The sequence below is a fragment of the Cydia amplana genome, chromosome 14 (genome assembly GCF_948474715.1).
Source record: "Cydia amplana chromosome 14, ilCydAmpl1.1, whole genome shotgun sequence".
Lineage (NCBI taxonomy): Eukaryota > Metazoa > Arthropoda > Insecta > Lepidoptera > Tortricidae > Cydia > Cydia amplana.
The window spans coordinates 15,053,728-15,167,014 of NC_086082.1; the positions used below are offsets into that span (position 1 = coordinate 15,053,728).

The 113,287-nt window shown below is 40.6% G+C and overlaps 4 protein-coding genes across 4 annotated transcripts; 3 read left to right on the forward strand and 1 right to left on the reverse strand.

Annotated features, from left to right (window-relative positions):
- Positions 1-3,061: 3,061 nt before the first annotated feature.
- LOC134654169 (phosphoglucomutase) lies at positions 3,062-22,668 on the forward strand. The gene is made up of 11 exons (XM_063509616.1): positions 3,062-3,453; positions 4,338-4,419; positions 4,882-5,081; positions 5,995-6,151; positions 6,735-6,923; positions 7,736-7,851; positions 18,340-18,424; positions 19,515-19,722; positions 20,362-20,545; positions 22,070-22,149; positions 22,500-22,668. Exons 1-11 carry the CDS (start codon positions 3,214-3,216, stop codon positions 22,636-22,638), a joined length of 1,680 nt encoding a protein of 559 aa, XP_063365686.1. The 5' UTR covers positions 3,062-3,213; the 3' UTR covers positions 22,639-22,668.
- A 2,401-nt stretch (positions 22,669-25,069) lies between these two features.
- LOC134653850 (sodium-coupled neutral amino acid transporter 9 homolog) lies at positions 25,070-48,552 on the reverse strand. The gene is made up of 12 exons (XM_063509214.1): positions 48,445-48,552; positions 35,910-35,987; positions 33,103-33,223; positions 32,415-32,503; positions 31,978-32,135; positions 31,196-31,357; positions 30,680-30,883; positions 29,472-29,662; positions 28,547-28,651; positions 27,902-27,970; positions 27,068-27,243; positions 25,070-25,244 (listed from the first exon to the last, which is right to left on the reverse strand). Exons 1-12 carry the CDS (start codon positions 48,522-48,524, stop codon positions 25,073-25,075), a joined length of 1,605 nt encoding a protein of 534 aa, XP_063365284.1. The 5' UTR covers positions 48,525-48,552; the 3' UTR covers positions 25,070-25,072.
- An 8,058-nt stretch (positions 48,553-56,610) lies between these two features.
- On the forward strand, positions 56,611-74,894 carry LOC134654171 (fatty-acid amide hydrolase 2-like). The gene is made up of 12 exons (XM_063509617.1): positions 56,611-56,704; positions 65,665-65,910; positions 67,085-67,211; positions 67,653-67,824; positions 68,003-68,127; positions 68,314-68,403; positions 68,688-68,833; positions 68,955-69,037; positions 69,260-69,443; positions 71,702-71,821; positions 72,815-72,952; positions 74,744-74,894. Exons 2-12 carry the CDS (start codon positions 65,680-65,682, stop codon positions 74,885-74,887), a joined length of 1,560 nt encoding a protein of 519 aa, XP_063365687.1. The 5' UTR covers positions 56,611-56,704; positions 65,665-65,679; the 3' UTR covers positions 74,888-74,894.
- A 1,944-nt stretch (positions 74,895-76,838) lies between these two features.
- On the forward strand, positions 76,839-99,055 carry LOC134654238 (fatty-acid amide hydrolase 2-like). Its single transcript, XM_063509707.1, has 12 exons — positions 76,839-76,950; positions 78,164-78,427; positions 78,659-78,785; positions 79,056-79,227; positions 81,331-81,455; positions 82,838-82,927; positions 84,904-85,049; positions 86,530-86,612; positions 95,936-96,122; positions 97,442-97,564; positions 98,017-98,154; positions 98,909-99,055. Exons 1-12 carry the CDS (start codon positions 76,912-76,914, stop codon positions 99,053-99,055), a joined length of 1,641 nt encoding a protein of 546 aa, XP_063365777.1. The 5' UTR covers positions 76,839-76,911.
- Positions 99,056-113,287: the final 14,232 nt, after the last annotated feature.

Below are 113,287 nucleotides of genomic sequence, written 5' to 3' on the forward strand. Positions count from 1 at the left end.
TTTTTACAAAAAGAAATCCGCTCTGTGTTCGTGTAAACGTAAATTTACAAACAGAATCGAGAACTACCTAATGTAATGAGGCTATAGATTGAACGATTGTGTATCACAAATGAGTATGACCCATGTTTTAAATCAATGATAAATATAGATTCAACTAAACGACGTGCAAACTTGACTGACGGTCATATCTTCATTTGTTGATTGTACTTTTTTTAATACCTCAATCGTGACCAAATGTTTGATTATTAAGACTGATAATGACTGGAGTAAATAAAGTAACTAATAAAATTATATACGCTGATAAATTTACTCTAAATCAGTGATCTCAAAGAAGACTTGTTTAAGTGCCTTATGCTGCGTTTACACGGTAGGTAGCTATTGCGTACAACGGCCGAAACTACTAGAAAAATTAAGTACTTTAAATGAGGTAGATATATAGTTCGCTGTTACTCATGGCGCATTTAAACACAGCTTTATAATTAAGAAGAGTAACGCCGCATTTACATTCTTGCCAAGCCCATTTTTTTGTCCTTGGCAAGTTTGAAACTGCGACAGTATTAATAAATAATCTAAATGCTCAAAAAGGTACAATTATTTATTTAAAATACTAGATGTTCCTATAGGCTTAGATTTTATGGAATGTCCTTCCTCGCGTAGATCGCCCGTTGATTGCTATGAGATTTTATTACATATCTAGTATTAAGTTGTTTCCTTTTTATAGATTTTTATGATAGCTAAAAGCGATACGACAATTTTTGAAAGACTATTGTTGAAGTAAACAGGCCTAGCGCCAATAAATTAGAGTTAAGATTAACTATAATAATAACCTTAGATCGTAATCATTTAGCTTTAGAGGAAGCATGTTTTATTTCTTGATTTTAACCATCCATTTTTTAGCGTTATGTCTCGACTAAATATAAATGATTTTCGTTATTACATTTTCTATGCTTTTAATATTTGATTATTTCACTATTGGGAATATGGCGACGGTTTCTTTTATTTCAATTATCGAAAATCAGGAAAATACCAATCGTTACTCCTTTTTAAAACATATTCTGAAGAATATGATTCTAAAGGAAGCAATCCGAATTGGTTTCTGACTAAGAATAATCAAATACTATCGAAATATTTAGGATCGCGCAATTTGACTTGATTTTAAAAAGGACTCATTTTAGTAAACAGAATAGATGCTCACATACCTTTTAACCTTTTCGTCGCCATTTACAACATAATTCTTAGTGTGAAAGCTGTTTTGGACGATGCCAGTGACTGGAGCAAGTTTTTCTAGCATGCCAGTGTTCACCCGGTAGTACCTACTACGAATAAAAACTGTGATAGTTCCTAGTAGGTAAAGTTTCATGGCTAGTACTGTCCGTGTCGGCGCTTGCATGCCAGTTGCTTGCATGCCAGCAACTGGCATTGTCTAAATCGGCTTTAATGGAATCTTGACTATCCAGGCTCTAGCGGCAAAAAGGTTAAGTGACAATTTCCAATCGACAGTCACGAAAAAGCTGTTATATTTTAATCAGTTAACATTTTAATATTTATCAGTAATCGTTATGTATATGATTATGAATTTAGGTTTTTTACTAAGTTTTTACATGTGCATTTATTTTAACCATATTAACATGCTAATTTATTGTGAATGCTTTTTTAATGATGTATTTCATATATAGTGAAGTGTTGGTACATAATTTTCATGATCTAGTGCCTTTTATTTTTAATTCAATCACCCAAAGTGAACCATGGAATTATGTATCGATTCTTTTACTTTTTATTTGGTTTCTTTTAAGATCTGATGTAATTTTAATCATGAACTTGTGATTTGATAAATAGTTTTAAAGTATGATTATGAGATGTAAAGCGTTATCGTTTAGTGTTTAAAAATACTACCTACAAAGCTACTATTCATTTGATATGTTTAATTAAGATAAGTGATGGATTAGGAGTTATGCATTTTTTGTTTGTGTTTATATTTTTTTCGAAGTTTGCACGATCGTTTTTAAGTTTTGCTTGTCCGATTAAAGGTTGAAGGTTATTTTTTATAAGAATTCGTATTTTGTTTTACTTGTACGCACACCCTTACTTAGAGAGTTATGCCACCTGTCCAAGATCTCTGTCCGATGTGCATTGCACCTCACATTTTTTAAGCAAAATGTGAGACGCAAATACTCATTGGAGAAAGATCTTGGACTAGTGGAATACCCTTAGGTACCCAATGATATTAATAGTAGTTTATGCAACAGTGATATAATAAGGGTTCTTAAAATTCAAGGGTCGAAGTTACAAAACGAGACGTAGTCGAGTTTTGTAAAAAAAGACCCGAGAATTTTAAGAACCAATTATGAGCTGTTGCATACATTACTTTTTCTATGACAGCTGCAGCAAAAAAAACAGTTATTATTAAAAAAAAAGAGTTATTATTTAAAAAAAAATGAGTTATTATTTAAAAAAAAAAAAGAGTTATTATTGTAAATGAAAACGTACCTCTTTCAATCAAGATGATCGGAACTTGTATCTTTAAAAAAAATAAAGCAGTTGTATTATACTCATAAGATGACTGCTAGCAGTCATCTTATGAGCCTATAGACAAATCATTCAAATGACATTGCTTTAGATATCACTGTCAGTCATTTAATTGACACATTTAAGTGCTGGAGTAGAAAAAAACAATAAAAACATACCCGTGGCCCGTATTTTCTTAGTGTATTTTAAAAGGCCTGTAATAATTATGAAGTTAGCAAAATGTTTGAAACTAATCGCTTATCGCGCCCTTTAATCAATGCCAAGCTAACTTTACACCTTACTGTAATGAATTAAGGTTCAATATTCTTAACTAATGCTTCGCCTGCGATCATCGTAACTAACGTTATGAATGGCAGTATACAAAACGATTACATTCATGATTTATATTTTTAATAGCACTAATTAATGACAACATGTTCACAAGATTTTATCAGCAAGATTAAAATAAGTAATGTGTATTTCACGCACTGTACATATAATTTTTAAATTCTATATAAAGTCGAACAATTTCTGAACGCAGCCATTCGTTGACCTTGATTGACATTGCGTTTGACAGCTTCGAATTTGTTCGGCGGCCGTACTAGTTGACCTTACGAACCGAGATAAATAAACTTATTTTTTAACAGTGTGTCGGCGAGATAACTCGCTCATAAATTGCGTCCCAGACCTATCTATTGTTCAGTGAAAATGCCTAGCGTTGTTACTGTTAATACAACCCCTTTCGAAGGGCAAAAGCCGGGTACTAGTGGTTTACGTAAAAAAGTAAAAGTTTTTCTGCAAGAAAACTACACAGAAAACTTTATCCAGAGCATTTTGGACGCTAATAAGGATAGCATCGTGGGTTCTACGCTGGTGGTAGGCGGAGATGGAAGATACCTTGTAAAAGAAGTCGTGGATAAAATTATAAAAATCAGCGCTGGAAACGGGGTACGTAAATAAATATTCATTATTTCGTCCAACAACCGTATAAATAACCTATTAAAGTATTTTTCTTGCAATTAAAATACGATTTACTGCATTCCCGACGTAGTTGCGGCTTAGCTTTTATTATCGAATAATTTCAATCTCTGTTTTATCGTAAAAAATGCAATTTAAAATAAATAACAAACAAATAGGTATTTTACTAAGCCTGTATTCCTTTAGCTTATTCTTTATTTAGTTTATTTTTAACAAACTATATGTTATCCTAAATTACTATCAAAGACATAGTCTTTGTCACAGTTAGTGATAAAATATTTTTCATTTAAACATTTTGTATATTGGAACTTCTGGGGTAACTAAGAATTCTAGGCACAATAAATTGTTCCATTGACATTGTTATTGCAATTCCAATTTTCTATCCCTGTTTACATTATATTTGGTTAGAACTTCTCAAATATTTGCTACAATGTATATTCTGAGGCCTAAATAAAATGTATGACTAGTGTAAAAATTCAAAATAGTACATTCTTAAAAGTATAATTCATTGCCCAAAATTAGCTTGTGATACTTACTAGCTGGCGTGATACTTACTGGCAAGAATAACTTAGTGTGTTATATCTTTTTTTTTTGACTAATTCTTATCTTTTTTTATTTATGAAATTTATTTCATCAACATAAATCTGGGTTTTCGGTGCGGGAATGATTTCGTGTATTTATAACTTTGTTTATTGTAAAATAATTACCAAACTATGAATTAAGTAGGTAGTAAGGTCCAAATGTGCTTAGAAATGTTAAATAAGTATAGTTTTTTACAATTTTTACCTGTTATTTGGCTAGTGTAAAACATTCCCGCACCGAAAACCCCAATGTATGTTGACCAAATCTTTTAGGTTGGCAAACTATTAGTAGGCCAAAACGGCATCCTTTCCACACCAGCGGTGTCATGCATCATCAGAAAATACAATACTCTTGGTAAGTGCTCAGTTACACACTCAAAATATCTAATATTTTGTACAACTTTTTGATAATGCTAGTGTTAATGTTTTTCTTTGTCTTATCCTCCTAAGGCCCAAGGTCCTATAGTACTTCTTCAGTTCGATGCAATTTAAACGATATTCAATTGGAACCAAGTCGGATTTCTTTTGCTTTGTTAAATTTTAAAACAAATAAAAATCAACTCTATTCGCTGCACTATAGGTTCAAATTTAAGTGGCAAATTTTGGGTTTCTCATTTGTATGGCGGCCTTGGGAGGTTATCCTCATGAATAAGGGACGTAACAACTGTGAGTGCTTTCCAAGCTGCTCTAACTTGGGCCCGGTGAACAGTCATGCAACTTGATTCCTAGGTCCTAAATAACCATGTCCTAATGAATCAATGTCTTTATCTTCTACAACAGCAAATTATTTGTTTTTTTTATTTGTAAATTCTTTCAGGAGGCATAGTCCTAACCGCCTCCCACAACCCCGGCGGCATCAACAACGACTTCGGCATCAAGTTCAACTGCAGCAATGGCGGACCAGCTCCTGATCACACCACCAACGAGATCCACGCGCTCACCACCACCATCAAGGAGTATAAGACCGTTCCAGACCTCAAATGCCCTGTCGATAAAACTGGCATCTTCAACTTTACCGTGAGTACTATAGTTAACACGCGAAGTGTTGGCAGGTCATGCCACCAATGTGATTCACTCCCTCACTACAACTATCAAGGAGTATAAGACTACCTGTTCAACCGCTGATCGTTTGCATTTCGTCGCATCGCATTGTTTGTGAAAAAAATTGGAATATCCTAAAATTAAAAATCCATAGGAATGTTAATCCTGGACTGTAATTTCTTCAAAACTAACCCAATGGATCACTAGCCCCTTAACAAGCCATCCTAAGCTGTAGCTACAGCATAACCTTCCCTGTCCTCTGCCCAACTTCTAATTTTTAGCTAGCTTCTTGTGGTTAGTTGAGGTTAAAAAACCCTAACACTCTGCAAGTCCCTCCGCAATCCTCACAAACGACCAAAAATTCTGAGTCAGGGGAAATCCTGGCGTATGGCAACTCTAATCACGCATAACGGCCGCAACAGCCATTGTATTGGCATGGCAAATCGATTCTATTGTTTACGATACTATGAACATTGAGAATAATATTCGTATTGCGTATCAAATTCAAAGTCGTGTTTCATGACTTTCATAGGACTTTCATGACACGGCTATTATGCAAATTGGTTCATATAGTCTGTCAAAGGACTGTCTCATTTCAAACATAGACAGAGAGAATCATACTATCTTCGTCTTACCTTACTAGCATCCAAAAGAAAAGGAACAGTATAGTTTTTTTGTTCTTATTTACTGACAAATTTGATTTGACCAACTAGCTGTTTAATACAATTTTCGTGAGTCGCGACATCTAGTATCAAGTAGCAGTACTGAAAATTCCGCTACTCGATGCTAGATGTCGACTATGAAAATAATAGTATTTTTGGTACCAAAACTGATGTATGGAGTGAGCACTGTATTCTTACTATATTTCGCTATGACACATTTGTTGCAGGTGGACAGCAAACCATTCGTGGTAGAGGTCATCGACCCCGTCCAGGACTATGTGAGCTACATGAAAGAGATCTTCGACTTCCCGAAGATTAAGTCGCTCATACAAGGCACGGAGCAGAGAAAACCGTTCAACGTACTCATTGATTCTATGAGCGGAGGTAACTTTACCATAAATATAAGCTTTTAGATCCACAGATAACATATTTTTTACGAATATATACTTCATACACCCACGGTGTCCGTTAGTGAGTGCGTGTGTCAACCAACTAGCTTTCGTACCTTCGAAGGTGCACAACTAGTAGGTTTACGTCGAAACTCGGAGTCTGTAAGCCTGTAGAGGTGACAGTCCCGTCCAGGACTATGTGACCTACATGGAGGAGATTTTCGACTTCCCAAAGATCAAGTCGCTCATACAAGGCAGAGGAAACCGTTCAACGTACTCATTGATTCTATAAGTGGAGGTAATTTTACTGATCATACATATAATAGTTCTTCATCATCTTCCTCGCGTTGTCCCGGCATTTTGCCACGGCTTATGGGAGCCTGGGGTCCGCTTGGCAACTAATTCCAAGAATTGGCATAGGCACTAGTTTTTACGAAAGCGACTGCCAGCTGACCTTTCAACCCGCGACCTCCCGGGTTTGAATCCGCGACCTTCGGATTGCAAGTCGCAAGCTCTTACCGCTAGGCCACCAGCGCTCCGATCATATAATTATGTCCAACCTTTCCTTTTCTCTTCAGTAACCGGCCCATACGTGCAAGCTATATTCATCGATGAACTTGGCGCGTCAGTCAACAACGTGCGTCGAGTGACTCCATTAGAAGACTTCGGGGGCGCCCATCCTGACCCCAACCTGACTTATGCCGCTGATTTGGTCGCGGCGGTCAAGGGAGGGGACTATGATTTGGGAGCCGCTTTTGATGGCGATGGTAAGTAACTGTCTATAGGAAGACTGACCTCCTGACCATCTTCGTCAATAAGTTGGGAGCGTCCGTAAACAACGTGCGTCGAGTGACTCCATTAGAAGACTTCGGAGGCGCCCATCCTGACCCCAACCTGACTTATGCCGCTGATTTGGTCGCGGCGGTCAAGGGAGGGGACTATGATTTGGGAGCCGCTTTTGATGGCGATGGTAAGTAACTGTCTATAGGAAGACTTTGACCTCCTGACCCTCTTCGGCGACAAACTTGGAGCATCAGTCAACAACGCGCGTCGAGTGACCCCACTAGAAGACTTTGGGGGCGCCCATCCTGTCCCCAATCTGACTTATGCCGCTGATTTGGTCGCGGCGGTCAAAAGGGGCGTTTTTGATGGTGATGGTATATACAATAGAGTGAGACAGTATGAATAATTAGCTCTTTGACCGCCAAAGACAACTGACGCGCGCGGCTGTAGCCAAATATCAACCTTCGTGCATTCCGATAAGGTTCACGATGACTCGCCGCGCCCGATAGTCGTGGCGCCCAAAGGGTTAACTCACCGATTGTATCTATGTTACGCATACTTAAGTAACTATAATATATTTCATAGAACTATTTACCTTCGTGATAATGTGTACAAGTTTGAGAATATTACATTTACAGTACCTAATAAAGGCCACAGACTGTCTTTCAGGAAATAGGTATCTAGATACCGATATAGTGTTGTTTTTACCGCAATATGTTTTCCAGACTAGAATGAACTAAATGACTATTTCCGGGCATTTTTGATAAAAATTGTTTATTTAATTGTCGTTTCGCAGGCGACCGCAACATGATAATAGGCCGTGGCGCCCTCTTCGTGACTCCATCTGACTCGTTGGCCGTCCTGGCTGCGCATGCGGCTCTGGTCCCCTATTTCCAACGTAACGGAGTCAAGGTACTGTTCGGACGTTGACTACATTTGTTTTATGATGTTCTATGTTCTCTATTCTGTATTTTGTTAACCAAGGGAGTTAAACACTCTAAAGTCAATTTTTTTATTCGGTAGACTGAAATGACAGTTCATAGTATGAACATAAAATGTCACTTCATACTATGAAATGTCATTTTAGTCTACCGAATAAAAAAATAGACTTTACTTTTCATTTCGAATACGGGGAAAATAAAATGCAAGTGTTTTTTTAAACATGAGAAAGTAGAAATTTTTATAGTAAATCTTGAGGGTACTGTCAAGCAAAAGTATCAATATTTATGAAATGGGGAGTTAAATATCCGAATGGAAATTGTATTACAAATCCATTTTAACCCAAATTCAATTCCTTATCGTATAAAAAAATATATGAACTCTAGTTCCGGTGGTCGGAAAACCGCAGTTTGAGAGCGGCATGCGACTCTTTAAGACACTCAACACTAAGTGTAAGGCCTGAGTGGACGCTCGAGTTGGGCGTGCGGGGCGGGGCGTGCGGCGTGCATGTTAAACAAATGCAAGCGTATAGGAGCGGCCTTAGTGCACGCTGCTCACATCACGCGTGAGCCCGACGCCACGCTGCACGCCCCGCCGAACGCTCCGCTCCGAGCGTCCACTCAGGCCTTACACTTAGAGAGCTTTTAGTGCGAAAAACTAAAGATGGTTTAAACATTTTCAAGATTTTTGCTCGTTTATAACTATGTAATAAGAAAATATTACATGGAACTGTAGTTTTTGATATCCAGCAGCGCCATCTATAGTGTTTGTTTAAATAAGGAACTGTGATGTTCCAAATATGTTTTTGATATGAATTGCTGTCATGTCTTACTGTCACACAATAAATAGTCTTCGGTTAACATGCACGTATTTTAATTATAGGTCATGGGCGTTTAAAATTGATAAATACGGGGGGTTAGTCCAGTATTAGACTGCTAGTTTATAGTGTATCGTGTGTGATATATTGTGAGTGCGATCTGTGACAGAAATCCGAAGATGTCGTCACCAAACTATGTGACGAATGTGCCCAAGTTACGTGGTCGAGAAAACTATTGTGAATGGGTTTTCGCTGCAGAGAATTTTCTTATCCTAGAGGGCACGCAAAAGTTTATTGCGCGTAAGCCAGAAGCTACGGGTACAGAAGTTGCAGATGACGAAAAAGCCCGTGCGAAATTGATTTTGACTATCGACCCTTCCTTGTATGTCCATGTAAAAGGCGTCAAAACTACGTTTGAATTGTGGACTAAACTCAAAAGCTTATTTGATGACTCCGGTTTCGCCAGAAAAATTACGTTGTTACGAAATTTAATTTCCATAAGACTCGAAAATTCGACTTCGATGACAGAATACGTAACGAAAATGGTGGAAAATGGTCAAAAATTAAGTGGTACGGGTTTTGCAATTAGCGATGAATGGATTGGCTCGCTATTATTAGCAGGTTTGCCTGAGAAATATTCCCCGATGATCATGGCAATAGAGCATTCCGGCATTTCTATCACGACAGACGCCATCAAAACGAAACTTTTAGACATGGAAGAGAAAAATTCAAATTTGACAAGGAATGGGAACGAGACGGAGAGTGCGTTCGCGAGTACGTCAAGTTACCAACATAACAAGAAGAATAAAACAAAGATTGTCTGTGGTAAACAGGATGGCGGCGAAATGACAAAAGTCAGAAATGTCAGTGTCAAATGCTTCAGGTGCAAGGAGCCGGGGCATTATCGAAATCAGTGCCCAAATAACGAAAAAAATAGTACACGTAAACAGTCTAATGCATTCAGTGCCGTGTTTTTAAGTGCCGACTTTAAGAAAAACGATTATTACATTGACAGCGGCGCTAGCACTCATTTTACGGCGAATGAAAGTTGGGTTATGAATGCATCGTACGAGCCGGCTACTCGCGAGATAGTTGCAGCAAATAAGGCATGTATGTCAGTGTTGTGCTCCGGAAACGTACAGATTGCGACTGTGACTCCCGACAGTGAATTCGACATAACTGTTGAAGATGTTTTATGTGTACCGAGTTTAACTACGAACCTGTTATCGGTAAGCCAACTGATAAAGAAAGGTAACAAAGTAGACTTCACTAAAAAAGGTTGTAAGATTTACAATAGAAGTGGACAGCTTGTTGCTACGGCTGCTTTGACAAACGGCGTTTACAAATTAAATATGCCAGGAAATACGACCAACGTTGCTATGGCAGTGTCTGCCGAGACTTGGCATCGTCGTCTCGCCCATGTTAATAGCTCATACATGGCGAAAATGAAGGATGCAGTTGAAGGTTTCAGTATTGGCGACAAGATTGACATCAGTAAATGCAAGGTATGTTGTGAAGGCAAACAATGCAGACTGCCGTTTCCTAATAATTGCCATAGAAGTGATGATTTACTGAATGTTATTCACATGGATATAGCTGGTCCAATGGAAGTGACATCTCTTGGAGGATCACGATATTATTTGCTATTTGTGGATGACTATAGTCGTATGGCATTTATATATTTTTTGAAAGAGAAAAGTCAAGCTCTGGATTGTTTCAAAGAATTTAAAGCCAAAGTTGAAAATGAACTTGACAAAAAGATCAAGATTATAAGGAGTGTGGTATCTTGAAATAAAACGCAGGTTACACAATTAATTAATGCTGTATTCCTTCGTTATTGTCTTACAAAACTAGACGCCATCTTGGTTGGAGGGCAAGGGCGAGACAGACAGCCGTAAAGGCTGACATACACGAGTCGGTATACTACACTCTCCCCCAACAGTTTTAAAGAGTCCCGTGAAATGTTACACTCTATCTTACACTAGAACTTATTCTTAAAACAATATAACCTTAAGGAACTGTACTTAGTTAACAACTTCTTTCGCTAGCTAAAAGAACAGACTTTATTTATTGTAGTTAACTTTTCACATAACATACTTATTTCTACGTTTACTCTTGGCATCACACATACGTGCACATCCTAGGATGTCCTACGAGTATCTTATTCTAATAAACTAAGGCTACAATTCAACATTTGATTAACATGTCGCTTCCATTTACACCCCTCCACGTCTATGATATACGTAGTGTTAGGAATCGATTCCTCCACTATTACTCCTTGTATCCAAGGTTGTCTGTTTTTCCTATAATCCTTAACCATTACCTTTTCTCCCACCATAAATTCTATGTTTCTACTCCCCGATGCCTGTTCCCTCTGCTTTTCTAGCATATGTTGTGCTCTTTCTATAACCGGCGGCGGTCGTAGCAGAGCGAACCGGGACCGGAGATCTCTATTGTATATGAGCGAAGCAGGCGTCACTCCTGTTGTACTATGTGGCGTTACTCGGTAATCGAAAAGGAATAAATTAATTGCTGATTGAATTGTATTTCCTCTGCTTTCTTTAATTTTTAACACATGTTTTTTGAATATATCCACAAATCTTTCTGCTGCTCCATTGGTCGCAGGGTGGTATGGGGGAGTAAAGGTATGTTTAATGTCTTTCAGCTTACAGAAATCTTTAAATTCAGAAGATGTAAAGGACGGTCCGTTGTCAGTTACCAAGTGGACAGGGTAGCCATGACGTGCAAAAAGACTATTGAAAACCTCGATTGTACGAGATGAGGTTATCGAGTTCATTTCTATAACTTCTGGCCACTTACTGTAACTGTCAACCACTACTAAGTACATTTTATTGTAAAATGGTCCACAATAATCCGCATGAATGCGGTACCATACAGACGGGGCCACTGGCCACGATTTCTGGTGCCCCTTAGTGGGATTATTTCGAACTGAAAGGCAAGTAAGGCAATCATTTGTGATTTTTTCTATTTCTGCATCTATGCCTGGCCACCAGAAGTAAGAGCGTGCCAGCTGCTTCATACGTACAGTACCGAAATGACTTTTATGTAGTTCTAATAAGATTGCCTGTCTTAATGACTCTGGTATGATGATTCTATAACCCCAGAAAAGGCAACCTCTGTCAAAACTTATTTCAGTTTTCTTATTACCATAGGTTGACAATTCTTTCTCCGTCACTAAGTCAGGCCATCCGTCCATGGTATATCTAATGATTTTGGCTAATGTTACATCTTTTCTGGTTGCCTCTTGTATTGATTTCCAGTCCAAATTCTCAATTTCACAATTTTGAATATAATAAATATTACTTATCTCTGCATCGGTACAGATAGGATGCATAGAATCTGTATTTTCATTGATTAGCATAGGGGTGCGTGATAAAAAATCTGCTGGATTCTTATCAGTTTTAATGTGTCGAATTTTGTAGTTGAATGCTGACAAAAAAATTGCATAATGTTGCAACCTTTTTGCTGCCATTTTAGGAATGGCTTTAGTTGGGCCAAAAATGCGTACTAAAGCTGCACTATCAGTTTCCAACTCAAAACTCCTACCATATGTATAATTATAGAATTTTGTCACACCAAACACTACGGCCATAGCTTCCTTGTCTATAGTAGAATATTTAATCTCTGTCTCGTTAAGTTTTCTACTTGCATAAGCAATTGGTTTAACTACTCCGTTCCTGTCTCTGTTTGAAATTACTGCAGCCAAGCCTGTGTCTGATGCGTCACAACTTAAAATTAAAGGTAAGTTTGGGTCGTAATGAGTTAGATTTTCCATGTTAGCCAGCTTATTTTTTATCATAACAAAGGCATTATCACATTGGTGCGTCCAGTTGAATTTATTTTCTTTGGTACATTCATATAATGGTGTCAATATGCTTGCCATATCTTTTAAGAAACGAGAATAATAGTTAACTTTGCCTAAAAATGACCTCAACATTGTTACATTTATGGGTGGTGTAGCCTGCAGCAATGGTTTTATATTATCTTTATTTACCCGTATACCATTACTGTCAATTGTAAAACCAAACACATCAATGCTATTTTCAAAAAATTTACACTTTTGTATCTTTAACTTAAATTCACTTTGTTGTAGCCTCTCTAAAACCTTGGATAAAGTGTCTACTGTATCCTGAAGATCTTTACCACTAATATAAATATTATCTATAAATACAGCAGTATTTGGAATATCTGATAATTTTTTACTCATGAGCCGCTGAAATGAGCCTGGTCCTGTGCTCACACCATAAGGAAGGTAATTATACCTGTATGTGCCCACTTCAGTAACAATAACTGTACAATCTTTTGAGGCTTCGTCTAATGGTGCCTGATGATATGCCTCTTTCAGGTCCAGCTCGCAGAAGTATTTTCCATTATTAAGGGAATTAAATATTTCTTCTACATGAGGCAATGGAAAGTGATCCACCTCTAAGTGTGGGTTGACTGTTAATTTGTAGTCTCCACATAACCTTACCGAGCCATCTCCCTTTAAAATTGGAACCACAGGTGTACCCCACTGGCTGGTTTCCACGGGTTCAATTCTACCATTTTTAATAAGTCTAGAAATTTCAGCTTTTACCTTGTCTTGAAGTGCAAATGGAACTCGGCGTACCGGCAGGCTTTTTGGTTTGGCATCCTTTTTCAATTTGAGGCTGATGGTTTCACCTTTAAAATTTCCCCATCCTTCACTAAATACTTCTGCGAACCTTTCCTTTATTGCAGCTCTGGCTTCTGAAACATTATTAAATTTTTTATTTACTACATTTGCTTCATTTGACATTACAAATTTGGGCGGCCATAATCCTAACTCCTGTAACCAGTCTCTTCCAATAATACATGGTGTGTTCTCAGTTACAAAACTATTTAATTGTTTAGTTACATTATTCAATGTTACTGTCAAGCTATCCAATATTCCTAACGGTTGTGATATTTTTTGATCAAAATTTTTAAATAAAACATTACATTTTTTTATGTCCTTATCAGGAAATAGCATCTGTTTTTGTTTCAATGGAATAACAGTAACATCAGACCCTGTATCGAGCTGAAATTCCACCATACAACCCTCAACATTAAGACTTAACATATGAGGAGGCACTTTACTTACATTTACATAGTACATTTGGTACTCATCTATTTTTTTGTTTTCTGATGCATCCTCGGGTTCCTCTTTCTGTATAGAGTTAATTTTGAAACTTTTCTTCTTGGGACAGACCTTAAAAATGTGTCCTTGTTGACCACATTCCGAACAATATTTTTGGCGCAGCGTACACTCTGAACGCAGATGATTATCACCACCGCAGCAAAAACACCTAGTACCTTTATTCATGTTTGGCTTCCCTCTTGCTGGTCTTCCTTGAAATGATTTATTTCTGTTAGTTTGCTGATAGTAAACATTGGCTTCCACTTCTGCCTTTTGCCCTGTTTCTTTTAATGCCGCTTCTACAGTTCTAGCCAAAGTGATATAATCCTCTAATGTCTGATTTGTATCCGCCTTTAGTAATTCAAATTTAATGAGTTTGGAGTGCACACCGTCAATGAACTTTTCTTTTAATTGATCCTCGGAGTCCTTGAATTGACATTTGCCAGCCAGCTTCCGAAGTTCTGTAATATAATCCTCTATTTTTTCATTTGGAAGCTGATTCCGACTTCGGAACGTCGCGCGTTCCAAAACAATGGACTTTTTTGGTACGTATTTGTTTTTCAAGATCGTAGTGAGCTCAGAATAAGAGAGACTTGCAGGTTTTTTTTGTGTTACACAGTGATGACAAAATTTCGAAAACCTGCGGTGTTATCTTTGTTAACAAGAGAGGCACTTTTTTCTCTTCTGGCACGTCATTCAAGGTAATATAGCATTCTAATTGTTGTTCAAAACATTCCCATTTAGTGCCATCAAAGGGTTGTAGATTTAAATGGGTTATGTGTGCGTGTGACATCTTAGGTTTGCTCACTTTCTTATTTTGTTTTTCTTTGCAATACTTCACCAATATTTGCCGCAATTCGTCGACGGTTTGGTTTTCGTTGAATGTGATATTTAACTTATTCAAGTATTCTTGTAATTCAATTTTTGACAATTTGTAAATCCATCCGATTTTGTCAAATGTTATGTTTACAACACTCTTATCACTGTTGTCCGTAGAATCACTGTGCTCGGTGTCCGACATTTAATTTAAAGTTAACTTCTTCGCTTTTAAACAAATATTATTGTGGCACGCGTTCTCAAGATTTTGCATTTTCCTCAAGAGGCCGCCATTACACAGAGACAAAAGCAGATCGATTTCACGGCGTCTATATTGCAATTGTGACTTTTCACTTGGTAAATACACTTCGTTATTAATTAAAACTGTGATTTATTGTTGGTTCGTCTATCTCGTCGCCACTGTGGTATCTTGAAATAAAACGCAGGTTACACAATTAATTAATGCTGTATTCCTTCGTTATTGTCTTACAAAACTAGACGCCATCTTGGTTGGAGGGCAAGGGCGAGACAGACAGCCGTAAAGGCTGACATACACGAGTCGGTATACTACAAGGAGTGATAATGGTCTTGAATTTTGCAGCAAGAAGTTCAGCGAGTTCCTGAAGGTAAATGGAATACTGCACCAAAGGACAAACCCTTATACGCCTGAACAAAATGGGTTGTGCGAGCGCCAGAATCGCGTGGTGTGTGAGAAAGCTAGATGCTTATTATTTGATGCTGAGCTTCCCACAGAATTCTGGGCAGAAGCATGTAGTTGTGCAGTTTACCTACGGAACAGGACAATCGCTTCGGGATTGAACAACAAAACTCCTTTTGAAATGTGGACAGGGACCAAGCCAGATCTGAGTCACCTAAGAATCTTCGGCAGTACTGTTATGGTCCACATTCCCAAAGAGAAAAGGTTAAAGTGGCAGAAAAAGTCTAAGGACGCTATCCTAATGGGTTACCCAGAAGGGGTCAAAGGATATCGACTTTTTGATCCTGAAAAAAGAACTTTTTTCACAGCGAGGGATGTTAAGGTTTTTGAAAAACCAGAGGAGTATTGCGAAATTGAAGTTCAACCACAAATAATACAGAAAGCTGAAGTTGGGTGTCAAAGTTCAGTGGGGGATGACAATCCAGACATTTCTAGAACTTTGACCGACTCATTTAGTGAGTATGAAGATCCAGATACCACAACTGACAGTGTTTCAGCTCCAGATAATGTTCCTACTCCTGAGAGGATCGGACCAGTCCTGAGAACAGCAGAACAAAGAAAAGCGCCTGAAAGGTATGGCATTTCAAATCTATGTTCAGATGCTAGCAGGATGGATGATGCTAGTGGTCTTTCACTATCAGAGGCTTTGCGCGGACCAGAGAAAGAGCAATGGAGACAAGCTATGGCAGAAGAGTTGAAAAGTTTTGAAGACAACCAGGCCTGGGAGCTTGTCAGCGTTCCAAAAGACTCTAGCGTCGTAAAGTGCAAGTGGGTACTTAAGAAGAAGTACGATAGTGAGGGCAATGTGCGGTTCCGAGCCAGGTTAGTAGCCAAGGGCTATACTCAGAAGTACGGAGTGGACTATGAGGAAACCTTCGCGCCAGTGGTAAGGCATACAACTCTCAGACTTTTATTTGCTTTATCTGTGAAATTGAATTTAGATATTTCTCATTTAGACGTGACTACTGCTTTCCTGAACGGCTATCTTGAGGAGGATATTTATATGGAGAAGCCAGAAGGCTTTCCTTCATCTGAAGGTAAAGGGCAGGTGCTTAAGTTGAAGCGAGCCATATATGGTCTCAAACAATCCTCAAGGGCGTGGTACAGGAGGGTAGATGATTGCTTAACCGAGTATGGTTATACTAGGTCTAAACTTGAACCTTGCTTATATGTGAAAAATGATAATGGTTTGACTATAGTAGCTCTATATGTCGACGATTTCTTTGTGTTTTCTAATAATGAAGAGGAAACCAAAAGTTTGAAACAGGTACTGTCTTCACATTTTAAATTGAAAGATCTTGGTCAGGTCAAACAGTGTTTAGGTATGAATGTGTGTGTTGATAAAGAAAATAATGTAATAACTTTAGATCAGGAGGATTATGTTGACAAGTTGTTGCATAAGTTCAATATGACAGACTGTAACGCTGCTCAAACTCCTATGGAGGAAAGATTGAACTTAGATAAAGGTGAGACCTGTGATACTGAATTACCTTATCAACAACTCATTGGTAGTCTCATGTACCTAGCGGTTTTGACGCGGCCTGACATTGCTTTTAGCGTAGGGTATCTGAGCCAGTTTAATAACTGTCATGGTAGAGAACACTGGGCTCATGCCAAACGTGTTTTGCGTTATCTCAAGAAAACAAAACACTATTGCCTCAGGTATAGTAGTGAGTCTGATTCAAAGCTTACTGGGTTTGTTGACGCTGACTGGGGCAGTAATGTTCTTGATAGGAAGTCCTATTCAGGGTTTTGTTTCACTTTGTCTGGCAGTGTAGTTTCATGGTGCAGTAAGAAGCAGAATAGCGTGTCCTTGAGCAGTTGTGAATCGGAATATATTAGTATTTCTGAATGTATTAAAGAAGCTATGTACTTAAGGTCATTGTACCATGAAATTACAAGTAAGATGTCATTAATTACAATTTTTAATGACAACCAAAGTGCGCTGAAGTTATTGGCCAACCCTGTGTTTCACAATAGGTCGAAGCACGTTGACATACGTTACCATTTTAGTAGGGATATAATTGCTAAAGGTGTGGTAGAAGCAAAATACTTAGCGACAGCTGAGATGCCAGCTGACTTATTAACAAAGAGTCTAGGGTTTGTCAAGCACTTTAGATTTCTTGAGAAGTTAGGACTTGTGCCTAAGTAGTAGGTATGTTTAGTTCTTTTTGAAGCTGTTTTTTTAATGCTGATGATGCTGATGGCTATGCTTAGATATAGTGGGGGTGTAGTTTTTGATATCCAGCAGCGCCATCTATAGTGTTTGTTTAAATAAGGAACTGTGATGTTCCAAATATGTTTTTGATATGAATTGCTGTCATGTCTTACTGTCACACAATAAATAGTCTTCGGTTAACATGCACGTATTTTAATTATAGGAACTAAATGCAAAGCAATACACAAACATAGTCTTGCCTTATATCAATCCGTTTTCCATCGTATTTTCTCGGAAACGGTCGTATTTGTCATGCTACTTCAATCAACCTCAGTAGTTTTTGTAACGAAGCTGAATGAAATAGCAAGACATGTTCGTATGGAAAATAATTATGCACTACATCTGTAGTGAATAAATTGTTTTTAGGGTTCCGTACCCAAAGGGTAAAAACGGGACCCTATTACTAAGACTCCGCTGTCCGTCCGTCCGTCCGTCCGTCTGTCACCAGGCTGTATCTCACGAACCGTGATAGCTAGACAGTTGAAATTTTCACAGATGATGTATTTCTGTTGCCGCTATAACAACAAATACTAAAAACAGAATAAAATAAAGATTTAAGTGGGGCTCCCATACAACAAACGTGATTTTTGACCGAAGTTAAGCAACGTCGGGCGGGGTCAGTACTTGAATGGGTGGCCGTTTTTTTGCTTGTTTTGCTCTATTTTTTGTTGATGGCGCGGAACCCTCCGTGCGCGAGTCCGACTCGCACTTGGCCGGTTTTTTTTTGTTTAAAGGGTTTCGCTCGCTCAATGCCCACTGCCGCCGCCGTCGACCGTGTTGCCAAGGAGCTCGGGATGGAAATCTTTGAAGTGCCGACTGGTATGAAAATACTCACTGCTAATAGACATACATATATAATTGACCGAAGCGTAGCGAAGGTCTACGTTTTGACTCGGGCATTTTGCTTTTGTATGTCCGGATGTTCTCCTCTACAGGTCACAATTCTCAACCGATTCTTGTGAAATTTTGTGACCAGATTCTATGAGTAAATAAAAATTTTTTGTCGATCCCGTTTTTGGAAAATTTTAAAAATGGAGGAGTTGTGATACCTCGCGCTTAAACAAATAGTCGTATCGATATCATAAGAGTATTTTCTTTTTGAGACATATTTACATAGTAAATGGCAAAAAATGCAGAAAACTTGTATTGCTGGTTTAGGCGGTATTTAGATTTTTAGTTTGTACTCGAATATTTTGTTTGCACACAGAAAGTCTGGGTTCGATCCCCAGTAAGACATAACTTTTTGTATTTTTTTTTCACTTAAACTTCGTATTTTTTTTTAATAAATTAAAATCTTTTTATTGTTGATTGATCAAACCGCTGTGTGGTGCTGTCATCGTGCACGGTCCCAATAAGCTATGCTCGCGAGGTCTACAGCTCACAGAGCCACTAGTTATACTTATGTCCTAATGGTTCTGTGATCTGTAGACGTCCTTGCTGCCTTAAAAGTTTTTCGAAAACAATATCGACGAATACAATAGTAGATTTTGTTAACCAAGGGAGTTAAACACTCTACTTTTCATTTCGAATACGGGGAAAGTAAAATGCAAGTGTTTTTTTTAAACATGTAAGTAGAAATTTTTATAGTAAATCTTGAGGGTACTGTCAAGCAAAAGTATCAATATTTATGTAATGGGGAGTAAATATTGTATTAAATTGTATTACAAATCCATTTTAACCCAAATTCAATTGCTTATCGTAAAAAAAAATATAGTCGTACTTGGAACGTAAAAGGCTCTAGTGCAGAAACGTATCATTTTCTGCACACCTTTTAGAATAACTTTGACCCTCTTTCAGAGCATGAGAAATGAAAACTTATTTACCTTTGACGTTTATTCACAGAGCCACTTTATAACTTAGTACGTACTTAACGACAGGCTAATATGAACCTTATGTTTTATTTCCTAAGGTTGGAAATACTTCTGCAACCTAATGGACGCCGGTCGCCTCTCGCTCTGCGGGGAAGAGAGCTTCGGCACCGGCTCAGACCACGTGCGAGAAAAGGACGGACTATGGGCCGCTCTCGCTTGGCTATCAGTCATAGCTGTCACCGGCAAATCGGTTGAGGAGATACTGAAGGAACACTGGGCCAAATACGGAAGGAACTACTTTACTAGGTGAGTATTAAAGTTCTAAATCCCCTGGCAAGCAAATGTGAGAAAGAGAGCTTGACGTAGACTATGCGTGAGAAAAGGACGGGCTATAGGCTATAGCTTGGATCTCTGTCATCGCTGTCACCGGCAAATCGGTTGAGCTGATACTGAAGGAACACTAGGCCAAATACGGAAGGAACTACTTTACTAGGTGAGTATTAAAGTTCTAAATACCCTGGCAAGCTTGTGTGGGAAAGAGAGCTTGGCGCAGACTATGCGTAAGAAAAGGACAAGCTATAGGCCGCTCTCGCTTGGCTGTCAGTCATAGCTCTCACCGGAGGAGATACTGAAGGAACACTTGGCCAAATACGGAAGGAACTACTTTACTAGGCGAGTCTTAATTATCTTTTATTAAAGTTCTAAATCCCTTGGCAAAGTGGAAACTAATAGTGCCCATACCTATATCAATTTGGTTTCTATTTCAGATACGATTTTCTATTTAAAATTGATACCAATTATACTAAATGTAAAAAATACTCTATTACTAACAAAAATTAATACTACTAACATATTAAGCATTTAATTTAATCTTGTTTCTTTTTTTCTTATTTTTGTAATCTGCAACGAAATAAAAGGGTTATTATTTTTATTTTATTATTTCAGATACGACTACGAGGAATGCGCCAGCGACCCGTGCAATGAGATGATGACCGCCCTCGAGCAACGCATGACCGCTCCCGGCTTCGTCGGGTCATCTCACACGTCGGGCTCCAAAACCTACGTCGTTAAAGTGGCCGATAACTTCTCCTACATGGACCCTATCGACCGCAGCGTGGCTATGAAACAGGTACGTGTCTTACACAAGCTCAATAAGTCTGGGATTGTCTCTTTATATTGGTGGCAGGGTCGCCATGTAACGATAAAAACCTACGTCGTTAAAGTGGCCGATAACTTCTCCTACATGGACCCTATCGACCGCAGCGTGGCTATGAAACAGGTACGTGTCTTACACAAGCTCAATAAGTCGTGGGTTGTGTCTCATTATATTGGTGGCAGGGTCGCCATGTAACGATAAAAACCTACATCGTTAAAGTGGCCGATAACTTCTCCTACATGGACCCTATCGACCGCAGCGTGGCTATGAAACAGGTACGTGTCTTACACAAGCTCAATAAGTCGTGGGTTGTGTCTCATTATATTGGTGGCAGGGTCGCCATGTAACGATAAAAACTTACGCCGTTAAAGTGGCCTATAACTTCTACATGGACCCTGTCGACCGCAGCGTGGCTATGAAACAGGTACTTGTCTTACACAAGCTCAATAAGTCTGGGATTGTCTCTTTATATTGGTGGCAGGGTCGCCATGTAACGATAAAAACCTACATCGTTAAAGTGGCCGATAACTTCTCCTACATGGACCCTATCGACCGCAGCGTGGCTATGAAACAGGTACGTGTCTTACACAAGCTCAATAAGTCGTGGGTTGTGTCTTTATATTGGTGGCAGGGTCGCCATGTAACGATAAAAACCTACGTCGTTAAAGTGGCCTATAACTTCTACATGGACCCTGTCGACCGCAGCGTGGCTATGAAACAGGTACTTGTCTTACACAAGCTCAATAAGTCTGGGATTGTCTCTTTATATTGGTGGCAGGGTCGCCATGTAACGATAAAAACCTACATCGTTAAAGTGGCCGATAACTTCTCCTACATGGACCCTATCGACCGCAGCGTGGCTATGAAACAGGTACGTGTCTTACACAAGCTCAATAAGTCTTGGGTTGTCTCTTTATATTGGTGGCAGGGTCGCCATGTAACGATAAAAACCTACGTCGTTAAAGTGGCCGATAATTGATCTTACATGGATGGACCCTATTGACCGTAGCCAAGTCTGTGTTGCTTAATAAGAGTGACCGTGTTGCCATGTGATGTGATGAAAGAGCTACGTCCTTAATGTGGCTAATAACTTCTACGTCACAGTATAATAAAGAGTACTAGCGTACAGTATGGACACTCCCTGCCTCCCGTTGAAAGTGCCGCCCACCCGCTCTCGGTTACCTCACAGTTACCCCACAATGTCTTATCTCACTCACACAAGCATGGTACACCTACACGAGCTTAGGCTGTGTGCGTAGGAACGCGTCTGTTTCATACATTTGATCGCCAGTGTCCGACCTTATTTGACCGTAGCGTGACTATGACCCTTTCTAGGGTTCCGTAGCACGCTTGCCATCGACATAACCAATTAAAACCAATTAACAAGCATCACTCGAAAGGAAAAATCCAATTAAAACATTACTATGTACTCGCTAGAAACCACAATATAGCTTACTATATGTATTTGTTTGTTTTATGTTTAGCATTTTGTCACAGGGTCTGAGGATTATCTTCGAAGACGGGTCTCGCATCGTGCTGCGTCTTAGCGGAACCGGTAGTTCAGGAGCTACCGTCAGGTATACATTGTTATCGTGTGGCATTCCACCTGTCTAATTTCTTTGTCCAATGTGCATTGCGTCTCACTTTCATACTAAGCAAAATGTGAGATGTAAATACTTACACATTGGACAAGGATATTGGATAGATGGAATACCACCTATACCAATGCAAATTTTGAATTTTACGTCTCCATATATTGACAATAACTATTCGTTTCGTGCCTGCAATACGGCCACTCGGGCACCAACATTTTTAAAGGAAAAACTTTATTCCTTTTAATTAAGATTGAATCTCCAATAATCATAAATTTAGAGATGTGACCGTACAGCAGGCAGGGACGTATTAGAAACTCTATTTTATATTTCAGACTATACATCGACTCGTACGAAGCCAAGGACGTTCTCGGCGACGCGCAGGTGATGCTGCGGCCGCTCATAGACGTGGCGCTGCAACTCTCGCAGCTGCAGAATTACACTGGTCGCGACGCCCCCACCGTCATCACGTAAGGCGCCATCTGTCGTCGTGGTCGCAAACGTGTCGCATGGTAATTCCATATCGCCCGGCCACGACATTGAGCGACTTGCGATGGCGGCAGCGATAACCATAAACTATGGAGCGAGAAACAGCGACCTATGGTTGTCGCCTTAGCCGAAGCCAGTCGCGCAATGTCGTGGCCAGGTCGATAGGCATACTTAATACAGCTATGTAAAGTTAAACGACTCTGCCTTCGTTGTTTATTTCTAAATACAGATTCGAAACAAACTATTATAAATATTTATAAAAAAATGTATTTAACTAACATAACATCTTTGCTAAAATCAAGAAACTCGTATATATAATACTACTTCTTTATGACAGATTTTCTCTTCTGTTCAATATTAGTTTTAAGACATTTTATTAATATGAATAAAATTTACTTTAGGTACACTATTTAGTTGAGCGTTTTGCACGATTTATTTAAATATAAATAAGTTATAAAAAACTTTTATGATAATCCGTAACATTATGGGACGCAGGTTGCAATATTTTACAAAAATTCTAAAAGTTAACTGTTACCAAATGAATATTATTGATTTTATCTTTGTTTTATAAAATAAAAATAAGTAAGTACATGTTTAACGAAGATTTTATTTATCAACACAGAACTCAACCTTTATTATTATAAAATATGACTAGATGGTATATTATATATATAATTTCCAACTTATTTTAGATGGCAATCCGTTACTTTATATATTACTAGCGACCCGCCCCGGCTTCGCACGAATTAACAAATTATAATACATAAACCTTCCTCTTGAATCACTCTATCTATTAAAAAAAACCGCATCAAAATCCGTTGCGTAGTTTTAAAGATCTAAGCATACAGACAGACAGACAGGGAAGCTACTTTGTTTTATATAGTTTGTAGCTTTCTAATAGACCCCGAAGGCTAATCCTATTGTCTATTGTTAAGTAAAACCGCTCGTGCCACAACCACCTGCATAAAAAATCGGTACTTCGGTTACTGAGTGCCGGCGAGTCGAACGCTACAGAACCAGTCTAAAATGTGTCATCGAGATGCGTAACAAAGGCGCGTTATCGGAGAGCGCACCTACACTGGTTTTTTGAGCGTTGGACTAGCCCGCGCTCAGGTGCCAAATAGAATAATTAGGACCCTTTTTTGCAGGTAAGTAGCACGTGCGGTTTTACTGAACAATAGACAATAGGATAAGCCTTCGGGGTCTACTAGAAAGCTACAAACTATACTATGTAATGATACACTAATTTTTGTTTTTAAAACGTCTAAAATATGAAAATGAGATTTAATTTAATTGATTCTTTAAATTATTATCATCAAATTTCATTATGTATCTAAAAAAATACCTTTAACATTAAACCTCGTTCAATCATATTTAGTTACTATCACTAATAATCACATTATTATGCCATTCGCCATTTCAATATTCATTTCGCTTCAGAAGTCACTTGTAACAGCTGACACACACGGCTAAGCAAGGACGGTAGGCACAAGGAATGTCGTACATTAATCTGTCTTTTCCTATTTTCTATCGCAGGCGCATAATAGGCTACATGACTAATTTTTTTTATGGTATCAATCGATCGGGTTTGTTTTTAGGATCAAATGTCTATATGGGACCCATTGCATTAAAGTAACACAAAAGTCAGAAATTGTAGTCAAAGGCCGACAGTCGCACTTCACTCGCGAAACGCCCTATACAAAACGGCCAAGGGCCGTGACGTCATCGCCCATCTTGTAGTATGGACAAAACAAGAAAATTGCGTTTAAGTCGGTGAAATATTGCGTTTATGTATATAGTTGCTATACAATATTTTTTTGGATGAAATGTAAGGAATCGAATGGTACCCTTACTTTTATCGTTTTTGGAAGTTAAAAAAAACTGAAATTTTGAAACTTTCAGGTCCTGTATTTTTGTAATTTTTCAATATTTTATTTTAATATCCACATTATTGTGATAAATTGCTCGTTTGCTATCTATTTTACTAGATTTTGTTATAAAATTCAACATGTGTCATCATCCCTATTATTGTTGCCCGATGATGCCGGTGGTCAATGTATTGAGAGCGGGACAATAATAAATGTATGCGTGTGCGACAGAGATAAGAAATGAAGGATCAATGTACGAGATTTTGTGTGCTAAGCGTCCTTAGTCCAGACGAGACAATTTTTCGCCAATCTGATGAAATTGTCCGATCGAATCAGGCCGTGCGGACGCAAACGCCAATTTGATTCCCCGATCAAATCAGCAGGTGCGGACACAAAAATGCCAATTTTCGAAGTTAGTATCTATGGAATGCAAATTGGCGATTAAATTGTGTACATGTGGACGCTAGATGAGATTGGCGCCAATTATTTTCCTGATCGAATCGGTCGATTTGCCCAGCTCGTCTGGATACGGTTTTACTTTTTAATGGATATCACTCTTTAATAAAAAACTGCATGACCAAATTGACTACGCCAAAAACGACTATAAGGAAGTAAAGCAACAGCTTCCAGTAGGTCAGCTTGCCTCGGAGCTGCAGGGACTTGACTTGGAGGATGGAGGGGAGAGCGAATACGTGCACCAGGCCGCTTATTGCTCCCGTGTATCTGAAAGAGAGGACAATAGGGTAATTGACAGTATTCAAAATACATTATTTTACACGATGCATGAAATAAAGAAACGTAGACAGCAGTTATTTTTGGATACAAGTTCTATTGTAAAACCCGTATAAAACTATAAAGAATAGGTAATTTAATTGTGACGTCACATGCTAGTGTTTCGTATAAAACAGTTCGAAAAAGAAACTGATTTGACTAGTATTTTTAAACCTTTTTTACAAGCTTTTATTTAACTTGCCATGTTATGTTTGTATGTAAGTAGGTATGTTAGTGTGGGTCAAATCTTGGAAGCTAAATTTGACCCGATTTCCGATTGTGCTGAAATTTTGCATACATAAATATGTAAATCAGATGACAACGCCGATCTGATGATGGAGACAGGAGGAGGCCAAGGGAATAAAACAACGCAAATTAATTGTGTTTGGGGTTGTTAGAATTGTCTCTATGAGTATTAGTTGCCTGTGGAAAGAAAAGTACAGTCGGCGATAAAAGCTTGTGCCAATTTTTTTTTCAACAACTTATTAGGACTAAACTCACCTGATAATAGTCCCTATGTTAGGACACAGGCAGGCGACAGCGACGCACATTGACACGATGGCCACATTGATGGCGACAGTGTATCTCGTGCGAGTCGTGCGGGATTTGTTCACGTTGCTGATTAGTTAACGTTCGTGTTACATAGATTTAGTAGACTATCTCACCTGATAATAGTCCCTATGTTAGGACACAGGCAGGCGACAGCGACGCACATTGACACGATGGCCACATTTATGGCGACAGTGTATCTCGTGCGAGTCGTGCGGGATTTGTTCACGTTGCTGATTAGTTAACGTTCGTGTGACATAGATTTAGTAGACTATCTCACCTGATAATAGTCCCTATGTTAGGACACAGGCAGGCGACAGCGACGCACATTGACACGATGGCCACATTTATGGCGACAGTGTATCTCGTGCGAGTCGTGCGGGATTTGTTCACGTTGCTGATTAGTTAACGTTCGTGTGACATAGATTTAGTAGACTATCTCACCTGATAATAGTCCCTATGTTAGGACACAGGCAGGCGACAGCGACACACATTGACACGATGACCACATTCATGGCGACAGTGTATCTGGTACGTGATTTGTTCACGTTGCTGATTAGTTAACGTTTGTGTGACATATATTTGTAGACTATCTCACCTGATAATAGTCCCTATGTTAGGACACAGGCAGGCGACAGCGACGCACATTGACACGATGACCACATTGATGGCGACAGTGTATCTCGTGCGGGATTTGTTCACGTTGCTGATTAGTTAACGTTCGTGTTACATAGATTTAGTAGACTATCTCACCTGATAATAGTCCCTATGTTAGGACACAGGCAGGCGACAGCGACGCACATTGACACGATGGCCACATTTATGGCGACAGTGTATCTCGTGCGAGTCGTGCGGGATTTGTTCACGTTGCTGATTAGTTAACGTTCGTGTGACATAGATTTAGTAGACTATCTCACCTGATAATAGTCCCTATGTTAGGACACAGGCAGGCGACAGCGACACACATTGACACGATGACCACATTCATGGCGACAGTGTATCTGGTACGTGATTTGTTCACGTTGCTGATTAGTTAACGTTCGTGTGACATATATTTGTAGACTATCTCACCTGATAATAGTCCCTATGTTAGGACACAGGCAGGCGACAGCGACGCACATTGACACGATGACCACATTGATGGCGACAGTGTATCTCGTGCGGGATTTGTTCACGTTGCTGATTAGTTAACGTTCGTGTGACATAGATTTAGTAGACTATCTCACCTGATAATAGTCCCTATGTTAGGACACAGGCAGGCGACAGCGACGCACATTGACACGATGGCCACATTGATGGCGACAGTGTATCTCGTGCGGGATTTGTTCACGTTGCTGATGGGTAAGAGTAGAAGCGCTTCGGATCGAAGCATGTAGGCGACGAGCGGGTACACGGTTATAACCTGAAATATAAAAAATTTGTGGTAGGTAAAGGTTAAAACCAGGAATATCGACACATTTATATCATATCTACTATATCTTTAAAAAAACATTAGAAACAAATTAGCTGTGGCCGTGCAGATATTTGTTTAATTAATACTTAGATTCAATTAAGAAAACCAATGCCCAATGAATGCCACGCCTTCTACTTATACTTCTAAAGTCTATTTTTTTATTCGGTAGACTTTTCAGTCTACCGACATGTCATTTCTGATAGTTCATAGTATGAAATGACATTTTATGTTCATACTATATGAACTGTCATTTCAGTCTACCGAATAAAAAAATTGACTTTACGAATACTGCCCTATCATGCCAAAACAAGAGTATCTTACCTATTATATAATATTAGCGACCCGCCCCGGCTTCGCACGGTTTAACTAATTATACATAAAACTTCCTCTTGAATCACTCTATCTATTAAAAAAAACCGCATCAAAATCCGTTGCGTATTAGTTTTAAAGATCTAAGCATACATATATACAGACAGACAGATATCGGGAAGCGACTTTGTTTTATACTATGTAGTGATGATATCTTCTATCTAGATACGCTGCGCGTAACAGGGCAAATTAATTTTGATGACGTATTACGATAAAAATATTTATTATTTGAACTTACTTGAAACAGCAGTAGCGCCCGCGCAACTGCAGTCATTGTGTCGTGCATTTCAAAGTTATTTAGTATATTCTGCAAATAAAAACGCCATAAAGTCATACATTTTAGTAACTTTCTTCTGACTTGCTCAAAATCATGTAGTTCATACAGCACATACTTACAAACAATCGTCTCAGTGCAGATCAAACATTAGTAGTAGAAGTAGTAAAACACTTTATTGTACAAAAATCAGAACAAAACAGGAAAAATAACTATCGTCATTAGTACAAAGGCTAACTTATCCCTTTAATCTGTCAGCTCCCACGGCTCATATAAGAGCCAGAACGCTTATGGTGACGTCATATCGTGGGATTTGACAGGTTAAGGGATCTCTTCCAGTTAACCTTTGAGCAGTAGAGGAGAAATGGAGACGGTAGACATCCGTACTTTACTAACGCCGCAAAAAAGGAAAAAAATAAGAAATTACATTACATTAAATGTTAGATTTTTTTACTTCTAAGAAGAAAATGACTGAAAAACATTATTATAAAGTCTGTTCGTAAAGAGAAGAGTCGCGAAATGTATTGGGCCCCATACATTCCACGACTCTTCTCTTTCCACACAGCCTCTAAGTATAAACATTTTTTTTAAGAAAACATTGCAACTTACGTCTTCTATACAGGACTTGGCAAGAGGGAAGCAAACGTAAAAACCTGCGCCCACTAGGAGGTACGTCATGGTTACTAGCACAAACGCTATCGTCAAATCTCTGCCCTGAAAATAAAGATAATTAGACATAGTTCAATTTAAATTATTGTGAATCAACTATAATTAGTGTAACATGTAAAAAAACAGAACTATAACCAGATTAATCCCTTTCGTACATAGTATTTCATACATTGTTTATTTTTTCATATTTAAACCAACTTCCTGCTACCTAGTTGGGCTAGTTCTTCCTGCTAGTTGGAAGTTAAATTGATGCCTCACCTAAACCTTTCAACTACTAACGCCATCTAGTGACCAGTAGGATACAAATACCTGTCTCAATTTCTTGGTCCTGCTTAATGAGAGAGCGAGACTCAATGATATTGGAAACTGGACAGATGGAATACCACTCTTTTATAGAAGAACAACAGCATAATGCCGCTCTATTACTTTAGGCCAAGTTGATGCTACATCTACTGACGCCATCTAGTGATCAGTAGATGAAAATACTTCTTTTTTTTTTATTTTCTCTGTTTTGGCTTTTGTTAGGTTAGCCAATGTCAAGTTGTGAAGGTATTAAAAGTTAGGGAAACAAGGAATTACATACGGATAAGACGAAAATTTGGAAAGGAAAGGATTGGATTTACTGTAATATATATAATTATATTATATGTATACTATATTTTTATATCATTCTTTTCTAAAAATACTGATATGATTTTATAAATATCATACGAGTTACTAAATAACAAGCAAATTATGGATGTAGGAAATGGTATGCGTAATGATTCAAGGCTAGAAAGGAAATCAGACCGATCATAAAGAGAGCATGCAAAGAAAATATGGTTCATGTCCCCATATTCACCACAAGGACAATCAGGTCACTTACGTTTTTCTCCTGCCGTTCATTATTGCTCATAATAGTGATGATGATATTGTGTATATAGAAGGACAGCGCCAACATGCCGCTCAGCACAGCCGCGTCCGTGCTGGCGGGGATCTCCCTCGGAGCCACGTTGATGCCCCAACCCCAGCCTTTTACTATCACGAAGATCAGTAGGTACACCACGGAAAGGGTACCTGTGAAAGAATCTAATACCTTTAAACGAGCAATTCTTGTTTATTTATTTATTTATATATATATATATATATATTTTAGGTCAGATGGCAGTCGCTTTCGTAAAAACTAGTGCCCACGCCAATTACTGGGATTAGTTGCCAAGCGGACCCCACGCTCCCATGAGCCGTGGCAAAATGCCGGGACAACGCGAGGAAGATGATGATGATATATATTTTGGGGATCTCGGAAACGGCTCTAACGATTTCGATGAAATTTGGTATATAGGGGTTTTCGGGGGCGAAAAATCGATCTAGCTAGGTCTTATCTCTGGGAAAACGCGCATTTCCGAGTTATTATATGTTTTCCGAGCGAAGCTCGGTCACCCAGATATTAGTTATTATTTACGATAAAAGTGCGGAAGAGAGGAAATTCGAAACGAGTGGCGATACATTAAAACACGACCGAAGGGATTGTTTTAAATCGACACGAGTTGCGAATTACCTATTCGCACGTGTATACAGTTTCGACTTTAAACTTTCGACACATGCACGGACTATAGTTCGTTTTTTTTAGCATTAGAAATAAGGTAAACAATCTTGATGTGTCTTTTAATTGAAAAACACATTTTAAAAATAAGTTACGGCAAATATGTAACAATTATGAATCTAATACGATCATTTATATTCTTCTGCTTTCATAAGTAATAGTTACTGATTTTTTTTTCAATTAAAAGACATGTCAAGATCGCTTACCTTCTTTCAAGTTCTTTCTAATGCTAAAAAAACGAACTATAGTTCGGGAAAGTAGCACCATATGTACTGTAAAGGTCATTTATTGGAGAGGGCGTATCTTTCGCACTAGCATTTATAAACTCTTGTGTCCTGCTGTCAAAATACTTCCAATTAAATTACAGATTGCTTTTGTTTTGTTTCGTTCTATTTTAAAACAAAACAATTTAATACGGTACCTACGGTAATGAAGTAGATTAGGTAGGTACTAAATTTAAAAGAAAGTATTGTATGGTTGAAGCGACTTACCCAGTGAATTAAACTTGGTGAAAAAAGACACGTTGCTAAAATTGAGCAGTGGGAAAACGAGTAGTGCCACGTAAAAAGGCACCGTGGTGTGGAGCCCCCAGTAACTAGAGTCGTGGGGCTCCGGGATTAACAGGGAGCCGTTGACGCCACCTTGCTTTGGGCAGAGCAGCGCTGTTGGATAGGTCGCGTTTGGACTGGACAGGTCTGTGAAAAGTATAATATTATAATGAAAAAAAGTCCCTTATTACAAAAAACATTATGAAAAGAAAAAATAACTATACCTAATACTTTAGGGGTAACCTAATATAATAACCTACCTTTAGGGATGTCAACTATTTCACTGTTCAAATAAGTGAGACAGTTAATATTATGTGATCAGTATGTACACTATGTTGGCGCCCAGGAGTAGCCTACTCGTACTAGCAGACTGAATCCGTGCGCCACGCGCGCCGCCTAACCCACGAGTGAGAGACCAAGAATAGATACTTCACCTCAATAGATATAAGCTGAACTCACCCGCTAAATAGTTGACTGTGAAGTAGAGGAAGTTAGTGATCAGTATCCAATACACTACATTGGCGCCCAGGAGAACTAGTAGACTGAATCCATGCGCCACTCGCGCCGCCCAAGGCCCGAGGAGGGATAGGCATAGAGCTGGGACTTCACATGTCACTGTGCCTGTCAAAGTGGTCAAACATCTTTAATAGGTTGAAGATTCTGTGCCTTATCATAGAATAATTAGAACATAGTTCAGTGGAGCTAAGATGGCCTTCCCTAGCTTTTACCGGACGTCTGTTACCGTGGCTGTCACATTCTAACAAGTACATAAGTGCGAAAAGTGTCGCAAGACATGATACGCGATAAAAGTGTAACCATGCTGCCCATGCTCATCTAGAAACCTTTTAGTAAGTATGTTGTTGGACTGAGACTTCAAAGCTGCCGGGAGACACGACACAGACGATAAGGTCTTATGCGTAATAGTGACGTCATCAAAATAGTTCCAGCTTCGTTATGAAAAATGCAAATTGCACCCTTTTAAAGCCTGTCCATCGTCCACCCATGCTCCCTTGGTCTATGTGGCTCACCCGCAAAATGCTACTTCAAGCGTGTAAACCGAACTAGGTTCTAGGTTTAGTCCTAATCCCTCTATAACAGCATTTCTCAAACGTCAAACCCATTAAATGTTATGCTATGCCCCTTTTTAAGACAGCCAAGAGGTGGGTCCCGAATTTGGCAGTTTTTGTAAGGTGGGTCGGTGCCCAGACTTTGGGAACCACTGCTCTACTTAGAATATTTACCATGATGCTTGTTAACTCTGAGCAGCACATAAGCTGTGTATAAACACAACGCCGCCATCAAAGCGACCAGCACCAGCGCTGCCGGCAGACCAGCGCGCTCCACTCCCCAAGCCATGGTCAGCAGGGAAGAACCCATCACTGTGTTCCATACTGAGAAACTAGAACAAATTAGACCGGTAAGTAGGTACCATCAACGGGTACCTACTCCGCCAATTTTAAAGTTTAAGCGCGGGGATGTAGGTACAATTAAAATCTCTCTATTTTTGGAAATCAACCCCCAGTAGAAGAAACATTAAATATTATAGACAAAGTTACACGATAACATCGGAAAAGCCAATCTTTTGTATTAACTAATATTTTCTAAATGATTCTCCTCTTGTCCTATTAATTTAAGTAAGTATGATACTTACAATTAGGTTAATGAGTTTTGAACTTACATTGTAACTAAAGAACTTTGTTTTTTCGAGTCAACATCGACTGAATTATCTATTTTCTTCTTATACTCGTAAAGTGTGTGTGTCGGGTCCTGAAAAGAATAAAATAATGTAATCAAAATATATACCTACACTTAGCCCGTTTCTACACTTGTAAGTTTTACTTACGTAAGTAGGGACAAAGCTATTTGTTAGAATGAGATAACGATATTCATCTCTCATTCTCTAGTATAGCTGTGTCCCTACTTACGTAAGTAAAACTTACAAGTGTAGAAACGTGCTTAGGTATACGTATTACGTATTAGCATAGAGAAATATAAGTAAAGAAAGAGTGGTAACTCCATACATCAATTTTCTTACCAAAACGCGAGTTATTTTGTAATCGACATCTAGCGTCAAGTAGTGGACATTATCAGTACCTACTGCTAGTATTGACAATAGATGTCGCGGCAAACCAAAACTCTACTGCTCAACAATTTTTAACTCCTTCTACTTCTAATATTAGTTGTAAATTAGTAGTAGTATTAGTAGCGAAACTTGTGACATCTGGTATCAAGTAGTGGTACCTACTGATAGTTCCACTACTTGACGTTAGATGTCGACTACGAAATAACTCGCGTTTTGGCAAAAAAAACTGATGTATGGAGTAACCACTCTTTCTTTACTTATATTTCTCTGTGTAGAAGCTTACCGGACTGTGCGTAGTGATACTCCTATATGGCGGCTGGGCCGAGTCCAGCAACGGCGCTGCCTCCACCCGCGCCATGGTTTCCCTGAAGTTACCTGTCTCCAAGTTCACGTTGCTCCCTGATCTGTGAACGAAAGTCACCATCAAGCGACTATTTCACCGACTTGACAACTGGCAATGACATTTCTCTGTTACATTCTGCGGGCTCAGCACGGTTCCATTTTTATCGACTATCACTAAGCCCGTCACTTTCGCACTTACATACTTGTTAGAACGTGACAGGCATGGTGATAAACGATAAAAATGCGACCGTGCTACTAGGGCTGAGGCGGTAATTAAGTAGGTAAGGTGTTAGACCAGCATTGTACGGTGAATAGTCGTTGTCAGCCTGATGGCTAGAGTCTGTTCGGAAAGAGAAGAGTCGTGGAATGTATGGGGCCCAATACATTCCACGACTCTTCTCTTTCCGAACAGACTCTAAAGAAAACTACAACTCAAATCCACACCTAATAAAGACTAAAGTGTCATTCTATGGAACTTGCTAACTTATGTAAACAAAGGTCAGTAGTAAATTCGTCATTTTTAGGGTTCCGTACCCAAAGGGTAAAAACGGGACCCTATTACTAAGACTCCGCTGTCCGTCCGTCCGTCCCGTCTGTCACCAGGCTGTATCTCACGAACCGTGATAGCTAGACAGTTGAAATTTTCACAGATGATGTATTTCTGTTGCCGCTATAACAACAAATACTAAAAACAGAATAAAATAAAGATTTAAGTGGGGCTCCCATACAACAAACGTGATTTTTGACCGAAGTTAAGCAACGTCGGGCGGGGTCAGTACTTGGATGGGTGACCGTTTTATTGCTTGTTTTGCTCTATTTTTTGTTGATGGTGCGGAACCCTCGTGCGCGAGTCCGACTCGCACTTGGCCGGTTTTAACAATTTCAATATGGCGGTTTGTTATAGTTAGCAAGTTCCATAGAATGACACTTTACAGGCGGTGTAAGTATTATTTATAAAATAACATTAAGAAAATACAGGGATACTCGTAATACCTATAGGTTTAGGGTAGTTGCATAAAGGTAACTTTAATTCACGAATACAAATTATAAGTTTCGTACCTTAACACGGTACCTATCGTAACATTCAATTTAACGATTCATTGTCAAGACTTGCCAGTGTCCTATATATTATACTATACTCTTTGCTTACCAGGTTTCTACGACAATCTACTTCTATCCTCTTCTGTAGGTACTACGACGAAGATACTATAGGTAAATAAAATAAACTAAATAGTACTACTTAATGTACACAAATATTCGAGTACCAATATACAGGGTGTCCCAAGAAGTAGTGATATACTGAAGCTGGGAGGTAGAGGACCTAGAGGGCTATCTGAATCACCCCCATGTATGTTCCGCGATTTTTCGTATTTTCGGAGTGATGATTTTTTTTAAGTTTTCACCTATCGCCGAGTACGATGAGATTTTTATTTATGGTGACGTGAATTATTGCGGTAGATGCTTGATTTTTTTTGTGTGCTAAGCTGATAGATAGGCCAATTCAGTATGGTAACATTTACTATCGTTAGATCTTTGAAAGGAATTAAAAAAAAATGTAATGCCAAGAAAGATAAAATTACCCAGTATGTTTTTTTTTAAATGCCCTTGAAGTTGTGAACATACTGGGTAATTTTATCTTTCTTGGCATTAAATTTTTTTTTAATTCCTTTCAAAGATCTAACGATAGTAAATGTTACCATACTGAATTGGCCTATCTATCAGCTTAGCACACAAAAAAAATCAAGCATCTACCGCAATAATTAACGTCACCATAAATAAAAATCTCATCGTACTCGGCGATAGGTGAAAAATTAAAAAAAATCGTAACTCCGAAAATACGAAAAATCGCGGAACATACATGGGGGTGATTCAGATAGCCCTCTAGGTCCTCTACCTCCCAGCTTCAGTATATCACTACTTCTTGGGACACCTTGTATGTAGGTACATATATAACTATTAAAGATAAGTATCTGTCTACGCACTAAAATGTGTGGACCGACTGAGATAAAACGTTATTTTGTTGACCCAATGTGAAGGTAAGTTTTCGAAACCTTGGGTTGCTTCCATTATACAATGACATGGAATATTACTTTACTTACTTTAGGTACTACAAATTGGTAATGAAGAGTGACATAATCTCAGTGGCCTCACACGGTCAAACACAGAGAAAATATTAATACTTGATATTTTCTGTGGTCAAACACACAGAAAATTTTTATATTTTCTGTGGCCAAACAACTAGGTACTAAAGTACCTGTAAGGTACGTAACTTTCACCGACATTTTGATCTGAATTTCACGCATCTATAATATACTTACTTTTATTCTGAATTGTCCGACTTATCTACTTAAGTTTATTCAAAACGCATAAAACTGAAAGGTATTTAGAATAAAAATAGAAACTAGTGGCTCTGCTGTAGACCTCGCGATAAAATTCATAAGCATAAAAATTCTAAAAACAAAAATTACCTAGGTACTTTTACTTCGTCGAGTCATTATCACAGAGGTCGTACTCACAAAGGTCTTAAGTGTCATAGACTCAGTCTTTTATGCCAATTTACACCATTTTGAACTTCGACCAAAAAATTCTAACTACCTACTGAAGCTGCTCCCAAAATTTCACGAGAATCGGTTGAGAATAGAGGAGAACATCCGGGCATACGAAAGCAGTTTGCACGAGTCAAAACGGAGACCTTCGGTTTATCTGTCTACGGATCTAAGAATGAAATGAAAATAATAAATTACTTACGCACACGTGTATGATTGTTGCCTGTAGTCAAAGAAATTTTCGTCTTCAGAAAGATCTGAATTTCCACTGCCAAATAATCTGTGAAAAACAAAAAAATAAATACGTCAATACTTAATTTTATAATTTTTGTTAAAAATCTCGCTATTACTTTATTAACGAACAAAAATTTATATTATTTAAAACCAAAAACACCTAACACGTCAAAAATAGCCTACCTATATACACAAATCCTAAACCCACTCCTTGACATATAATTAATAGCATTGCCTTCCTAAATCCTCATGACACAGTAGGTAAACTGTGTTACCAGACGCCCCAAAAATTAACAACTACCTACCTATTAAAATAGCGAATACAAACGTACCTTAGGTTTATTAACAAAAAACTTTAAAAAATCGTTGTAACGTGGTCTTCCCCGGAACGATCGATCGAATGTGGAGAGACTAGTTCGTCAGCACATTAAGTATATCGCTTTATTTATATATTGAGATACCTACATGTTTATAAACAGTGAAGTTGCTATAGCTACAGAGAATACGCTAATCTGAGAGATTTATAGGCCATCGCATCGCCACTTTATTGCGCAGAAATGGGTCAATGTTTTGAATTATACAAATGGAGTTTTCGGGGTTTATTAGTAACGCAGGGTTCAACCTACCCTGTAAGGAACACTCCTTACCTACCTTATACACATAAGGTCACAGCAAATTATTCTTATTTATACTTACTTACAACTTTGTCTTTTCGATTGCTTGTAGGTTGTACACGGGAGATGGAGTGACCCGTACTACCTATTACAGGCTACAGGTAGGTAGTAGGTAACATACCTAGTGTATATCTTTAGGATCCCTCCTTGTACCTATTTATCAGGACTAAGTATCAGGTGCAATGACGGGGTGATATGACGCACAAATTGACCGATAACGGCAGCGATGACTCAAGGGCCGAGCGGAGACGTCGCCGCCGCCAGCCTTGATCCCTGGCTGGTTCATTCCGATTCGATCATAATTTATACCATACCTATGTAGGCATTTTAGGCTCTAGACTACCTCCTCAAAATACCTCTTTAGTTTAGTTGCAACTTTCATCTGCAAAGATGCTGTGGCCAATGATGCTGATGATGACGCTATCATACGTCCATTTTCACTTGTTTATCATTTTTACATTTTTACGCGGTTATCAGACAGACAGACAGATCTGAATATCGTTCTAAAAAAATTAGATCCGATCGATTGGGGTTCTGAATAAATGCTGATCCGGTGATGGTCACTAAAATTTGTCCATTATAAATTTCAGTTTCTTTGACCCGGTTTTAAAATATTTTTAAATTTTTTATGATTGAGTCTCAAAGGACATTAGGTGTATACCTAATACACATTCTGCATATTGTGATAAGACCAAAAATAGCAACTCCTACAGTATAATTATGATCGTAAAATTATTTGAATGACGATTAGCAACATAATTATTAATTATAATTTGGTGTATAAATAATTTGTAATCAGATGAAGCCCAGTTTCAACTTCTTATCTATAAACAGAGACAAATGAATAATGTAGACTGGTAGTTGACATACAATTACATACAAAGCAATAGTGTTTCAAGCAAGACATTTGATATAGATGACGTCAAATAAGGGAAGATGCATATGTTATCACATTCCTCTTTATATTTTCGTATTGAGTTTAGAATTTTTGACCTTCGTCGTTTAAGTCACCTTTGAATAAGATACTGCTCGTAACGTCATCTAATGAATTCGGCACGCGAACTTAAATAGGCAGTCCGTGTTGTTTACCTGTCTGCGCTGTATAGCACGTGCCAGATAGATTGTGCTCAAATTTGGTGCATACCTATATAATAGCACAGTATACTAAGAACAGTAGTGAATCTAAGGCCGCTCGGCAAGTTATTTACCTACTCTTGCGTTGGCGCTTAGGGTTGTCACTTTTATTTTTAGTTAAATATTATTTGCGTATTATGAGTAGCACTAGGTTTCTATTTATATAATATAATGAAATGTTCTATCCATTCAGAAATGAGGTATAAATTAAGGCCGGTAAGAGCAGGCAAATGCGAGCGTACTCGAATGCGCGCGATCTCAGTCGCGGTACGGCCCACACTGCCGCCACCAGTGTTGCCAGAGCGCTTCCAGCTTATGTACGGTCGTACGTCAAAAAAGGTACGATTTTCATCAAAAAAGTACGGTTTTTTATTAGTAAAATTTTCTTACAGAAACAATATTTATATGTGAGTGTGTGGGTGGGGGGTATGGTGGGTGGATGAGTATAGTTTTCCTGATTGTTACTGACTGACAAATTGATTTGACCAACTATAAGTGTAGTGTACACGTCATAGTTAACCAATTTTGTTTGCATTAACATTTCCGTCAGTTGAAAAAAGCGGCAAATTTAAAAAAAAATGGTGCGAAAGATTATGGTCGAATAGAAAACTTAAATTTCGCGCCATTTTATACTGACTAAGTTGTTTGACCGGCTATAAATGGCCGGCTGAATTTTGACTACCTGAGTTTTGTAATCTGGATAATAATGCCAAATAAAACGAAATACACTCAGATGACTAAGTAACTTTCTACTGGATATGCAAATGTACATATATAAATTAAAAAGAAATGCATGTGAAGAAGATTGGTAAGATAAACAAGTAGGCTTTATGGACATGACATGACTTAGGTACCTGACAGCCCGAGAACAAATTCTTTATAATTTTTTAACTTCTTTTAGCGTTTTTATTATTCTTCGAGCAACTGCACTGCATTAGAAGCAATCACAAAGCAATATTAATAATATTACACATAAATTATTTAATGTAGTTTAATGGATAATTGCCAATACCCTACCAGGGTGCCATGTCATCTATTTCCATTGTAACATCTATTCTATTGTACCATGGTTAACATGGTTTGCATAACATAAACGATATTACTATTACTATTAGCAAAGCACAGGTAAGAAAGACACAACTGCCGACTGCAACTATAGAAACGTGTATTTTCTATAGTACATGGTACTTTTTTATGGTGGCTATTGTTGTCAGATTAGATATTTTGCCCTGAACAAACCATCCTGAACCAATACAACCACAACACAACGAAAAAAAAAGTTGATAAACAATCGTACATCAAAAGGTACGGTTTTAGTACGATGTACGCTGCTTACAAAAAAGGTACGCAAGGGTCCAAAATAGTACGCAAAACCGTACTAAAAGGTACGATCTGGCAACACTGGCCGCCACCGTATTCCCCCGTATATTATGCGAATGTGTGCGTGGCAGCGCGTGCGTACACGGCGCCCGGCGCGCACGCACACATTCAAGCCGGCAGCGGCACATTTCTATGAAGATTCACTACTGTTCTTGTACTGTGATAATAGTTCATGACGATAGTGCGAGATCAATTCCCACGTTTAAGTACCCACTTACAAATATTTAAAAGTAATTAATACCCTATAACGTTTTATAGATTTAAATAAGAAGTCTGGAATTATTTTAGACCCAGATTAGCTCTGGATTGCCCAGCCGATTTTATGACGCCTGGCCACTGATAGAGTCTGCGCGGAAAGAGTCGTAGAATGTATTGGGCCCCATACATTTAAGGACTCTTCTCTTTCCGCACAGACTCTAAACCTAATTAAGCGGTTGCTTTGCTTCAATTCACCTTATTTAGGGAAGGAATCAAAATCATTGGTATAGGTCCAATCAGGTGGATTATGTGGGATAGGGAGGCACCATGGTCTAGATATGGGGCTTAGGGTACTAATCGAACATCTTAACCAACCACGACTAACTTAGCAGACTTCGCTTAAGATTGGATTTTCAAAATGAGGGGTGGGTTCGCAGTGTTCGCAGTGTTCGCACCTCGCCGGTCATAGGGGATTCCTCGCTCGGACTTAATGTGCAACTTTTATTTAATTTGTTTGTGTAGTTTTTGTGTGTACATTCGGTTTTATCCTTTATCTGTTTGCATGAATTATCGCTGCACTTTCTATTGATTTATTAATGACACGCAAACTGCGACATATATATCATTATGTGACGAAACTCTAATCGATATTTCGTCATCCTAGTGTTTACTGTAAGTAATTATAGATGGGGTTAAATCTATGCAATTTGTTTATATAAGTCAGCAGGTACTTACCTATGTACCTAACCTATTTCATGTATAAAGTCTAGTCTAGTGCGTACTTCAAAATTCAAATTTGACAGCTAAAGTAGATGGCCCCAAAGAGTAAAGTAAATATGATGGCCCATTACAGCTCCGGACATCATGCGATAACTCTACTCTGGATGTCAAAAGTGCGCTCGAAAATTTAGTTTATTAATATACTCTAGCAAACCCACTTTGTCAGTATAAAAAAAGCGCGAAATTTAAATTTTTTAACCTTTTCGACGCCGTATCAAACACAATAGCTGTCTTTCAGACGCCACGTCCCCGAAGTTTCAAAACTGAAATTGAACTTTATGCATATGCACCTAGATCTATGTTGCTCTGTGGTCTATGACCGATTAATACGTTTTTGGCGTTGGACCTGCGGTGCGTATATATCGGTCATTGGCGTCCAAAAGGTTAATAGACCGACCCTTCGCGCATTCATTTTTTTTTTACATTTTCGCCTATTTTCTACTGACGTAAATGACTTGCCAAACTATAGTATATATATTCGACTGATACTATTTATAAACATCGCAATGTGCAGTCGCCATCAGATATATCGGAGCGGCCAAGGTGCTCACAAATATCTGAACACGCCTCTATAGTCAAGGCGTTAGAGTACGTGTTCAGATATTCTGAACACCTTGATGGCCGCTCCGATATATTTGATGGCGACTGTACATACAGCGGCTTATTTTACAGCTCTCAGGTTACTCGGGGGAATGGTTTACTTAACACATCTTATCTTATCATGGACGGACAACCCTTTCCTCGATGGCTTTCAATGGACGTCCCTTTAAGAGGCCGGTATCGATTTTAGTCGCAAAAATGTAAAATTGGTAGATTTAGTCGATGAAATTGTACACCTTTTGCTGTGTAATAGAAATAACAAGTACTGGTATCTATTAGCACTTCTTCTTATCTTGCACTTGTACAGACCATTTTTTTGAAAACAGACTCACTAAATTAGTAATGATTTTTTTTTCTGATGGACGTTTAGGTAAACGCGCGCAAAGCACTGATTTAGTCGATCTTATTTGGAAATTTCGTAAAGTTTGGACTGCTAAAAATGGTAATTTTGTATTACACATGTCCTGTACTCCAACTTTCATAGACTACATTTTTGTTATATGATATTGAACAAGAGTAAATGAAAGTTAGACGAAATCAATTTTCACCAGAAATTACTTCAAAACAAGTGATTTTTTTTCGTGAAAATCGACTTAATTTCAACGTAATTTTGATACTTAAACAATCTACAACATTTCCTGAAACTGTTCTTATACATTATTTTGTATAATTAACCACTATAATTTTTTGATGAATTTTTAAAAACTGTTCCTTCTCGTCATATATTGTCGGTGACGCACGCTCGAGACCTCATTATTAAAAGGCAAGATGAGAAGACGTGCTAATAGAAACCAATACTTGTTATTTAGATATTACGTAACAAAATGTGTACAATTTCAACAACGAAATCTATCAATATTACATTTTGGCTCTAAAATCGTTAACCCAGAAAAAGACTTAGGGGAAGTACGGACAAAATGACAGGGTGTTTTGATTTTGAATCATATATCTTTATTTATTGTAATTATAATCAGTCTCATATATTGACAATGATCTTAGGTTCATTGACTACTAGTAATACAGTCTTTTAATTGAATAGGAACTATATCAAATTAAATATTAAGAAATAAATGGACGAATCAAAAAAACCATTTTGTCCATATAGTATGGACAAAATGACACACTAAATATGGGTATAATGACATACCAAAATTTTAAGAACAAAGCTCGCAAATAAATCTTTTAGTCCTCTTTGAGACATCAGCACAAGAAGCGTGAGCCCAACGAAAACAACTCATGCATCTTAACCAGATTTTTCCCGGCTTAGACCGCGAATAAAGATCATTGCAATAAATGCAGGGGCAGTCTTCTTCATCCTCGTTTTCGGCGGCACGTTCTTCATTATCGAAGCTGGAATCGATAGTTTGAACAAATTGACGCTCCCGCGGCATCTCTCCTAGAGAGTAACAATAAAAAGTAAATAATCGAAACACTACGGACAAAACGACACACGTCACGGACAACATGACAAACACTATGTCGTTTTGTCCAGCGTATAGGCATGTCATTTTGCCCAAATGTACACAACAAACATTAAAAATCATATTTAATTAAATCGATTGAAAATTGTATTAATACTAACTCTAATCACAAGTATATATGATAAGTCTTCAATTTTAGTAAATATAATATACAAATATATCACAAAACTCACCAAAAATCCGAAGAAATCCATAAATAAAATATTTTTTTTGTGGATACGAAACACGTTCTCACTCGTAAGTTCAAAGAGACTGACCCAATGGCGCTGGGTTTCTCGCAGGATTGTAAAAATGGCCGCCGTCACGTGTTGTTATGTTCATGACCTCGCTATAGCCCGCCAAATTCGAAATAAACCCGCTATGTCGTTTTGTCCGTATATGCCATTTTGTCCGTATTTCCCCTACGTTCAAACTGCTGCCCATTCATTTGACTATCCCTGACCAAAAAACTTACCAAACGATTAAGCTAAAGCTAGTCCTATTATAAGGGCTAGTACCCTAACAATTAAGCGCTGTTAAAAACTTTCCCTAATTATTTTAGCCAACTTTTGTAAGTGGCCAGTATTAATTGACATTTATTATACCTACTTATTATTTAGCTATGTTGTTGTTGAGACCCTTAACTAAGACAAATCTAACGACTTTTTGTTTGAGCTTAATTATCTAATACCTTTAAACGAGCAATTCTTGTTTATTTATATATATATTATTGAAAAAGGCCAGGGTGGACCGACACAGCTTCCGCGTGAGAGTCGATGTGCTGCACTTTTAGGCTGGACTGGAGGAATCTTCAAAATAAACTGCACTTTAGTTTCCACAAATAAGGAGCTTTTATTACAATAATAAACGCACCTTTCGCAGGTCAAGATGGCCTTAATTATAATTAATATAAAAATTGTATCGCGCACAACAGTATTCGGGATGGCGGACATTAGGGAAGAGGGAGATAGCAATCGAAAGAAGGATACGGATATAGTATCAAGTGACGTTAGCTGTCACTGTCATGCGTTTTGTTACATGCTTAGATTATATATTCAATACTTCCCCTTAAGCATATAACAACAAAATTATCCCTTAAGTATAGATATGTTAGGTACATAAAGACACTTAAAACTATACCTTATGGATACTTATTTCTGACGTGGAGTTCATGCATAAATTCGACATGCTTACATTTACTCAGTGGCTTGGTAAGGACATCTGCAAACATTTTTTCAGTATTTAAATATTTTATAACAATAAAATTTGTCTCTACCAGGTCTTTAATGAAATGATACCTAATATCTATGTGTTTGGTGCGCTTGTGACAATATTCTTTGCTTGCTAACAATTTATGCGCACTTTGGTTGTCATTATACACCAAAATAGAATGTAACTTTAACTCTGTAAAAATTTCAGATAGAAAGTTTCTTACAAAACATAGATCCTTCGTTACATCACATAGAGCTAGGCACTCACTTTCACAGCTCGATAGAGCAATACATTTCTGTTTTCTGGCCTCCCAGTGAACAATGTTTCCGCCAAGTTTGATAGCAAAACCTGTATATGACCTGCGGTCATTATGATCATTGGCAAAATCTGCATCGGCATATGCACTTAAATTCAATTGGCTACTTTTTACAAACAGTAAACTATAATCAATTGTACCTGCTAAATACCTTAAAATTCTTTTGGCAGCTAACCAATGAGTTAAGCCAAAACAGTTATTATATTGGCTCAACTGACTACACGCATAGGCTATGTCAGGTCTTGTGCAGACAGAAAGATACATTAAACATCCTAACAATTGTCTGTAATTGTAAGTTTCATCATTCAATGGTTTATCAGAATTACACAACTTTAAACCTGTCTGCATGGGAGTTGAAACGGGTTTGCATTCTGACATACCAAACCTTTGAAGTACCTTTTTAATATAAACAGACTGATCCAACTTAAGGATGCCTTTCTGTCTGTCTCGAGTTACTCTTATACCTAGATAATTCTGTATAGGACCTAAGTTTTTAATACTGAACTCACTTTCTAACAACTTTAATAAACTTTTAATTTGTGAGCTGTCTTTTCTATACAGAATATAAAAGTCATCTACATACAACGCAATGACTATGAACTCCTTGTCAGACTTAAAATAATAAACACATGGCTCGCATTTACTTTGCTTAAAATTGTTTTTAGTTAATAAATCGTGAACTTTACAATACCACATTCTACTGGCTTGTTTAAGGCCGTAGATGCTCCTTTGTAACAGGCACACTTTGTCTTTATTTTTATCATCATGGAAACCCTCTGGTTGTTCCATGTATATGGTTTCGTTAATTTCACCATTTAAGAAAGCCGTGTTTACATCTATATGATCTATATTGAGATCATACTCGTTAGCTAGAGAAAACAAAAGACGCATTGTAGAGTGACGTACAACTGGGGAGAAAGTATCAGTGTAGTCGATACCATACTTCTGTGTAAACCCCCTCGCGACTAAACGAGCTTTATATTTTTGAAAATTGCCTGAAGAGTCACATTTGACTCGGTAAACCCACTTACATTTAATTACATTTCTATTCTTGGGCCTATCCACAAGCTTCCAGACATTATTATTTATTAAAGAGTCGTACTCACTTTTCATTGAGTTTAACCACTCGTCGTGATGACGGCTGGCCATTGCCTCATCATAAGACTGTGGTTCGTCTTCAAGTACAGTTTGAGCGAGCATAGATAAATCATAATCCTCATACCGTTTAGGAGGAACTGCCCTAGTACTACGTACGGGCCTGGACTCCGCAGCTAACCCTTCGCCTCTAGATGAAGCCGCGCGAGGTGACGTTACAGGCTCTTCACCCGCTGCACCCGCCGAGCAGTCATCGGAGGACTCCTGGTCGCTGCCGGTTCTCCATTCATCTGTAAAATCAGACCGATTACCCTCATCACTCAAAAACTGACTATTATTATTTTCGCTAACATTTTCATTACTTTTATTTAATTCATTATTTTCCATGACCTCATTTGAAATGTCATCATTAAAATTTGAATTATTTAATTCATTATTCTGTAATCCATGAATAAAATTATCATTATCAACATTCAAATTATTATTGGAATGTATATTCAATTCATTATTATGTAAATTAATCATACCATTAATATCATAGCTATTACTATCAGGTACATTGTTTGAATGTTGTGGAGTAAAAAACTTATCCTCCAAAAATTTCACATCACGAGATAAAATGACTTTCCTAGGATCTGAGGGATCTGCCAGCCTATAACCCTTTGTGGTCTCAGAATAACCCACAAAAATGTATTCTTTACTCCTAGCATCTAGCTTCTTGCGCTTGACACTTGGAATCAGAGCATAAGCCTTGCAACCAAAAACCCTGAGGTGACTAAGGTCCACCTTGGACCCGGTCCACACTTCCTCAGGTATACGGCCATTCAATGCAACAGTGGGAGATCTGTTTTTCACATAAGTCGCTACCATTAGCGCTTCTCCCCAAAAACATTGACCTAGGCCTGCCTCTTGCAACATACACCTTACTTTATTGAACAAAGTTAAATTTAATCTCTCCGCCACGGAGTTCTGTTCGGGGCAGTAAGGAACAGTTAGCTGGTGAGCAATCCCTTCTTTCTTTAAATAACTAGAAAGTCTACTATTTACATACTCCTTCCCATTGTCCGAACGTAAACAAAGAATAGATAAACCTGTCTGCTTTTCTACAAAATTTTTAAAGTGAATAAAATGGTCACATACCTCTGATTTATGTTTCATTAAATAACAGTAGGATTTCCTCGAGTAGTCATCTGTGAAGGTGACAGCAAAGTTGGCACCACCCAAGCTGCTCACTGGCATAGGACCAACCACATCGGAGTGTACTAGCTCCAAGGGTCTAGTTGCACGCGTTCCACCACCTTTGGGAAATGGAGTCTTGACCATCTTCCCCTTAAGGCATGGTACACACTGTTCAAGTGTTTCGCCATCCTGAAACATAACACTGCATGCAAGTCTATCCCTAAGGGCGCACATACCTCCAGAGCTGATATGACAAAGCCTAGAGTGCCATCGAGACATATCAGACCGCTGAGCAACAACTGTGGCACTCGGTGATTCCTGCCTATCCTGCAGGAACAAAGAGTGCTCCTGTTTGTGCATTTCTTTGCTAGACTCATTTAATTTATAGATACCATTTACCTCACTTGCAGAGCAAACTAAATTATCATTCTTGTCATATGCAAAACATCCTCCCGAGTTAAACATCACCCTATCACATCCCGATTTTAAGAGTTTACTGACTGATATTAAATTACATGACAGTTGGGGCACATATAAAGTATTATTTAAAGTAAGTACCTTATCGAATGTCCTTAGTTTTACATCGCCGGTGCCTTCACACAGCACTTTGCTATTATTAGCCACAGCCACTGAAGATTGTCCTTTCTTTATAGAATTAAAACAGTTTTTATCATTAAATAAATGGCAGCTCGATCCGGAATCTATGTAAACGTCTTGCTGGGAAACCAGGAACGCGGCTGGCATGGGATCCTCCTTCTGCTTCTTATCTCTTCTCAGTTTGAAGCACTTGGATTTGACGTGGCCCTCCTTATGACAGTAAGCACACGTAAACTTCTTCTTTGCTTTGAACTGTACTTTGGAAACAAAAGCAGTCTCAGATGAACATGTCGCTAGCTTCCTGGACTCTTCCTGCATCAGCCTGGCTCGTACAAACTCACTAGATATAGTCGACGTTAGGCAGGCTGTAGACATATTTGATACAAGGGAATCAAACTCTTGAGGTAACCCGCTTAAAAGCAGTTCTGCCACTTCACTATCTTCTATAGTTTTGCCGATATCAGCAAGTTGCTGTACTAATTTCATAGTATGGTCGATATACGCGTTCATACCGGCGTGATCGGCGTAGCTGGCCTTGTGTAGTTCACGTAGCAAAACAATTCGACGATAAAGCCCTCTGTCTTCGAATATATTTCTAAGATTTTCCCAAGCTTGCTTGGCACTGGTGCAACTGGTAATATACTGATATAGCGATGGGTGCAGACTAAGTGCAATGCGCGCCAGCGCACGTTGATCGCGCGCAGCGTCCGTCACGACTACACTGGTCACACAGTCCCATAAACCTTCCAAAATCAATGCCATTTTAATGGCGAACTTCCAAGAGCAGAAATTAACTTGGCCTTGTAGTTTTTCCATGTTTTGGTGCACAAAAGTTGCCGAACTTGTTGTGGAAACAGCCGAAGCAGCGGGCGGCGGCGCCATATTGGCCGCGCCGGGTCCGTTTTCTGCTGGCACATCATTGTCGCCTTCAGCCATTCTTTAAGGTAGATAGAGTAGTGGGCGCGATATTCTAGTCCTCCAATCGCCACCGGTTCTAATCTGGGCGCAGAACCTATTGAAAAAGGCCAGGGTGGACCGACACAGCTTCCGCGTGAGAGTCGATGTGCTGCACTTTTAGGCTGGACTGGAGGAATCTTCAAAATAAACTGCACTTTAGTTTCCACAAATAAGGAGCTTTTATTACAATAATAAACGCACCTTTCGCAGGTCAAGATGGCCTTAATTATAATTAATATAAAAATTGTATCGCGCACAACAGTATTCGGGATGGCGGACATTAGGGAAGAGGGAGATAGCAATCGAAAGAAGGATACGGATATAGTATCAAGTGACGTTAGCTGTCACTGTCATGCGTTTTGTTACATGCTTAGATTATATATTCAATATATATATATATATATATATATTTCGGTGATCTCGGAAACGGCTCTAACGATTTCGATGAAATTTGCTATACGGGGATTTTCGGGGGCGAAAAATCGATCTAGCTAGGCCTTATCTCTGAGAAAACGCGCATTTTCGAGTTTTTATATGTTTTCCGAGCGAAGCTCGGTCACCCAGATATTTATTATACATATAGTACCTATGCTATAGGTAAATGCAAATGAATTAAACACATAGATAAGTACATATGTAAGTACCTTATATAAATAAATGTTCATGAAATAGCATACATAAGGTACCTAGGCATGCACTGGTAATCTTGAAAAGGATTAGGTAACTAGTAGACTAAATTACCTACCGGAGCGTGTCTAAGAAATCCTAAGAGAAAATTTAATATTAAACGACGTAGTAAATAGAACATTCGCCCCGTCAACACGTTGAACTTAAAAAAATCATATACCTACATATAGTCCTTAGCGTAAATTAGCAGTCATATGCCCCATAGATCCATGGTCAGAAGTAAAAAAAACTCACTCAAAATGGTCGTCAGAATCCGAATTCCCTGAGCTCTGGGAGTCATGTCTCACGTTTCTGCGCGCGTTAATTTTGACCATCACGTGTACGAGGCCGCGGTCAACGAGGTACTGATAAAAACATTATAAAGCTTCAGATTTATCTATTGTTTGGTTAGAAGAAATATATTAAAGTATTGTAGGAATTGTAAGGGAGTTAAGACCTTTTTGTTGTGTTTGTGATGGAATGCGAATCTGAAAAGAGGCAAATGACCTATTAATGTAGTAAATTTATGTGATTTATTAGAGTTGACCGTTAATATTGTTGCGTGTAGGAGACGAATTTTTATGATTTATTAACTGCTGAGATGCTGCTGAGAGAGATACCTATATTGGGACGAAAATTTAATAGCTCTATTAAATACTTCCTACCTATCCAAGTATTTTGCGAAGTTGAAATGTTATTACTTATTACATAAAGGGAAATGGCCAAATGATTTTCTATTTCGGTTTACATTTAAATTTTACCTAATTTTGTTAAATTAAATATACACACTTAACTAACGTATAACTCTAAAAACTGTTTAACTGAAAACTTTAATAGATATAAAAATAACTGATTAGACTGAGATATTATAACTGATACTAAAGGTGAACCTAGAAACAAAAATTAGTAGTAATGTAATAACAGATAGACTTACATAGTTTACACAATTGTTAAAATTAGAATTAGGTATCTTTCTCCTCTTAAGTTAACTTGCATGACATACAATGTACATCTGGTCTCCCGCGATACAGGCCTAGCCTAGTGCGGGGACTCCTGGAATTTCGGCATGTCAATTTAGTTATGCACAATTCTTACCAGTAACTCGTGTTGTAACCACTGTTGTATCCTTTCCTGAGTCAGCTGTAAGATTTAGTTATGAGCAGGTTGACTATGGTGTGATTGAAGGTTTCACTGCGTATGACTGATTTGACCACATACCTAGTAGGTAACTATTTAATATTTTCCGTGGATTTGACTACCTCATGACTCAGTTAATTTCAGTTACCTAAGTGGTAGAGATGTAATAGGTAAAGTGTTTAAGGAAAATAGTGTGGATGAGGATTCAAAATAATACTTAGATAGATCTTAACAAAAACATTTATTTTATTTACATTAATGAAAATAAATATATACGTACCTAATGCAGACTTTGTTACGATTACTAATAAAAAGAAAATAAACAGTGTCTGCACTTAATAATGATAAGTTGATTCAATGTAATTTTTGATACAAATTTTTAGGAAGTGAAATTAACATGAAATTATTAATTTACAAGAAAAAATACATATGTAAGTACTAAGTACTTAGACAACAGTTACATTTTTCAAATATCTCAATACATTTTTATCAGGCAATCAACTATGAAACATAAATGAGATTTAACTTTGAAATACCAAACTAAAACTAAAATACTAGAAATTCACTCAGTTTTATACTATACTTTACTACTTGCCTTTAATTTTGCTTTTATTTGGTTTCCAATCCTAATTTAAGTACTATACAAATAAAATTACTATTATAAGTTTTGAACCCAAATTGTTTAATAACTATATACCTACAGCAAAACTGATTATAGTCGTTACCGACTGATGGCAGTTCAAAAAAGAAGAAAAAAAGAAAAAAAATATATAAGTTTAAAAAATGCAATTTTACACTATCTCACAATTTTTGTAATAACTAATGATGTTATTTATGAAATTATTCATATACATAGGAGAACAGGACAAAGTTAAAGTGATATTTCCACACCTGATAGCACTCCGTCAAGATTTTAAATTGCCACAGCATTCCACAAAATAGTCTGTTACATAGAGGTTTTCTTCCATGAATACACAAGAGTTAAAATATGCATGGGAAATTGCCTTTACAAATAATACAGTTTTTGCAGCTCCAGGGAAGTGTGTTAACTTAAAGAAACATGTGCTATTACAAAGCAGCTTATAAGTAGTTTATTAATAAAATTGGCATGTTCACCAGCTACTTAACTATTTTTTTTTGTTACTAATGTGTCAGATGTAGGGACCTAGGATAGACCAATCCTGAAATCCATAGTAAGGTTGAAATAAGTTGGTTACTGGCCTGAACCTTACCATGTGACCCAAGATTGCTTGTCCTCAAGGGGTGCTTCAATTGACCATATTTGCCAAATATCTGTGTCGTGTCAGAGTTGTAGAGAAATATTAGTCAAATATTACCAATGGAAATACCAGCTTAAAAAGATGCATTGTTTTAGATGTTGAAACCCAAGTATCTCATGCAGGCTTTGTGTGCTTCTATCAGATGGCCACAGTTTTCCTCTCCTTTCTCCATTATGCTGGAAATAAAAATATTAGCATTAATGTAAATAAATAAATATTTTGCGGTTATCCCGGTAAAGTTGGATAAAAAGATAGAGAATAAGGAAGTGCATACAATACATTTCACTTTTCAGTTTTGCTATTCAATTTCCGGCAAATTTTTGACGATGAAGGTATTGATGAATGTAAACTATTTGGAAATAAGTATATATGTATAATTAACGTGATTGCATAATATAACTCGAGGTAAATACGGAACATAACCTTACCAAGCATCTCGCACTTTCTTCGTTTCGGGGCAGGCACAGCAAGGCTTCAATTTCTTTTCCACTGCTGCTGGAGCCGGGGCCTCAGGCATTTTAGCTTCCACGGCTTTTGCGTTCGCGCTTCCCATTTTGCAGTAATTGTTTAGGTTAGCAAAAGTGATGCAATAATTGCAATACAAGATACGAATTTACAGAAAATCCACACGACCTTCTCGTCTCTTATCTGTCACTGTCACTAGTGTCACTGTCAAATTCAAGCAGTGTTGCCAGAGCTGTTCCAGCTTATGTACAGTCGTACGTCAAAAAAGGTACGATTTTGATAAAAAAGGTACGATTTCTTTATTAGTAAAATTTTCTTACAGAAACAATATTTCTATGTGGGTGGGGGGTATGGTGGGTGGATGAGTATAGTTTTCCTGATTGTTACTGACTGACAAATTGGTTTGACCAACTATAAGTGTAGTGTACACGTCATAGTTAACCAATTTTGTTTGCATTGATATAGGTACATGAAAAATAAAATTTGTCAAGCCATTTCCGTCAGTTGAAAAAAGCGGCAAATCTAAAAAAATGGTGCGAAGGGTTATGGTCCAATAGAAAACTTAAATTTCGCGCCATTTTATACTGACTAAGTTGTTTGACCGGCTATAAATGGCTGGCTGAATTTTGACTACCTGAGTTTTGTAATCTGGATAATAATGCCAAATAAAACGAAATACACTCAGATGACTATAGCTGGTCAAGCAAATCTTGTCAGTAAAAAAAGGCGCGCAATTATAACATTCTATGAGACGATAACCATTCGCGCCTAACTTTTTCAAATTTGCCGCCTTTTTCTATTGACAAGATCTGCTTGACCAAGTATAAGTAACTTTTTACTGGATTTGCAAATGTACATAAGTATATAAATTAAAAAGAAATGCATTTGAATAAGATTGGTAAGATAAACAAGTTGGCAGATAAGTAACAATAATTATGTAACTTCCCTTTTTAATAATAAAAGTAGGATTTAGGTACCTGACAGCCCGAGAACAAACTCTTTATCATTTTTTTACTTCTTTTAGCGTTTTTATTATTCCTCGAGCAACTGCATTAGAAGCAATCACAAAGCAATATGAATAATATTACACATAAATTATTTAATGTAGTTTTATGGATAATTGCCAATAACCTATCAGGGTGCCATGTCATCTTTTTCCATTGTAAGATCTATTCTATTGTATGCAATAAACGATATTACTATTACTATTAGCAAAGCACAGGTAAGAAAGACACAACTGCCGACTGCAACTAAAGAAACGTGTATTTTCTATAGTACATGGTACTTTTTTATGGTGGCTATTGTTGTCAGATTAGATATTTTGCCCTGAACAAACCATCCTGAACCAATATAACGAAAAAAAAAGTTGATAAACAATTGTACATCAAAAGGTACGGTTTTAGTACGATGTACGCTGCGTACAAAAAAGGTACGCAAGGTAAAAAAATAGTACGTAAAACCGTACTAAAAGGTACGATCTGGCAACACTGAATTCAAGGTCATTTGTAAAGACTTGCGTTTACAAAGTTAGCTAATTTCAAAATTTCAGCTTACTGCCGTCTACTAAATCCAAACATAAAAGTGATAACACACTATCGCACCGCACCGTGACCTTGGAGTGTCGCACCCACAGAACAATAATCGAGATATAATATTATAGAACAATTAAATAGTCTGGCTAGCCAAAAATTGTTGACAGATATTTCGTTGTTGTATCATGATCATCATGATTAAAAAAAAAGCTAAAAGTCAGTTGTCAATTTATGTCATTCATTCAAATTGTTTGCGGTTTATACATAGAATTAGAATAGACAAGAACAACTGTCAATCTTCAAAAGTGCGACCAAAAATGAAATGCAAGTGTGTGCGTAAATTGTCTATGTGAGATCAAAAATAGTGATGTCATGTTACAACATATTAATAATCTGTCGGTGTTTGATTGCTTTATCGACTACTTTTTCAAATGTGTTATTTTAAACGTTAAAATTCTACGACATTATGATGTATAAAATAACACCTGCACTGCGTGTGCTATCAAAATCGTTACAGCCTTATCTTAGTCTAACTCAGCGGTTCTCAATCTTTTTTTTTGACGGAACCCTTTTGGAAAGCGAAATACTTGATGGAACCCTACAATAAAACAATAGTTTTTAGAAGTGTATTTTTTTATTAATAAGCATAATAATTATGCTTATTTTATTATTCTAAATTCTTGCGGAACCCCTGCAGAGGTGTCGCGGAACCCTAGGGTTCCGCGGAACACACTTTGAGAATGGCTGGTCTAACTCTTACTGTGTTGGAAAGTGAAGTTTAAATTTACTGCTAAACATCTGCACCTTCAAAAAGGTATAACAATCGTTATTATTTGAAGTCGGTTATAAAGGTTAATATCTTAATTATGTCTTGTGAAGAAATGATTACATAGCTATTAATATACCGACAAGTTATCGATACTGTCATCTGGACATTTTGTCAAGCCCTAGCGTAAAGTAACAGTTTATGTTTTTACACAAAATATTTTAAATTATTGAGTAATATGATAAAATATTAGCACACAAAGGAAGAAAAACTTATAATCAACTGTATAAACCGGCTTCTTACACTTTTTATGCTGTTAATTTGACAAAATATCGTTAAGAAAATTTCGCTCGGAATATCATTATTCCTCTGAAATAAGTATTTGCTAGGTTTATTTGGCCCCGTGACACTGAAATCCGGTACACTACAAGACACTATGTTCATTGTATTACTTTATCAAATAGTTTTCTTCCGAATTTGTGTATATTTTTCAAATTGAAAATTACGGTGATACGCTCTTGGCCGTCCGCGGCCGTCGTCAAACTCAAAAATGGTCACGTTTTCTCATTTGTAGTCTGACTCTTTCGCACTCATGCGATGTTCATATACGTGATGGCTTCCCTTTCGCACACTTCAGCTGTCTGTCAAGCGCGAGCGCGAAAATGACAAGTCTGTGGGTTTATAAGGGATTTATTTTAAATAATTATTAATATAGCTGGTCAACCAAATCTTGACAGTAAAAAAAGGCGCGAAATTCAAATGTTCTATGGGACGATATCCCTTCGCGCCTACATATTTCAAATTTACCGCCTTTTTCTACTGTCAAGATCTGGTTGACCAAGTATAATGACTATACTAAGTGAGGTCCGCAAACTATTATTTTAAGCTCGTAAATAATTACGACAATGTGCGAAGTCGACATGTAGCGTTGCGTGGTATAACGAAAAACTGCTATGTTCACAAGTCCTAAACAAATGTAAACAAATTACGAGGTTGGTGCTATATAAATATTTTGATACTTAGCATTTAGCATATTTGGCATAGTACTTATGTATTTTTTTTGGTGATGGATTAATATTTTAATTTTGAAACTTTCAGGTATTTGTATTATTTCCATATATTTTTTTAATATCTACAATATTGTGATAAATTTCTCATTTTTTTTATTAGATTTTGTTATAAAATTCAACATGTGTCATCATCCCTATTAGACAGTAGTAATACAGGCACTAGTACGATTAAAAAATAATTATCATTTTTTCTGTCTTCAAAATCGATTTTAATCGATTAAGAATTCGGCATTGAAAATCGCAGGGTACAACTAGGGTTGCCAGATGGTCGGGATTTGGCGGGATTCTCCCGATTTTTAGCATGTGTTCCCAATTCCCGACAAGGTGGAAATTAATGTCCCGAAAAACAGCTGCACGTTATAAAACAATAATTTTAAGTTCCGAACTGTCGTCGAGCGAGCGAGCGACCCGTGTCGAGCGCGTCAGCGTTATAAAAACGTCTATGGGCAGAGCAGTTTACGTAGTGCCAATAATGTAAAATATCGTTGTTTTTAATACAATTAGGTACTTTAATTTGAATGTTTTCTTTTTCCCGGCTTAAGTCTCAAAATCCCGGAAAATTTATATTTTTTCCCGATAATAGCGCCTTTCGATCTGGCAACCCTAGGTACAACACTATATCTTACTTTTGACAGAAAAATGAGAAATCAACCTTGAACGCGTCTCGACAAGTTTGGATTGCTTTATTTTCGTTGCTGGTTTTCAATGCTTACCAAGTCAGGCCAATATACACACTCCAGTCCCAAATAAAACTTGTTATTAAGGATAAGCCTTCAAAAATTGCCCCCAAAGCTTTGAGTTCAAAACTACTACCAGTTGATGCCCCGTCAAATGAAAATAATCCACACCAATTTTTAACCCTCTACTGCCGCCTGGAACCCCGTGACATTCATTTAACCCTAAAAAGTTTTTATTTTTTTTCTCAAAAAGTATAAAACGGACAATTATGAAATTTTTCATAAATGTTGATGTCATCTATACAAACTATCAAAAAAAAAACTAACTCTCTACTTACTTATTTTCCTAGAAAAAAACCTAAATAAAAAAATAAAACACCCTGTATATCAGTTCAAGCTCGTCGTACTATCACCATTTTTGTACTAATTATTAACCAACTACCTATCTACATAATATATAAGTTTCATGTAAATAACAAAGGTGGAACAGTGTGAAAATATAAGTATTGTTCAGTACGTACCATGTATGTAACACGCTTACCAAACGTTGACGACACTAGTAAAAGATATCGGCCCGCCAACCGGGAAGCCATCCGTAATCATTTTTTTTTTTGTTAATTTGAAATGGAGGACAAATGAAACTCATTAATACTTATTCGAACAAGTGTTTCTGTTTATTTTACTTTATTGTTTTGTAAAAAGGTACTACGTAATTGAGTTACTTAGCATTTTATGTAAGTTCTTGAGTCCTGCAAGCGAAATAAATTAAAAAAAATGGCCCTCGGCCGTGATGCTGGCCGTGTTCGATTTTCAAATATTTTTTTCGTAATTAACAAAAAAAAAAATGATTACGGATGGCTTCCCGGTTGGCGGGCCGATATCTTTTACTAGTGTCGTCAACGTTTGGTAAGCGTGTTACATACATGGTACGTACTGAACAATACTTATATTTTCACACTGTTCCACCTTTGTTATTTACATGAAACTTATATATTATGTAGATAGTTAATAATTAGTACAAAAATGGTGATAGTACGACGAGCTTGAACTGATATACAGGGTGTTTTATTTTTTTATTTAGGTTTTTTTCTAGGAAAATAAGTAAGTAGAGAGTTAGTTTTTTTTTTTGATAGTTTGTATAGATGACATCAACATTTATGAAAAATTTCATAATTGTCCGTTTTATACTTTTTGAGAAAAAAAATAAAAACTTTTTAGGGTTAAATGAATGTCACGGGGTTCCAGGCGGCAGTAGAGGGTTAAAAATTGGTGTGGATTATTTTCATTTGACGGGGCATCAACTGGTAGTAGTTTTGAACTCAAAGCTTTGGGGGCAATTTTTGAAGGCTTATCCTGCTACACCCTTTACACCCACGCGTCGGTACTGGTAAAACTTGAATAGCGACATTATTGTAGCAACAGAGAAAGAAAGAAAGAAAGAGACGACATAACGTCACGCGTACACAGTCGGGCTGTGATTAAGTTTTGCAGTCCAATGCAAACATTGGAAGTGGCCGCCTGTGGCAGTTTTTAAAAAGTTACGAAAGTGAACGGTTTCCGAATAATTTTGGCGGTCGATTCGCGTGAGGTGAGATAGGTACTTTTGTTTTATTTAAAACTGTAGGTAGGTACGAATACATGTCTAATATTGTTGATTATGTACCTATAGGCACAGTTGTGGAAATCTACTATTAAGTGAGGATCATGATATATGGTTAAGTGATGATGGGGAATTGTTTTTCATCCCATGAATAAGTTTGTGAAAAAGTACTATTCTAATTCTAAGTTCTAGAAATGATCGACACTTACCGTTATTTTATTCGGTTGAATTTTAACTTAGGTACCTACTATAATTTATGAAATTTAGAAGTAGGTAGACTACCTACTTTTTGCGGTATGCCGTGTCAGTCAAAACAGCTTGACTCCGTTGACCTAGCCGTAGTCGCCTAAAAACATAAAAAGTGTACTTTATCAAGTGTTTAGGTACCTACTTAAATGTGTAAATTTAGTAATATTGGTATCTGTCTTAACCGGCACAACACAACTATGTTATACAACTCGAAATTATAAACCTTACCTCCTATAGTTCTGTTATAGACAGGTATTTTTGGGCCATTTTTATTTACTACACTATTTTAATTCTAATTTTTTTGTGTTATTTTGACTCCGAAATACGAACTCTTTTGATCTTACCTACTAGTAGATACTAGATTGTTAACCAAGGGATGAAAGGCACTCATTTCTACCGAGGTAGTTTGGTGCTCGAACGCAGTGAGAGCGCCAATAGTCCGAGGCTGAAATGATGCCTTTCACCCGAGTTAAACACTCTACTTTTCATTTCGAATACGAGGAAAGTAACTTGCAGGTATTTTTTTTTAAAACATGACCAAGTAAGTATAAAAATTTATAGTAAATCTTGAGGGTACTTTCAATTAAAAATTTAGTCAAAAGTATCGTTATTTATGGAATGCGGAGTTAAATATCAGAATGGAAATTGTATAAGAAATCCATTTAAACCCAAATTTCATCTGCTTATCTTAAAAAAAAATCATAAAATCGTACTTTGAACGTAAAATGCTCTAGTGCAGAAACGTATCATTTTCTGCACACCTTGTAGAACAACAATGACCCTCTTTCAGAGCATGAGAAATGAAAAAAAAAATTCCCAAGTTTTTTTTCTATTCTGTTACCATTTTTCATAGACGATAACGGAATGAAAGGAACGAAAAATGCTGGAAAAATGTACCTAAGATATGTATAGGTATGGAAATTCGGGGACACTTTTTTTCTCCTACCTATTAGAATTTAAAGAGCTCGTGATTCTGAGTAGAAAACACTAGTTCCGAATATAACCAAATTAAGTCCAAAAACCCGCTATTTCACGTTCTGTTACATCGTGCGTAACAGTTACGTAACGATTAACGTTTACGTCTGCCTGTCGTAAGCGGTCGATGACTTTATGTGTGGCTTGCGTTTGCGCACCCTTAAAATGTGTGTCAGAGCAAGACTAGTGAATAATAATTACTGCTTAATTTCACAATACAAAGTGAGTCATTGTACATAGGTACAACTAGCCTCAAGTGCCACAACACAGTTGTACAGTCAGCAGCAGATATGAGCGCCGATAGGCATATAGCCGGCGGCGGCGCGCCGGTCAAAATTGGTCGGCGGCGGCGGCGAATCGGCGGCGTGGCCTTGAAACACCTTTGATTAATGAAAAAAGAATTCAAACCAAAATTTTACCGAAAAAACATGTTTTTGCTGTAAGAAACTTATGAAATAAATGATTTTTTTATGTTCAAGGATAATTTATTGAATAATGGAACGAAAAAAATTGATATCGTATAAACTGTGGATAAGCGGTATCGCGCGGCATCAGAGGCGGTCTTGATCATGGCGAGGCTTTGGCCGGAAGATCTTAGCGAGGCCCTTATCTTTTGAGCTAAGTTAAAAATTACGGATTGACTGTATCAGGGAAACGTCTTGTCGACAGTCCAAAAAAACGAGCTCCGTCATTAACCAATATCGACCCAATAAAACCGATTTATGTCAAAAGTGAGGCCCAACACCGAGCTCCATGTAACACCGAAGACTTGATTTCGACGCCTCCCAGTGCGAGGCCAGAGGATGAGCTGCAGGTAAGCATACAGCTAAGAATCGTACGCCAAGTGTAAGCTTGGCTGACGACTGAACGCCTGGAGCGCCGATTGCGGCGCGCTTCTGTGCAAGGCCGAGCTGCAAGAGCGAGGGTGCAGGCCGATAAAGACTGAAGCCATAGTGTTAAAGATCTGAAGCTTTCCTGCGGGCGCATTCGTGCGACGCCAAAGGCCGAGCTGCAATGGAGCTAAGATCGGATAAGGACCACTGCTCAAGCGTTTTAAAACAGGCCGAAAATTGAGCTCCAAAGAGGGCCAAAAACTTGCAGGTTCAAATAGCGGCTTAATTCCATGCGAACGATGCAAGCCCAAAGATTGAGCTGCGAGAGAGCAAAGCTTGAAATTTCAACAGTGGCCAAGTTTAATTGAGACCCGATTCCGACGCCCTTCCGTGCGAAGCCAACGGCCGGACGTTTGGACGTGGAAACCTGGAAACGCTTAATATCTCAAAATTAACCCCATTTTATACCTTTTAAAACGGTTTAACCATGCTTGCAATGGTTAAATTCGCGGTAAATGACGGATGGTTAGCTGGCAAAATTAGTTATGCATTGGATCGGTAATCCAAAGATGTGGGTTCGAGTCTCACGTTAGCCAGAGTTGATTACAGTAATGTTTTTGATTGTGATTGACATGTATAGTGTATTTATACAATCTATAAATTGTAATGTGGAACGTTCCACAATAAAAATGGAAGGAAATCGGTATGTTTATTACAAGCATATTGATGTTAAAATTGATATTAAATAATTTCGTTTCCCCAAGACTAGTAGCGCGGTTACTAGACCATTTGCCTTCGATATTTTTGAATTATATATCCTAAAATACCTTTTGAATGCCTATAAACTATTCGAAGTGGCGCCGTTAATGATCTAAACTCTATTAAAAATATATTATCTGATTCTGAAAGTAGTAGTAACTACCAAGGTCACGCCGATGCCACGCCGATAGCGCAGCGTCGGCGGCGGCGGCGCGAAAATTTTGTCGGCGGCGGCGGCGCGCCGGCGCGGCGCTCATATCTAAGCAGCAATAGTTGCTAGCGGGCGAGGTGTTCAAAATGACGCGCTCTTATATTCTCTTAACAATAAAGTCGCGTCATGACATTAGATGTGGCCTACCGCGTGCCCCCGTAAGGGATAGACATAGATGACGTCACAAACCCGGGGATACCATATAGTTAAAAATTACCCCAATATTATCAAATATTGGGGTAATTTTAATCACGTTCGCGAGTTGTTCGCCTACGTAAGACACAGCGATAAATAAAATATCAATAGGCCAATTTTTTTTATTTATTTATTTAAAAAACAAACAGCCTTTTACAAATAAGTCTACAAATAAGTCTTACAAAAATGACTAAAAATAGGCCTAAAGTTTCATACGTTACTAAGTTGACTATTAGTCTATTACAATGAAAAGTAGGTAAATAGGTTACTTAATTATAAATTACCCGTAGGTATAGTTGTGAGTACAACACGCAAATAAAGTAAGAAAACAATGCAAAATATTTACTTGAAATAATTTTTCAATTACTAGTAAACAAAATATGCCGAACTTTGTTCTTAAAAACGGACAAACTATGAACAAAAATGTCTCTATCATTAAGCGATTCATTATACATATTACAAGTACGCCTAAAGAAAGAATTTTTAGCATACTGTGTGCCACAGGAAGAAATAGAAAAGGTAGGTTTTCGTAATATGCTTTGAGCATATCCGGCAGTTTTGCGTCGGTGCCCAGTTTCTCCTTCCGGTTGCTAAAATCCATTTAGCACGCGTGCCTGCATCTTGTGGAAATCTGGAGGTAATAAACGAAATATTCATTTTGTAATCTGTCACTCTTATTGCAAAATTAAGAATTAGTGCCTGGAGCATATCATAGAATTAGATTATCTGAGTCGTGGCAAAACCCCCTATAACGTTAGAAAGTATCCGTAATGCTTAAATAAATATAATTTACATTCTAATTTAAACACAGTTCAATTTGATGGTTCGTATATGTCCAGTTCTACAGCAAAATTATTTATAAAAATGTTATTAAAATACAAAATACCCGAATTTTGGGGTAATGATATGCATCGCGGGCTGGTATCCCTCGAATAATAGCTATGCGACTAAATTGAATACACGTTGTAACGGTTTGCTATAAAACCTCGTTTGCGCTAAACGTCACATTGGCGCCCATACTAGGTTTAACTGAGCTGAGCACTACCGAAACAGGTCTTTAGCATTTTTTTTTGTTTTCACTGATGTAGGTAGCTTCATTTGTCATTCTAATTTTTAAGTCATTTTTGTACTGTCATATTTAGTTTAAGTTTGATTAGAGCAGTTCCTTGGTACGTGGTTTTCTATTTTTGTTAATTATTGTCAAGGAAATGGTAATTTCCATAGCCTTTACCTTACTAATGTAGCTTCTAACTAACTAACTAACTAAGTGAGTTTTAAAACCACATACTAAGAAACTAAAACTGTATTTCAACCTACTGTGTAATCACAACACCTACCCTATTCGTGTGACTTAATCATGGCTCACCCTATTAAATTTTTGTCTCTACAAAAAGCTGAACTTGAATACGAGGTCGTTCTCAGAGGTGGATCAGCTGGCTTAGTACAAGATCTCCGAAGCCAGATTGTAAAATTAAACATACCACCTGAGGATATTTTAGAATCTCACTTAGAACCTGCGACTGCGATGCCTGCTTTGTTCAGCGGAGCCATCTACAACTGCCCGCCTGCGAAGTAGAGTCCCAGGAAAGTGCCTCCTATTAAAGACTTGTTTCATTATTTCATTCTTGCCGGCTCAGTTATAAGGACTCACGGCCCTAGCTAACTTATTGTAATTCTAAATACCTAATATTAACTAACTTTTCTAAACCAAACTTTCATTTCCTTCCTACCTCTTTCCAACTTTCATTTCCTTCCTACCTCCTTCCAACCCTAACTGCGACGCTAAACGTCACATTAATGTGACATTAATGTGACATTAATGTCACGTTTAGCGTCGCAGTTAGGGTTGGAAGGAGGTAGGAAGGAAATGAAAGTTGGAAAGAGGTAGGAAGGAAATGAAAGTTTGGTTTAGAAAAGTTAGTTAATATTAGGTATTTAGAATTACAATAAGTTAGCTAGGGCCGTGAGTCCTTATAACTGAGCCGGCAAGAATGAAATAATGAAACAAGTCTTTAATAGGAGGCACTTTCCTGGGACTCTACTTCGCAGGCGGGCAGTTGTAGATGGCTCCGCTGAACAAAGCAGGCATCGCAGTCGCAGGTTCTAAGTGAGATTCTAAAATATCCTCAGGTGGTATGTTTAATTTTACAATCTGGCTTCGGAGATCTTGTACTAAGCCAGCTGATCCACCTCTGAGAACGACCTCGTATTCAAGTTCAGCTTTTTGTAGAGACAAAAATTTAATAGGGTGAGCCATGATTAAGTCACACGAATAGGGTAGGTGTTGTGATTACACAGTAGGTTGAAATACAGTTTTAGTTTCTTAGTATGTGGTTTTAAAACTCACTTAGTTAGTTAGTTAGTTAGAAGCTACATTAGTAAGGTAAAGGCTATGGAAATTACCATTTCCTTGACAATAATTAACAAAAATAGAAAACCACGTACCAAGGAACTGCTCTAATCAAACTTAAACTAAATATGACAGTACAAAAATGACTTAAAAATTAGAATGACAAATGAAGCTACCTACATCAGTGAAAACAAAAAAAAATGCTAAAGACCTGTTTCGGTAGTGCTCAGCTCAGTTAAACCTAGTATGGGCGCCAATGTGACGTTTAGCGCAAACGAGGTTTTATAGCAAACCGTTACAACGTTATTAAAAGGGTGACGGCTTACTGTCAATATGCGTACGTAATTTGGTCGGTTAATTTACCAGGAAATATTTATAGGTTAATTTTTTTACCCGAGTTATTATTTACTGTAAATGCTTTTTCTACTCAGATTTTAATTGATATAGATTGTAGGATGCTGTTACTAAGCATGATAATGTGACCGAAGTATAAAATACTGTATTATTTACCTGTGAAATGTTACGTTGTCCTGTTTTGTGACATTAATGTGACATTAATGTGACGTTTAGCGTCGCAGTTAGGGTTGGAAGGAGGTAGGAAGGAAATGAAAGTTGGAAAGAGGTAGGAAGGAAATGAAAGTTTGGTTTAGAAAAGTTAGTTAATATTAGGTATTTAGAATTACAATAAGTTAGCTAGGGCCGTGAGTCCTTATAACTGAGCCGGCAAGAATGAAATAATGAAACAAGTCTTTAATAGGAGGCACTTTCCTGGGACTCTACTTCGCAGGCGGGCAGTTGTAGATGGCTCCGCTGAACAAAGCAGGCATCGCAGTCGCAGGTTCTAAGTGAGATTCTAAAATATCCTCAGGTGGTATGTTTAATTTTACAATCTGGCTTCGGAGATCTTGTACTAAGCCAGCTGATCCACCTCTGAGAACGACCTCGTATTCAAGTTCAGCTTTTTGTAGAGACAAAAATTTAATAGGGTGAGCCATGATTAAGTCACACGAATAGGGTAGGTGTTGTGATTACACAGTAGGTTGAAATACAGTTTTAGTTTCTTAGTATGTGGTTTTAAAACTCACTTAGTTAGTTAGTTAGTTAGAAGCTACATTAGTAAGGTAAAGGCTATGGAAATTACCATTTCCTTGACAATAATTAACAAAAATAGAAAACCACGTACCAAGGAACTGCTCTAATCAAACTTAAACTAAATATGACAGTACAAAAATGACTTAAAAATTAGAATGACAAATGAAGCTACCTACATCAGTGAAAACAAAAAAAAATGCTAAAGACCTGTTTCGGTAGTGCTCAGCTCAGTTAAACCTAGTATGGGCGCCAATGTGACGTTTAGCGCAAACGAGGTTTTATAGCAAACCGTTACAACGTTATTAAAAGGGTGACGGCTTACTGTCAATATGCGTACGTAATTTGGTCGGTTAATTTACCAGGAAATATTTATAGGTTAATTTTTTTACCCGAGTTATTATTTACTGTAAATGCTTTTTCTACTCAGATTTTAATTGATATAGATTGTAGGATGCTGTTACTAAGCATGATAATGTGACCGAAGTATAAAATACTGTATTATTTACCTGTGAAATGTTACGTTGTCCTGTTTTTGCCGGCAGTCACTTGTACAGCGCAAAACTGAGCAATTCACCATATTTGTTGAATTGTTAAATACTACTACATGCACACGAAACACTGATTTCAATATTTTTCCTGATAATCTTTGCACTGTTCATATGTTTCACACCAATTTGACGTTTACGCATTGTTTGTATCCCACCATAAACTACGGTGGGGAATAAAAAAATATGAGACTGTGACAAAGACAAACAATAATAGCGCTTTCTCTGCTACTCCTAGGGAAAGATACATAAGACTATCCCGTTCTGACAGTTATCCCCACCACTCATGCCATGCCCTCGCGTCATGATCATTTTGTACACCTCGCCCGCTTAGCAACTATTGCTGCTGACTGTACATTACAGCTTTTTTTCACTGTGGGAATGGGAATGCAGTTACGTTGCCCGGGGCTGAGCATTTTAAGAATAAGAATAATTTATTTATAATAAAATAGGTAGGCAATCACAAAGGTGTCCGGTAAGCACCAAACTAGGCTAAGCCTGTATCTTGGGGCTTACAAAAGAGTAGGTAACATACGGTAACTAAACCTAATTAAAATGATGTGTGAAAGAGGGTGATAAGGTGTATGCTTTTAGGGTGTGAATGTGTGTGTGTGTGTGTGTGTGTGTGTGTGTGTGTGTGTGTGTGTGTGTGTGTGTGTGTGTGTGTGTGTGTGTGTGTGTGTGTGTGTGTGTGTGTGTGTGTGTGTGTGTGTGTGTGTGTGTGTGTGTGTGTGTGTGTGTGTGTGTGTGTGTGTGTGTGTGTGTGTGTGTGTGTGTGTGTGTGTGTGTGTGTGTGTGTGTGTGTGTGTGTGTGTGTGTGTGTGTGTGTGTGTGTGTGTGTGTGTGTGTGTGTGTGTGTGTGTGTGTGTGTGTGTGTGTGTGTGTGTGTGTGTGTGTGTGTGTGTGTGTGTGTGTGTGTGTGTGTGTGTGTGTGTGTGTGTGTGTGTGTGTGTGTGTGTGTGTGTGTGTGTGTGTGTGTGTGTGTGTGTGTGTGTGTGTGTGTGTGTGTGTGTGTGTGTGTGTGTGTGTGTGTGTGTGTGTGTGTGTGTGTGTGTGTGTGTGTGTGTGAAAGGTGTAGGAGAGCGAGTAAGGACTAGATGATGACATTTTGGACACACTGTTACCTCCGTTCTCTTTAATAAGAAAGAGGGGGAAGAGTGGGAAGACCATACCCGCTAAAATCACACCGAACGTTTCCCACAATAGTCCGTTTGGGGGTTTGCGTCCTGGGATCACGATACTAGCATACTCATAGTAGCATATAAGGCCTCTACGACTGTTACACAACCTGTTATCTCTGTCTCTTTCTTAGAATTGCGGTTGCTAGAAAGAAACACAAGACAAAGGAAGACAAGGTCAAAGTCTGTTGAACTGTATAGATTGTTGTCTACTTAGGTCTTAGACAATGCACCTTGAACTCCGGATTACGTCGTTTGGACGGCTGTATGCGACGAGGCGCCACCTGGGTACCTAGCCAAGATGACAATCGTTGATAGAAAATGCATCTTCGAAATTTAAATCGATATTTTTTCTTTTCGTTTGGCGTTTGTTGATGTAGGTACGATTGTCATCATCATATTAATTAGTTGACTGTTGTCAAATAGTCCACAAAGTTGAGCCAGGAAAGTTCACATTTCTGCCACGTCGAGCGCGATCATTTAGTTTCCCTACAGCTTTCTTCATGACACTACCTATTAGTTTTATTCGTACCTAACAAGATGTACCTATTTTTTTTACAGAAACGCCAATTCATAATGGCGTGCACAACATTCAAGTCGTTCCTGACTTGCCTCCGCGTATTCATAGACAAGATGATAGACTTTTTCTTCGGCCTGTACTGGGACGGCAAGAAGCAATCCATCCCGGACCTGAGTAAGAAGAACGCGTTCCTGGCTGAAAGCACCGTCACCCTGGCTCGGAAGATTAGAGAGAAGCATCTCAAGTCTGAAGATTTAGTAAAGGCCGTCATTGAGAGAATAAAAGAGGTACTTAATAGTTACTTAATATATATTTTTTGTTCGACAGCAGCTTTGGACATGCAGTGTCCGTAAACAAAATGATGGACGTTAAAATTTTCTGCCTTTGTTGGAACCATTCTGGGACTGCAAGTGAATTGAACCTGCGCGAGACACATTGCGATCCTGACATAACGCAGCGCCAGCGTCACTCTGGCTAGAAAAATAGAAGAAAAACAATACTTACAGTCAGGTTAAGAATAAGAATTGTTAAAAGTAGGTCAAGTAAAATAAGATCATATTACTACATGCAGGTCCATCTCTGCAAACGCTTGGCGCACTTTTCCCGCGGTACTCTATTCGGAAAGTTTTTGCGTGTCATGTCATGTGACACATGTGGCACATTGAACTGTATATGACGCGCTATTGTGTTGTTTTTGCACATTTGTGCTTGATAGAAATTTTCAATTTAACATATTTTTTTGTTCATAACAACTTTCTTCTAGAGAGGTATTTTACCAAGAGGTAAATGTGAAATTTTGAATTTTGTCACTTCATTGTAAATATACTGAAAAACAAAAACTGTACGCACCGTATACTAAGTCAGCAACGAAAGTAGATAGTAGTGGTCGTCAACATAATATGAGCATTACAACCAATTCATTTGCTTAGTTAGGCCGGGGTCGTTTTCACCCGCCGCCCGCGGCGTCTGAATGGTATGTTCGGGAATGCTCGGGAGTGGTCGTTTTCGCCCGCCGCGTGCGGCGTCCCCCCGCAAACGACCACTCCCGAGCATTCCCGAACATACCATTCAGACGCCGCGGGCGGCGGGCCGCTGTCGGCCGCGGGCGGCGGGCCGCTGTCGGCCGCGGGCGGCGGGTGAAAACGACCCCGGCCTTATTTATGTTGCTGACTATAGGTACAATATCGCGGCTGAATTGTAAAATACCTATTCAGAAAACAATTAAGGAACCCGTTCATTATGACAACTTGTCATCGATCGATGTTCTATAGCCACCCCTTCTGAAAGAGTGGGACCATGGTAACTGCATGCCATTTAAAATGATAAAGTGTGTAAATGTCATATGAAAATATGTCCTTTATAATGTCACTCCCTCACTTGGCCATATTCAAGTCAGTGTACTGTTAACTTGGATGGCCTCTAGTCAGATTGTTTTAGTGAAATCTGTTTTTCCTATTTTAGGTGAATCCCATAATAAACGCAATAACGGAAGACCGCTTCGAGGCCGCGTTAGCAGAAGCCAGGGAAGTGGACAACCTCATAGCGGCCGGACTTTCTGAAGAGGTGGCGGCTAAGAAACCGTTCTTAGGTTTGTACTATCTCTCTTTCTAACTTATGTAGGCTCACATCGTGGTAGGATCAGCTTTCCTAATTGACCGTGGACCAAGCGCAAACTTCGTCGGTTATCGCATCCCGCGACAACTCGTAAAGTATTTAAGGGCGATATGTAATGAACCCCCAAGGACGTAAGCTAGCTGCCACACCGTTGGTGGATTGAGGAACGGCAGCCACCCAAACGCGTAAACAAAATACATCGCATGCCTGCTGTTTCTCATTCCACCAACGGAGTGGCAGTTGACGTCCACGAGAGTTTATTACACACACCACACACATAGCGCTTTATCCACTTCACGAGTTATCGCCTCTGCCGACGAGTTGTCGAATTGCGGGCCTTTACTGCCCTTTACTTTTCTCTGCCCCCGCTATGATTAATATCCTTATTAATTTGTCTCTGGTTGTATTTCCTCAGGGGTCCCATTCACAGCAAAGGAGAGTCAGGCCATGAAAGGCTTCCGTTATACCCTGGGACTTTGGTCTCGGCGGGAGCTCAGAGCTGATGAAGACAGCGAAGCAATAGTCCTGCTTAAGGCAGCCGGGGCAATTCCAGTAGCTCTTACTAACCTCCCAGAATTACTGCTTTGGTAAGTTGTGGTAGTATAAAGATCGATATGATACGAGGATTTACCATGATGGTACCGTAAAGATTCAGCAAGAATATTGAGAAAATAAGGCGTCGACGTGAGTTTTCATGTTACCATTAATCCCGCCATTTTTAACTGCGCATAGGAATCCATCAACATAGTGCTATTTGTTCCACAGGCCTGAAACCCGCAACCCGGTATACGGTATGACGAACAACCCCCACCACACTGGTCGAACGTCCGGTGGCTCAAGCGGCGCTGAGGCAGCCCTCACTGCAAGCTATGCGACGCCTATCAGTTTGTGTAAGCCTAAATATTGTGTTGTAAAGGGTCTGTCGGATGGTCGAAACCATCATCGATTACCCCCACTTTCCCAGGCAACAGTCCAGCTTACAGAAGTAAAGTAATACTAACCTTCTTTCTTACTGTTATTTATGGCAAGTTGATGATAAAATTTTTGCATTACGACTATTGTGTACTTCTTTAAAGGTTCTGACCTGGGAGGATCCACTCGTATGCCAGCTTTCTACTGCGGCTTGTTCGGACACCACACTACTGCTGGAACCACGAACATCAGAGGTACATTCATATTTCCAACAGACTGTTATAACAGCAACTCTCTTAATCGATTATCGGTTGACCGTTCGACTGTGGACGATTATTATTATCCTGGTCACGACACCAAATTGTAACTATCTACCTCTCTTAGCGACCATTAAAATAAAGTTTACAAAAAGTTAATATTGTGCTGCATAATATTCACCAACTCACCGCCCATTTCCTATTAACTGTATATCCTAAAAATTGCTCATAATTATTTTCTAAGAAAAATTGAAATTATGTAATTATCAATTCTATTCCAGGAGTGATGTTCCATAAAGGCGACGAGGAGTCCATGTTCAGTCTGGGTTTCATCACAAAACATGTTGAGGATTTAGCTCCGTTGACCAAAGTCATCGCAGGAGATAAGGCCGCTCTTCTTAAATTAGATCGCAATATTGATATCAAGGTATAAAACTAAACGAATTTATTTTACATAAATTGCGGTACCTTCTCTAATTAGGGAGTTCCAAAATACGTAATGTCATAAATTTCTGTTTTGTTAATGTCATAATACTTTTGTATTTTAGGACATAAAATTCTACTACATGGAAACGTCTAATGACTGCCGAGTAAGCTCAATAAGGCCAGAGCTAAGGGACGCTATGACTAAGTGAGTAAAGCACATTACAATATGACATTGTTCAACTAGGAAGGTAAGTGAAATATTGCAAACGAGAGTCTATAAAAACAAACCTTTTACCTATTTACATAAAAACAATACAGTATATTAAAATTTGATTTACAAAATTTACGTTACGACCCTAAAAAAGCTGTCAATAAGGGTTTGGATAATCGAGGTTCTACTGACAATATAAACCCCCTTGCTCTACAGCGCAGTATCAAAGATCAGCAAGCAAGTGTCCCCAGAGAACAGTCCGCAGCCGTACCACCACGAGGGCTTCGACCACATGTACCAGCTGTGGTCTTACTGGATGAGCAAGGAGCCTCATAACTTCGCCAGTCTGTTCAACAATAACAAGAGCGAAGCTAACGGATTTGTGGAGTTCTTTAGATGGGTGAGTGAGATTTAGAGGGATTTTTAATGAAGGCTTCGACCACATGTACCAGCTGTGGTCTTACTGGATGAGCAAGGAGCCGCATAACTTCGCCAGTCTGTTCAACAATAACAAGAGTGAAGCTAACGGCTTTGTGGAGTTTTTTAGATGGGTGAGTGAGATTTAGAGGGATTTTTAATGAAGGCTTCGACCACATGTACCAGCTGTGGTCTTACTGGACGAGCAAGGAGCCTCATAACTTCGGCAGTCTGTTCAACAATAACAAGAGTGAAGCTAACGGCTTTGTGGAGTTCTTTAGATGGGTGAGTGAGATTTAGAGGGATTTTTAATGAAGGCTTCGACCACATGTACCAGCTGTGGTCTTACTGGATAAGCAAGGAGCCTCATAACTTCGCCAGTCTGTTCAACAATAACAAGAGTGAAGCTAACGGCTTTGTGGAGTTCTTTAGATGGGTGAGTGAGATTTAGAGGGATTTTTAATGAAGGCTTCGACCACATGTACCAGCTGTGGTCTTACTGGACGAGCAAGGAGCCTCATAACTTCGGCAGTCTGTTCAACAATAACAAGAGCGAAGCTAACGGCTTTGTGGAGTTCTTTAGATGGGTGAGTGAGATTTAGAGGGATTTTTAATGAAGGCTTCGACCACATGTACCAGCTGTGGTCTTACTGGATGAGCAAGGAGCCGCATAACTTCGCCAGTCTGTTCAACAATAACAATGAGTGAAGATACGGGTTTGTGGGGTTCCTGAGATGGGTGAGTGACATTAAGATGGATTTTCTACCACATTTAAGCTAGGTAAATATAAAGTGAGAAAAGATATCTGATATTTTGTCAGCTTCTAATATAATACTTATATTGTCGATCATTACAATTGGTGCCGTGACCGATTAAAATGTTGTGATGTTTTTAAAGATTTATGTCTTTAGGGCCTGATTTATTTATGTAAGGCATATATAGTTTGTCAAAGGACTGTCTCATTTCAAACATAGAGAGAATTATACTATCTTTGTCTTACACTAGTACTAGCACCCAAAAGAAAAGGATGAGTTTAGTTTTTTTTTGTTCCTATTTACTGACAAATTGGTTTGATCGATCGGTGGATTTTCTTTTTGGGTCAGTGAGGGCAGCTACCAGATCCCGTGCTGCTACGAGAAAACGGTCTTAGAAGACCTTCCCTCGATTTCAAATTAATGAAGATTGGCTTTTACAGATTTTGAAAAAAAAAAACATACAGGGTGCGAGAAAAAGGTAATTTTTGACAAACTTTTTTTATTATGCCAATCGATCCCATTCCTATTGAGGATCAAAAGCTTGTATGGTACCAAAAAACATTCCGACTAGAAAAGCCACAAATCAAGGAAAACTTTTCCCATACATTTTGTATGAAAATTAAAACTTTTATTTTTCACATGCTATTTTGTATGCCAATCGATTTCATTCCTATCCAGTATCAATAGTTTGCTAGGGGTCAACATTCGATAATGTACTAAAAAGACACAAATAAAAACTTTCCATACATTTACTATGGAGAAAACGTGAAATTTAATTCACATTTTTCTATCTGCCCAATCAGTCCTGTTACATTTAAGGATCATAATAGTGTATGAAGACGTTGCTGTAAGACTGATGGGCGAGATAGAAAATTGTGAATACAATTTCACGTTTTCTCCATAGTAAACGTATGGAAAAAGTTTTTATGAATTTGTGGCTTTTTAGTACATTATCGAAAGTTGACCCCTAGGAAACTATTGATACTGGATAGGAATGGAATCAATTGGCATACAAAAATAGCATGTGAAAAATAAAAGTTATCATTTTCATACAAAATGTATGGGAAAAGTTTACCTCAATTTGTGACTTTTCTAGCCGGAAATTTTTTTTTTGGTTCCATACAAGCTTTTGATCCTCAATAGGAATGGGATCGATTGGCATCAAAAAAAAGTTTGTTAAAAATGACCTTTCTCTCGCACCCTGTATATTTTTTTCAAAATCTGTAAAAGCCAATCTTCATTAATTTGAAATCGAGGGAAGGTCTTCCAAGACCGTTTTCTCGTAGCAGCACGGGATCTGGTAGCTGCCCTCACTGATCCAAAAAGAAAATCCACCCTGTATAAATCAGGCCCTAAAGACATAAATCTAAGCATATCCCACAAATAGTGAAGACTGGCTGATGTGTTTTGGATAACAGTAGAATGTTTTAATTTTTTTAATGTCACTGCAATCACTGCATAACTTACAAATGACATCTTCTTTCAGATGTTTTGTCTAAGCAAGCACGGTTTGTCAGCTGTCATTCGGTTGCTGGAAACGCAGGTCATGCCGCTGTATCCCAACTGGGCTGAGAATCTCACCAAGCAATGGAAGGAAGATCTTTTGGTAAGTTTGCAAAATAGATGGATTTACTGGCAGTTCTTTTTCTTTACCGATTAAATAATTATAACAGACTTTTTATAGATGGTCAAGCAGATCTTGTCAGTAGAAAAAGGCGGCAAATTTGAAAAATGTAGGCGCGAAGGGCATCGTCCCATAGAAAATTTGAATTTCGCGCCATTTTTTACTGACAAGATTTGCTTGACCAGCTTTATCTTGTACAACGTACGTTGTATCAATTGTAAACTACTTCATTGAAAACACACATGATTTAAGCGCTTGTTACACGGTCGGTAACGATGTTTCTGATGACTTTGATGGGTTCCAAGTCCAAAACATCTTCCAACTGTGTAGTGTGTTGGTTCCCCGCTCAGGGCTAATAACCGCGAAAATCGAACTTCGCAAATTGCGAGCATTTTTCTCCGTCACTCTAATTACGCCTTCATTGGAGTAAAAGAGAAAGATCCCCGCAATTTGCGAATTTCGGGTTTCGCGTTAGCCCCTCAGGCCTCAGGGTCACCTTGGACCGTCGGAAGCTTGGTTACTACCTTGCCTTCATATTTATTACTGTTAAAATCTGGTAACCTCATAGAAAACACGTGGAAAATCCGACAAGCCTTAACCATCGTTGTATATAGTTTGTAGCTTTCTAGTAGAGCCCGAAGGCTTATCCTATTGTCTATTGTTCAGTAAAACCGCACGTGCTACTTACCTGCAAAAAAGGGTCTTCATTATTCTATTTGGCACCTGAGCGCGGGCTAGTCCAACGCTCAAAAAACCAGTGTAGGTGCGCTCTCCGATAACGCGCCTTTGTTACGCATCTCGATGACACATTTTAGACTGGTTCTGTAGCGTCCGACTCGCCGGCACTCAGTAACCGAAGTACCGATTTTTTATGCAGGTGGTTGTGGCACGTGGCACGAGCGATTTTTCTTAACAATAGACAATAGGATTAGCCTTCGGGGTCTATTAGAAAGCTACAAACTATACTTATAACAGGAAAAGCTGGGCGATAACGGAGTCCTATTGATGCCGAGTGCTCCGCACGCGGCCCCGCACCACTACTCCTGCTTCCTGCGGCCCTACAACTTCTCCTACTGGGCCTCCGTTAATGTCCTCAAGTGTCCTGCCACTCAGGTAAATAATGTTGGTTTATTCTTTATTTCATTGTAGTCATGTTCATAATACAGTAAGGTGTTACAAGTATAAAGCGGTAGGTACATGACACCTGCCACATGACAGGGCACGGGCACACAATATGATTATCCTTAAACTAAAAACATATATGTACATTAACTTAACTTATTTTATTTTAGGTATATTGCGCATGTATCCCGTACCATAACAGTGCGAGTTAAATTTATTTATTTATTATTATTATATTAAGTCAATAACAGCATAGGAATTATAATAAGTCTATAATTTCGCAATACAAATTATAGGCTTAAATAAAATAAAAATTATATGAGCATTGTTTACATTTACAATATTATTATTATTAAGATGTCAGTGGGTAGGTACATAAGGTGAGTTACTTATAATTATAATAGTGATCGGTCGTTCAGAAATTCATCTATTGAGTAGTATGCTTTGTCAAGCAACATTTTCTTTAAAGCAGTTTTAAATTTTTAAATTTTTATCAAAGATACCTAACCTAACTTCGATTGTACGGCGGCGGTTAGGTTCGTACAAATGTGCTACATTTTATTTAACATTGTCACACGTAGGTAAAGTTACTTCGACAATAACTGAAGAAAAACAGTAGGTCTGACCCTTGGACCCAACCAATATATGCTGTTGCGACAATGAATCACTCATTCATCGAAAAAAGAATAGATACTTATTGTATATATATAACCTACCGCTGTTTTTTCACAATGATAAACAAGTCAAAATTACAAGAATTTATTGCGAACATATTACCTACTTACATAATATAATGGACCCTGCAAATAAAGGTGCAGCAATCTTATAATTAAATAGCAAACTAAACAAAAGATAAAACAAAGTATAATACCTAGCTACTGGACCATCATGGACACACTCTTTTACACCTAGGTACCTACCTACCGTAACCGTATATAAACGCCGACGATTCAATCGTTTATATTTTTGGGCCAAGAATAAATAAATAAAAACCGGCCAAGTGCGAGTCGGACTCGCGCACGGAGGGTTCCGCACCATCAACAAAAAATAGAGCAAAACAAGCAAAAAAAACGGTCACCCATCCAAGTACTGACCCCGCCCGACGTTGCTTAACTTCGGTCAAAAATCACGTTTGTTGTATGGGAGCCCCACTTAAATCTTTATTTTATTATGTTTTTAGTATTTGTTATTATAGCGGCAACAGAAATACATCATCTGTGAAAATTTCAACTGTCTAGCTATCACGGCTCGTGAGATACAGCCTGGTGACAGACGGACGGACGGACGGACGGACAGCGGAGTCTTAGTAATAGGGTCCCGTTTTTACCCTTTGGGTACGGAACCCTAAAAAACAGCGTCCAATGTTTCTTCTAAAAGCATGCCATGTATGATTGACATCTCAATCAATCAATCAATCTTTGGGTGTTATGGCTCCATCGATATTGTCGATGATTCCGCCAACGTCAAGGTTTAGGAAGGCACGTGCTTTATGAAGACAATTGGCCGGTGAATATCCACGACGCAGTTCACTCAGATGAGAATCGAATGTAGATCTACCTACAACCAGGACAAAACAAACATACATTATTAAAACTAACTACTACAAATACAAGTTATTGTTTTTTATGTGTTTAGCTAAGACGTTCACAAAAGGGGAGGTAACTAATGTAAGGAGGAAATTAATGTTAACCGGACGGGGAATTTTAGGGGGGAGGATGTCATATAAGGGGGTAACGAGACGATTACAATCCCAAACATCTCTAACTGCTGATTTGTCCACAGGTGCCTCTAGGCGTCAATAGCCAGGGTCTTCCAATCGGCATCCAAGTGGTGGCCGCTCCGTACAACGACGCGCTCTGTCTCTCCGTGGCCAAGTTCTTGGAGAACGAGTTCGGCGGGGCCGTCATGCCTTGCAAAACTCAATAAATAATAGTGTTCCACAATAAAAGCTCACAATACGGGACACGAAAACAGTTTAATTTCCGAAAGATACAGACACCACGTGATTTTAATATGAGAGCAGTATGTACGTGTGTCGCGCGCGGATAGACAAGCCGACTGACCCGTGGTCAAAAACAAAAACAGTTGGAACCTTGTCGCTGCGTCACACGTATATCTACCTCCAAATTTCAACTTAAAACTAAAGTTTTACAAATCATCGGAGTACCACAATAATAAACAAAATTAAAATAAACCAAAAACCCATTTTGAGCACGTCGCTAACAAATAGATTAAAGTAATTTAAGGGCTCATTTAGACGGCGCGCGAACGCGAATACGATATTAGTTACTTTGCGGACCATTGAGGTTACGGTTACGTACATCAATTCAGCCGACCGATCTAATTACGCAATGTAATGAAACTCGCATGCGAGTTCTCGCATCGTCTAAATGAGCTCTAGTAGTACCTATTAAGGGCGATATAATTATGTAGATAGGAAATGGCGAGTCAATATACTGCGTTCGCATTACTGGTAAAAGTTGGCCTAAATACAAAGTACGCCTAACATTGTGCGGAAAGTGAAGTCGTGAAATGTCTGAGGGCCTACCGCGAACCACGTTCGACGTGTTGCCTCCCTGTCACACTTACGTGCGAATTTACAAGAGCGACAGAGAGGCAATACGTCGAACGTGGTTCGCGGTAGGCCCTCTGGAATCCAATACATTCTACGACTTTTCTCTTTCCGCACAGACTCTACGTACTTACCTATAATATGTATCAGGAATGAAATATGTGATCATGAAATTTAAAAGTAAATAAGTTTAAAAATATATACTTGCTTGGGTTAGGTTGCTGGGCTTAATGAAAAAGATGACTGTTTGGTGCTGAATTATTTGTAATTTTATTAATCATTTGTGGGTATTTTATTCATATTGATAGTTAGTCGTAATAAGTATGAATCTCATTACCGGTGCTAAGTTCTAATTAATTTGTATTTTAATTACGTTAAGTATAGTTTAGTAGAAAAAGGCGCAAAATTCTAAATTATGTTTGTGGATCATTGTGAGATCCAGTTTTCATGCCAATATTTTTCAAATTTGGCGCCTTCTTCTATTGACAAAGTTCTAGAGTATAATTATAAAGATTTATATTTTTATGAAATGCCTATTTAATAACAAAATAATATGTAAGTATATAAGTTGTTTTTATTTCCAATATCCTTATTTAAATGAATGCCGGGATAACGCGAGGAAGATCCTTATTTTAAATTAATCTATACCAAATTTCAAAACCAATATTAAAAAGCCCCCAAGGCTTTATACTCCGCCCCCCGCCAAATGCAGGAAGAAGAGTACAATAAGTTCAATAAGTAAAGCCCCCTCCACAGTTCCACACTCATGCGTGAATCGCGGCGCGAAGCCGCGAACGCAAGTGTGCACTCGATTTTCGCGAGATTTTCGCAGACTGCGAACTCGACTCCACACTCGCGTTCGCGGCTTCGCGCACGAGTGTGGAAGGGGCTTAAAGTAAATAGCAAGCCAAACGCATAGACTCTGGCTAATGAAAGTTGACCCTGAGATTTATTTAAAACTTTTTATATGGCAACTTTTTTTCCTATCAAATAAGCTGTCAGTTTCAAGCTGTCATTTAATTTCATAGTAATTTTATTGCCAGGTGCGGTTTTTATTGAAATTCCCGCGTTATCTCAGGCTCAACTTTCATTAGCCAGACTCTGTGAGCGAAGCAAAACGAACACGAAAAATATGACACAATCCACTGCTGAGTGATGCCAGTGATGCTGGCATTAACATTGCAATACGGACAGCGCATTGCAATACGGACGATTCAAAGTTTCAAACTTGCGTTGTCACTGTCATTTCAGCATCTTCTGTCAAACGTTCTCAACTTCTCATACCAAAAACTTTCAATTTAATGTCTTTAGCTCTAATTTAATTTTATATTACTTTAGAAAGTTGCTATAATTTACTACCTTGTGTGATTGAACGGAAATGTGTACAAACAAGATTGACAAAGGGATCAAAGAAAAAGTAAGTAATAGTATTGGAATATACCTATGATGCCGGATTTTTATTTATTTACCAGTTTGTCCACATAGTGATTATAATTCTCTTTGGTTTGTCCTTGCCTAATGCATATGTATACTGGAGTATTGGAATTGTAAGTGCTGCTTAATTATTCACGACGCAAAAATTTCAATGAGTTGGATTGGATGTATCCATTAAAAGAAGGTAGATTTGTTTGAGTTTTACAACTACTATACTTAGTGTACGAGACTGTTCTTACTGATTCTTATTCTCTGCCTATTCATTACAAAACTTAATATTGCTATGAATTATTTACGACTATAATTTCATATTGTATGTAAATTTGGATTCAATGCATTGTAATATGATTAAACTCAAGAACTCGTGCATTATAAATATTATAATAATAATAAAGAAGTGTTGTTGAATCACCACAAAAGATTATTTCGATAAAAATCAAAACAAAATTCCAAAGTCTACATGCTTTTATTTAAAATTGACCCCTAATAGAAATGTATACTAATTTTTTTTTAAATACCATCATAGTGCTGTTTCTATGATTTAGACAAGTAGATACTTGGCACCTGCTAAAAAAGGGCTATGCCATTTTTATCTTTAGCATATCCTGCCATTTGTAGTCTTCAAGTTAAACACTACTCTTACAGTATTACATAAAAGTGCATATTTTCTGCTTTTGTAAAATTCTTATGTTGCAATAATCTATCTTCTAAACATGCTTTGAACACTTTATGTCAGGTCCCAGGCTCAAGTGAGCTAATTGAAAATCTGAAGGTGACACAGCAGTATAACACCTACAGTTGTCCTTGGTTCTGTGGGCACAACTAGTAATAACAACTTTAGGTGTTCTTGGTGTTCAAAAGGTTAATATAAATTTAGTTCAGTTCAGTTCAAATATATTTATTTCTCTAAGATTATAAATCACTTATACGAGAAACAAACAAAGTTTTAGTAATATTAACATAAATTACAGGTAATCCATAAACGAGCATAAAATTTTTTTTTTAAATAAAAATGGATGTCGGTATTTTTAAATTCACTTAATTATAACAACTTAGTAACATATTGGTTAGCGACAGCATAGCCGATAGCGCGCGGCGAGCATGCATTGAACCGGTTGTAGCAACTATTATAAGGCGGGATGCATACTAGGGATACTTATCCCTAATATAAATTTACATCTCCTCTATTCTTTCAGAGACCCAATAAAACTACTAAAATACTCAAAGGCATGGCTTTTAACATGTTCAAACATGCATTCCTCTTCTTCCGCTACTACCTGGACCTGGCAATAGACTTGGTCTTCTCATTCATCTGGGACGGAGAACGCCAGGCCATTCCGGACCTGGAGGCACGGCATGCCATGCTGGCGGAGAGTGCCGTGGAGCTGGCTAAAAGGATCCGGAATAAGACCTTGAAGTCTGAGGAGTTGGTGCGGGCTTGTGTGGAGAGGATACAAGCTGTGAGTTTGGATATTTGGATATTGCTAATATATTCTTGTGACATGTATACTTAGCAGTGGATGTTACTAAGCAAACAAATATGATATACACAATTGCATATTCAAAGTTCAAATAAGAAAACTAGTACATAATATAAATCTTGTTTAAAATTTATTTGTGTGTAATACATAATACTAATGATACATAAATTAGTTAACAAAGTAAAGTATAAGCTAATTAATTTATTTTAGGTAAACCCAATATTAAATGCAGTAGTGGACCAGAGGTTCGACGAAGCATTAAAGGAGGCGCGTGAAATAGACAAGCAGATAGAAAATGGCCTCCCGGATCAGTATTTTGAACAAAAACCCTTCCTAGGTAAGTAATTACTTTCAGAATACTTTAATTATCTATTAACTTTCTCTTCTCTCTTCTTCCTCGCGTTACCCCGGCATTTTGCCATGGCTCATAAGAGCCTGTGGTTCGCTTGACAACTAATCCCAGGAATTAACGTAGGCACTAGTTCACCATTATATCCCAGCCAAAATATGTTCAGGATTCAAGCAAAATATAACTTCGATTGTTAAAAAGAAATATACGTCGATTGTTAAAAAAAGATACTCAAGAATTGTTATTGAATTGTTAAAGGCGTCCCATTCACGGCCAAAGAGAGTCACGCAGTAGCAGGCCTTCTCCACCCACTGGGGATCTCACACCGAGCCAACGTGCGGGCCACAGAGGACGCGGAGTGCGTCCGCCTGCTGAAGGGCGCCGGCGCCATCGCTGTAGCCGTCACTAATGTGCCAGAGATTAACAAGTGGTAAGACATGTACTGGGTATGTCACACCGAGCCAACGTGCGGGCCACAGAGGACGCAGAGTGCGTCCGCCTGCTGAAGGGCGCCGGCGCCATCGCTGTAGCCGTCACTAATGTGCCAGAGATTAACAAGTGGTAAGATATGTACTGGGCATGTCACACCGAGCCAACGTGCGGGCCACAGAGGACGCAGAGTGCGTCCGCCTGCTGAAGGGCGCCGGCGCCATCGCTGTAGCCGTCACTAATGTGCCAGAGATTAACAAGTGGTAAGATATGTACTGGGCATGTCACACCGAGCCAACGTGCGGGCCACAGAGGACGCAGAGTGCGTCCGCCTGCTGAAGGGCGCCGGCGCCATCGCTGTAGCCGTCACTAATGTGCCAGAGATTAACAAGTGGTAAGATATGTACTGGGCATGTCACACCGAGCCAACGTGCGGGCCACAGAGGACGCAGAGTGCGTCCGCCTGCTGAAGGGCGCCGGCGCCATCGCTGTAGCCGTCACTAATGTGCCAGAGATTAACAAGTGGTAAGATATGTACTGGGCATGTCACACCGAGCCAACGTGCGGGCCACAGAGGACGCAGAGTGCGTCCGCCTGCTGAAGGGCGCCGGCGCCATCGCTGTAGCCGTCACTAATGTGCCAGAGATTAACAAGTGGTAAGATATGTACTGGGCATGTCACACCGAGCCAACGTGCGGGCCACAGAGGACGCAGAGTGCGTCCGCCTGCTGAAGGGCGCCGGCGCCATCGCTGTAGCCGTCACTAATGTGCCAGAGATTAACAAGTGGTAAGATATGTACTGGGCATGTCACACCGAGCCAACGTGCGGGCCACAGAGGACGCAGAGTGCGTCCGCCTGCTGAAGGGCGCCGGCGCCATCGCTGTAGCCGTCACTAATGTGCCAGAGATTAACAAGTGGTAAGATATGTATAGGGCTTGCAAATATTCGAAACTTTCAGATATTCGAATATTCGACTTTTTCTGACGACGTATTCGAATATTCGAATAATCATTCGAATATTATAAAAAATAAGAAAAGGAACGAGAAATCGGTTTATTATCGTTTTATTCAAAAGCTTTTTTCACATATTGCTAAAACTAAGGATATTTGGCAGAAATCCACTTAATTGACTAGATTTTATCATTCTACTATTTATAAGATGCCCACATTTATAAAAACAAGTAAAACGCCAAAATTAGACGTATTTAATATTTCTAGATAAAACTTATTATAAATGCGTCGTTGCGTGAAATAATATAACTTTAACCATCCAAACACCTAGGTATGTAAGATATTTTTTTTAGTAGGTAATTATTTTCCGATTTAAATTAACTTGTAATCACTCAGAGGCCTGTAAAAAGGCCTTTAATTTCATTGTATTTTGAATCTTTATTGACTTTATTTGTTTTGGCAAGTTATTATTCCTAATGGTCGGCTAATTATATAATATTGGAATATTTAAGGGAAAAAGTTAGTTGAGTACTGGGTGGATTATTCGTCAGCTAAAGGTGCATGGTTAGATTACCAAGTTGGGCAGGTTTGGTATGATTAAATTTGAGAATAGCGATAAGTCGCAAGGTTTAGACTTCAAAAATTCGCTTAACGTACGCTTGTACTGAATAAACAGAATGACCCTTTAACTTAAAACTTACGCACCGTAAAAATAACATACTTTTTGATTTCGTTTTCTTTTAAATTGAGTTAGGTTTCACTGTATTCACGAAGTCTATCGAGAGGAATACAGTAAAAATATTATTTCCTTCGTATTTGGGTACCTACCGTTCCTCATTCACTATAAATGAGCGGCCGAATATTCGAATATCAAAACAGGTCGAATATTCGACAAATTCGAATATTCGAATTGCAAGCCCTAGATATGTACTGGGCATGTCACACCGAGCCAACGTGCGGGCCACATAGGACGCGGAGTGCGTCCACCTGTAGAAGGCCAAGGTCGCTGTGGCCCTGCTGTGTGCCCGAGATTAACGTGCGATTTCTTTTACACATTTCCCATGCGTTTCATGAATTTTTGAACCCTATAATGACACGTATTCGGTGTGTGACTTTGCTATAACTCGTAGTAACATCACGTAACATTTGCAGGCAGGAGACCCGCAACATGGTGTTCGGTCAGACCCGCAACCCGTACCACACGGGCCGCACCGTCGGCGGGTCCAGCGGCGGAGAAGCAGCCCTGCACGCCGCGCTTGCCTCTCCCATATCTCTATGTAAGTTAGTTGTACTAATTCACACCAGGGATGTTGCGAACATCCGCATCCGCAACCGCGGAACTTCCGCATTATTTTCAACATCCGCATAAAATCGATGCGGAGCTTATGCGGATGCGGATGTCGAACAAGTGGGCACAGGAACGTCTTAGCGGCGGCGTAAGTGCTAGGTAATTTCGTCATTACCTATAACGAAATCGTCTAGATCCAGAAAAGTCGGCCAAGTTACTGTTTATTAAATATAACGCACCTATATTCTTGCTCAAATACTAAAAGTTTCGTTTTTTTTTTAATAAAAAAATACTAAAAATGTAATATTTGACGTTTTATAAGTACCTAATCTTGACATCCGCATCCGCATCCGCGGATGTGAGCCTTTAAATATCCGCATCCGCATCCGCGGATGTCAAAAAATCTGCATCCGCAACATCCCTGATTCACACCCAGTTTTTAGATAAGACCACTGAGAGACCATGTATATTATATGCTCATCATAGACATTCGTAAACCCATGTTTGTGGTTATGGGAACACCACACGAATGCTTAAGTGAACGTTTATGACATTAATCGTTTTAGTCGTGTCGTTTTTTTTTGCACATTAAAGGACGCAGGCTCCGAATTTTTTCTGTATAAATGTGCGTCAGTCCAGCCTCTCGCATTCGTGCTAACCTTCGCACAATTTGTCTGTCATTTCATTCGGTTGTGATTTGTGTCTTAGGATGCTATCATTGCAAATTGTCTGTACTTCACCGTAACGATAATAACGAGTGAAATTTTGGTGTACCGAGATATTATTGATACCAATATATGTATGTTTTAATGTTTATTTGGGCACAAACGGTACATGTTTCTTATAACTAATGTAAAAACATAATTCATAAACCAATACAGTTGCCACCACTTACTAGCTCATTCAAGAAAAACAAAATTCGGGATAACTAGATTTTAAAAATTAACAACAACAGTCAAATTAGGACAAGGGCTTAAATTAATGAGATGAGATATAACTATTTTTATACATTAAATACGCAATTAAAGTGTAAAGTTACAGTGTCTTTAATTCGTTTGTTCATTTAAAACCAAAAGTACTTGATGTTTAAATTTAGTCAAGGAGTCATTAAATACATCAATTTTTGAAAAAATATCATTGTTGAATCTACAAGCTCTTATCAGAAAGGAGTTTGATTTGTATTTCTTTTTAGTAAAAGGAATATGGAATAATTTATCACGACGTCGTGTGTTCAAGCGGGGAGTTTTAAAGCAAAGTCTACTTAACAAATAAGGGAAGTCTATTAAATTTCTTAATACTTTATACAAAAATACTTGATCTTTTTTTTTTCTTTCTTTTTTTTTTATGTTATAACCAGCCCTTATGTTTTAGGCTCTGATATCGGCGGTTCCACGCGAATGCCGGCCTTCTATTGCGGCCTATTCGCGCTCAACCCCACAGCTGGCTACACCAGTCTTAAAGGTAAACATCTGAACCATTGGACTTTTGAATAATTTTACGGTTTAGACTCACTTGTTTTTAGAGCCTAGGTCTCCTTTCTCAAGCGCTAACAGTGCGAGCATTTTTAGGGTTCCGTAGCCAAATGGCAAAAAAACGGAACCCTTATAGATTCGTCATGTCTGTCTGTCTGTCTGTCTGTCTGTCTGTCTGTCTGTCCGTCTGTCTGTCCGTCCGTATGTCACAGCCACTTTTCTCCGAAACTATAAGAACTATACTGTTGAAACTTGGTAAGTAGATGTATTCTGTGAACCGCATTAAGATTTTCACACAAAAATAGAAAAAAACAATAAATTTTTGGGGTTCCCCATACTTCGAACTGAAACTCAAATTTTTTTTTTTCATCAAACCCATACGTGTGGTGTATCTATGGATAGGTCTTCAAAAATGATATTGGGGTTTCTAATATCATTTTTTTCTAAACTGAATAGTTTGCGCGAGAGACACTTCCAAAGTGGTAAAATGTGTGTCCCCCCCCCCCTGTAACTTCTAAAATAAGAGAATGATAAAACTAAAAAAAATATATGATGTACATTACCATGTAAACTTCCACCGAAAATTGGTTTGAACGAGATCTAGTAAGTAGTTTTTTTTATACGTCATAAATCGCCTAAATACGGAACCCTTCATGGGCGAGTCCGACTCGCACTTGGCCGCTTTTTATTAGTGTGAGCATTAGTTGAGTGTTAGTATATCTCACAACAGTTTAAATTCGATTGGACTATCTATTCTTTTTCACGTGTTACTGTAGAGAAAACGTATGTTCTGTACATACCACAAGACTCGAAGGGATGAAAAGTATCCTATGTCGAATTTAAACTGTTGTGAGACATACTAACATTGAATAATTTTACGGTTTAGACTCACTTATTTTTAGTCACTCGCGCGACATGTTTCGGAGAGCCTAGGTCTCCTTTCGCAAGCACTAACAGTACGAGCAGCGTTCACGACGGCCGTGACAAGCGAGTCTAAACCGTAAAATTATTTAAAGCATCCTATGTCCTTTTCCACGTTATAAATTTTCTGCAGGTCGAATTTTATTGGAATCCGAAAAACATTTACTCTGTAACTGTGTTTCTCGTGTTTTTATTTCCATGTGCAATAAAGTATATACATACCATAGAGAAAAAAATACATAGATTGCTCACTCCATACATCAGTTTTAGTACCAAAAAGACTATTAGCATCTAGCATCGAGTAGCGGAACTATCAGTACTGCTACTTGACTATAGATGTAGCACCGACCGGAAAGTCTTATGCTGTTGAGATAAGACTTTCCGGTCGGTGCTACATCTATTGTCAAGTAGCAGTACGGATAGTTCCGCTACTCGATGCTAGATGTAGACACTGAAATGAATAGTCTAACTGATGTATGGAGTGAGCACTCTTGTCTTATTATATTTCTCTATGATACATACATACATACATTTAGCGTGCTGAAGGAATGGACTTCAAATAGATACAAACTTTCACATTTATATTACTAGTAAAATTAGCCTTTATCACACAAATAAATACCCTTCCCGGGATTCCAACCCAGGACCTCAAGCTTCGTAAGCAGGATCACTAGGGGTTAAGCACAGAACAAATTAGAATGGCGATGCGAGCAGGGTACGTGTCGCCGCCGGTTTTGAGCAAACGCTCGCATGCTACGCGCCCGCGCTGACCGAAAAACGAAGTAAACATGCCTTTTTGCGCAAAATAACATTCAGATTAAGAAGCCAGACATCAAATCTGTCTAAAGGAGGCGTATCCATTCACCACGCACACAAGGCGCTAGCTAGTTTTTACTACCGTTGCGTGAGTGTTAGTAAATGTGGACAGGAACGAGCGGCGACACCGGTTCCGATACTAACTGCGCCATTCTAACTTCTTTAATATGTTCTGTGTTGGGTGTTCTAAGAAACTGATACATTCACTCAATATTCCTATTGTCTCAGGGTCTGCGTTGCGTACTGGACTGGATCCCACGATGGCTTCCATCGGCTTCATCAGTAAACACGTCGAGGACCTCGCACCTCTGACAAAAATAGTCGCCGCCGACAAGGCCAAGGAGCTTGACTTGGACAGAGAAGTAGACTTGAAGGTAAACTTACAATAGCTTAAGGGCCTTAAGGGCCCATTTAGACGGTGCGAGAACTCGCATGCGAGTTTCATTACATTGCGTCATTTGATCGGTCGGCTGAATTGATGTAACCTCAATGGTCCGCAATGTAACTAAAATCGTATACGAGTTCGCGCGCCGTCTAAATGAGCCCTAAGGCCCACTTGCACCAACCCACTAACCCGGGGTTAAGCGGTTAAACCGTTAACTTAGTGTCAAATTGTACTGGTAACCATGGTAACTCCAGGTTTAACCGATTAACCCTGGGTTAGTAGAATGGTGCAAGTCGCGCTAACACAGGAGTGCCGCGAGATATCGACCGCGGCATAGACTACCCGCCCCCCTCTAATTAATACAGTTAGAAAACTTAGAAAAACCGGCCAAGTGCGAGTCGGACTCGCGCACGGAGGGTTCCGCACCATCAACAAAAAATAGAGCAAAACAAGCAAAAAAACGGTCACCCATCCAAGTACTGACCCCGCCCGACGTTGCTTAACTTCAGTCAAAAATCACGTTTGTTGTATGGGAGCCCCACTTAAATCTTTATTTTATTCTGTTTTTAGTATTTGTTGTTATAGCGGCAACAGAAATACATCTGTGAAAATTTTAAGCTGTCTAGCTATCACGGTTCGTGAGATACAGCCTGGTGACAGACGGACGGACGGACGGACAGCGGAGTCTTAGTAATAGGGTCCCGTTTTTCTCTTTGGGTACGGAACCCTAAAAACACGGGTAGTAGTCTATCTCGCGCGCGAAATATTGTCAAAAATGGGGGAACCGTCGTCATTTTAGTACCAGGTATTATAAAAACAAGGTTCTACGTCACAACTAGCGTCACGTTTTTACTAAATTATGAATTAACTTACTCGTTAAAGCTTTGGATTCCTCCGAAAACGGTGCCGTCATATTACGGCCGCTATATAGCGTTGAATGACGTCACTAGAACGTTGTCTATGTAAACAAGATGGCGCGGTTTCCTAGACGGCGTTACGTTACGTTGATTGTCAACGTAACGTAAGATGACGGCCGTCATGACCTAGTCGATAGTTTCGTGAACGTTTTATTAGATAGCGGTGACGCCATTTTGAATAAATGACACGAGATTTGAATAAATGATTCCGTACTACGATTATTTTCCTCTTCTGATGATATTTCATACCCCAAGTAAATTATAGATGATCAAGCAAATCTTGTCAGTAGGAAAAGGCGCGAAATTCAAATTTTCTATGGGACGTTATCCCACCGCGCCTACATTTTTCAAATTTGCCGCTTTGACCTTGGTGGCTGACGGTGTGTTATGACGCCGTGGTACTTTCCACATGTCGCCACCGTAAAGACGGCCGTCTTTTGCTGCCGCTATATGACGGCCGTCATATGACGGCACCGTTTTCGGAGGAATCCAAAGCTTAAGATGCAAGTATAACTACCCTTTTTTTAATTTCACCCGATGGTCTCTTCACAGAACGTGAAGGTGTACTACGTGGAGACTTCCCAGGACCTTCGCGTGAGCGCCATCAGCGCCGAGCTCCGAGACGCCATGAACCAGTGAGTGGTTTCATTTGTTATATGTTTATTTAATAATTGCTAGGTTTGCGACCTTTAGAAGTGAGAGAGTCATGTTTCAGAGGCCTAAAATCTTTACGTAGCATTTTGACATGAAATTGTCTGGTTACCCCACTGACATAATATAAAAGAAATAGACACACAAAGCAGAACAAAAACGTCAAGAAATGTGGATCCCAATGACGTTTCGCACCATTTGCATTGATGATAAAAACGCTTACGTAAATTTTGAGTCAAGATAAATGTTTCGTACAGAAAAGAGCTTAATGTCGTAAGCATTAAGTGTCAAATTTGCATACATAAGTACCAACACTGTTAAAAAATTTAGTCCGATGGCACTAAACGTAACGTATTTACGTCAAGCAACGTCAAACGAGAATAATGAACGAATGGAGTCACTTTGGTATACTTGAATAGGTATTACTGTACAGAAAAACCAATTGAAGTAATAAATAAAACAAATTTAATTTAATCGGGAGTTTAAATAAAATTAATTCGTGGTTCAAATTCAAACAAATTAAATTTTTAATAAGTAAGTATACGTCTTTAAATACTAATTTCCTTGAAATAAATTCAACTTATTAAATAAAATAACTGTGTATTTTAGATCTACATTTACTCATCGCACGGGTGCACGGGGACATTTAGGTACTGATTGGATTTTTTTTTATAAAGTCCATACTTTATAAAAAAAATCGGGTTGTTCCCACTAGTTACCACCAAGTTGATATCAGTGGTAACTACTAGGATTTTTTTCCCACCTTTTACCACTGGTAACTACTGGGAAAAATAATTCCCACTAGTTACCACCAAAGCGAGTTGGTGGAAATAACCCAAAAAAATCCTGTGGTTGTCACTGTGTTCAGACAGGTTTAGCATTTACAGTTAGTCGATATAAGCCCTTATTGGTTGTCGGAAACAGGGAAATGGGCTGATCACACAAGTGCCGTTTTGCTTTGTTTAAAACTGCATCACCCCTATCTCTTGCTATAATTAAATAGCAGTCCACTTTGCACGTCGCATAGGTTTTCTTGGAAATCTTGAATTTAAACATAATATTATTCCTTACGAATTCCATATAAAAATAAAAATAAATATTGACCGCACATCGACTCATTAGATTTTTGTTCCTTGACATCCCTTCTTTGGTACTAACAAATTAATTTATTCAAAACCATAAAATTACCACCAGATTACATAAATTATGTAATGCTATCCAAAGAACTAACCGAAAGAAACACATTCCATCCTTTTTCCTTGTTTTATCATTGTTATTTTTACATATTTTAACGGCACATTTCGTAATTGTTGACAACTTCACATTTGAGCGTTTCAAACAAGACTAAACGAAAAAGTAACGCGTGATCTGTTTCAACGTTACTTTTGTGGGGCCATTTTTTGCGGCTGATTGGGTATCCAGTTCTTTATTCTATATCAATGGGTTACCCCCATTAGAACGGAGACGATATACTTAAGCCGTTGCATGAGTGATGTATCGAATGTATAATTTAATTCTTATCAAAGGCCTTTAATGTATAAATTTATAGTTACTACATCAGAAGCTATTGCATAATAATTAGTAGCTAGGCCGCAAATAGGGATGATGACACATGTTGAATTTTATAACAAAATCTAGTAAAATAGATAGCAAACGAGCAATTTATCACAATAATGTGGATATTAAAATAAAATATTGAAAACTTACACAAATACAGGACCTGAAAGTTTCAAAATTTAAGTTTAATGCAATGGGTCCCATATAGACATTTGATCCTAATAACAAACCCGATCGATTGATACCATAAAAAAAAATTAGTCATGTAGCCTATTGTAAAGGAGGTTTTAAGGAAGGTTCGGCCTATGTAGATACTTCTCAACACACTGGTATCTTTTGTGCAATTGCCCCTATAACACGTCAAGAATACGTCAGAAAATACTTATTCAAATATAAACTATTTTAAGTAAATGTAAATTTTCCATAGAATTAATATGACTAGAACAACTGTCAATCTTCAAAAGTGCGACCAAAAATGAAATGCAAGTATGTGCGTAATTTGTCTATGTGAGATCGAAAATAGTGATGTCATGTTACAACATATTAATAATCTGTCGATGTTTGATTGCTTTATCGACTACTTTTTCAAATGTGTTATTTTAAACGTTAAAATTCTACGACATTATGACGTATAAATAACACTTGCACTGCGTGTACTATCAAAATCGTTGCAGACTTATCTTAATGTAACTCTTACTGTGTTGGAAAGTGAAGTTTAAATTTATCGCTAAACATGAACACCTTCAAAAAGGTATAACAATCGTTATTATTTGAAGTCGGTTATAAAAGCTAAAGTCTTGTGAAGAAATAATTACATATTTTTTTTTTTTTTTTTTTTTTTATTACATAGCTATTAATATACCGACAAGTTATCGATACTGTCATATGAACATTTTGTCAAGCCCTATCGTAAAGTAACAGGTTATGTTTTTACACAAAATATTTCAAATTATAGACTAATATGATTTACGCTGTTAATTTGACAAAATATCGTTATGAAAATTTCGCTAGGAATATCATAAATCCTCTGAAATTAGTGTTTGCTTGGATTATCTGGCACTGTAACACTGAAATCCGGCACACTACAAGACACAATCTTCACTGAATTACTTTATTTAATAATTTTCGTCCTAATCCGTGTATATTTTTCAATTTGAAAATTACTGTGATACCACAGACTACATATATACAGACGCTGCTATCCCATACATTCAAATGTGACCGCCTAAAAGCGCACCATTACCAGATGGCGTCACTGAAAAAGCACTGTTGCCTATCATGGATACAAGATGGCGCTGTGTCACATCCAAATCATAGAATTCCTAACGACATCTATACGTCTTCATTGAAAGTTAGTAGACATATGTCGTTGCCAACGATTAGAAGTAATCAACAGATGTCGCTTTATAGCGTATTGAATAAATCATGAATCTAGTTTAAAACTGGATCAAGCATGAGGGGTGGAAGGAAATGACCGAACAGGATAGTCTTATGTATCTTTCAGTATGAGTAAAGAGAGTTCGGGCACTTAAGGAGTACAGGGAGGGAAGGGAGAGGCAGGGTACAGAGAAATAGCGTAGCCAAACGGTATAACCATAAAGTAATTTCGGAAAACGATACTGTGGTGATGATAATATTTATATATTATAAGAATGCTACATAAGTCTTGCCGAAACTATTTAAACCGGCTGAAAATAAATACCTGTCATAATAATTTTGCGCATGCTACCATTGGTGCATGGCAAAAGGATTAGACATTACTACTGGCGTAAGTCCGTCTATATGCCACCATGCCACTGGTACTTGAGCGTTTCTTTATATTTTTTTAATCCAATTGCTCAAAAAGTTTAGTTTTTGTAGCTGCAAATCGTGCGTAAAGTTTGATTTTTTTACACTAGTGCTAAAAAGTAATCTGATTGATACATTTTAAATAAATGAGTATTATGCGAGACCCGCTTATAAATGACCCACCTGAACAACGCGCGATTGGGCATAAAGGAGTATTATTCGAGACCCAATAGTATTACTTGAACAACGCGCGACAGAATGAAGCTGACGTTCGTACAATACACTTTATACACTTAATATAAATGTAATTAATTAGATATATATCAATATAATGAAATAACAAAAGATTCATGTTTTTTTACATATAGCTGGTCAACCAAATCTTGTCAGTAAAATAAAGGCGCGAAATTCAAATTTTCTATGGGACGATATCCTTTCGCGCCTACATTTTTCAAATTTGCCGCCTTTTTCTACTGTCAAGATCTGGTTGACCATGTATAATTATATGTTCTGAAAATTAATTTTATTAATTTTAATAATACAATTTCTCTTCAATTGGCATAATGCTGACAACAGTGACAACAGAATCCACATTGAAAAAAATGGCAATTAAAAGTAAAACTTTTTTTATTCCCTTCCCGCCTTTTTTATTCAACATTTAAAGTGATTTATGTTTGTAAGTAATTGCCAAGAAAGCATAAGTTATTAAATAAAAATGAGTGATTCAGACGATTTTGGAGTTAATTTAACGCCACCAGATATCAAAGCAAAGGCATCCGTTGTAAGTGACAGGGCTATAACCGCGAAAATCGAATTTTGCAAATTGCGGGCATTTTTCTCTGTCACTCTAATTACGCCTGCATTGGAGTAAAAGAGAAAGATCCCCGCAATTTGCGAATTTCGGTTTTGGCGGTAGCCCCTCAGTATATTTCCGGAAAAATCGAAAGCTCGGTACTCGTGCAAAATGACATACTTCTCGCACTTATATCGAAAACTACTATTTTTTGCCATTTTTTATATTGTGATCTTTTTTGCCACTTTTGTGTTATTTGTACTCAAATTCACGAGCTCTTTCGATCCTAATGAGATAAAATACCTCAATTCATGCTCAATTCACTCTTATCGTGCCTTCTAAAAATTTACGATACAAGTTGCATTGCAATAACTATAAAAAAGTAACTGATTTGACTAGTACGAAAATACCCTATTGTAACAATACGATGCGACGTTGTCGAGTTAAACTGGACTCGCTTCGCAGTAACTCATAGCAGTTTGGCAACGTCGCGTCGTGCTTTTATTTTTAAGCAACAGATTTGTACATGATTTGTACCATCTTAGTACCTATACATACAAAGATATGTTTTCATAACGTTCCTTTTCAACTTCTCCCATGGCAAAACCCGTACCTATCAAACCTGAAATTATTATACAAAAGCATTTAATGTTTGTTTTAATAAACTTTTTCTGTTATAATTAGAATAAATATATCTAATTTTGCGTATATTGACCAGGCAGGTGTTTGTATCACTAATTATGTGACCTATAAGTATAGACAGACAACAGCGTGCACAGAAACGTCAAAAACGGCATCAAGTAATGATTATTGCTATTTTAAAATTAGTCCCCTACTTCAGGGTAATGTTATACGCCTGTTCCTTAAAAAAGCTGAGGGCCTACCGCGAACCACGTTCGACGTGTTGCCTCCCTGTCACACTTACGTACGAATTTACAAGTGCGACAGAGAGGCAACACGTCGAACGTGGTTCGCGGTAGGCCCTCAGAAATGGACACTGAGGCATAATTATCATTATTTTGGAATTTAAGTACTATATAATATTATTTGTAGTCTTTTGGAATATCATATTTTATTTGAACTAATAATATTGTATAATAATAAATCATAAAAGCTCTATTTAGGGACAAGAAAGAACTTTCAACGGCAACACTAAAAATAAACTGTCAAATAGTCAAGTCGCCACAAAGCGGCACCGCGTTTGTTGGTTGCCTTTGCTTTGTTTCTGTTTATACAAACTTATTAATTTCATATTATAGCTTCATTTGAACTATAGTACAAGTACGTGAATAGAATACCTAGACGTGTCTTGCTTGGTGCAGTTGCGTAGGTATGCTAAAAGGAAAGTTGGAAGACCGATGTGGCGCTTTAAAGACTGTGCTAAGCGTGACATGTGCCCAAAATGTGGGAGGTCGTGCCGCTCACGCATCGGCCTCCACAATCACCAAACCCGTTGTCTAAACAGCAATGCATAAATCGTCTGCAATAGACGAAAAGACCTGTGATGATGACGTGAATTGCCGATGTAGTAACGGAACACTACTAATGGTAAAACCTACATATTAATCTGACAGTGTCTACTGTTTGCCAATAAATGATAAAATTGATAAAAAATTAACACTTCAGGTAAGTTTGTTTTGAATACAAAGGTTAATTAAATAATTTATCACCACACCAACTGGTAAAGGCCCCCTTGATTGTTCAAATACTAATGAGAAAATTGCATTTATGATTTATCCCACATGTGGGGCAAAGTAATCAGATCTAAATTTTGAGTTTCCTTATGTTAGCTGGTAGAATTTACTTTTAAATGATGATTTTGAATTATAAATTCTTTATAATGTTCATGTGGATTTGATTTTTTTGGTATTTTATAGTTGGTATTTTCCCTGCATTGGCATGGTGATAAATTCTGTGTTTCATTAGGTGGCAATGTTTGTTTAACCCTCGTGCCTTGAATTCTCACAACGCTCAAGATTCCACTTCTCGAACCACTCGCTACGCTCATAGTTCAAATCTTCTGCTTGCCCTGGAATCAACATTAGCATGAGCGGTTAAACAACTGCTTTGCCCCCTTGCCCACTAATAACTATTGTCAAGTTTTATTTTAACCCCCCATGCTAATATTGATACCCGAGCAAGCAAAAGATTCCAAAGTATTTAGAGTTAGAGCAAGAAAGAAGAAAGGTACGTCATAATTTCAAAGATGTTTGACATTTAAAATAACACATGTACTGCGCAGGCGATCAATATCGCTGCATACTTTTCTTGGTCTAAATCTATACAATGGTTAGTGTTTGCAAACAGACTCCAATGTGAAGGCAATGTGTATTAAACTTTATTGTGATATTATTACATTTTATATATAAAAAATATGTTTCTGATTTCAGGACCCAGCCTCTAGCCACTAGAAGTTACAATGTATGCAACAAGAGAGTGAAGATGAAATAGTCAATGCATCTCTGTACAGTCGCCATCAGATATATCGGAACGGCCAAGGTGTTCACAATATCTGAACACGCACTCTAACGCCCTGACAATAGAGGCGTGTTCAGATATTTGTGAGCGCCTTGGCCGCTCCGATATATCTGATGGCGACTGTACCACAAGTAAAATATTTTGAGTGGAAGATGGTTGAGATTGATTCCTGTTTCAACGGACAGACACATGCTATGAAGATTCTCTTAAAAATAATAAAATTCAATTAATAAATTCAATGTTTAACATGATAGTGACTTTATTTTGTCTACCCACTAACAACCAATTTGTTCAATGCTGGCGGGCAATGGCGGTAAACTTAAATATTTGATGTGGTATGAAGCTAAATGTTTTGAACATAATGGCAAGCCACTAAAAAGTTTTAATCCTAGATTAGCCATTAAACTGTGGCTGCCAGTCTGATTTGTTAATTGTTATATAAGTACAGTCAGCGTCATATAGTAGGTAGCATCCAAAGTATTCAAATAGTTCGGTACACCATATTATTTGTATGGCGTACTGAACTATTTGAATACTTTGGATGCGACCTACTATACGACGCTGACTGTACTTAATTTAAATATATATAAATTGTATATTATTTCTACGGCCTCCTAGCTAGTCAGTAGTGACAGTGACCCTGCTCTGCTATGTGCTATGAAGTAGGAGGTCCTGGGTTCAAATCCTCATAGGACATTTATTTGTTTTTTAATTGTGTGTGTATATATTAATGGTCTATATCTATTCCCATCTGTCCACACCTCTTGTATGGCGGCGGGGACAAATGGGCCACCACCATGGGACACCATATTAATACACTTTTAGGGGGATCCGAACCTAGGACTTCCAGCTTTGATATGATCATAAAATATAAGATATGTATGTATTTACATTTACACATTGTATTATTGCTCTCATACATATAGGGATATTTTTTTAAATGTCGGATGTCTCTTTTCTTTTGAGCATGAATAGAAGCAGGGGATAACTGACAGAACGGGATAGTCTTATGTATCTTTCAGTAGGAGTAGCAGCGAAAGCGCTATTATTGTTTGTCCTTGTCACAGTCTCACATCTTGTTTTATTCCCCACCGTAAATTGACCACCGTGATTGGTCGAATTCATTTGTTGCCCACCATAACAAATAAATTCGACCAATCATAGCGGCGCAATGCGACGCTATGATTGGTCGAATTTACATGTTTTGTCCCTCACGGAGGCACGCGTACACCACTTCTATAGGATGCTACCTTCTATGCTTTTGAGCAAGTTTTTGTCACCTGCCCTGCTATTCAAACTACTCAAGAATTTACAATGTTTTGTTACCAAGTAGGTCGATTAGTGTAAGACTGTCCTAAAATATATGTATAGCTATATGAGGACAATTTTGTAATGCGTAAGGTTAAGTAAATTAATATACAAACAGCAACACTCCTAACTGTACATCGGTACAGTTAACACTTAACAGTGTGGCTGATGATACCATGTAGGTTTAATATATTTTAATTATTATCACGTTTCTAAGAACAATAGTACATTATTGTCGAGGTTCGGAAGTAGCTACTTGCAAGCTGAGGATTCGTTTTAAACGGACGACCTTGGGAGTCCGTTTAATTGAATCCGAAGCCAGCAAGTAGCCTTCCAGCCGAGTCATATATAGTGCTTTTCTCAAAAATGGTGCAAGAGATATTTTACAGAAGCAACGTTCTAATTTTCACAGAGAAAAGTAAAACCATTAAAAAGATTTGCTTGCCGCCTTTAAAAAAAATAGAAGTGTATTTTTCTGCTGAAAATACGCCAACGTATTTGAGACACCTAAATAGTCGCGGTACCAACATTATATTAATAATAAGTGCTGATCATCTGTTCGGCTGTTTAATGGACCTATGCCTTCATTTGATATACCATTTAAAGTTTTAAAAAGTTTGGAACTCGTTTAATAATGGAATTTGTATGCAACATTGCAGTCCCGAAATCGAGACAGCAATGTTTTTAACTTTTTAATTTTTAGAATGACCATAAACTACACACTTCGCGACCTATTTTTTAACCGGCAACGTCGACTTTGCCGTCCATTTTTGAGAAAAATTATATTATTTATTACTTAATAATGTTGATATGTTGTCTGTGATATGATCATAAAGTATGAGGATTTACTACAGTGACATCTATTGATAGTCTTTCTCAAACAATCGAGCTATTTAGTGTGTTACAACGGCAAGAAACTAACTGTCTAGTAATGCGATAGATGGCGCTTAGAATAGTTCATGCCATTATTTATTTATTTTTTTCTGCGTAGATTTACTATGTGTAAATGGATGTTTTAAAAGGTTTTTGTTGTAATATGCTAAATAAATTAGAACTATACATGTTAATTTAAAAATTGGCAAGATTTGAAATAACACAAATATATATTTAGGCCCAATGGTGCTCTGAGTGACATCTCTTGGATTTTTGTGGAACTAAGCGAGGCTTGTATGGGCCGATTACTCTATACTATACTTACTTTATGGTGATACGCTCTTGGCCGTCCGCGGCCGTCGTCAAAGTCAAAAGTGGTCACGTTTTTTCATTGGTAGTCTGACTCTTTCGCACTCATGGTATGTTCATATACGTGATGGCTTCCCTTTCGCACACTTCAGCTGTCTGTCAAGCGCGAGCGCGAAAATGACAAGTCTGTGAAATTTTCAGAGTAGTAGCCAAGCTGTCAGACGTGACCCGCGTCACCGCGTCATCCCCGCAGCCCTACTACCACCACGGCCTCGAGCACATGTTCGCGCTGTGGAAGCACGCCATGACCAAGGAAACTGACAACTTTCCGCGCATGCTCACTAACAACAAAGGGGAAGCTCACGGACTCACAGAGTTGGGGAAGAAGGTAATTATTTATTGATTCAGAGCAGGGATGTTGCGAACATCCGCATCCGCAACCGCGGAACTTCCGCATTATTTTCAACATCCGCATCTGCATCCGCATCCGCATAAAATCGATGCGGAGCTTATGCGGATGCGGATGTCGAACGAGTCGGTACAGGAACGTCTTTTTAATAAGGTAATTTCGTCATTACCTATAACGAAATCGTCTAGATCCAGAAAAGTCGGCCAAGTTACTGTTATTAAATATAACGCTCAAATATATTCTTGCTCAAATTATTTGAGCAAATACTCAACGTTTCGTTATTTTTAAATAAAAAAGTACTAAAAATGTAATATTTGACGTTTTCTAAGTACCTAATCTTGACATCCGCATCCGCATCCGCATCCGCGGATGTGAGCCTTTAAATATCCGCATCCGCATCCGCGGATGTCAAAAAATCTGCATCCGCAACATCCCTGATTCAGAGTAGTAGCCAAGCTGTCACACGTGACCCGCGTCACCGCGTCATCCCCGCAGCCCTACTACACAAAATAGATACAGTACAGAAATCAATCTACATACAAAGTGCGCTCGAGCAACGCACACATAGACACTGCTCACGGACACAATATCTCGGACCGGTTGGGACCAGTGCGAGCGCGAGTGCCATCCGCTTGAGACACGCGTCTCTGAACTTTTTTGTGCAATAATGGAGAAACAAAAAAAAAGTTATTATAACTGTTCAGTGGACGGTTGTTTAAATTCAACATTAAACGGTGAATGGTCGTTTTTTAAGCTACCAGTGGTTTCAGAAAGGTAAGTAGGTATCTGCTTGTATTTCGATGGTTCGTTTTAACGTTAAACAGAACAGTTAGGTAGGTAGATATGCACCCCGCCCCGACCACTACTAAATCTAAATGTGGACTTTTTATTATTAATATCTGGGAGACCGAGCTATGCTTGGAAAACATATAAAAACTCAAAAATTTCCCAGAGATAAGACTTAGCTAGATCGATTTTTCGCCCCCGAAAACCCCCATATAGTAAATTTCATCGAAATGTTAGAGCCGTTTCCGAGATCCCCGAAATATATATATAAATAAATAAATAAACAAGAATTGCTCGTATTAGATAGATTATTGGGGTGTTGCCAAGCCAACAAATGCCTTCATTCCCCGTCTTGTGCTGTTTAAACCAAAAGATTTTTTGACATCACATCTAGAAATTTTAATGTCACGTAAGGTTTTTTAAATTGTTTGTTTCTGACACGACTCGCTGGTCAGACTATAACTACGTGAAAATACATTAGTGAACTATAAAATGCATTTAAATTGTCGCAGCTGATCGGCACGTCTCCATACACGTTGGCGGCCATCTTGAAGTTGTTGGATGAACAAGTCCTGCCACCGGTTAACGCTGAGTGGGCTGAAGCGCTCACTGCCAAGATGGTCGAAGACCTTACGGTAACCAAACATACATAACTTATTATACTATTAATAATATATATTACATTACATACATTATAACTGATATGCACAATCTGACAATAAATGATTACTTACTTACTTACTTACATAATATTATTAATAACTTTTATTACCTTTATTTACCTGGTCTAACTAACTGTGTGTCTGTGTGTGTGGTCTATAAATCGGAGTTAATACCTTTCACATTTTTTCCTTAATATTCTTCTAACAATTATATCGGATAATCTGACTAGTACAACTTGGTATTACTGGTCATACTATGTTCTATTAACTGTGTGCGCGTCAGTGGAACTTCTCTGGCGGCTATGAAACGCATTATTATTTGATGTCAAAATCTTGTTCTCCCGCGTATTTTGCACATAGTTTTGATAGTTTATAGGTGAACCTAGGATACATATATATTTATAGGTATGTTTGTGTGTTTTCAGACGGTCCTCGGCGACTCCGGGGTGCTCCTGTTCCCGTCAGCGCCCGCGGCGGCGCCCTACCACTACTCGCTACTTCTCCGGCCTTTCAACTTCGCGTACTGGGGCGTGCTGAACGCTATCAAGTTCCCCGCTGCCCAGGTTGGTTGCCGGTCCCATATTGGGATACCCTCCCCCAATTGAGGGGGGACTTAAATCTTCTCGGGGCAGAGGTGTAGGGTTGGAGCCGGTGTAACTTTATTTGACGTTCATAAGCGCATTGTAATTATGCCTACTTGAATAAACTATCTTTTATCTTATCTTATACACCAGTGCCCTGTTTATCAAAAGCTTGTAACTTGTAATACAAGTGGAAGTCCCCTTTTAACAAAAGCTGTCAAAAAGGGACTTACAAGGGATATTACAAGTTACAAGCTTTTGATAAACAGGGCACATAACGTTTTACAACTTTTACACCGTTTATATTTGCTAATTTTATTGAAGATAGGAAATTAAAGTATGAATTTTGATAGTTATTTTATATTTGTAAATATTGTTTAATCTCTTGGATCTCTTGGGCATCAGCTCATGGCCCGCGCTTGTCAATTTTGACATATTACAACTGCCGACGGATTGAAACTAACGGAAGGTTTGAGTTACGCAGTTTATGTACGGCTACATCATTCGGTCCATCACTAACCGGGAGGTATTGCAAATCAAGAAAAGTTTTCCAAATCAAGAGTTGCTTTTAGGTAATTATGATTTTTCCTTGAACTTTGCGCCATTTATGAGATGCTAGTTTCGATACATAGGGACAAATCTATAGACTTGTTTGCATATAATTACTGTAACGAATCTCGCACGCGATATTTGGCAGCCTCCGGTTAGCCTGACATTAATTTGCACCTTATTCCAGGTCCCATTGGGTTTAAACTCGGCCGGCATCCCGCTCGGCCTGCAGGTGGTGGCGGCGCCGCGGCACGAGGCGCTGTGTCTCGCGGCGGCGCGACATCTGCAGGAACTGTTCGGAGGCTACAAGCCACCCTGCACGGTCTTACACTAAACATATTCTCTTTAAACCTTAGCGCGCACTGCGGTTTTTAAATAGTAGTTTATGTGACTGCTACATAATGAGAGGCATTAAAATACGAGTGTGGGTTTAAGAAACGAACGTTAGTGAGTTTCTTAATAGGATCACACGAGTATTTTAATGCCTAATTATGTACAGTTACATACACTACTTTATCTGAACACATACTTAAAACTAATTAAAAGATAAACTGTACGTCAAATGGCGGTGAATGACAACTTTTTTCACGCATGTCACGCATCCATAGTTTTTTTAAATTCCTAGACAAAAGAATGAAGTCCCTATTCTCATGTCACTCGAGATCAAATATCGTGAGGTTTAAATTAAAAAAACATACTAAATTGACGTTTCGTATCGATAACTGTTTTAATATCTATGGATACTAGAATACTGACCCACTTGAGTTTTGACTGCTGTTCCAAATTTAAACTCATAACGATACAAAAAATTTGTAACGTTATAACTACTTATAACTTTACAGTACAAATTTTCCTACTACCACAGATAAGAAAGTTCTCATAGTAAAATTGGTTGTAATAAAGCTGGTCATTTCCTACGGTTTCTGAACGCATTATAGAGCAATAATGACATGTGTGTAGATAAAAGCGGTTCCGCTACCGCAAAAAATGTAACGTACGGCATTCTTTATAAGCGCACGCACGCAACTTGCTACATTTTGACCGCAACCGCAAGAAAAAAACCGCAGTGCGTGCTAAGCCTAAACCATAATGTCCATAATAAATTAGTTTGAAGCAAAAGGGGATCGTTGCATATAGGTTGGGAATAGACAGAAAACAACAATTTGGTGTTAATATTGATTTTAGGCAACACACAAGAATAATGGTCTACACCTAATTTTCAATTCAAGTAATGACCTCTGCTAATAACCAAAATTAATTAGTTGGTTGCAAATGTAATCTTTTACACGCTATAGGCCAGTTCAAACAGGACAAAAAAGAATGCCAATTTGATCATAAATTAAAATGGCAATTTGATTGTCAATTTTAATCTAGCGTCCAAACGTATATTTATATAGGTAATTCCGCCTGTCCAATATTTGATCATACGAGTACGTGCATTATTGCACCACGCGAGACGCAAATACAAATTTGATCAATAATGGACAGGGACCACCCTAAAGCCGGCTTCCCACGGCCCGTGTTTATTACAGGCCAGGCCGGATCGCGCCACGCCTGTGGATGCCTGTGCGGTTGATTAAGCCGGCTTCCCACGGCCCTTTTTTTCACAGATCTGACCGCGCCTCTACAGGCCGACAGATCGTGGGAACGGTCGCATCCGACGAGGCCTGTGCGCTGTCCCAGGTGAAATGAACCGACGCAGACGCGCCCCTACAGGCACCGTCGCGCCGCGCCGCGACGCGCCTTTGAAGTTACCGACTCCCGACGGATCGGACGGGTGACGACAGGCCTCGTCGGATGCGACCGTTCCCACGATCTTCGGCGTGTAGAGGCGCGGTCAGATCTGTGAAAAAACGGACCGTGGGAAGCCGGCTTAAGATTGAAAATCTATCTACTTTCTTGCATTTAATTGATTAATGATTAAGTACTTAAGATTTTTTAAATGTTTTACATTGAATATTTTTGGTATTTTGTAGACTGATATTTGAATGTAATTCCTGTGGGTTGGTGCAAGTTAATAAGCAATTTATATATTTTGTATATTTATTGATTTAATAAAATTGTTTTTATACAAGCTTTTACATTCAGAAACTTCCTAAATATAATTATGATTTCGTGCATCTGCATATTCGCATAAAATTCCGTTTTTGTGAAATGATAATCAAGCAGGAAAACGTGTGCATAGTATTGGCATATAATCGTATTGATTTAAGTATTGAGAATTGTTTTCAATTTAAAACTTTTCTCATCATGTACAGTCAGTAGCAGAAGTTGCTAAGCGGGCGAGGTGTTCAAAATGATCTTGACGCGACTTTATTGTTTAAGAGAATAAGAGTGTGTCCAGGTAATTTTGAAAACCTCGCTCGCTTAGCATCTTCTGCTGTTGACTGTACCTATCAGTTTTGATACAAAATAGGTTATTTTGAATATTTTATTGCTAAACTGTGTTTGTTTGGCATAATTCAGGGGTACGAAAGGAACAGGAGTAAAATGAAACATGATTGAGATAAAATCGTTTATTTGATTGGATAGTCCTCCGGCCGCCAGTCTCGACGCTGACTACACATCCGCCTACCACTAGGGGGCTTATCGATATGTCACACAATTCTACAGACGAAAACACGCCCAGGTATCCGCTAAATGGAAGATTCGATTGAAAAAATACATTTCGACACTCGAACGTCCAGGCTACGCTAACATTAATATCACCCGGGAATCACTTCATCGGAATGGAACATACATCACAACGGTGGCGCCCTACGCTAACTATTTACAACTAGTTTAGTTTGTACAGATCGCGGCGGGTCTCTAGTTTAGTTTGTACAGAGAAGCTCTAGCTAAGAAGCTAAGGTGGCGCGTGAGGCTTCGGAAACAGACTTGGCGAAGTTCGGCGCACGTACGCTTTAAGCGTCACACACACATTCGATACGAGCGTACGTCGCGGGGCTCCGGCCATTCTTTAGAGGTCATATTTGACTAGACGCTTTCGCTAGCGTTTTACGACAAATATGATCCGCCAAAGCGGGGATCTCCAAACTACGGCCCGCAGGAACCAAATTACATACAATTCGGGAGAGCCCTGCCCGGGCTGAAGTCAGTAACACTTAGACATGGGTAACTCCGGAGTGATAGATAAAAAAGATTATCTTTCTCGTTTCATGAATCACTCTTGTCTTTACGAATCCGAATGTATCAGTATATCCGTACCTCTCACTCCCTCGGCGACGATTTATGAAAGCGATAAGCGAAGTCTCGGTCGCGCATCGACCGCAGCAACACGAACGAGCGACAGCGGTCGTTCGGACGGATTCGGACGCGTCATTATAATTAACTACTCTCTCTCATGACTCAAAGTCGGCAAGTGCCGATGTTGCGAGCGGGACGACTGTTACACACGGATATAAAAGAGTGATACATATCCCAATGATAAAAAGATATATATCAATCTTTTCCCTCTACTGACACATTTCGCCCATGTCTAGTAACACTAGGTTTCGCACTGGTACGCGCGGCGCGGCAGGTCCGCGCCGGGTTTGTGCGGTCACGCGCGTTGTTGGCACGCGCGTGCGACGGCGCAGGCGGCGCGTAATAGTTCTGCGGGAGCGCGCGCGAGGCGGGCGAGGAGCGGCGGCCCGCACGCCGCCCAGTGGTCCGGCGCTACGGCTAGTATGCTGCTGATGTCCCTGCAAACAATACATATTACATTATAAACTAAAATATAGCTGGTCAACCAAATCTTGTCCGTAAAAAAAGGCGCGAAATTCAAATTTTCTATGGGACGATATCCCTTCGCGCCTACATTTTTCAAATTTGCCGCCTTTTTCTACTGTCAAGATCTGGTTGACCAAGTATACATGTCATATATATACGAAAGAAAAAAATACCAAGGCCTGCAGCGCAGGAATCGAACCGGCTTCCTTTGCATTCGCGGCAGATGTCTAAAACTGCTCGGCCCCCATAATTACGGCAGCATATGTTGAATTTCCTCAAACGTGTGCAATTCCTGGCTTACGGCGCCCTTTGGCGAGTCTAAGGTAGAACAGACCGGTTCATACCTCCTATTCGAATAGGTGGTTTCGAACTAGCAGTAAAATTTTACCGGCGCTACCATCAACACTTTTAAAATACTTAAAATATGAATTAGTGCCTGACCATAAACTATGCATTTCGACAGATAATTTTGAACCATCAAAGTCAAGCTGGCCGGACTCTTCTGAGAAAAATAAGTCACCTGTAGTTGTGTCTAGTGCGGGTGTGTAGCTCGCGCGCCGACAGCGCCAAGCCTCAGCTCGGGAACTTGGCGAACAGCGCGTAGTGCAGCTCGTAGTTGGCGAAGCGGCAGTAGTGCGCGTCCGTGGCGCTGTACTCGCGCAGCGACGAGTACCGCTTCAGTTAGTGTCTACCTGTAGTTGTGTCTAGTGCGGGTGTGTAGCTCGCGCGCCGACAGCGCCAAGCCTCAGCTCGGGAACTTGGCGAACAGCGCGTAGTGCAGCTCGTAGTTGGCGAAGCGGCAGTAGTGCGCGTCCGTGGCGCTGTACTCGCGCAGCGACGAGTACCGCTTCAGTTAGTGTCTACCTGTAGTTGTGTCTAGTGCGGGTGTGTAGCTCGCGCGCCGACAGCGCCAAGCCTCAGCTCGGGAACTTGGCGAACAGCGCGTAGTGCAGCTCGTAGTTGGCGAAGCGGCAGTAGTGCGCGTCCGTGGCGCTGTACTCGCGCAGCGACGAGTACCGCTTCAGTTAGTGTCTACCTGTAGTTGTGTCTAGTGCGGGTGTGTAGCTCGCGCGCCGACAGCGCCAAGCCTCAGCTCGGGAACTTGGCGAACAGCGCGTAGTGCAGCTCGTAGTTGGCGAAGCGGCAGTAGTGCGCGTCCGTGGCGCTGTACTCGCGCAGCGACGAGTACCGCTTCAGTTAGTGTCTACCTGTAGTTGTGTCTAGTGCGGGTGTGTAGCTCGCGCGCCGACAGCGCCAAGCCTCAGCTCGGGAACTTGGCGAACAGCGCGTAGTGCAGCTCGTAGTTGGCGAAGCGGCAGTAGTGCGCGTCCGTGGCGCTGTACTCGCGCAGCGACGAGTACCGCTTCAGTTAGTGTCTACCTGTAGTTGTGTCTAGTGCGGGTGTGTAGCTCGCGCGCCGACAGCGCCAAGCCTCAGCTCGGGAACTTGGCGAACAGCGCGTAGTGCAGCTCGTAGTTGGCGAAGCGGCAGTAGTGCGCGTCCGTGGCGCTGTACTCGCGCAGCGACGAGTACCGCTTCAGTTAGTGTCTACCTGTAGTTGTGTCTAGTGCGGGTGTGTAGCTCGCGCGCCGACAGCGCCAAGCCTCAGCTCGGGAACTTGGCGAACAGCGCGTAGTGCAGCTCGTAGTTGGCGAAGCGGCAGTAGTGCGCGTCCGTGGCGCTGTACTCGCGCAGCGACGAGTACCGCTTCAGTTAGTGTCTACCTGTAGTTGTGTCTAGTGCGGGTGTGTAGCTCGCGCGCCGACAGCGCCAAGCCTCAGCTCGGGAACTTGGCGAACAGCGCGTAGTGCAGCTCGTAGTTGGCGAAGCGGCAGTAGTGCGCGTCCGTGGCGCTGTACTCGCGCAGCGACGAGTACCGCTTCAGTTAGTGTCTACCTGTAGTTGTGTCTAGTGCGGGTGTGTAGCTCGCGCGCCGACAGCGCCAAGCCTCAGCTCGGGAACTTGGCGAACAGCGCGTAGTGCAGCTCGTAGTTGGCGAAGCGGCAGTAGTGCGCGTCCGTGGCGCTGTACTCGCGCAGCGACGAGTACCGCTTCAGTTAGTGTCTACCTGTAGTTGTGTCTAGTGCGGGTGTGTAGCTCGCGCGCCGACAGCGCCAAGCCTCAGCTCGGGAACTTGGCGAACAGCGCGTAGTGCAGCTCGTAGTTGGCGAAGCGGCAGTAGTGCGCGTCCGTGGCGCTGTACTCGCGCAGCGACGAGTACCGCTTCAGTTAGTGTCTACCTGTAGTTGTGTCTAGTGCGGGTGTGTAGCTCGCGCGCCGACAGCGCCAAGCCTCAGCTCGGGAACTTGGCGAACAGCGCGTAGTGCAGCTCGTAGTTGGCGAAGCGGCAGTAGTGCGCGTCCGTGGCGCTGTACTCGCGCAGCGACGAGTACCGCTTCAGTTAGTGTCTACCTGTAGTTGTGTCTAGTGCGGGTGTGTAGCTCGCGCGCCGACAGCGCCAAGCCTCAGCTCGGGAACTTGGCGAACAGCGCGTAGTGCAGCTCGTAGTTGGCGAAGCGGCAGTAGTGCGCGTCCGTGGCGCTGTACTCGCGCAGCGACGAGTACCGCTTCAGTTAGTGTCTACCTGTAGTTGTGTCTAGTGCGGGTGTGTAGCTCGCGCGCCGACAGCGCCAAGCCTCAGCTCGGGAACTTGGCGAACAGCGCGTAGTGCAGCTCGTAGTTGGCGAAGCGGCAGTAGTGCGCGTCCGTGGCGCTGTACTCGCGCAGCGACGAGTACCGCTTCAGTTAGTGTCTACCTGTAGTTGTGTCTAGTGCGGGTGTGTAGCTCGCGCGCCGACAGCGCCAAGCCTCAGCTCGGGAACTTGGCGAACAGCGCGTAGTGCAGCTCGTAGTTGGCGAAGCGGCAGTAGTGCGCGTCCGTGGCGCTGTACTCGCGCAGCGACGAGTACCGCTTCAGTTAGTGTCTACCTGTAGTTGTGTCTAGTGCGGGTGTGTAGCTCGCGCGCCGACAGCGCCAAGCCTCAGCTCGGGAACTTGGCGAACAGCGCGTAGTGCAGCTCGTAGTTGGCGAAGCGGCAGTAGTGCGCGTCCGTGGCGCTGTACTCGCGCAGCGACGAGTACCGCTTCAGTTAGTGTCTACCTGTAGTTGTGTCTAGTGCGGGTGTGTAGCTCGCGCGCCGACAGCGCCAAGCCTCAGCTCGGGAACTTGGCGAACAGCGCGTAGTGCAGCTCGTAGTTGGCGAAGCGGCAGTAGTGCGCGTCCGTGGCGCTGTACTCGCGCAGCGACGAGTACCGCTTCAGTTAGTGTCTACCTGTAGTTGTGTCTAGTGCGGGTGTGTAGCTCGCGCGCCGACAGCGCCAAGCCTCAGCTCGGGAACTTGGCGAACAGCGCGTAGTGCAGCTCGTAGTTGGCGAAGCGGCAGTAGTGCGCGTCCGTGGCGCTGTACTCGCGCAGCGACGAGTACCGCTTCAGTTAGTGTCTACCTGTAGTTGTGTCTAGTGCGGGTGTGTAGCTCGCGCGCCGACAGCGCCAAGCCTCAGCTCGGGAACTTGGCGAACAGCGCGTAGTGCAGCTCGTAGTTGGCGAAGCGGCAGTAGTGCGCGTCCGTGGCGCTGTACTCGCGCAGCGACGAGTACCGCTTCAGTTAGTGTCTACCTGTAGTTGTGTCTAGTGCGGGTGTGTAGCTCGCGCGCCGACAGCGCCAAGCCTCAGCTCGGGAACTTGGCGAACAGCGCGTAGTGCAGCTCGTAGTTGGCGAAGCGGCAGTAGTGCGCGTCCGTGGCGCTGTACTCGCGCAGCGACGAGTACCGCTTCAGTTAGTGTCTACCTGTAGTTGTGTCTAGTGCGGGTGTGTAGCTCGCGCGCCGACAGCGCCAAGCCTCAGCTCGGGAACTTGGCGAACAGCGCGTAGTGCAGCTCGTAGTTGGCGAAGCGGCAGTAGTGCGCGTCCGTGGCGCTGTACTCGCGCAGCGACGAGTACCGCTTCAGTTAGTGTCTACCTGTAGTTGTGTCTAGTGCGGGTGTGTAGCTCGCGCGCCGACAGCGCCAAGCCTCAGCTCGGGAACTTGGCGAACAGCGCGTAGTGCAGCTCGTAGTTGGCGAAGCGGCAGTAGTGCGCGTCCGTGGCGCTGTACTCGCGCAGCGACGAGTACCGCTTCAGTTAGTGTCTACCTGTAGTTGTGTCTAGTGCGGGTGTGTAGCTCGCGCGCCGACAGCGCCAAGCCTCAGCTCGGGAACTTGGCGAACAGCGCGTAGTGCAGCTCGTAGTTGGCGAAGCGGCAGTAGTGCGCGTCCGTGGCGCTGTACTCGCGCAGCGACGAGTACCGCTTCAGTTAGTGTCTACCTGTAGTTGTGTCTAGTGCGGGTGTGTAGCTCGCGCGCCGACAGCGCCAAGCCTCAGCTCGGGAACTTGGCGAACAGCGCGTAGTGCAGCTCGTAGTTGGCGAAGCGGCAGTAGTGCGCGTCCGTGGCGCTGTACTCGCGCAGCGACGAGTACCGCTTCAGTTAGTGTCTACCTGTAGTTGTGTCTAGTGCGGGTGTGTAGCTCGCGCGCCGACAGCGCCAAGCCTCAGCTCGGGAACTTGGCGAACAGCGCGTAGTGCAGCTCGTAGTTGGCGAAGCGGCAGTAGTGCGCGTCCGTGGCGCTGTACTCGCGCAGCGACGAGTACCGCTTCAGTTAGTGTCTACCTGTAGTTGTGTCTAGTGCGGGTGTGTAGCTCGCGCGCCGACAGCGCCAAGCCTCAGCTCGGGAACTTGGCGAACAGCGCGTAGTGCAGCTCGTAGTTGGCGAAGCGGCAGTAGTGCGCGTCCGTGGCGCTGTACTCGCGCAGCGACGAGTACCGCTTCAGTTAGTGTCTACCTGTAGTTGTGTCTAGTGCGGGTGTGTAGCTCGCGCGCCGACAGCGCCAAGCCTCAGCTCGGGAACTTGGCGAACAGCGCGTAGTGCAGCTCGTAGTTGGCGAAGCGGCAGTAGTGCGCGTCCGTGGCGCTGTACTCGCGCAGCGACGAGTACCGCTTCAGTTAGTGTCTACCTGTAGTTGTGTCTAGTGCGGGTGTGTAGCTCGCGCGCCGACAGCGCCAAGCCTCAGCTCGGGAACTTGGCGAACAGCGCGTAGTGCAGCTCGTAGTTGGCGAAGCGGCAGTAGTGCGCGTCCGTGGCGCTGTACTCGCGCAGCGACGAGTACCGCTTCAGTTAGTGTCTACCTGTAGTTGTGTCTAGTGCGGGTGTGTAGCTCGCGCGCCGACAGCGCCAAGCCTCAGCTCGGGAACTTGGCGAACAGCGCGTAGTGCAGCTCGTAGTTGGCGAAGCGGCAGTAGTGCGCGTCCGTGGCGCTGTACTCGCGCAGCGACGAGTACCGCTTCAGTTAGTGTCTACCTGTAGTTGTGTCTAGTGCGGGTGTGTAGCTCGCGCGCCGACAGCGCCAAGCCTCAGCTCGGGAACTTGGCGAACAGCGCGTAGTGCAGCTCGTAGTTGGCGAAGCGGCAGTAGTGCGCGTCCGTGGCGCTGTACTCGCGCAGCGACGAGTACCGCTTCAGTTAGTGTCTACCTGTAGTTGTGTCTAGTGCGGGTGTGTAGCTCGCGCGCCGACAGCGCCAAGCCTCAGCTCGGGAACTTGGCGAACAGCGCGTAGTGCAGCTCGTAGTTGGCGAAGCGGCAGTAGTGCGCGTCCGTGGCGCTGTACTCGCGCAGCGACGAGTACCGCTTCAGTTAGTGTCTACCTGTAGTTGTGTCTAGTGCGGGTGTGTAGCTCGCGCGCCGACAGCGCCAAGCCTCAGCTCGGGAACTTGGCGAACAGCGCGTAGTGCAGCTCGTAGTTGGCGAAGCGGCAGTAGTGCGCGTCCGTGGCGCTGTACTCGCGCAGCGACGAGTACCGCTTCAGTTAGTGTCTACCTGTAGTTGTGTCTAGTGCGGGTGTGTAGCTCGCGCGCCGACAGCGCCAAGCCTCAGCTCGGGAACTTGGCGAACAGCGCGTAGTGCAGCTCGTAGTTGGCGAAGCGGCAGTAGTGCGCGTCCGTGGCGCTGTACTCGCGCAGCGACGAGTACCGCTTCAGTTAGTGTCTACCTGTAGTTGTGTCTAGTGCGGGTGTGTAGCTCGCGCGCCGACAGCGCCAAGCCTCAGCTCGGGAACTTGGCGAACAGCGCGTAGTGCAGCTCGTAGTTGGCGAAGCGGCAGTAGTGCGCGTCCGTGGCGCTGTACTCGCGCAGCGACGAGTACCGCTTCAGTTAGTGTCTACCTGTAGTTGTGTCTAGTGCGGGTGTGTAGCTCGCGCGCCGACAGCGCCAAGCCTCAGCTCGGGAACTTGGCGAACAGCGCGTAGTGCAGCTCGTAGTTGGCGAAGCGGCAGTAGTGCGCGTCCGTGGCGCTGTACTCGCGCAGCGACGAGTACCGCTTCAGTTAGTGTCTACCTGTAGTTGTGTCTAGTGCGGGTGTGTAGCTCGCGCGCCGACAGCGCCAAGCCTCAGCTCGGGAACTTGGCGAACAGCGCGTAGTGCAGCTCGTAGTTGGCGAAGCGGCAGTAGTGCGCGTCCGTGGCGCTGTACTCGCGCAGCGACGAGTACCGCTTCAGTTAGTGTCTACCTGTAGTTGTGTCTAGTGCGGGTGTGTAGCTCGCGCGCCGACAGCGCCAAGCCTCAGCTCGGGAACTTGGCGAACAGCGCGTAGTGCAGCTCGTAGTTGGCGAAGCGGCAGTAGTGCGCGTCCGTGGCGCTGTACTCGCGCAGCGACGAGTACCGCTTCAGTTAGTGTCTACCTGTAGTTGTGTCTAGTGCGGGTGTGTAGCTCGCGCGCCGACAGCGCCAAGCCTCAGCTCGGGAACTTGGCGAACAGCGCGTAGTGCAGCTCGTAGTTGGCGAAGCGGCAGTAGTGCGCGTCCGTGGCGCTGTACTCGCGCAGCGACGAGTACCGCTTCAGTTAGTGTCTACCTGTAGTTGTGTCTAGTGCGGGTGTGTAGCTCGCGCGCCGACAGCGCCAAGCCTCAGCTCGGGAACTTGGCGAACAGCGCGTAGTGCAGCTCGTAGTTGGCGAAGCGGCAGTAGTGCGCGTCCGTGGCGCTGTACTCGCGCAGCGACGAGTACCGCTTCAGTTAGTGTCTACCTGTAGTTGTGTCTAGTGCGGGTGTGTAGCTCGCGCGCCGACAGCGCCAAGCCTCAGCTCGGGAACTTGGCGAACAGCGCGTAGTGCAGCTCGTAGTTGGCGAAGCGGCAGTAGTGCGCGTCCGTGGCGCTGTACTCGCGCAGCGACGAGTACCGCTTCAGTTAGTGTCTACCTGTAGTTGTGTCTAGTGCGGGTGTGTAGCTCGCGCGCCGACAGCGCCAAGCCTCAGCTCGGGAACTTGGCGAACAGCGCGTAGTGCAGCTCGTAGTTGGCGAAGCGGCAGTAGTGCGCGTCCGTGGCGCTGTACTCGCGCAGCGACGAGTACCGCTTCAGTTAGTGTCTACCTGTAGTTGTGTCTAGTGCGGGTGTGTAGCTCGCGCGCCGACAGCGCCAAGCCTCAGCTCGGGAACTTGGCGAACAGCGCGTAGTGCAGCTCGTAGTTGGCGAAGCGGCAGTAGTGCGCGTCCGTGGCGCTGTACTCGCGCAGCGACGAGTACCGCTTCAGTTAGTGTCTACCTGTAGTTGTGTCTAGTGCGGGTGTGTAGCTCGCGCGCCGACAGCGCCAAGCCTCAGCTCGGGAACTTGGCGAACAGCGCGTAGTGCAGCTCGTAGTTGGCGAAGCGGCAGTAGTGCGCGTCCGTGGCGCTGTACTCGCGCAGCGACGAGTACCGCTTCAGTTAGTGTCTACCTGTAGTTGTGTCTAGTGCGGGTGTGTAGCTCGCGCGCCGACAGCGCCAAGCCTCAGCTCGGGAACTTGGCGAACAGCGCGTAGTGCAGCTCGTAGTTGGCGAAGCGGCAGTAGTGCGCGTCCGTGGCGCTGTACTCGCGCAGCGACGAGTACCGCTTCAGTTAGTGTCTACCTGTAGTTGTGTCTAGTGCGGGTGTGTAGCTCGCGCGCCGACAGCGCCAAGCCTCAGCTCGGGAACTTGGCGAACAGCGCGTAGTGCAGCTCGTAGTTGGCGAAGCGGCAGTAGTGCGCGTCCGTGGCGCTGTACTCGCGCAGCGACGAGTACCGCTTCAGTTAGTGTCTACCTGTAGTTGTGTCTAGTGCGGGTGTGTAGCTCGCGCGCCGACAGCGCCAAGCCTCAGCTCGGGAACTTGGCGAACAGCGCGTAGTGCAGCTCGTAGTTGGCGAAGCGGCAGTAGTGCGCGTCCGTGGCGCTGTACTCGCGCAGCGACGAGTACCGCTTCAGTTAGTGTCTACCTGTAGTTGTGTCTAGTGCGGGTGTGTAGCTCGCGCGCCGACAGCGCCAAGCCTCAGCTCGGGAACTTGGCGAACAGCGCGTAGTGCAGCTCGTAGTTGGCGAAGCGGCAGTAGTGCGCGTCCGTGGCGCTGTACTCGCGCAGCGACGAGTACCGCTTCAGTTAGTGTCTACCTGTAGTTGTGTCTAGTGCGGGTGTGTAGCTCGCGCGCCGACAGCGCCAAGCCTCAGCTCGGGAACTTGGCGAACAGCGCGTAGTGCAGCTCGTAGTTGGCGAAGCGGCAGTAGTGCGCGTCCGTGGCGCTGTACTCGCGCAGCGACGAGTACCGCTTCAGTTAGTGTCTACCTGTAGTTGTGTCTAGTGCGGGTGTGTAGCTCGCGCGCCGACAGCGCCAAGCCTCAGCTCGGGAACTTGGCGAACAGCGCGTAGTGCAGCTCGTAGTTGGCGAAGCGGCAGTAGTGCGCGTCCGTGGCGCTGTACTCGCGCAGCGACGAGTACCGCTTCAGTTAGTGTCTACCTGTAGTTGTGTCTAGTGCGGGTGTGTAGCTCGCGCGCCGACAGCGCCAAGCCTCAGCTCGGGAACTTGGCGAACAGCGCGTAGTGCAGCTCGTAGTTGGCGAAGCGGCAGTAGTGCGCGTCCGTGGCGCTGTACTCGCGCAGCGACGAGTACCGCTTCAGTTAGTGTCTACCTGTAGTTGTGTCTAGTGCGGGTGTGTAGCTCGCGCGCCGACAGCGCCAAGCCTCAGCTCGGGAACTTGGCGAACAGCGCGTAGTGCAGCTCGTAGTTGGCGAAGCGGCAGTAGTGCGCGTCCGTGGCGCTGTACTCGCGCAGCGACGAGTACCGCTTCAGTTAGTGTCTACCTGTAGTTGTGTCTAGTGCGGGTGTGTAGCTCGCGCGCCGACAGCGCCAAGCCTCAGCTCGGGAACTTGGCGAACAGCGCGTAGTGCAGCTCGTAGTTGGCGAAGCGGCAGTAGTGCGCGTCCGTGGCGCTGTACTCGCGCAGCGACGAGTACCGCTTCAGTTAGTGTCTACCTGTAGTTGTGTCTAGTGCGGGTGTGTAGCTCGCGCGCCGACAGCGCCAAGCCTCAGCTCGGGAACTTGGCGAACAGCGCGTAGTGCAGCTCGTAGTTGGCGAAGCGGCAGTAGTGCGCGTCCGTGGCGCTGTACTCGCGCAGCGACGAGTACCGCTTCAGTTAGTGTCTACCTGTAGTTGTGTCTAGTGCGGGTGTGTAGCTCGCGCGCCGACAGCGCCAAGCCTCAGCTCGGGAACTTGGCGAACAGCGCGTAGTGCAGCTCGTAGTTGGCGAAGCGGCAGTAGTGCGCGTCCGTGGCGCTGTACTCGCGCAGCGACGAGTACCGCTTCAGTTAGTGTCTACCTGTAGTTGTGTCTAGTGCGGGTGTGTAGCTCGCGCGCCGACAGCGCCAAGCCTCAGCTCGGGAACTTGGCGAACAGCGCGTAGTGCAGCTCGTAGTTGGCGAAGCGGCAGTAGTGCGCGTCCGTGGCGCTGTACTCGCGCAGCGACGAGTACCGCTTCAGTTAGTGTCTACCTGTAGTTGTGTCTAGTGCGGGTGTGTAGCTCGCGCGCCGACAGCGCCAAGCCTCAGCTCGGGAACTTGGCGAACAGCGCGTAGTGCAGCTCGTAGTTGGCGAAGCGGCAGTAGTGCGCGTCCGTGGCGCTGTACTCGCGCAGCGACGAGTACCGCTTCAGTTAGTGTCTACCTGTAGTTGTGTCTAGTGCGGGTGTGTAGCTCGCGCGCCGACAGCGCCAAGCCTCAGCTCGGGAACTTGGCGAACAGCGCGTAGTGCAGCTCGTAGTTGGCGAAGCGGCAGTAGTGCGCGTCCGTGGCGCTGTACTCGCGCAGCGACGAGTACCGCTTCAGTTAGTGTCTACCTGTAGTTGTGTCTAGTGCGGGTGTGTAGCTCGCGCGCCGACAGCGCCAAGCCTCAGCTCGGGAACTTGGCGAACAGCGCGTAGTGCAGCTCGTAGTTGGCGAAGCGGCAGTAGTGCGCGTCCGTGGCGCTGTACTCGCGCAGCGACGAGTACCGCTTCAGTTAGTGTCTACCTGTAGTTGTGTCTAGTGCGGGTGTGTAGCTCGCGCGCCGACAGCGCCAAGCCTCAGCTCGGGAACTTGGCGAACAGCGCGTAGTGCAGCTCGTAGTTGGCGAAGCGGCAGTAGTGCGCGTCCGTGGCGCTGTACTCGCGCAGCGACGAGTACCGCTTCAGTTAGTGTCTACCTGTAGTTGTGTCTAGTGCGGGTGTGTAGCTCGCGCGCCGACAGCGCCAAGCCTCAGCTCGGGAACTTGGCGAACAGCGCGTAGTGCAGCTCGTAGTTGGCGAAGCGGCAGTAGTGCGCGTCCGTGGCGCTGTACTCGCGCAGCGACGAGTACCGCTTCAGTTAGTGTCTACCTGTAGTTGTGTCTAGTGCGGGTGTGTAGCTCGCGCGCCGACAGCGCCAAGCCTCAGCTCGGGAACTTGGCGAACAGCGCGTAGTGCAGCTCGTAGTTGGCGAAGCGGCAGTAGTGCGCGTCCGTGGCGCTGTACTCGCGCAGCGACGAGTACCGCTTCAGTTAGTGTCTACCTGTAGTTGTGTCTA

Excerpts from the sequence above, each read along its gene's own strand:
- LOC134654238 (XM_063509707.1), top strand. The coding sequence starts at position 76,912 with ATGTGTACAAACAAGATTGACAAAGGGATCAAAGAAAAA. Across the intron at positions 76,951-78,163 it reads ACAAAGGGATCAAAGAAAAA|AGACCCAATAAAACTACTAA; the intron begins GTAAGTAATAGT and ends CTATTCTTTCAG. Across the intron at positions 86,613-95,935 it reads CTCCGAGACGCCATGAACCA|AGTAGTAGCCAAGCTGTCAG; the intron begins GTGAGTGGTTTC and ends TGAAATTTTCAG.
- LOC134654171 (XM_063509617.1), top strand. The coding sequence starts at position 65,680 with ATGGCGTGCACAACATTCAAGTCGTTCCTGACTTGCCTCCGCGTATTC. Across the intron at positions 68,128-68,313 it reads TGCGACGCCTATCAGTTTGT|GTTCTGACCTGGGAGGATCC; the intron begins GTAAGCCTAAAT and ends ACTTCTTTAAAG. Across the intron at positions 68,834-68,954 it reads ATCGCAATATTGATATCAAG|GACATAAAATTCTACTACAT; the intron begins GTATAAAACTAA and ends TTTGTATTTTAG.
- LOC134653850 (XM_063509214.1), bottom strand. The coding sequence starts at position 48,524 with ATGGTCAAAATTAACGCGCGCAGAAACGTGAGACATGACTCCCAGAGC. Across the intron at positions 32,136-32,414 it reads CAAAGTTCTTTAGTTACAAT|TTTCTCAGTATGGAACACAG; the intron begins GTAAGTTCAAAA and ends AATTTGTTCTAG. Across the intron at positions 27,244-27,901 it reads GGGCGCTACTGCTGTTTCAA|GTTATAACCGTGTACCCGCT; the intron begins GTAAGTTCAAAT and ends TTTATATTTCAG.
- LOC134654169 (XM_063509616.1), top strand. The coding sequence starts at position 3,214 with ATGCCTAGCGTTGTTACTGTTAATACAACCCCTTTCGAAGGGCAAAAG. Across the intron at positions 6,924-7,735 it reads AGCCGCTTTTGATGGCGATG|GCGACCGCAACATGATAATA; the intron begins GTAAGTAACTGT and ends GTCGTTTCGCAG. Across the intron at positions 22,150-22,499 it reads AGTTCAGGAGCTACCGTCAG|ACTATACATCGACTCGTACG; the intron begins GTATACATTGTT and ends TTTATATTTCAG.